General features: G+C 38.4%; 3 protein-coding genes across 10 annotated transcripts in view; 1 reads left to right on the forward strand and 2 right to left on the reverse strand.

Moving 5' to 3' along the window:
- The first annotated feature begins 406 nt into the window (after positions 1 to 406).
- Positions 407 to 24,419, forward strand: SMARCA5 (SNF2 related chromatin remodeling ATPase 5). Of its 3 annotated transcripts, none has more exons than XM_084518636.1 (24): positions 407 to 825; positions 2,799 to 2,873; positions 5,677 to 5,843; positions 6,581 to 6,681; positions 7,346 to 7,446; positions 9,326 to 9,505; positions 10,307 to 10,462; positions 10,560 to 10,691; positions 11,630 to 11,698; positions 12,258 to 12,367; positions 12,945 to 13,171; positions 14,746 to 14,867; positions 14,957 to 15,109; positions 16,300 to 16,436; positions 17,092 to 17,236; positions 17,481 to 17,600; positions 17,829 to 17,939; positions 18,502 to 18,615; positions 18,813 to 18,935; positions 20,200 to 20,332; positions 21,277 to 21,395; positions 22,420 to 22,632; positions 23,107 to 23,217; positions 24,119 to 24,419. In XM_084518636.1, exons 1-24 carry the CDS (start codon positions 646 to 648, stop codon positions 24,182 to 24,184), a joined length of 3,165 nt encoding a protein of 1,054 aa, XP_084374762.1. In that variant the 5' UTR covers positions 407 to 645; the 3' UTR covers positions 24,185 to 24,419. The 3 variants fall into 3 exon arrangements, with proteins under 3 accessions (XP_084374762.1, XP_084374761.1, XP_084374763.1); XM_084518635.1 differs by lacking the exon at positions 407 to 825 and adding an exon at positions 1,292 to 1,674; XM_084518637.1 differs by lacking the exon at positions 407 to 825 and adding an exon at positions 1,616 to 1,699.
- Positions 24,420 to 26,771: 2,352 nt separating this feature from the next.
- FREM3 (FRAS1 related extracellular matrix 3) lies at positions 26,772 to 104,589 on the reverse strand. Of its 4 annotated transcripts, XM_084518639.1 has the most exons (12): positions 104,342 to 104,589; positions 86,716 to 86,892; positions 42,541 to 42,750; positions 39,852 to 40,050; positions 37,781 to 37,927; positions 34,591 to 34,716; positions 33,045 to 33,296; positions 30,307 to 30,432; positions 28,646 to 28,764; positions 27,360 to 27,544; positions 27,131 to 27,276; positions 26,772 to 26,977 (listed from the first exon to the last, which is right to left on the reverse strand). In XM_084518639.1, exons 6-8 carry the CDS (start codon positions 34,613 to 34,615, stop codon positions 30,395 to 30,397), a joined length of 315 nt encoding a protein of 104 aa, XP_084374765.1. In that variant the 5' UTR covers positions 34,616 to 34,716; positions 37,781 to 37,927; positions 39,852 to 40,050; positions 42,541 to 42,750; positions 86,716 to 86,892; positions 104,342 to 104,589; the 3' UTR covers positions 26,772 to 26,977; positions 27,131 to 27,276; positions 27,360 to 27,544; positions 28,646 to 28,764; positions 30,307 to 30,394. The 4 variants fall into 4 exon arrangements, with proteins under 4 accessions (XP_084374765.1, XP_084374764.1, XP_084374767.1 ...); XM_084518638.1 differs by lacking the exons at positions 39,852 to 40,050; positions 86,716 to 86,892; positions 104,342 to 104,589 and adding an exon at positions 72,290 to 72,326; XM_084518641.1 differs by lacking the exons at positions 42,541 to 42,750; positions 86,716 to 86,892; positions 104,342 to 104,589 and having other exon boundaries at positions 39,972 to 40,035.
- Positions 104,590 to 116,526: 11,937 nt separating this feature from the next.
- Positions 116,527 to 144,179, reverse strand: part of LOC311435906 (uncharacterized protein) — a 168,480-nt gene continuing 140,827 nt past the window's right edge. The window contains exons 1-9 of one of the 3 annotated variants that reach the window (XM_084517445.1): positions 132,219 to 132,256; positions 131,168 to 131,344; positions 126,556 to 126,704; positions 125,866 to 125,926; positions 123,415 to 123,567; positions 121,274 to 121,297; positions 119,965 to 120,044; positions 119,258 to 119,337; positions 116,527 to 118,732 (exon numbers count right to left, since the gene is read on the reverse strand). In XM_084517445.1, coding sequence (XP_084373571.1) covers positions 119,266 to 119,337; positions 119,965 to 120,044; positions 121,274 to 121,297; positions 123,415 to 123,567; positions 125,866 to 125,911 — 375 coding nt within the window. In that variant the 5' untranslated portion in view covers positions 125,912 to 125,926; positions 126,556 to 126,704; positions 131,168 to 131,344; positions 132,219 to 132,256 and the 3' untranslated portion in view covers positions 116,527 to 118,732; positions 119,258 to 119,265. Of the gene's footprint in view, positions 118,733 to 119,257; positions 119,338 to 119,964; positions 120,045 to 121,273; positions 121,298 to 123,414; positions 123,568 to 125,865; positions 125,927 to 126,555; positions 126,705 to 131,167; positions 131,345 to 132,218; positions 132,257 to 144,179 lie in introns of those variants that run through there. The other 2 variants (XM_084517444.1, XM_084517443.1) reach the window with 2 other exon arrangements.

The following is a 144,179-nucleotide window of genomic DNA, read 5'->3' on the forward strand; positions in this document are numbered from 1 at the left end:
GCCCTGGCCTGGATCCTCGGATCCCCAGATCCTATTTTGTGGGCTGGCAGGAGATGAGAGAGCAGGGGGCTGGCGGGGTTGGCTCTGCCACCTGTTCTGGTGACTGATCAGCTCCTGGTCCTGCAGCTGGAGCTGCCTTATGGTGTTGCCCTGAGACAAACAGGGCTTTTATTGCCGGCTATCCTACTCGTGCAGACGTGTGTTTTCTTTTGGCAAAGGGCACGGAGCTCCCCCTCACACTCGGTGCGGGGCGGCGTGGCGATGTTATGTTAACTGTGAGCGTTAAAAGCGAAACCAGCGCCTCCCTTCGGCACGGATAACACCCGCTCCCCCCCCCTCAACGCGCACGCGGCGCGGCCGTTAACGGCCCCCACGCTCGAGCGGGCGCGCGAGGCGGCCCCGCCCCGTCCCTCCCCGCCCCTCCGGCGGCCGTTGCGCGCTCCCCACAGCGCCGCCACTCAGCGGCCGGAGCAGCAGGAGGAGGAGGCGGCCGGGCTCTCGCGAGAGCGGGCACCGGCTCGGGCTCGGTTCCTGGTTGGTGGGAGCCCGCCGAGAGAGCCGGGGCGGCAGCGGGGACGGGCCTCCGCCGGCACCGGGCTGCGCGCCGCCCACCCCCGCCGCCAGGCCCCGTCCGTCGCAGGGATCATGTCCGCCGGCCAGCAGGGGACAACAACAGCAACGACAACGCCGCCGCCGCCGCCGCAACCGGACGAGCCGCCCGCGCCGCCGCCGCAGCCGCCCGCCCCGCCGGGCGCCGCCAGCAGCGAGGCCGCGGGGACGGCTCCCCCCGCCGCCGGCCCGGCCGCAGGCGGCGCGGCGATGGAGGTCAGGAGGCTCCCCGCACCCCCCCCGCACCCCGTAAGGCGCCGGGCGGGCGGCAGGTGCCCGCCACGAGGCCGGCGGCGCGGCCCCGGCAGACAATGGAGGGGCCGGGGCGGGCGGGGCGCCGCCGGCACCGGGCGCGGGGCCCTCGGGGGCCGCTCTCTGCCCCCGGAACGCTCCGCGCCCGGCCGCGCCGCAGCGCGCCCCGTGGGGCCGTGTCCCTCCGCCGCGCCGCGTGTGTGAGGGGAGGCGGGGGGGTGGGGGGGGGGGACGGGACTCGGGGTGTTTCCCCCCCTCTTTCTTTTTTTTTTTTTTTTTTTTATTTTTGGCAACAGGTGCTTCTTCCAGAAATTTCATAGGGGTTGAACGCGTGCCTGCAGACGCTAATTGTATCGCAGCTTTGTTCCTTCCTGCGCGGATAGGAAGGGAACGGGCCGGTGCTGCTGGCGGGGCTCTGAGTCACGGCGCGCAGGGCAGGGCAGGGCCGGCCCCGCCAGCTTTGGGGTGAGCGGGCAGCCGAGCACTGTGGGTAATGGGTAATGGGTAATGGGTGCTGCCTCTGCGCCTCGGGAGCCGGCAGCCCTACACGCTGAGAAGTGTCTAAGTGCCGTCCCGGTACTGCCCATCACCTCAGCGCATCGGTTTTCTTGCTCTCCAGCGAAATCGCAAGGCTTCGCTGTGTTTGTCGCACGGGAAGAGGTCAGGCGGCGTGCTGCTGCGCCGCTGTGCTTCACCCAGCCAGGAGGAACGGGAGTATGGGAGTATTGTACACCAGTTCAAACAGACCTGTCCTCGCGCTCCCTGGTAGATGGGTATCAGCCAAACCCAGCAGGAGATAAGCCAGAAGATCTGGTATAAGGCTGGAAGACCTTTAGCTGTAATTTTTCATGCTCTGCTCTTTAATTTTGACTTTTGAATGAGACGTCTGTTAGGCTGCTTCTGTTGCCACAGGCTTTACCTTGCCAGAGTTATGTGAGGAGACGCCCGCCCACAAACATCCCGTGTCTTGCCTTCCTTTGTTTCACGTTGTTTCTTGTTTTCGTGTTCCTTGGGTCTACGTTGGCTAGGAAAGACTTAACTTAGCTCTTACTTCGCTCAGCTAGACAGCTGATTATTAATAATTTTGAGGATATCTCATTTGTTTCCATTTCTTAGCCTTTAAAAGGTGGTTTTGTGATGTACTGTGTTAAACTGATATAGCAGAGAGGGGTTGTCCTGTCGGGTTTGGTTGTAAGAACTGAAGGAGAAATTACACGTGGGGGATGATGGGGAAAGAATTAACCTAATAAGGGGAGATGAGGACAAAACCCGATCTGAAAGAGCAGTTGAAGGCAGTATGGCAAGGACTTGGCAGGAAGGGGATGAGGGAGGACTGCCCCCTCCTGCCTGCCTGCTTTTCTGTTAGAAGCAGTACTGGTGGTGATAACAAATTACGTGACTTATTAAACCAAACAGGGGAGAAATACAGTTTCTCTTAAATTCCTACTCTTCTTTCAGGACAGAAGTGCAGTCCAGGTGTTTTTTATTTAGATTTATTCCCTTGATACAGAACGATAAGGAATTGGGGTAACCTGGAAAAGGAAAAAACTTGAAACCACTCTTGCCCCAGGACTGGTTCTTTCCTGGTGCTCTACAGAGTCAGCTTTAGAGGGTTTGGGCACAGCACCCTTGAAGTGGTGTGCTGAGCTTCTGGACAACAGCTGGCTCTCTCATCCACCTTGATGTGATGCTTTAATGATGGAGCTAAATTAGATTATAGAGAGCTAGCTCTGTCCGTCACCTTGTGGCAGAGATCTTTGATCCATCTCCAGGTAATTTTACAGTAAGTAATAGAGAGCTGACTATATCAAAGCAGCAAAAGATGGATGTGCCATCTGATGTGAATAGAGGGTAATTTGCAGGGAGCTTATGCTCTTCTACATGGCTGTATTCTCCTCTTCAGATAATAAGTTCTTTCTAATTCTTTTTCATCTCAGGAATCTTTTGATGATGCGTCACCAGGAAAACAAAAAGAAATCCAGGAAGCAGATCCTACATATGAAGAGAAAATGGTATGTAACGCTTGGGAACGTGTACAGTTATCCAGTATTTAGGCCCTGCTTACGGTAGACTTAGTGTTCTGCTCTTTTGAAGTCTCATAACTGGCTTTATAAGACCTTGTCTAGTCATTCAAAAATAAAATCTAAGTAATTTGAAACAAATAACAGAAACAACGTATAGACCCTTTTCATTTTTAGCATTTTGTTCTCTGTTCCTTCTCCTTTTCCACTGTGGTATTCTGTGGGAACAGCTGTTAACGTGTTTTGCCATTCCTAGGAAGTCTAGTCTGAGCAGCTTTGAAGTGCCCTAAGTTTAGAAGAATCGTATAATGGAAAGTATTCAAATTTAAGTGGAAAAAAAAAAAAGAGAAATATTGTAATGTTGGTTTTGAAATTGACTGCAGAGTTGTCCTGCAGGCAAGGAGGGTAATGAAGATTTGGGTATTCACTGTCTCAGAAGGAGAAAAGATTCTCTAGGGAAGCATCCATTAGTTTCTAAATGGCTGCTACCTTACTTTCTGAACGTGTAGAATCAGTTGAAGTCTAGGATCTTTTTATATCACTACCGAATACAGGAAAACAATTCCAAAATAATTATTTTTGAACTGCAGGATTAGTAGTCCTTTGTAGGAAAAGTATAAGGCTTAAGGCTTTGAGTAGACACTGTATACTATAATACATTATAACCTACACTGTATGCTATAGAAATATATTCTGGCAGGGGGACTTCATAATAAGCAAGTTCTTTCAAGCAGTACAGTGTATGGGACAAAGTAAATAAAAGCTTTTAAAAGCTTTTTCACAGGAGGCTGAGAAAATGTTTGCTGTTCAGTACAAGTGCTAACTGTAAGCCTTGTTAAACTTTTCAACACTTTCACTTTGTCAAGACTGAAAGGGATCGTGTTAGCTTTTCTGAAGTTTAATTTGTTCGTCATGAAGCTCTAGTTAAGACCGCTCAAGCATAAAGATGGCTAATTCTGTGCTTCACATGTTACATAAGAGAAAACATTTCCTTATTTTTTAGCTTTTATGGTATCCAGACTGTAGGAGATGGAGTCACACACTCCTCACCATTCCATCACATATCCTTGCTCTGTTCTTTCTGCTTTTCCTTTCTTCCTGTTCATAGTTCTAGTGTCTGTGACTGCATGTGGAATTTCTTCATAGCAAAGTGAAACTGATTCTTATAATTTGCTGCTTCCTGTGTTTCTTCTTACCACTGAAAATAACCCAGTCTTCTGCTGATTTATTTGTGCTACTTCCTAGAAGTGAACTTGGATTTGTCTCTTCTAGTCTCTAAATAGGCACAATTACAAGAAAGATTGTATTTTATTGTCAAAATAGTCAGAAGATGCACTGCAAAAGAAAACAGGGAAAGTTTCTCTGTCTGTTGGCATGGGGATAGCTCAAGGTTGCGTAGTACAGCCTGTTCTTGTCTGCGTCCTATCTAAAAGATACAGACAATGTTTGTTAGTCTCTTAAAGGAATATCCTGAAGTGCATTGAAAGTGGGTTGTGGCGTGTGTGTGCAGTGCCAAAACTTATGAAAAGTTCCTTGCTAACGTTTTTGAACAAGGAAACGTGTGCAACGCAGTTTGTATTTCTTATCTTTTGTACAGCCAGTGAAAAGTACTTACAAATAAGGATTAGTGATGTGGATAGTAATGAGGTCTTACCTAGTTTAAATGTCAGAAGCTGTTAGGAAGCAAAACAAAACAATCTTTGAGGGATAGACAGGAAAGCTGCAATTCGGGGTCTGTGGATTGTAGCCGTGTTAATCAAGCTTAAACTATGGCTAGAGTCAGACTCTTGTGGTATGTAAGGGGTTTGCTGCTTTCTTGATCTCCCTTTACCCCTGTCTTTCCGTCTCTCATGCCAAGTAAGATCTGCTTAAAGAGGAGAATACTCAGAGCGCTGGCATTGCTCTTGCAGAAGTCTGGAACATATGTTCCTTTTTACTAAGAAAACTGACTTCCTGTAACTGTGCAAGTTGCTAAATACCAGGTTATGTTGTGGCAGCTGGCAGAATGTCAGGGTGGTTGCTGGTAAACATGGAGCTGTCTTCGGAAGTTCCTTTAAGCTCAGGATACTTGGAGTGGCGCTGGGAAGGTGTGTTGATTCCAGACGGAACCTGTCTCTCAGGAGCTAAACTTTTATTGTTTCCTGTAATCTTTTTTGTGCAGCAGAAATGGCGACTCGTATCAAAGGGTACACTCCAAATGCAGCTTAGGCTGAACGTATCTAACAACTCTTTGCCACTAAAATAGTTTTTCTGGCTTCCAGCTATGGGCTCTTCTGCTGTCTCCCACGCCTTTCATGCCAGCCCTTTTGCTTATCTGACACCTCAGCGAGGTGGTTTATCTCACAAAGCAGAAGAAAAGAGAATAGTTGTTGCCAGGTGGGCAAGACGAACAAGTTCACTGATGAATCCTGTGCATCCTGAGTGGGAGTCAATTTCTGGGAACAGGACCATCATTTTGGATAGGAGAAGGTTGTTAAAGGGACTCTGCTGCCTTGTTTAGTGACACTGGCGCAACCTTTGTGCCCAAGTCAGATGTCAGTCTTAACGCAGATCTGTCTTGCAACTTTGATCTTACTGTTTAGCAATGGTTAGCTTCGATCCAATGAAAGAATATTGAATGTGTCAGCGCTAGTTATATTGTTGATGTTAATCATCTCTTTTTTTGCTATTGTAGTTATGTATGTGAAGAGATGTGAATCTGTATTGTTTAAAAAACATTTGTTAGCTTTGTCTTTTAAATTAATGCATATTGTAACGTCTCACACTTGTTCTGTTTAATTTCCCTTGTCAACAGCAAACAGACAGAGCAAACAGATTTGAGTATCTGTTGAAGCAGACTGAGCTGTTTGCTCACTTCATCCAGCCTGCTGCTCAGAAAACTCCAACTTCACCTTTGAAAATGAAACCAGGACGTCCACGAATAAAGAAGGATGAGAAACAGAATTTACTGTCAGTTGGCGAGTGAGTGATGACATGTAGGCCACCTTGTACTGTAATTAAGGATTTTAGTGTACTTTAGAAGCGTAAGTTAAACTTGCTAGCCTTTCGTCCTGTTTGGGTGTGTGTTTTACACTGTGTAATTGTGTTTTTTTCAACTGCCCACTTTTAAGTGGAGGGTTGTCTAAGAACTCGAGGAGTTAGAAGAATTTTGTGGTGGTGGTAAAGCACTATTGATTAAAGTATTCCAGCATGAAGAAAGGTGGGGGCAGAAAAGTAGAGCATTCATGGCTGTAAGAGTTCATGGAGAACATAATGCATCTTACAGGCACCTTGAAAATCCTAAGTCTAGAAATTTGGATTGCCTTCATTGCAGCTTGTGTGTCTGCACTATTTCTGGAACTTCTGGCAGATGTTGCAGAGTTCTTAAACAGTGTCATTCCTTGTCCTGTAGTTAAAGGCCAGGACTGATGCACCCTGACTGTGTGGTTTATCCCTTTCCAGTCACACTGCTCTAACATTTGAGCCTCCAACATGAGCCAGAATGCCATGGACATCTTATTGTTAAGAAGCTACTCATTCTAAAGAGTCAAAAAGCATTTCAATTCATGAGCTTAATTTTAGAGTTCTTTTAAAGAAAACTGCAAGAAACTTCTTTGTGTATTTGTGATCTGTATGTACTGCAGTGCCATTACATTTTGGAACAGTTTAGTGTCTTTTCAGTTCAGCAAGAAACTTACTTCTTTCTTCCACTTTTTCAGCTACCGACACCGTAGAACAGAACAGGAAGAGGACGAGGAGCTGTTAACAGAAAGCTCCAAGACAACAAATGTCTGCACTCGATTTGAAGAATCTCCATCATGTGTGTTTCCTCTCTTCCTTTTTTCCCCCTTGAAAGTTATTTACCTTCAAAAGTCAAACCTTTGGAGTTTAAAAGAGGAGTTTATTTTCACCCTTCCCAAAGAAAATGAGTCAATTTTTGGGTGGCAAGAGAGAGAGAAAACAATAACCAGCACCAGTCTGATGGAGGAAAATACATTAAGGACTGTTTATATTCTGGCAGGCTAGAAGGAAGGTCCAGTGAATCCTGTCCTGTAGAAATCCAGTTGCCATGCCATAGTTACTGGGAAAGAGCTAGCTTTTAAGTTGGTCATCTTAAAATTTTCAGGTGGAACCAATCTTCTGATTCAATTTAAAGTACATAATGGCTTCCAGTCAGTTTAACAGAGAATTTAATATTCTGTTGATTTACTGTTGTACTGTGTTCTGATTTTGGGAGGGATTATAGGGTTAAAATTTCAATATAACTTGTGTGTTTTCAGAAATCAAAGCTGTTGAAGCAGCTCACAGAAACAAAATGAGTATGTCACTTGCGTCCGGTCTGCTTCATCCTCGGAATTTACTGCGTAGGGTGTACTACTTGATTTTGTTCTGTAGCTTAGATAATCAGTGTCAATTAGCAGGAAATGAATGGCTCTTTGGCAAGTCTTTACAAATCTTTAAGTCTATTCTTTTATGTCTTGTAGATGTTAAATGGGGAAAGCTGCGTGATTATCAGGTCCGAGGACTGAACTGGCTCATTTCTTTGTATGAAAATGGCATCAATGGTATCCTAGCAGATGAAATGGTATGCACGGAGCCTGCGTTTCTACTGGGGGGCTTGATAGCACACGTTACCAATAGAATTTTAAATCAGCAATGTACTTTTTTACATAGCACAAAATGCAATGTATGATTTCCCAAATTTTATTTTTCTAGTGTGTTTTTAGGTCACTAATGTTAAAACAGTTTCACATGTATGTTAATTTAAATAAACCCTACAGGCAGTTTTAGAAACAGGCATGAAAAGGGGATCTGTTAAACTTTAGAACAATATAATTAAGGGGGGAAACGTTTTATAGAACGACGTGTCCTGTATATTTTCTCAAAACCCCAGCTATTTTGCTAGGGTATTCTGAAGCTGCCCTTGTGAAGAGAGCGTCATTCATGAAAAGAGCAACAAATGTGGGAACGCTTCCTGTTATGAGGATATAAAATACAGATAGCACGATACGAGTGTCCTTTGTGGATTGATGTTCTCAGCAGGAAGAACTGCAACACTGGGAAACTTTCCAGGAAAAATGATGCTAAGTTGTAGCTAGAGAGCTGTGTTTTCATTCGCACCATGACCGTGGACTTTTCAGTCAGTGCTAGCCATAGCATCTTTTGTTTCTGCTTTTGTTCTTTTTCCCTGGATGAGAAGGGATGAGGGCAAAAGAAATTGTAGTAGTTGGAGAGGCAGATAGGTTTTTGTCCTCCTCCTTTAATTGCATCTGATTTTTAACAGGAGCAGATAAGGAAAAACAAAAGTTGAATTATATATTGGTATGATGCATTTCTCATATCTTACTGATAGTTGCTTTTATGTATAAAACTTCAAGATAAATTAGAGACAAGTAACTTCATTGTTTAGGAACACATTTGATTTTGAAATAGATCAAGGATTTTCTTCAACGTACAAGTTTATGAATAGAGGATTTTCTTTGGCAAGTAGAGTTCTAAGTGGAGCAGGGTTGTGTTAACAAAGAAGTTTGGGAAACTTTCTAAGTCTGTAGATTCATGGTCTTCCAAAATTTGTTTTGGACTGAGGAGTTTAAATGCTTGCTGTTAAGTATTTTTGGATTTATTCTTAAATATTTATCCTTTTGAATTTATCTATGTCTTTCACACAGCCTGTAAACACTTTTCCACATCTTACGCCAGGTGGAATGTGGTCATTTTGAAGACAAAGACTTGAATTTTGGAAACAAAAATAACTTGCATTGATTTTTTCTTCTTAAATCCTATGCAACTGAGTCACAGTTTTTTGAATTATGTAAATGATACATAGGGTCTGGCGTTTGTGTATTTTCCTGTTTTGTTTTAATTAAAACTATGCGGTGAAGATACAAGATTTTTAATATTTCTGTTGAATAATGAACAGTGCTTTAGAAAGTACTTCTAAAGCCACTCAGTATTTGTTTTATTTTTTGATATATGCAGCTGTTTATATTTACTTATGCTTCACTTTATTCTCATGAGAACTGACGACATGTTGTGGCCTGCAAAAGTCATCTTACAGGGTTCCTAATTTATTCACTTAATTTCACGTTTAAGATAATGAGTACATGTATGTCAGTTTTTAAAGTTCATTGACCTCTAAATAATCTGAGTATACCCTATCCTACAAAAATAAATCTTTTGAAATAATGTTTTCATGCACTTCTAAGAATTTCTTACTCGAGGGATAAGGCGAAGTTCTAACTTCATAATCCCATGTTTGAATATGTTACTCTATTACTTTTTTTTTTTTTTAGTTGTGCAATGCTGTATAAGCTTTTAGTAACTAAGGTGTTGATGCCTTTTAGTGTACCTTAGCAATTTGTTTAGGCTGCTGTGGCTTCTGTAATGTACTCAGAGCTCACTGTTGAGCTTTTTAAAGGTGCTTGCTGAGAGATATTTTTCTGACACGTTAATGCTTTTCACAGGGTCTCGGGAAGACACTGCAAACAATTTCTCTTCTTGGATATATGAAACACTACAGAAATATTCCTGGTCCTCACATGGTGTTAGTTCCAAAATCCACTCTACATAACTGGATGAATGAATTTAAGAGATGGGTACCTACACTTCGAGCAGTGTGTTTGATAGGTGACAAAGACCAGCGAGTAAGTTTTGATGTTATTTTTCCTGCATTCACGCATGTTAAATCCAGCATGTGATCCATGCTGTTTGGCAGCAGTTTTTTTTGATTATTCTTCTAAGGGTACCTAGTTCTACTTTAAAAGTTTGTTGTTAGAAATTACAAACATACTGGTTAAACTTTTAAATAATAAATAATAAACTTTTAAATAATTCTGGAAGTCATTGATCCAGATATGATACCTTGTGATTTTTTAGTGTCTTTTTAGAATTCAAAAGTCCATGCTCTTTTTTTAGTAGAATGTTTCTCATTTACGTGAATTAACCTCTTAATATCTGTATACCTCTAAAATTTGAATTCTTAATAATTGCCGTGTCCTCTCTTAATCCTTGGATGTCAGCTTTCTAGAAATCAAGTTGCCAAATAATGCTGTTTGGGATTATTTTTCAATTTAAAAAAATCCTTGTCTAAACTAGGACTCAAAATAGATTTTCTGCTTGTTTGGTAGTTTTTTTTGTTTGATTTTTTTTTTTTAATTTATTTTTAGTTCTTAAATTTTAATACTACAGTTTAGCTATTGAAAACCTTATTTGAAGTTCCTGAACTGAAATTCCTTCTCTGCTCTGCCCCAAGGGTTTTAGCAGCCTCAGCACTGACAGGTCTTACAGTCCTTAAGTCTTACAGCGACTGTATGTTTTATTGACTCTGTAATTAATCTTATTTTCAAATTCAGCAGCCTTGTTTTAAGATCTTAGCAGCTCTAGTGTGTTCTTTTTGTTTTAGTTTTGACAAAGCCTCAATAAAGACCTGTCACTTTGCTGTCTAGGCTGCCTTTGTCAGAGATGTGTTGTTGCCAGGAGAATGGGATGTCTGCGTAACATCGTATGAAATGCTTATCAAAGAAAAATCAGTATTCAAGAAGTTTAACTGGAGATACCTAGTTATAGATGAAGCCCACAGGATTAAAAATGAAAAATCAAAGGTAATTTTTATTTTCACTGAAATAGATACTGTTCTGAGTTGCTAGGTGGTAGTACTAGTGGTATATTTATATTCATTTATGTCTCAATCTCCTTCAGTTATCAGAAATTGTGAGGGAATTCAAGACTACAAATCGGCTGCTATTAACTGGAACTCCACTTCAGAACAACCTACATGAACTCTGGGCACTTCTTAACTTCCTTTTGCCAGATGTCTTTAACTCATCTGAAGTAAGTGTTAATTTCCATTAACAAGTGAATGTTGGTGGTTTTCCAGACTTGGAAAGGCCTGAAATGTATATATACACATATGTGTGTGTGTGTTTGTATATATATGTAGATAGAGATATATAGTCAGATGTATCAGTTGCTTATAACTATAGACTGGCAGTCAGTGCATGTTTCCAACATTGTATGTTATAAGTACAGTACATGAACTAATTTCCCCAGCTTGTCCATTTTTAAGGGCTATTGTGAGCTTAGCAGATGTGAGAGGTATTTCAAGTTAGAGTGTGGAGGTGATCTCTATTGCATTGCAAAATAGGAGTAAACATTGCAGTTGGTAAAACAACTTTGTTCTTACATTTAACTGAGTTACCTTACTGTTTATCTAAACTTGTTTACTGTGAGTTGGGAGATACTATGTAATTAGCAACAGACTTCATTAAGTGGCACCTCTGCTGAGCATCGTAGTATGGTTTCAGGAAGATACTTTTTATTATTGCTGGTATTTTTTGCCCTTTTCAAGAATGTGTTTAACTGGTTTTGAGCGTAACTGAATTGGGAGCTTAACATCTATAGAAGTGGAAATCTTGTGATGTATTACACCAGAATTTTCCTTCTTTGTTTTCAATTTTCATCAAATGCTGCAGTGGTATACTTCTTCCAGCTGGAATTCATCCACTGGAGTGATAGGAGTGAATCAGATTCCTTTTCAAGAAAAAATTATTATTATTATTTTTTTTTAACTCCCAGTGGTTTGTTGTTGTTGTTTTAGTTTAAAGATACAGTGATACGTATCTTCCCAAGAAAACAGACCAAAAGGGATGATTTGTTCTTTTATTCACTCTGTGTGTTAGAGAATCACTTGAATTGCATTTTTTCACCACTGTAATGATACTGCACCTTGAAAGAAAAGTTCTTACATGCCAATTATTTTGTTGATACAGGATTTTGATTCATGGTTTGATACAAACAACTGTCTAGGGGATCAAAAGTTGGTGGAACGTCTCCATATGGTAAGTCTTTCTGCTTTTTGTGTGCTCTCATAACATCTACATTAGGTTATAAATAATTCTTTTAATATTTCTTGTGACAGGATATTAGGCTAAGATAGCTTATTCCAGAAACCATGGTGGGCTTTCAGAAAAGGTTGGTGAAGTGCAGAATGTGTCTATGTTTTGAAAAGAAAGTTGTTTTGGAGGATAGAGAAGGGTTGACAGTTCTGGCTTTGAAGGTTTTCAGATACTTGCATTTAGAATATTGGCTATGAAGACACTACAAAGATTTCAGTCAAGCAAAGTTTTATTTTTTATTTTTTTCACTTGAAAGATCAAGAGTGTTCTACTGAAAAACTGGAAGACTTTTAGGAATCTTCTGTTAAAAGACTTGTCCTAGAAGATTTAGAGTCTTCCAAAGAAAGCTCAAGTATAATAATCTGATGATATGGATTGCTTTTTCATGTCATCTGGTAATAGGTCTGGTGATTTAGCATTTATAAGTATGCCTGCACTGGTGTTGTTGACCCCTTCAGTATTTGAATTTCCAAAATACAGATAATAATGCAATCTCTTTCAGGTGCTACGACCGTTCCTCCTACGTCGCATTAAAGCTGATGTAGAGAAAAGTTTGCCTCCAAAGAAGGAAGTTAAAATTTATGTGGGTCTCAGCAAAATGCAGCGAGAATGGTAATTGAGATTGTTGTTTATGCTGTGGTTAAGGTTCAGAAGGAATGTGCTGCTTGTGACTCAATGATTGTGCAGAACTTGATTTAATTCCTTCTGCTATACTAAATTTCTCTGTATGTATTTCCTTGTGACACTTTTATGGTGATGAAACTGTGCAGATCAGTGCAAGTTATCTGCTGAAATGGGGGCGGGGGGGGAGCTTTTGACTACACCATATTCTCTTTGTCAAGGAGTGTAGTGATAGGGCAAGGAGTAATGGTTTGAAACTAAAAACTAAACTAGACTAAAAAAAGGGTAGATTCAGATTAAATATGAGAAAGGAATTCTTCACTCAAAGGATGGTGAGGCCCTGGCACAGGCTGCCCAGAGCAGCTGTGGATGCCCCATCCCTGGAGGTGCTCAAGGCCAGGCTGGATGGGGGTTTGGGAAGCCTGGGCTGGGGGGAGGTGTCCCTGCCCATGGCAGGGCGGTGGAACTGGGTGGGCTTTAAGGTCCCTTCCAACCCCCAAACCATGCTGTGCTTAGTGAAGCAAAGGGCAACTGTTTTATAGTTACAAAAGTTTTTTCTTTGATACAGGTATACAAGGATCTTAATGAAGGATATAGATATATTGAATTCTGCTGGAAAGTTGGACAAAATGAGACTGTTGAATATCCTTATGCAACTACGAAAATGTTGCAATCATCCATATCTCTTTGATGGAGCAGAACCTGGTCCACCTTACACAACAGATATGCATTTGGTCACCAACAGTGGCAAAATGGTAGTATTGGACAAATTACTGCCGAAGTTGAAAGAGCAAGGTATGCATCTTTTTGTTGTATTGCTGCTTGCAAGCTGTTTGGTTTAATGACAAAAACTGAAGTCACGTCTTGTGAGCAAAAAATCAGCACACATTATGTAGGACCATAGTTGATACCTACCATGATAGTGGCTTCTCAAGCACTGCATAATAAAAAGTTGATCCGGAAGGACTTGTGAAGTGCCTTTATAAGTAACTTTTTTTTTGTGACTGCAAAGGGGTTTGTTTGCTTGTTTACTTTCCAGTTGAGACCACAGAAGCATCAGTTGGTCTGTGCTTCAGGTTTCTCAGCAACATGAGCTGTTTGAAACCTAATTGTGTAATATTTTAACCACTGCTTTGGTTTGCCGTGAAATACCGTTATAGATTCAAAGTTTTCATGTAGGGTTAAAGTCCAGTCATTTGTGAAGTGGTTTTTGTTCTTTCTGGATATGATTTTAAACAGCACTTGAGTTTTTTTTATGCAAAACTGGGGAAACACTGTTATTTTAAAATGTTTTTCTTTTTTTATATTTTATATTTTCAATAGTAGGGACAAAGCTCTGGCATACATTACTGTCACTTCACTAAAGTGAAGGAAAATTTGTGAATGGGGAGACATTATTGATAAAAAAAAAATAATCAAACCTTAGTCTTAGGTAATATAAAAGTAACCTGTGCCCAGTATCTGGATAGTATTCAAACAGCTGTGGAGATATGCGTTGCTGTAAGACTGAAAAAAAGTTAACTGGCTACTGTGCTTTTTTTAATTTTGGTTTCTTTCTGATGTGAGACTCATTGTTGGGACATTACAAATAGAATTGGTATGGTTTTAAATCAACTGCTGATGTTAACCAAAAGAGAGCATTTAATTATTAGACCTTGAGTCCAAAGAACAAAAGTCATACTGGGAGCGTGTAGGGGGAAGCAGAAACTTTGTAACATTCTGTGTTTTATTTAAATCCCTTAAGTACATTTGAAACATTTGGCTGTGTCTATATATACATTTACATTAATACATATTTACATTTTTGAATGTTGTTCTTAGCAGGTAAGTAAGCTGACTGACAAGTCTTTAAGAAGAATTTAATTTCTAGATATCTCAAATCCAAAATGCTTTAACATTTTGTTCTTTTTACTTCTTGATTTGTTACATTTGAAAGAGAATTTTCTTCTACATCACTTGTCCCAAGAAATTTTCATTCGCACAATAAATACACATAGGCATTTAAAGAATACAGAAATATAAATTTTAAATATTAGAAATTCATTACAGTACTTGATAGCAACATCTGCAGACCTGTATTATATATTAGGCTGTGTAATGCATAGACATCCCAGCTGACATCATCAGACCTTTCTAATTCTTTCACATTCTAATGGCTGTTCAATAAAAATACTAGGTATTGTTTTAAATACATGTATATATATTTAGCCCTGAAAACTTACCTTCATTACATTACTTAAATCAGTCTTTTTATTTATAACTACTCTTACATGTAACTGCCCTCCTTCCCTTTCTGACTGGCAAACTTTTGTGAAGTTTAATGAATCTTAAGTTTTGATGAAAACATAAAACCTTTTTACCCCAAACAGATTCAAGAGTCTTAATCTTCAGCCAGATGACCAGAGTCCTGGACATCTTGGAAGATTATTGTATGTGGCGAAATTATGAATACTGTAGATTGGATGGACAAACACCTCATGATGAGAGACAGGTATTTAAAATTTTAAGTATTTCACTTAAGTAAAAATAGTATTTATGAAACATTTAGTTCAACTGATCATGTTCTTTTTATTTATTTAGGCTTCTATTAATGCATACAATGAACCTGGTAGCTCAAAATTTGTATTCATGTTGAGTACACGGGCAGGAGGTCTTGGAATCAATTTGGCTACTGCTGATGTTGTAATTCTGTATGATTCAGACTGGAATCCACAAGTAGATCTTCAGGCTATGGTAAGAATCCAGATGGAAATGTCCTTGTTTCCTCATGTAACTGCCCTAGAAATGCGTGTGCTGTATGACATAGTATTTTCAAATTTAAATGTCATTTTTCCAGTTTAGCATAATATTAATAGTATTTTTAAGACTGATTTTTCAGTTGCAGTGCAGCTTCTACTTTGTGGAACATGTAGTCACATTTGGACTTTGCAGGAGGGAATGCCGTGATATATGCTACAGTACCCTTAGTAGTGTTTAATGAAAATAGCCTTTTTTAGTTTTAAAAACTAATGGCATGTGTTAACTCCAAAATTATAAAACCTTCCCTCTCTGGAAAGTAGACCTTACTGTATTTACGCTGTCTTCAGTGAGACTTTGGAAAAGAGGCAAATAAAATTTGAATTACAGTTTTTAAAAAGCAAGCTTCTGTTAGCAACTTCCTTTATTTAATTTTTTAAAGTAGATTTATATGCATTTTCAGCCATGGTACCTATCAAGAACACTACTGATTGCAGAAGAAAGTAAAGCTGCTATTTAAAAATCTACCAGTGTTACCATTGGCAAATAAGGCCTTTCAGTGACAAACCTTGTAAATTCAATCTGTATGTTCTCAAGTATTCTAACAAAAATTAGTTCAAAAGAATGACAGAACCAGTGCCTGGAAGCTAAATCAAGAAAATTCCAGTTACCACTAAAAGTGTATGTTCAGAATACTAATTCTCATAGTGGTTAATGATCAGCCAGTCAGGTGAGGTGTGGTACATTGTATTTTTCTTCAAATATTCATAGCATGACTGAACGATTTGGGGATAGGTAGCTTCTGGTCAGTACAGAGAGAATTTCTTAAATATTTTGATTTTACAGAAGGTTACCTAATGCCAGAAGCATCCGGTCTTCTCCCACATGATGTAATGCACACGTGCGTGCACACACAAACACAAAACAAAAAGGAAAAGCTATTTTTAGGTATGAAATTTAGAAACATACTTGTTGTTGATGTTTCCTAACAACAAAAAACTTGAACTGCAAGCGTGGTATCTCAGGTAGTCACATTAAATTGACTTCTGTAAAGATTTAACTAATCTACACCATTCTGTTTTACAAGTTAGTTTGCTGAAACTAATTAAATTGAAGATGATTATGTATTCACACTAGAAAGTAAGTATTGATTTACTTTTTTTTTTTTTTTTTTTTTTTTTCCCTAGGATCGAGCACACAGAATTGGCCAAACAAAGACTGTAAGAGTGTTCAGATTTATCACGGACAATACAGTGGAAGAAAGAATAGTGGAACGTGCAGAAATGAAACTCCGGCTAGATTCCATAGTCATCCAGCAAGGCAAGTAGTTGGAGGCAATTTTTTTTTTTAACAACACTGCAGACAAATCATGTAGTAAGAATTAATGGGAACGTTGCTTTTGCCTCAGCTGTATTCTGAATATAGAGTGCAAAGACCCGAAAATTTTACAGCAAGAATAGGCTTTTCCTCATTAACTTTTTAATTACTTCCCCAGTGATAAATACATGTATGTAGACAAGGGGGTATAGGTAGACAAACTTGTTTTGAAGCACTCAACTTCCACTTGTAAACAGAGAAATTAATGCCTTGGCCTTTTTTTTTTAATAGATGGGGACAAGCAATGAGGATGTTTGGTTGGTTGGTTTGATTGGAGTCAGTAACTATTATGCAAAAAGGATTCAGCAGTGTTTGGTTTTGAAATTACAAAAATATGCACACCATAACATAAAGCTTGTATATAAGGTCTTGCATCCAAAATGTTCAAACACAAATAAAGCACAGTAAAGAGAATGCATGTTGTCCCTGGCTAGATTTTGCTGGATTTTATTTTATTTTACTGTTTTTTTTTTTTTCACGTGAGGGAAGGGCAAAAGTAAGGGAATGTATGGGAATGTAAGGGAAGGGGGAACTCATATGTTGTTCCTTCAGTAATATAAATTTTTTAATTGCTACCTTTCAATGCTTTTATCTTCAGGAAGACTGGTGGATCAAAACTTGAATAAACTTGGGAAGGATGAAATGCTGCAAATGATTAGACATGGAGCAACACATGTGTTTGCCTCAAAGGAAAGTGAGATTACAGATGAAGATATTGATCACATTTTGGAAAGAGGTGCAAAGAAGGTGAGATCAAGTTTAAAAGAAAAAAAAACAACAGACCTCCCCCTAGACTTAAATTGTGTGGTAATATAGTGGATTACTGGATGATAGCTTCATTATTAGCTGGAGAAAATAGAGTGGTTGTTAGTGAGAAGCTTCATATTGGTCAAATGTGTTAATTTTTTTAATGCTGTTATAACTGAGATGTTTTATAATGAAGTACCTTACAAAAAAGGTTACTGCTCATTTCACTCTTTCCTGCCCCCAGACTGCAGAAATGAATGAAAAACTTTCAAAGATGGGTGAAAGCTCCCTCCGAAATTTCACAATGGATACAGAGTCCAGCGTGTATAATTTTGAAGGGGAGGACTACAGAGAAAAACAGAAGGTAATATTTAAGTTTCTTTTGGAGGGAAGCACTGATTTGTATGAGTAAAGCATACTTCTATGATACATTGGTTAAATAAAATACAATGCAGCTATAAAAATAATTTATAAATTTAGTTACTTAATGAAGTATATGTAGACTTTTTTATATAGAACTCATAGCTGGTCTGACTGTTTTGCAAGACTTAGTCTTAATACTTCTTGGGGGTGGTGGGATTTGTTTTTATAGATGGCATTTACAGAGTGGATTGAACCACCTAAACGAGAAAGAAAAGCCAATTATGCTGTGGATGCTTACTTCAGAGAAGCTCTTCGAGTCAGCGAGCCAAAAGCACCCAAGGTGAGTTGACTAATTAAAAAACAAATAAATAAATAAACTGGTCAAATATACTTGAGAAGTGGTCAAAGCTGAAAGCAAGAAATTGCTAATTCATTTGGTTTCATAAATTGAGGAGGCACTTGAAGGATTTAAATTTAGAAAAATCCAAAGTAATTAAGACAAATTTCTGTGAGGAGGAAGTAAGAACAGTATGAAACTTACAGGATTTTAGGATGGCAAGGATATAGGGTATTTCATATTTTATTTTTATTTTCTTTAAGCAGTAGAATTTTCTTACCTATGGAACATACCCTTACTGCTACTCAAATGCATTAACTTTGTTCAAGGGGATGCATGTGCGAATCTTTCCCCACCATTCCCTTTCCAGAAGACCCTGTCTGCTTTTCTCACATACCTTTTACTTCTCTAAGCCTTCATGGTTGTACCTGACTTGCACCCTGTTTTAGGGTATTTTTTGTAAAAATGAAGGTTTTTTTTTTTTCTCACAGACAGGACTCAGTTACTAGCAAACAGATTCTGGATGTGAACAGGAGTCAAATACAAGCATTTTTGTGTATTTCAGGCACCACGGCCTCCAAAGCAGCCAAATGTACAAGACTTTCAGTTCTTTCCTCCACGGCTCTTTGAACTGTTGGAAAAAGAGATTCTCTACTACAGGAAAACAATCGGGTACAAGGTAACAGAATTCATTCACTGCATTAGTGTATTTTATTGCAGCAGTTACTGGTAGGAGAGTATGTACTTGTCCTGCCTTTCACGCTGATTTAAATGAAATCATGGTAATCTGAACAAATGATTAGGTTGTATTAATGGAGAAGCTACTCCAAGCACTGGTGAAAAGTCATCAATTTTACAAAATGTATAATCTTTCAGGTACCTCGTAATCCTGATCTGCCCAATGCAGCCCAAGCACAAAAGGAAGAGCAGCTTAAGATTGACGAGGCTGAACCTCTTAATGATGAAGAACTAGAAGAAAAAGAGAAGCTTCTAACCCAGGTATCGCTGGTTCTTTAGTGAGACTGACATCATCTGAAGTTTGGGTTGTGTTTTACAGTGTTACATGAACATTTCTTAGTGATTTACAAATGCCATATTAAAATTAATATGGCTGCAAATCTTGGTTCATGCTGAAAAAAAAGTTTAGTATTGGGTTTGTTATGGGTTTAGATACCTTTGAAGGACACTTTGAAATTAGTGTATTTAGGTTTTACTGAACCTGATCTACATACAGTCTGTATGTTTTTAAGTAAGAGTTATGTCCAGAGTCTGACTTGGCAAGTTCATGTTGACTGTAGCCTGTGACATCTTTTCTCAGCTGGGGGGACCATGCAGACTGGTTGCAGAGCTGCATGTGCGACTTTCCATGTAATTTAAAGCAGAGCCTTTGCCAAAATGTCACATTCACATGTACTAACTATACGCTGCAGGGCGAAGGGGCAGATTTCTTAAACTAAGACTAGAAGTGATAACGTCCCCCTCTTAGAGAAGATATAAGCTGAATAGGTACATAATTAGGTAGCTTGTACATTTAAATAATTCAATGCAGGTTAATACCTGTTACTCCTTGTCTGTGTATTATATTTTCACATGTGTTTTGTGGGTAATTTTAGGACAAGAGTTCTTGTTTGAGTAGTACTGCATTGGAGCAGTTCAGTATTAAAAGTCAGTACAATCAAATAAGCTCTGGTTAAATCATATAATGTCTGGCTGAATATTATTGTACTTTTTCTTTTAAAAATTAATACAAAAATGCAGTTAGTCTGGCTTGGCAGCTGATAACTTCAGCATTGCTTTTCCTGTCCCTGCTGCATAACATCACGCAAAATACCTACAGACTTTGAGGGAGAGAGACCAGGGAAGATGCAGAAGGCTGGTGGTATCTGCAGGGCACTTGGTGGTCCTATGTAACTAAACAAAACCATTACAGAGACTACTGGCCTCTCTTCAGGGACTTTTTTTCTTAAAAAGTGATCCCATGTTGTCTCAGAGAATAGTGGGTTAGAGGGGTTAATTTATGAACTGAAGTAGTAATTAAAGAAGCAGTGCTAATTATTAGGTAGTTTTTAGATGGAGAGAGACTATAGTGATCGCGCCATAAAAGCAGTTTTTCTGCTACCATCAAACTGCAGGAAAGCACAGGTTTAATATTGTTGGAATTACAGAAGTGTTACTCAGTCATTTTAAATTATCTGTTGAAAGAAATGTGGAGATGGACAAATCCTGAACTTTTGTGCCATGTTTGCTTTTAATTGCTGTAAAGGGATTTACTAACTGGAATAAGAGAGATTTTAACCAGTTCATCAAAGCTAATGAGAAGTGGGGCCGTGATGATATCGAAAATATAGCACGAGAAGTAGAAGGAAAAACCCCAGAGGAAGTCATCGAGTATTCAGGTAACTTACTTTTCAAGTAGTCAACTCTGTAGTATCTAATGCTGCTTTCCTAGTTTGAAATGCCTATGAACAAGCTGACCATTTTACTTGTATGAGCTCCCTGTATGACCCTTTAAGAGTGAGATTGTGCTAATGGATTTGGGGTCTGCTGATAAAGATTTTAGTAGGTTTAGTCCCTGCATAGTTAAAACTGTACTGAAATGTGCACATGCTCTATTGATGACACACTTTCATATATTCTAACTGGTGTTAGATATATTCTGGATAGTGCTGGTTTCAATTCTTGTTAATTTCTGAAACAAAGGAAATGATGAGGAAAAAAATACTTAGATGGAGAATTCTCTTTTCCTTAGATTTAACAACCAGTAACTGTCTTGACTCCCTGCCCCTTTATTATTTCACATTGTTAAAGCTAGGGATACTGTAAACATTCTGTGACTGACTAATGAACATTGTTTTTTGTAACTGAAGACCAGTTGATTACTTTAACCACTGATGTTTCAGAGAAGGGTCTTTTCCTGTAGTGCAGCTGCAAGGTTCTGGGACTTTGTTTTTTATGGTATACAGCTGCTTACTTATAGAGGTAACATTTTACTTAAATACCTAATTGTCTTTTAGACACTTGCTCCTGTCTTTGGCTACTTAGAGTGGCAATCCCACTTCCTTCTGTATTACTGTTTTATCAGTTTCCCTGTTAAGGCTTTCTTTGAGAAGGAAATTAGCTGGCCAAATCATACCTCAATTAAAATGAGGGCTCCTGTACCTACCCTCTTCAAAATAGTATTTGTAATACTCCCAACACAAGTTCAGGAAGTGAAGGTCCCTTATCAGGTAAAGGCATATCTATATTTATACAGCAGTAAGGTCTGGTAAAAGCAAATAACATCTTTTAAGGCAAAAACCTAATTCTGTGATTAGAAACTAACCATTTGTTCTTTTCTTAGCTGTGTTCTGGGAAAGGTGCAACGAACTCCAAGACATTGAGAAGATCATGGCTCAGATAGAAAGAGGAGAAGCCAGAATTCAGAGACGAATTAGCATAAAAAAAGCACTTGATACAAAGGTACCCTTGCTGTGTTTCTTGCTTCCTTTATTTCCCTGTGCCAATGAGGTGAGCTCCCATGCTGTATGCCTAGCCAATGTTACAGTACATTAAGAAGACATGTTAGGCCTAATGTTCCTCTCTTACCTGTTCCTCAGCAGTTGCTGCCTTCTGCTTTTCTAATTCTATTGAACTGCTGTCCTTTGCAGTTTCTACTCTTGAATTTAACTGCATTTGGTAGGTTTAAACTTCCTATTTTGGTTGATAGCTATGGTGATAACTTCAGGTGTGGCCTTCTGTTGTTTGTAACAATCGTCGTTATATGGCACTATGAACTGATTGTACTGTGATCCACTCCCAGTAACTATGTGCTTTTTGAAGAAGCACAATTTCTGATTGGACCCACATTGCTGAAAATGCTACATATATTTTTAGAGGACTTAAAAAGAGAAGACTTACCAGTCAGTGGAGTTTTCTTTGATCCTGCGCGTTTCACCAGCCAGGGCTTGGTAACAAACAGATTTGTAATACGTTAAGACACTTGAAATAAATACCAGACATTTTTACCCACCTTAGGCTTGACTAGCTCCTCTTCTAAAGAAGTCAAGGGAAAAACAGTGTCTCACTCCATTAACCAAAATGCAGCTGAGCCATGTACCTTTTTATTTTCCTTTGCTTTTGACCATTTCTGAGGATTTTCTTGTTAAAAAGAATCATTGCCTGTTGCAGGCTGGCAGATTTTAACTATTTTCAAATGTAGTGTCAGGCCTGCACTGCACAATCAAAAGATTTGTCAAACAGACAAGCAGACAAACGTGACAAAGCTGGCTGCTTAGATGATATTAGTAAATGAAATTAGTGAATTAGTGTCTAGAATCTACAGTTCCTTAAACATGGTGACTTTAAGGACCAGAGATCATAAAAGCTCTAGTTTTCTAATATGGTATTGTTCGTCTGCCTGGCAGGTGATTTTTTTTGCTTTCAGAGAAAACAGTTCTATGTTTCCAAAGGATTTCTTAGTTATGTATGGTCTTGTTTTGTTTAGATTGGCAGATACAAAGCCCCCTTCCACCAGCTAAGAATATCATATGGTACCAATAAGGGGAAGAATTATACTGAAGAAGAGGATCGCTTTCTGATCTGTATGCTTCACAAGCTAGGATTTGATAAGGAGAACGTCTATGATGAATTAAGACAGTGTATCCGAAACTCACCACAATTCAGATTTGACTGGTTTCTCAAGTCCAGAACTGCAATGGTATGTATTAATCTGTTGTGCTCTTTGGCTCACGAACACCTGTGACAGCACACCGCGGTTACATAGCAAGCTTACTAAATCACTTCTGAAATAGTCAGGTATGTGCGTGTGGTCGCTATATTAATTTTTAAAGACTTTCCACAGCAACTGTAATGGATGACAAATGCAATAAACTAAAAAGTCTCCTGAGAGAAGAAATGTAAATTCCAAGCTACTGTGTTTCAAAATCAACATGAATTTGAATTAAATACAAATCTGTTTTAAAAACAAACATCTGTGATCAAATCCATTCCTATGAAGCCAGCCAGTAACTACCATAAAAAATTTGTTTCATTCCTTTTTCACTCTGCCAAGGTTTTGCATGATGAAAAACAAACAAACTTACTACTTACTGGCATTTCTAGTATTCTGACATGATGCTTTTTACATGAACTGGCTGCCTAAAGTAGTGAGTGACTATGTTTTGCAATTTAGGAGCTGCAAAGGAGATGCAATACTTTAATCACCCTGATTGAAAGAGAAAACATGGAACTGGAAGAAAAGGAAAAGGCAGAAAAGAAGAAACGTGGACCAAAACCATCTTCGGTAAGATTTAAAAAAGCATTTTTGTAGAAAAGCTCACTTGAAGACAGCGTGCTTTTCTAATTGTCTAGGCTAAGTGATAGCTATTTCTTTAATTAAAGAAAGCACACAACAAAAAACCTTATAGGGCAGTCCTAAGTGCTGCTTAAAGTTTACTACTGTCATTCAGTTAAGTATCCTAGCGGATGCAAAATAAGTTTGGGTTCTAAACTGTAGCTCACATACATGCTTTGGAGCAGATAGCTTGTTACGTTTCTGATCACTGAGTTCTGGGCTATACGAATTTACCTTGATAAAATGCAATTAAGATTTACTTAGCCTTTTTATTAGTTTTTATCCAAAAAGAAATGATGTCTGCCACTGAGGGGTGGTATGTAGTTGATGTAGACATTGCTGCCTGCCATCGTGTGCCTTATTTTGGGTGGTGGTGGTCATGAAATGGTCTCTAGAGCTAGATTTGGGAAAACAAGCACATATGCATGACAGTACTCTGCTAAGTGAAGTACTGCTAAACGTGCAGACCTTTTCTGTAAAGGAAGTTACAACTTCTACCCATTTTCTTACCTATATTTTGTTTTTGAAGTTGTTACAAAGAACTATTCTCAAAATCCTTAAACGGGCATTCAGAAATACCATTCCTTAAGTAAGCAAGCTTTATTTATAAGCTCCTTATTTGTTTCTATACTTTTTTTTTCCTCTGTGAAATGGTATTATTTCAGGATTAGAAAGTACAAGACCATTACTGTCCTGAGTGGGATGTGCATATTCACATATTCTGCATTTGTGATTTATCCCCTTTTAAGTTGCCAGGGTTGCCCTGTGATTTCTAGCTATTTTGACTTGAAATGCACTACTTAAAATTTTTCTCTGTCACAATAACTTACTTTAAAAACTTACCTTACAGGCACAGAAGCGCAAAATGGATGGTACTCCTGATGGTCGTGGAAGAAAAAAGAAGCTAAAGCTGTGAATGCAGAATTTTTCTAATCACTAAGTTTAAAAAGTAGTTCTTTAATTTACGGGTCTTCATAAGATGTACTGTATAATGCTCAACTATTATGTCATTAAAGGACATCGGGTTCATCTGTTTACTGAACTAGAAACATAGTACTTACTGTAGGTTCACTTTTTTAAATGCAACAGCTGTGCTGAATTTTTTTTACCATTAACACTTGAAGTAATAAATAGGCTTCATTTATTAATAACGTTTCACTTGACTTTTTTTTATTAATGTTTCTACTTCAATACCTATTTATTTAGCCACTCCAAAATTGTGTCTTTGTTTTTGTTAAACCTCTAAGGATGTTGCAAATAGTGCTTTTATGCTAAGAAAAATAGACTTACTTAGGTGAATTTTTTTTTTGTTGTTTTTTTTTGTTGTTTTTTTTGCTAAAAGCCACAACCCATCAAGTCCCCCCTTTCTGGAAATTCTGTGGCTTGGTTTTTAACTTAATTAAACTTAATTTTACTACACAAATGTACATTGTTTTTTGACATTAGTGGTAAGGCCAGGTATTTACCTCAAGAACTAATGATGAACATGTAGATAGGAACAAAATCATAACATTTTTCTACTTACAGTGGCAGCAGAAAGGTAAGTGACACTGAAGTTTGTATTTAATTAGAATGGCCTAAAAATGGTAGCATTATTTTTATTGAAAAATAGCAGCAAGTCATAACATAAAACTTAAGTGTGTGTAACAACCCACACATCTCTAATACAGCTGTGGAAAATGCAGATATGGTCCTGATTCCTGTGAAAACAACTGATGCTGACTGTAAGCATGCAAGATTCTGTGTTGTCATCACACTGCCATCCATGCCGTTCGACTGCTCTAGTCAAACAAATGGTACCATTCAGGAGTGTTTCCTATGCTGCCCTATTGTCTCTGGCACATTATTATCAAGATTAAATCATGCAGTTCCCAATCACCTAGTTCAACATAATTTTGAAATCCACTAGAGAAAAAAAAGGTCAAATTCTCAATTTGAATTGAGTAACCTTAAGCCAATCCACTAAAAAAAAAAAATCTAAATGCTGCAATGTCATGACAGCCCTAAAAAATGTTACTCAAAATCCACTTTAACTTATGCTTAGTGTACTCTAAACAAAAAAGCTTTACTGCTGAAAATGTCTATAAAATCATCCCATTGCAAAGCATCCCTCTTTGCAAAAAAGAATAAACCCACAACAAACAACCCAACAGCAGAAAACAAAACCCCAGACCAATCAAATAAGCCATGATAGTTTGTTTATAACTAGCCTAAATAAAATTCTCGAGAGGAAGGATATATTATATAGCTGAGCAGCAATTCCTTTGTGCTAGTACTTTACAAGCACAAGTTGGCAGAATTAAATGAACTAAACTTCAGAAAGTCCCAAATGGCATGCCTACGAGTTGTATAAAGTCAATTTTCTTTCTTCCTTTCTTCCTTCCTTTCTTTCTTGTAGATGTTAAAGCAAAATATTTGCTCTAGATGATACAAGTGCATTCCCCCAATGCTATCTATCTGGCTATCTATCTATCAAATACTCAAGCAAAGGAAGATAAGCAATTACTGTCCACTATGGGAAAGCTGTCAGTACGGTTTTGAAATGCTCAAATCTGTTTAAGCATGTTTGAAAACAGTTAATGCCAATACCTGAAAAATTAATGTATTATTTATCTAGTGTGGCTTTACAATATAGTTCTAACATTTGTTGCTCCCACATAAACATTCTCCTCATAGGTAATAACGACAGAGCTGCACTTGCAGCCTTACCTGTGTTGAGTCTTCCACTGCTGTCCACAGGTCCAGAGTTCTTATTAAAGTGAGACAAACCCATCCACTGTGAAGAACACTCTGCTACTTAGCATCCATTCTACTGCTACCACCACCACCTTCCTCCCCACAAATAATTAACAATAAAAAAGCAAAACACTTATAGGAAAGCTAGGATAATATACTTGTAACTAAAAGCAGCATCTCGTTAAGCACCAGGATTCCTTGAGGGATATATGGATGCTTATCAGCTCCAATGTCCTGCATCAAGACCGGGGCATCTGGGTTGGCTCTTCTGCTGCGTTTAGAGGTTGTGGTGCTAACTCTTCCACTAGCAGAGGACAACACATGGTGGTAGTCAAGACTTCCTTTGCGGTCGTGCCTGTATGTGTTTTCCTTTAATCAGACTGCGTTAGTAGTGTGAATGTACTATTTTCGGCCTCCTGCCACCTTCAGAAAAACAAACAAACCCCAGAACCTCTTCCCCCACCCCCCATGCACATTGACTGTAAACTAGAAGATGCCAGACATCAGATTAATCCAGCTAGAGGTCCAAGTTCACTGCAAATATGTCTATTAAAGCCAATGACTGAAATACACCTTTGGTGGTAAGATTAATCTATTTTAATGTATCCTTCTGAAGTAGGCCAGGTAAAGCATGTTTTAATAGGCTCTATTTATTCTTAGTGTTAACATGAAGAAACTATTGCAGCTGCCTAACACATACTAGTCTTAATTTCAGTGAGAAAAATCCAACCTCAGGAGACCAAAAAAAAAGACCTAAGAAAATTGAATTCATCTGCAAAAATCATGATGCACAGCTTTATTTCCTATCATATACAAACTAATTATTTCTTTTTTTCCCATTGCAAGAAAACTCAGTTTATTTCTATTTTTTTTTCTAACCCCCAATACCTGCTCACAGTAACACCTGCAGTAACAGCAAGGCAGCAGAAGAGGAGGTCCAGTGTTATGAAGCATTGGTGTCATTTTTTCGGTGCTATTATGGAAGGGAAACAAAGTAAATGTGTTACTGAAGTCTGCCCTGTCTTGCTGACTGACAGCACCCACCCATCATTATCTGTATGCCGTCTTTTCCACCTTAGTATTTTTCGCTTGAAGGAATGTTTCTGTGATATAATTATCAACTTACCTGGAAGAGTGCAGCAGATGACATGCTGAAGCCATCAGAACCAGGCTGTTTTACTAGAGGAAAAAAAACTGTGGTCAGCTGCTTAATGTAGCACGAAACTCCAGGTTTCCAAAGGCTCTTGCTTGTGTCTCAGGTTGAGCTTTACCCTAAAGGAAGCAAATTTCGTATTTACAGGTTCACTTGGAAGTCAAGGATCTAAAAATGCCCACTACCATGTCTATTTACATACCAGGATCTTCACTCTGTACGTGAGTGAGGGTGAGTCAGCCATACACCCGTGTTCTTGGTTGTCTGAGCTGTGCTTGGGCACGCACCCATCAGCACCAGTGCCAAGGAACACCTCGATGGTGCAGCTGAAGGAGTCACCAAGGTTCTGAACAGGATCCACCATCACTCAGCCACAGATTTCACATCCTAGCAAAACAGATTGATGCATTTCACATTTTGCTAGTCAATTTAAAATTATTAAAGCAAGTTATTGCCAAGCCATTGTGTCTGTGGTTCTCAGGACAGAAATTACCTAGGTTTAAGAGTATTTCCCTTTGCACTTCAAGACAATGCACTCCATGATTGCTACTACCAATTTATCATAGGCTTGTCTCTTTTTCTGTTACAATTCATACTGATGGGCTTCTTACAGTGCAGATCTTTTCTGAGTAAGCTTTTCCCTTCTCTTCACTAGAGGGCAACCCATATTCACATATAAGAAGCTACCCACTGATAGCAATATATCAAGCAAAATAAAGTTATTAACAAATATTATTAGTTATTAACCCAGTTATTACTGGGTTCTCATTGGGTTTCAGACCAGTAGCTCAAATAAGGGACCAATTAAAGACAAAGTTATTTCTGATCTAATGCTGCCTTTACCAGGAGTTTCCTTAGAAGCTGTTAACAGCTGCAATTGGTGAGTGCTGGTTGGGAGAGCACTGTACCCTGGGCCAGAACTCAAAAAACAAACAAACAAGCAAACAACAACAAAAAAAATCAAGACAGAGTAAGCAGCTTGGCTGAAACCAGATGCAGGTATTGTGCACCTGGTCTGCACTGGGAATAGCTGCAGGATCGAGTCCTGAGGAGTCCCAGGTGTACAACACACCTGACTAGAACAACTGAAGGAAAGGACTGAAAGTACTCATCCCTCTCAAAACAGGGCAACAAGTTCTAGAGTAGGCAGCTTTAAAGCAAAACCACCACAGTGAAGGGAATGTGTGGTTATATAATAGCTGAGCAACAGTTTTCAGAACTGGTTTCATTTATAGGAACCTGAATTTTGCACCTCCCTTTGGAATGCTTCTCCTCTTAGAGCCCGTAAGGAGAACCAAAGTCTGTTGCCATTATACTAAATTAAATCATATTTTAGCATTTCTGCATTTTACTTTTCTGCAACAGAAATACATAGACACAAAAATGTTGCTAAAGGAGATATAAAACTAGTAAAATATGTATTCATCTCTTGTTAAATGCCTTTCTCTTAGCTTTCATAAAATGCTGAATGTGCAAGTGACTCCTTACCTTCTGTAAAAGCTTCATCAGCTCCATCCCATTGACCCATCAGATATCCAAAGCTCCTTTTTAGACAGCAGAAGCATCTGAGTATTTAGATTGAACTCTGCGGCCACTGGGTCACTGACCTGTGGGGAAAAGGAACCAAATAATAAAATCACCTTAGCTGTAGCATTATGATGATCATTATTCACCATTGCCATAGTAGTAATGTGCTGATCAAGAATTTCAGTATACAGTGATTGTACACAGGGAACTGTGCAGTTAATTCAAATACGCAACTGCTACCACCTCCATGGCTATTTCCTTCATCTCCAAATCCTTTTCTTGTGTAGCATTAATTTCCTGTGTTATAAGGTAGCCATATGAAGACTACTACTTAAATGGTATCTTTAAATTGAAATAACATTTCAGTTCACTCAATTGTTTTGAGCGAACCAGATTGAGACATTCATTTAATTTGCATGCAGTACAGTTGTCTCTACAATTGTCAAGGCATTCAAAACTGGATAATGAAGCAGAAAGATAAAGACCAGCTCTAACGTTCAAAAAGGTTAAATAGTTCTGACACATGGGCTTTGAAATATCCAGTACTTTTGGGGAAAAAAAAAAAAAAAAAAAAAAAAAAAAAGGTCCTTTTCATATACTGGCTTAAGGATGCAATGTTATTCTAAGAGATTTTTAACAAGTCTTGTATATTCATTGAAAGTCTCTACAATAGTTTACAACAGTAAGTTAGGGCTACTTGGTGCACTTTATTTTTTCTTTAATATAAACAGGAAAATTGTCAGAAAACCAGGCTCACACTTAATGAAGTGTTTTACCACTTCTTTGAGAAATAACTCTACTGATTCAATTCTATTACACTGATTCCCAGTTTAAAAAAAAAAAAAAAAAAAAAATCAGTCTCAGAACAGGTTAATTTTGAAACCAATCTTGCTTAGAACTAAACCAACACTACTCCCTGCCCATTCCCCCACCTTGCTGGAAAAAAAAAAAAAAAAGCTAAGTACTTAGGAATAGGTCGGACTATGAGGTAAATAAATGGGAAAAAAAATAATTATATGAAAAAACAAAACCAAAAACATTTAGTTCAATTTTATCTTACCAGAGATGATGAAATCTACAGCAACCTAAAAGCACTGTAAAAATCTCCAACTGAAAACACTTGACTTTCTCCTGACAACTGCTACTGGATGGCCTATACCATATCACCTGTTTCAGTGGTTACAGAACACCTGCCACCCAACCTTCATTTGCTTTTGGCCAGTTTTGCCCATTAGGCCTCAAGAAAAAATTTTTAAGTCCTAACTAAAAGGCTGTACCTGTTGGAACCTGATGTCCATGTCAGACACAACTGCAGCAGGAGCTGCAGGATCACAGCCAGGACAACACTGAGGGTGACAACATTAAGGCAAATTCTTCAAGACTGCCCACGGCTCTAGCACTGGCCTACTCAGTGGAAGGTGCTCACTAGGATTCAGGCCTCCAGACTTGAGATCCAGGGACACCAGGGACTTCTGACTGTTCCTTATGCAATGAAAGCATCTGATTGCATCCCAATGAGTTGATGCTTACTGATCTTATACTGCTGATGACTGTGTGGAAAATATGTTTAAAAAAATGACAATTCCCCTTGCTTCTATAGATTGAAATTAGAGTGGACTCACAGCAAAATCAGAGATAAAACTCCACTGCTGCACAGGCTGATGGAAGGTTGGCTCGCTTCCTAACAGTGTAAATGCAAGGCCAGGGTGGTCAGCAGACACCGATGACAGAACAGAACATTGATATTCCTGAAAGAAAAAAAGAGTAAACTGTAATTTGCCAAATTACTACTAGTAATTGGCATGGTGGCATGATAAAACATCTGACATGGTATAAAATCAGCATGCAAAAGCAAAGAAGTGAGAGTGGAAAAGAAATTAACTTTCTGATGAGAGGCAAGGAATGCTTACTTGTATACAAGCCACCTACCATAATGCAGCTCTGCGCATTGTGAAGAACAACAATTCTTGCACAGGTTTTGTTCTTTCCTTAATCAAATACTATGCGCATAGTTATTTCACATACAACCATATTAAGATTTTTTTGTGTCCACAAAACTCTATAAATACATGAAATCAGGAAAAGATCTAGTGAAGAGGATATTTTTTCATAATCTTGTAACTAGGCTTTTATAAAAATGATTTTTAATTATATATATACAGTTAGAAATGCAACATTAGTTCACTACCTTACACACAACAAAGAAAATCCCATAGGACTAATCTAATTTATTCACCTGAATGGTGAGTGAATCATTTACCATGTCTATTTTGTTAACCACTTCTCTGCTCTTCAGTAACTGTAGTTAAATTCCATTTCCATATACCCACTCGTTAATTAACTTCAAATGATACATGCTGCAGTTACTACAATTCTTTGTTATTTTGGCAGCAAATCTGATCATCTATCACATACATATTTAAAAAGAAAATTTTGCCTTCAGCTTGATTAACCTGAGTATCTCTGAAGACTTATCTGTCTCTTGCCAGTGTATCATCAATTTTCAGGGCTGAACAGAGAAAGTCTCATCAATGCAACTGATTTCCTTGACATCCAGCAGCTATAACTTTTTTCCATCTAATTCTTGAATACTTTCCTTCATTTATGTCACTGTGGTGCTATGCGAATGAGTGTAAAAATTAGTTTCAGAAATATTTGAGCTTTAAACCTTTTCAATCCCCAAGTTTTATGTAACTGGCGCCTCTTGAGACCTAATAATGAGTTATTTCTGTTTTTTACATAATATGACTCAATGAGGAGCTATGGCTTGAGGAGCTATCACTTGAGGCAGTCTGTGGCAGGCATCTGCTTATGACAGCAACAACACAATCTTAGGACCCTTTTCTATATAAAGTCTGTTCATTTTAAATAATCCCTGGGCATATGTTTCCCAAACCATACTCGATCATACATTTTGATCGATGCCTTTCTCCTTATGCACAAATCACATCAGACTCTAGTAGAGGTGGTGGAAATGTGAATCCTTCTGATGTAAAATGGGCATAATTCTTCTATGACTGTAATTTGAGAGGTGAAAAGCAGGTCCACGTACAGACAATACTGAATTTTTTCATGCGTTTCCCAGAAAAAAAAAGTCACTGTATCACATGCTTTATTTTCCAGTATTAGGACATTATGCAGAACCATTTCTTTAAAAATGTAGTAACATAGGGCCCTTCTCAGAGGGATACACGAATACATGGAAACAAAAACAAAAACCAACCCGAAGCAGTAAAACTAGCAAACTACATTCCCCTCCATCCTCACACACACACACAGCACTGTGGATACCACTGATCTCAGCAGCTTTATGAAACTCTCGTGAGACATCTCAACAGAACAGCTAGCAAGACAAAAATATTTCCATTCCCAACTCTGCTCTGGTATCTGACTTTCAGAATGGGAATAGTAACTAAAATAACGTAAAAGTTCAATATCTGTATTTATCTCACCTTAGTGTACATTATTTTTACTGACTGCATGGATTTTCTGAAATATGCATGACTTGTGAACCACTCTGTGTAAATATTGAAATTGCACCATCAGAAAATCCAACAACATACCAGACTGCTTTCTTTGATGACACTAAATGGTTTTCCTTCTTGCTGCAAAGCTTAATGCAAGTAAAAACTTTGTCTCTCCATTTCTTTCTTTTTCTCCTCTCCTTGTTGTTAGAGGCATCACAGTACACTTCATCAAGACTAATTTGACCAAGGACTGTGCAAATACTGTCGTGTCACATCCTGTATCAGAACTGTGCTCAGCTCTTTTCAGTTGGAAAGAGGCACTTTCAGGCTTACTATTGCCTTATTCCTTTGCTGAGTCTAGCAATTAATTCAAGCTTTGTATGTATACTTTGACTATTAGCATACTGCACTTAGAAGAACTTTAATCTTGACATACTGAGAATCAACGTGCATGTCAAACTAGCCTCTAGTAACTCTACTTTTCTGCTTTAACTGATGGTTTCCAAATTATTTCATCTATATTATTGTCACAAAATTAATAGTGTACCTGTGGAAACTACGGCAATCACAGGCTCTGCTGCAGTAATGTAAATCTAGTCCTTGCAGAGCTACTTCAGGGTAACGAAGCTACTTCTATATCTGTAACGAGAAAAAAATCTAATCCTCAACCCCTTCTGAAGCAACAAAACAGTGAAAGCCAAAATGAATGATTTATATTTACACTGTATCTTAAAAATAGTTCATGCCTGTCCTGCCAGTTGTTATAAGGAGTAAGTGAATCTTAGACCCAAAGTTTCAGATGCTTAAAAAACAAAATCACAAAGAGAATATTTATCAGTAAAAGTTCTAAAGAGGAAAGTCCCAGCAAAACAAACACGTTTCTTTGTACTCACCATCATCTATGTCAACCAAGATTATTACTTCAGTGCTCAGGAATTCAGTACCAACTTGGCCTCCTCGTGGCATGCTCAGGGAAATATTGAAGGTCTCTTCTTCCTCATAAAGGGAGTCATCAATAATGATAATATGACAGCTTTTCTCAGTCTCATTCTTATTAAAATAAACAACACTGGAATGACCTTCAGGATGTGAGATGTAGTCAGAAAAAGACAAGACAGTAGATGGTACAGTACCAGCAGCTGAACCTATGAGGAGAGAAATTAAATGTCTTACAGGGAGTCATGACATTAAAGAAGCAGAAGAAAAACAGTCCTTTAAATTAAACAAATTGAAAAGAACGTTTTATGCTGGAACTGAGTAACAAATACACATTAATAAGTTAAACACAAGCAATTCTTCCTATTCATTTATGGTTACATTTTTTCCAGTAGGAAAGTGACTTAGCGGATTCTTACCATCATCTGGCACCCTCATGAAACCTGTCCTGCTCCTGATATCCTATTCACTCCAGTTATCCTGACTCATCTTTTCTGTAGGGCTTTACTTCAATTGTGTTAGTGAAGTGAGTAAAATAACCAAAAAAAAAAAAGCTCCCAAAAATATGCTTTGATCTAAATCATTTAGAGTACAGCCCCACCAGCAGTTCAACAGTCACAATGTAAGGCAATTTTGAGCAGGAAGAAGGAAAGAATGCAGGAACGGCTTTTCCTTTTAATTTCTATGTGCCATCCTTTCATGGACCAGAATGCAGGAAAGTTTCTGGGACTTTAGGATGAGCTTATCCTGTACTAACAAATGTGAATCTGAACTTCACTTTTACCTCATTGTGCAATTCCTACAAGGAATAAATAAATAAATACATCACTCCACCTTACTTATGCTGCATTTGTTTGAAATACATCTTCAAAAAGTATAAGTCTAATACACAGTATAAACCTAAGTCAAAAGGGATATAAGGACAAAAAGTTTTCGCTAACTTGGTAAGAATTTCTGTGCCCCGATGCACAACAAAAAAGGGGAAAATGAGGCTGAGCTCTTTTAAGTCACTGATGAAGTAACAAATGACAGAATCCCTAACTCTCTGAGGATTCCTGCTGTCCACTCAGGCTGACTCTTATAGGTAAAGGTAAAATAGAAACAAAAGACATCAGAAGGATTTTTTTCAACTAGAAGTTTAAGCAAGTCACAGACCTAAGGATGCTTTCCCATTATCCTTGCCCATGAAGCATACCTAATGATCATATCCTCTAAACAGTCTTTTTTTTTCCTCCTCTAAACAATCACTGCAGGGACAGGCACTTTCTCTTCTGCAAGAAAAAGCTGCAGGCAATAAAATGGTCTCTTCCAAAAATACACATACATGCATGTGTGTACACATGCACACAGGCACTTACATTTTGGTCTTCAAAATATTCTTTAGGCAGAGAACTACACAAATTAAAACAACATGCAAGTTGCCTGCAAAATCACTTGTTTCAACTACTGAAATTACTGGAAATACCTGCTAACAGGTGGATGTTTCCCAGCTAGATAACATACCTTGGAGTGCAGAACAAATGACCATCAATTGTTGAATGACATCACCAGATCTTCTAGGAGGAATTAGCAGTCCACCTACATCTTCCTCTACTCTGTATGCCAGTTGAGGAATATATGCTGTAGATACTGGGAAGAAAAACAAGATGAGAAAAGGGGGGATACAGGCTGAACACCTGCATGACATTACATACAGAGTAAGCAGGTAGCCAGAGAAGTGCTTCAATAAAGAATACAAATTCCTTGTGCAGCTAGTTGAAGCTTTAAGACAGGATGGAACAACAGAACAAAGAAAGATGAGGTACTTACGGGGCTTGCAAGTGATCAGTACTGCACCTAATCACAATTTTTCAGGGAACAAGAAGTGATACATACCATCACCAGGATCCACAATTTCAACTATTACCAATTCTGGAATCTCAAAGGCAGCCATAACTGGGTCAGACAAAACAATCTGGGATGTTTCAGATGCTTCATATTCGTTGTCTACAAATACCCTCACTCACCAGGTAGCAGAAGCCTGTCCTGGATTGAACGGGACCTGTTTCTGAGGTTTCCCCTTGAAGTCTTTACCCTAACTGCTGTACCATCTTTGGTTCCAACAGCTGAGTAAAAATTCAGAGGAATTACTCTCCACATATTTTAATAAAATTAAAACAACAACAACAAACAATTTTTAAATGCTCATTTGGAAGTTAGTGACCTTGAAAAAAATAATAAGACAGTTACACAACACTTTTCACTAACACTGTTGCATAGCTCATTAAAAATAAATAAATTAGGGTAGGGTCCTGCTAATGTGTGCATAAGGAATTGTATTTACTTTAATAATTCCATTGACTTCACCTGCTGAGCACTTGAAAACTATACAAATATAAAAAAGGTTAACACATGAGGATATTTATCAAATATAACTTAAGAGAACTATTCAGCAGAGCCAATTTTCCCATTTGTATAAAAACATGTGGATTGAGTTTTCCAGTTATGCCTTCAGAAAAGCTATAATAGCCTTTTAAGAAAATTATTCATGTCACTCTGGATGTTCAAGGCTTCGCTGAAAGTGTAACTTGGTCATGTACATTTAAAAACAAACAAACAAACATCACACCATTATATTTACTACTTTGTGCTGAAAGTTTCTGTTACCTCTCTGTGTCTGTGTCGTACTCATACACACTTAATGTTTGTGAAGTTCTTTCATCACTGCTACCTTTGCACTAAATAAACCCTAAAGACTTGTCTCATCTGTCCAAATCTTGCTTGCATGCTCTCTTAGCAAGATTAGTAAATAACTGGACATTTGACATAGAATTGCAGCTCAGTGAGACAGAATAATGTTCTCAGGGTTTACTGTGTACACTATGCTATGCAAATTTGCTTTTTCTCTCCCACCCCCACTTTTTCTTCCTTATTTAACTCTAAAATGCAGTAACTTGTCAGATGTCTATCATCTCTGCTGGGGTATTATCCCAGCAGAATCTTTTCACTGTCCAGGTTTACAAGACTGCGTGTCCTCACCTTGACAAAAATCAGAGAGGTTTGTGTCACAGAGATTCCAGAGCCAGAGATGAATCCATTTAGTTCAAAGTAAAGCAGCAGATGATGATTTAACTCAAAGTAGGCTTTTCTTGCTATTCAGATCAGAAGGCTTTTGTTGTAGCATGAGTTCATAAAATAATGTTAAAGCATGACGGTTTTGTAGAGCAACAACGTAATACTCAGAAATTGGAACGTGCTTTATTGTGAACTTGCAAGCAGGATGCTACAACTGATGCAAAGTTTCATTCTGCTTTTGTTACTTAATGCAGTAAAAACACTCAATGTTATGATTATTTTAAATTATTATTATTATTATTTTAAGTGAAGCTGTACAATATGTACAAAAAATGTCAGGGAAAGGAATCGGTAGAAGATTTTTATTTTTTTTTATGTGAAGTGTTTTTACAAAATTTTAATCCTGCATAGCTTTATAGCTAGGTTTCTTGTTTGTTTTAATCAAAGGTGCACACATACTGGCAGAATCCAACTGTGGATGTAATGAAGCAGAGATCTGTAACTCACCGTGGGGTTTTGAAATTCATTACCACCTTTGGGTTTCAATCCAGCGTTAGTTCACATATATGAGCATTTTTTTATTGAGGTTCAACAGCAGCAATTATGACACACTTTATTTACCTCCCCAGCTGAGAATAATTAATCCCTCTCAAGTCAACAGCCTACATGACTGGGGGAGAATCTGATGGCTCGTGAAGAGCTTCTGAAGGCAGTGGAGTATGAAATCATTCCTAAAATAGAACTTGCAGTTTCTCTAGTATAAAACTACTTAGGCTTTAAATGTCTGATTTAATCTGCAGATAATATGCTGATATATTTGTGTTGAGCAAAGCAAATATTGTGAAGTGTGGGTTTAAATGATAAAACACTTAAAACCTTAACCCCTTTTTTTTTTGTTAACTTGTTTTTAAATAAGGAGAAAAAAACCTTTCTGCTCAGTGCTTCTCAAATTCCTCGATGCAAAGAAGATTTCTCTGATTTCTATTTTACTCTGCAGAGCTGTCACAAGTGGGTACTCTCCTATCCCATGACAGCACACTCATAACTTGTGTGCTTCACACCTGACATGTCTCTTAGCAGACAACCCTTTGAGAATATCTAGCAGCTTTCAGATTTTCTTGTCACTCAAAGGCCAGCATAACACTGCCCTTGTAAAATGTGGAGTTGTAACTCACTTCATAAGTTGGTTCTGCAAGCAGAGACAGGCTACTTCAAGATATCTAACAAATAACTTATTTATCAACTGAAGTTAATATGAAATGTATCTTCCTGCCAAAATAAAACGTGTCATTTTCCAGGACTGAATGGGCACAGATCAGGAGACAGAGCATCCTGATTTCTATTGTTTCACAACTGACTTCAGGAAAAAAGCACTGGATAAACAGCAGAAAAAGTACTGGATAAACAGCAGAAGCTTATTTACTGATTTGTTCTTATTTCTACTGATATATACTCACTTAGATTTATTGGAAAATGAAACACAGAGACATATCTGAGCAATAAATATCTATACCATTGTTATTCTCATTATTATTTTGCATTTATTATATATAAACAGATGAACAAGCAACTGTGGAACAGCTCCTTAGCAGCTGCCTTTCCTGTTGCAAGAAATTTCAAACATTAAAGATTTACTTACTGATAAAAGAGGTTTCTCCCAGATATCCTCTGCATCTTATGGTCACTTCCAGAAATTTCTAGTTCTCATCCACTATGCAGTACTCCCTCTCCAGCGAAATCCAAGCCCAGTTCAGTCAAAATGGTTGACTCTTTAACACATTCCCCGCTGTGTAGAAGAAAAAGTGTCCTGAATATTACTTACTTACAGTTAGCAAAATGCAACTAGAATTCCCTTAGATCATAGCTTAAATACATTTATATTTACCTCAGGACAAAACCAATCTCCTTTTTCACCTGTGCATATGAGAGCAAGAGGTGCATCACATGAACCACAATGCCTCAGTTCTCCCAGAACTTCCATAGGCAACTGGCACATATCTTCCACGTGATGGGGTCTAGCTCAGGGGTCACAGCCTCTGCCTTAGCACACCAGCTCCCTAACTGAGCTACCTCTTAGCTCTCAAAGATTACTTTTTCAAAGATTACTTCTGTCAGGAGCAGGATTAAGCTGGGAAAATAATTCTTTGGAGCCCTTTGGTGGGTGATGTTGCAGTCTTACATTACTGACTCTCTTTAACAATGCTAGCACGCACCTATAAACATCAAACATGAGCACAAGCCGAATTCAGCATCTTTTTTTGCTGTTGTTAAAATTAATGTTAGTTACATTATTCTTCCAGTCTGTAATTATGCACTTTTGTTACAGAAGGGTCACAATCAAGATCAACCAACCAACTCAAGCACTCAACGTAGCAAGCATCGGAAATGTTGGATTAAAGGATTTCATTCTCTACTAGTGCCCAGCTGGCATGTAATCAAAATCACCTCACAATTCTGATTTGCTTCAACATCGCAAATACTTAGACTAACATCTCTACAGGAGTTGCCTACGCACTTGAAAGGCCTGAGGGCAAAGTCCAGCACAGGATTCTCCTGTTAACTGGAAGCTATTCCACATTATTCGTTACATGTAATTTCAGTAAAAAAATAGAGAGGTTATGGCTGTGTAACACCTGTCAGCCTGGAGTCAGTTTTAAGATGTTTTAAGTAGTTACGATTAGTAAATAATTGTGCCTTTGATGAAAAAGTGCAAGGCATTCAGCAGTGTTGTGAAAACAACATGGACTAAAAATAGATTTCTGAAATCACCTTAGCTGTAAGCTGAACTTTAAACTTATAAATAAGTTATAGTATATAGCTGAAATATATATATATATAAGTATATATATATGTAAAAATCAATTTAGCTGATACTATATTACTACATATAGGCTAGAAAAAGACTTGTGAAAGCATCATTCACATACTTCTTGGTGATTACTTCATTACAGAAAATACCGTACTTATCTTCAGAAAGATCCCCGTGGATGACATTTTTGCTGCCAACAAAAAATGCTTTTTGTCATTATATTTCTACTAGATATCTTTAATGAGCCTTTATCTCTTGACAGCCTCCTTTTTTTTTTTTTTTTTTTTTTTTTTTTAAATGTAGTGCTCCAAATTAACAAAGACTCATCAGCTTAGAAACAAACGACTGGAAACAAAGGGAAACTCTGACTTCAGGCTAGATTAAAAAACAACACACACACACACAAAAAACAACACTTAAATTCAAGAACAAATTAATGATCAACTAGCAAATTTCCTATCAGTCTACAACTGCAGGCAAAAAGCTCAAGCGTGAAGTTACTGACAAACTGCTGCATGGCTCTTTACAGAGCTAAAACCCACACGTAATGGGACCACCCATACACTTGTTTCCAGTCACAAGCACTGACATCTCTGAGGTCAGCATTTGCACTGGAAAGCCCTCCCATGCACATACAAAACATACAGCTTCCTCTTTCACACACATGAAGCACACTTAAATGCGTAGGTAAACACACTGTGGTGTGTGGTTGTTTGGCAAAGACGTTCATCATTCCTCAGATATTCTCTACTTATTTTCTCCTGGAAATGTCTTTCAGGACAGGAAGGTTTTTGAGAGGGCCAATCTGCAATGCAACCATCTCCAGACTATTGAGCCATGACATAACATTGCTGGAAAAAAAAAAATAAAATAAAAAAAAAAAGAATAAAACACCCCTTACACCATTATCGTTAATGTGCAGCATGCACACAACCCTCCTGCATACTGTAGGGAAACAAACCCATATTGCTTATTCTCAGCTATAGCATTAGCAATCTTGGCACAGCGCGTATCACAGGACCTGATGACTGACTGCTGGAGCTGATGATGCAGAGCAGCTGCCATGAATCCTCTGAAAATGTCTTTTGCTTTCATCATCACTAGGAGAGAGATGAGAGCAAGAGCTCAGAAACTGATACTATGCACAATACCAAGGCTCAACACTTGTTTACCATTACAACTTCTTCACCCATTCCTTATATCAGAATTAAGAAAAGGCCGGAGTAGGAAGCAGTTAGATTTAAGGAACGTATTTTCTGTAGTTTTTAATAAAGTGTAATCTAAGGAATCTATGTTGAGGATTTAATACGACTTTACTTTAAAAATAACAGGAGAATTTTATTCTGTAAACTATGTTTCAAATATACACTTAAATCTCTATATTTTCTTATTTAAACACAAACTTGTTAGATTATTTGCACATACATCAAAACGCATAAAACTTTTTGGCCTCCCAGTTTTGCAATTTTTAGGGAGAATATATTTGCAGGGTCAATTGCCAGGAAACTTATACATTTATGTTAAATATTTTATATCTGCATTTTTCAGAGAAATGGAGAACACTGAAAATGACAACAAAACTATCTTGCAAACTGGCCAGTATGAAACATTCAAATTAGACTGTTGCTAGCTCTATATCTGTGACAAACAGAGGTACTGCATCAAGGTATTATAATTAATAAGGCCCATAACTCTTTCACTACACAGCCCACCAACATTTTCCTTTCCAAAGAGGGAAGCCTTCAAGGGATGTCTCATAGAATCAGCTTCATCAATCTAAGAAAGCCAGCACTGTTTTTCTCCTGTCAGAAGAAACTTCATAAAACTCTCCTGCCTTTCATAAAGGAGAACATTCCATGTTCAGTGCTTTCCTAAAAATACTATCCTTGGTTTTATTAACCCTATGCTAGTATTGATGTCATGCCAAGTGTTATTAGATTTGGAGGAAAAGACTAGAAGAATACAGGGAGGTAAAAGCTGGTCATGTGCTTGGCACATGGGGCCTACATGCTATGAAACATCGATTTTGTTGGTGTAGCCCTCACAGAGGGACAAAAAATATATTCAGCAGTTTTAAATTAGTAAAGAATAGTACATTAATAAGCCAAATGGCAGAACACTTTCTTTCTTTTTGCTCTGGTGAAAAGTACATCTGACCACCATCTCAGACCTTGTTTTAGCTTGGGTGGTTGGCAGGGTTTCTATCAATTCCATCAAGTGAAATTATGTCTCTTTACAACAGCTGCTCTGTGGATGCATGCATATTTGCACTTGATTTTGATTTGCAGATAACTAAGATTTACTGAAAGGGATCAGAAAGGGAGAAAACGGTTCAGATGAATAAACCGTAAAGGAAATAAACGGAATGAGAAGTTTGAGAAGCACAGAAGGAAAAAAGAACAAAAACCATCAGCTCAGAAAAAGTATATACATATATACATGTATATATTACATGTATGTATGAAAAGAAAATAGTTCCAAAAGATGGAAAATTTACAAAGGAGATGAGAGGGAGCAGAAAACTTAAATTCATTTGTAACTTTAGCTAAAGCATTAAGGTGCAGCAAAGTCACAAATGAGCAGCTCTCCTCCCATTGTACAAAAATCTTCACAAATTGTTGGTCAAGAGAAAGATGGTGGCTCAGAAAACAGAGTTTGTTGGCAGTTTGTGTCTTTACCTGGAACAAAATGAATCTCGCACTACTGCAGAGCATTCATTTTTTCAGAGATGTAATTTCCAAGAAAATAAAACAAAACAAAACAAAGCACAATGCCGTCCCCTGCTGCAGATATCACCTTTCCCTGCATTTACACAGATGTACAGATTTAAACGTTTTTTTTGTCGGTGGCGGAGGTGGTTGGTTTTTAAGATGTTTTAAAAAATGACTAGATCTTTGTCTTGACTTTTGACACAATAAGTAGATTTTTCCCTCCTAAACATCTCAGTAGTTGAAATAACAGCATAGGCTATCAACCTATCAACCACTTTTTTCAGGAATGAGTCATCTTCCTTGGCCTGTTCCAAGCCCTCTCATTCTTCATTTTAATAGCCATTTTGTATCTCAGCAAAAGAAAAATCTGGAGAAATGCTGGATTACTGGTGGAATTACTTTCTAAATAAATGAGTCAGTCTGGTCTCCTAAACACCTTAAGTCTGATTATAACATAAATTCCATTTTAAGAACATGCCAGCATTTGAAAAAACCTTAGAGTTGACTTGGCAGAACAAACAAGTAAAAAGAGAGTCAGCAAGTTACAAAATTACTTTTTTTGTTTAATATCTAAATGCAGAATACATGTCAAAAGTGGTTGCGGAACAGTACTGCACTTTTTCTTTAAGTGTTTATAAGTAAAAATAGCAGAAAAACGTGGGTTTAGAAAAGAGGACTAACTTCCAAAAGAGTAAAACGTAGCTGACAATAAAATGCACTGATCATTTTCAATGCTCAAATCTCAAATAGTGGCACTGCCTCTTGGTAAATCCTTTCACATGGCTTTTAAATACGTCTTTCACAATTAATGCCTAATTTCACTTATCGTCAGGAAATTTTGAGACCTTAATCAAACTGCATAAGGCTGCTTATACTCACTTTTTTTTTTTTTCTCCCCTTTTTGATGTTGTTAGAGAGGGCATCAAAGGAATAAGCATCTTGCGGTTCACATTTCACTGAAGCCAATTCCATTACTGCAGCTTGTGGTGGAGGGCTGGCATGCACAGGTTGCATTACCTTGTCGTCCATTTCTAAATCCAACCCAATTATGAGGATTTCATCTTTTCATCCTTCTGAATTCCAAGAGACCTGGAAATTCAAAGAAAAAAATTTCATTTGAGAATGATAAGTCAGTGCCTACAGTGAAACATTTATTGAGCTTGTGCAGCAGCAGACCAAAAGTCATACCTTTTCTCTGCCTTTGCTTGCCCACCCTTCCCCACTCATGCTCTGGGCTTAAATTATTACAGAGATACAGCCAAATTTGTTAGAAGTCATTCACACATGCAGTCATAGATGCTCTGCTTCGTATGAATTAAGTCTAGCTCCTACTCCTCAGTTAAGAGCAAACTGATTGTCTTCATCTACTCAGGTAGCTCAAACAATTGACCATGAAATCAGGCCTATAGTCCAACAAAGATATATCCAAAACAGATGGGAAATAGGAGTTTTCTAGTTGTCACTTCACAAAAAGCTTTGTCTAGACCAGGAGACAAAAGGAGGGAGAGAAATGGCAGAACAAAGGAACATCAGAACAGCAGCGATTAAAATACGATTTTAAAAATAATAATAAAAATATTATTAATAATAATAAAAGATAAAATAAAAAATATATATATTGGGACATGTTCCTGAGGAAAGCTAAGAGTGAGCTTGTTAGGACTTGATAAGAAAGACAGCAGAAATACAAGCAGAGATGCTGACTCTTGTTTTAATTTGCTGTGATTCAGGTAACAACATTTTGTACAGTGTCTGGAAAAATGGTCCTTAGTCACTTTACACATTAATTAGAACAAGCACAAAACAGAATTTTTGCCTAACCATTTCTCTGACAGAAGAAAACCTCTTTTTCAAAAATAAGCTCAGAAACTTGTCAGTTCTTTGTTCTAGACGGTGCTCAGATTTTTATTATGCAGAAGACTATTAAGGAAGTGCATTGTCTGCAGAAAGTGCTGAGTGTTGCTTGAAAAATATGTATAACTATGTTAATGCTAAAGTTACTGCTTTTTGGTACTATATATGGCCTGAAAGAAGTCGTGGTAACTGAAATTTATTCTTTGACCACCATCCTTTTTTTGTATTAATTATATCCAAAACTGTATTCTAAGGAATCATCTTAATTTCCACACTTAGTCTAATTACAGAAACTATCTACCACTGCAGCAGCACCAATATCAACCAATTCATTTAATTAGATAGTCTAAATCATGCACTACTGAATTTTGCAAACAGTCCGTATGCTGAAGATGATTTGACCATGTGAATTCTGTTTGATCTTCACAACGACAAATACACTGCAGAATTCTGCAAGCCATCTGCACTGATAAACCAGCAAAACTTACGCGATAAATTCTTCATTAGAAATTTCCTTCCCCAGTCAGTCATCATCTTACATATATTTATGGCCTATCTGCACTTTGATCTTAATCCAGCCTAATTCATCTCATCTAATTTAGGCTTCCTCACAGTATCAGTTGTTTCAAACAGCTATCGATCCATTTGTAAGCTGCCACCTCTGGTTACCTATAGAAATTTTTTTTACCAAAACTCTAAAACATTAAGAGAACAATACACAGAATATGATTTTTAACAAAGATCCTTTTATTACCAGAATATAAATGCCTTCCAGACTCTACTACAAGTCTATGAAAGGGCAGCATGGTAAACGTGCTTTATGGATGCTGTACAGTGGCCAAGGAACGTGAACATACAAGATAAACTATAAATGAAACTAGAAATGCTGATCAGCGATCTCCATTGACTCCTGTCTAAATTCTGGAGAAGCGGCAAGAGGTACCACAGAAACGTAAGATCTGTTTCTTTCATGCTTCAGTCCATGGAGCTCATTCTCCAGATCTCATCTTTTCCCATTTAATCCTGGAGAAATGCCAATTGAGTCTCAAAGAGCCCTGCCACACTGCCATTTCACAGAGCCATAGCAAGAACAGCACATGGGGACAGATGACGACAGTGAGGTTCCCTGAACTCTCCAACCACTTGACGCTGGCTGAAGTTCCACAACAGGGCCATGACCCGCAGCCTCTCTGGGAATGTTACAGAAATCACCATTTGTCTGACAAGTGTCAGCATTACAGGAAGCAATGACTGCCTCTGCCTCCCTTTCTCTTGATTTTCTGCCCCTGTAACTCTGTGACAGCCTTGATTTCTTCACGCATGAAAGCTGCCTGCCCATACATCCCGTCCTTTGACACCCTCACAGGGGAGTGCTGGCTGGGTTGTTTGAAGAAGCATGCTTGTTCTGTTTCAAGACAACGATCGTTTTTTGTTTAACTGTATCTCGCAGACAATCTATAAAGAAACACTACAGCACTGTGAAAGGTGCTCATGTTATCATACTTAGCCTCAACATTCTCTAGGCAAGCCTGTGTAAATGAGAGAAAGAGAAGCAGAAAGAAAAAGAAATGAAAGCTTCTGAATACAACTTTGCTCACTTTTACTGACAGAGCTCACGAAGCAGAAAAGTCGTCGCTAGGTAAGAGCTTCATCATCACTTACATACTGTGTTGCAGTGAAGAAAGCTTGGTAGCAACTCCATGACATGGCAAGTGAGTGATGCCGATGCCATTTACTCACAGAGCAGATGCTTTGGTTGAAATTAGGAAATAAGTGTTGCAAACTTAAGAGCAGCCAAACTCCACAAGTAAACAGACTGCCCCTGAAGAAAAACTGATGATTGAATTATCAAGTGTGGTACACAAAGGAGAAGAAAAATATCTTCTACCCCTGGATGTACTGATTTGGCAAGCATTTCTTTATGTTAATCCTAAATCTGAAAAAAATAAAAATAAAATATATATATATACACACACATGTACATACATATAAATATAAAAAAATCACAATCTAGTTAAGTAGCTCTGCAAACAAATTAACTGGTGCACATTTACTTTTCAAAAATACTCTAATACTCTTCAAACTTCTGTCCTAAAAAATACTCAGCAGAGAAAATCTTTGGATCTTTAGCTCTTCTGATAAGGTAACTGAATCTAAAAAGAATCTCTACTTGACCTATCAGCAACAGCTAAACTTATCAGCAGCACTTGTGGTCTCCTTCCCAACAACTTGGTCGATGCCTATGACTATGTCAGCATATGGCAACAACAATAATAGTAATAAAAAGTTATCTGGTACCTCACATTGACTGAATTTAATAGAAGGTACAGTAATGTGTTCCATTCATGGTAAACTATGATGAAATGACTGTGCAATGTAATCTTATAGAATATAAGAATTCAAAATGCACTACCTGGATTGGATGAGAACTACACAAATCTTTCAAGTGCATCAGAGGCCTGATTTTGAGGTAGACTATTATTGTTTGAGCTGCCTGATTAAGAAGCCAAATTTGTTCACTGTGGAACACTTGGAACAAGGTCAAAGTGATGTAGATAGATTTATACATCAGACTGGATATACACGACAAGTATCGTAAAAAAAAAAAAAAGAAAGAAAAAAAAGTAAAAGAGTATTCTTTATATGTTCTTTAAGTGGTATTCAACATACAGTTATAAATGCAATCCTTGCCTTGGAGACCAACAATTCTTTGAATCACTGGCTACTTTTGGAGAAAGTAGAAGGAAAGATCAAAGGATGAATTCATACTGTGCTCCTGCATACTCACCCTGGAAAAATATAATTTCAGTTTTGCTGTTAAATGGTCGGTGCCAAAATGCACTAAATTTCTTTAATAACAAATTAAGTAGGGAAGAAAGACATATTAGGAAGTTCATCATTCTCTGTGCAAAGATAACATCATGACTGACAACATGCATTTTCAAAGAACAAAGCAGGCAATTGTCTTATGTTAATCATAACTCAGAAATGCAGAGATTTTATTATAAACAAAACACCTCTACATTTTTCAAAATGTGAATTCCATATGTGTTAGCATAAGACAAACCTGTCTGTTGACAATGCAAATGGCAGCTTTAGTTATAAATGAAATTCCTACCCTGAATCAATACTTTTTTGCAACACACTTGAATAAATTTGGCATTTCAGGACCCTGCCTGAAGAAGTTGAGGCCTTAGAAATGCAGTGCAAGAGATTTATGTTCCAATTTGACCTTTAGAGTATTCCAAGAAGAAGCAGCTGAATTAACCACATTTTGAATCAGCAGGGTTCATAAACACGATGGTTGTCTTGGAAACTTATGGCCTTCATAATTCCCCAAATTACATCAACGTGTCAAAACTTGGCAACTCAGTTGATACTACAGGTGGTCATAAGGAAATGGTTCTTATCGTGGCATACTGGGTGGAGACTGAGGCTGAAAAACTGACAGCACCTCTGAGAAATGAGAAAGAACTTTGCTCGCTGAGAATATGTTATTTATTTCTTATCTGCAATCAAAAAGAAACATAAATTCCTACAGTGTTAGAAAAAGCACCTGTCTGACGTCAGAGAAAGGCTGATGCAATTGTTGTGATTGCTGCTGATCTGTGGAGCCATTTCCTGCCTAACAAAGCGAAACACACTCTAGGTGACAAGGGCACAAGCCAGAATAATTCACAGGAACATAGCTGACATTGGAAAAAGTCATCTCATCACCAGTGCCTTCTAGAACCAAACGACGTGTGAGAAGTCAAATGCCATAAGAAGTATTTTCCTAGTCACAGCATTGTAAGGAGAAAATCCTGTGCTCTTCTACCACATCCCATACTGTGGTGGAGCACTGGAAAAGGCAGAGAAGACCCTGCTTTACAAAGAGCACACGAGCACTCTGTGTACATGGGAGATGAATCAAACAAGCTGAGACCACCTTCATCAACACAAGTGCTACAAATGCAGCTGCTGCGCCCCAGCAGAAAACTCAGTGTCTTGACTCTTGATAACAAACCCTTCCTAGGCTCCTTTGAAAGACAGTGCTTTAGTGCAATGTCTGGTCTACACATTCTGTCCATTAAAGCATGCTCAATTTTTTCCAGATGAGTAGCAATACTTAAATGCATTTTCTAGTATTTCAGAATAGCTGACTTCTAAGAACTGATAACAGGCTGAAACAAATGGAAAGTATTAGAATCACATATCAAAGAGCTTATTGTTAAGAAGCTTTTTACTGATACTGACAACAAAGTTCAAGGAAATTTAGGTGGAACCAGATAAGAAGTTTGCAACCGGTTTACTATTTTAAATTTCCATATTGCAAAACTTGAGTTCCAAACACCTGAAACTGAATCCCATGGTATCCCCAAACCATTTTGGCTACTATAGGAGATGCATGTTGAACAGAACAGAAATTTATATTCAGATTGTGAGAGGCATATATAGAACAGGTTTCTATGTTCTTTCCTATTCCCCTAATTTCTGGATAGTGACAGAGGAAGTAAAAACCACATCGTCCTGAATGTACCACACGTGTAAGTGGCATGACCAATACCCAACAGAAAAGCACATAAAAAGACATTTTAAAATTAATTAGGTCTATATAATTTACAAATGACCTCTGGATTAATATTTTGCACTTTGAACCTGTATTTCATTTCCTAATTACCCATCTGTCTATTCAGATGATTCACCGGATATGAATGGAATTACAGTGGAATCTCTGCCCCTCTAAATTACAAGAGGTTAAACCAGAAGCCATTTCATACCATTTTGAATGTGCATTTAATCCTCATGCTAAAATACCCATCACCGGCAAAGCTTAGTGAATGCAAATATTTTCCTTTTAATAATACTATAAAGAAAATTACCTACTTACGCTATCAAAGACTTTAGAAATGCAAATCACAGGCCCATGAACAGAAACACCCATAGCAAACCCATGCAGACATAAATTCCATCTCCTGAAAATAATGACTGCATCGTAACTTCAAGCATGATGGCCAAATGTTAGCATAAACTCCTAAATATTCCTTTGAGATAGGTTATTCTTTTAACTTAAAGAGCTCAGAAACAAACAAAAAAAACAACAACAAAACACAAAACAGGAGGAAAAAAAAGAAAAAAAAAAAAAACTCTCTGCAGCCAATACTATAAAGGTTAAACAAAACCAGAAGAAAACCCCAGCAGTTCTATGGACACTGTGAAAACCGAACTCGTCATTCATCAAAGCAACTTACTATGAACAACTCAATCCCTTGTGCAAGGTCAAAACCACAACCATTTTGTATTACTTGCTACAGCAAGCTTTGTGGCATATACTCGTGTCTTTGCTATTGTCAAAACCAGGCTTAATTTCATTGTATTTAAACAATTATTGAAAACCTTGTAACTGCTCTCATCTGTTAGTTATAACACTGGAGAACACATGCACCAGGACTTCACTGTGGTAGACGTTATAAAAATCGTTATAAAGACGATTTTAAAAAGATGTTATAATAATCGTTATATATAAGACATTGTAAAAAATCACAGACCAAAATGACCTCCCACCTGAGAAACAGAATGGGGACAACATGAGGAAATATGACAGTCTGCATGACAGATAGTAGCAATATGTAGCATAGTCTCACTGTCACCAAAATATTTGTAAACATCACAGCAAAGGACAGCTAAAAAATCCAAAGGTGGATGTTGATGTACTTTGGTGGATCTCTACAGGAAACTTTTCTACTTCAAGGGATAGCAGGGAAAAACCTTGAAGATGCTTGCTGGTAAAGCTCATAAGAAAGAATTGGAGGCTTGTACCATGAGCTCGATGGAGAACACAATGACATCTGCAACAGCTACAGAAAGGAAGACAATATTTTTCAATATACAGGATGATGAGAACCCAATAAAAACATGTAGCTGGATCAATGAACAGGAAAGACAATGCAGCAGGATCATTTTTCTGAAAGATTTAGTTTGGGCTTAGATTTAAGGTAATAATGTCAGAGAGGACAACCTAGAAGTTGACGTTGAACCACTGGTAGGGAGAAAATGCCATCAGGAAAGATATGCAAGCAGTGACAAGGATGAAGACTCCATACTAAGTTACATCTGATGGTTAGATAATACTACCCACATTCACAATACAGTATCAGCTGACTGGGGTAACTGTGTTTTGTTTCAGTTTCCATTCCACTTCTGTTACTGTTCTGAAGCAATGACAAATACCTCAGTGCCTGATCTACAAAAACCTTTCTGATATGTTCTACACATCTCATAACTGAACAAGTGTATCTGTTTACCTGTATACATTCAATCAGAAACCGAAGAATTCTGTAATTTCATGCTACAGTTATGACAACACCAAAATGGAACGTATTATCCACAGTGGGAAAGGAAGTCAAATGCATTAATTCCATAAAAAATGGTTGCCTAAAAATAGGTTAATTTCAACATTAAGTCATAAAAGTCCTTAATTGACCCTTAATGCTACATGTACATTATCAAAGGAAGATGTAAACAAACTGAGACATGAAGAAATTCTAATCAGTGTCCACAGATGAATTGCCCAAGACGGTCATTCCATGGATGACTCCTCTCATATCATTTTCCTTCTCTCTCACTCCTGCTCTCACTTGCACACTCTCTCTCACACTCTGAAATTTTGTCTTATGGCTACAAGGGCAGAGAACAAGCCTTGTAGTAAAATCAGAGAACAAAGGATAATTATGTTCTGGTGCTTTAAGGCTTTCATCATTCTTGGTGAACTCTTATGCTGCAAGCTCTGAACCAACCCACTAATGAAAAAAATACAATAGACCAGTTGAACTTTCTTTAGGAACTGCCAAAATGTCCAAGCCCACCAAAGAATTACGACGGGGATAGGCAGACAGATCTGAGGGCTTCAACACTTGAGCAAATTATGGCAGTAACATACGAGGCTTCGTCTGTAATAACTCTGTTTGCATGCTCTGAGACTGCAAACAATGAAAAAAAATAAATTACTGAAGTCCCATTTCCTTTAGTTTATGTAGGCATTGAGAGAAACATATGCAGAGCACATGAATCCACGATACTCTTGCAGCCACGCTTTAAACAAGTGTATAAAAACATTTTGAGTGTGATTGTATTTGTAGAACCCACATCCTTCTTACATTCTTGGGTGGCCATCAAGAAAACAATCTACTAGAACTTCTGGCTTCACAAGTAATCTCTGCACTGGTTGCACAAGAAGTACAGAAATCGATCAGATATTTTGCTTGACACAAGAACACTATGTAAACTAGCAGCAACGTGTTAACTGGAAAAACAGTAATGATATTTTTATCAAGTATTTTGCTTGCTCTCAAAAGCGTAAGAGAAAGCCTTTGTTGCATTTTGTAGTTGCTTTCCTTGATCTTACCCAGATGCAAGACACAGTAACCTTTATTTTATCTTCTACCATTAGGATACAGAACCAAAACCACGAAGACAAAATGTCTGCGTAACATTCAGCTCTGGTTTTGTTTGTTTTTTACCTGCAGCATGTACTTAATAAAAGAGATGCCCCGAGAGACTGAATTAATCTTCCGATTTCCTACAAAAAGTTAAAGGGAAAACACAGTCTCCAGTTCACTCTGTTCACTCCACAGCAACATTAATAGTTGTTTTAACAACAAGGAGCACTAAAAAAAGTATTCTATCAAAGTGAAGTTTAATTCACCTATTAGAAGAAGATCAAAGCACACAACTCAATGATGTCTTTTACTGCTACTACTATTTAATCATATTCTTACTATAGACAGTTTGGTGCCCCCCCTGTACAGCAAAATACATAGCTGTTTGTGGTGTTTGTTTGTTTGTTTGCTTTAAACATGTATTTAAAACTTACAATGTTCACCTTTAGTTTTTAGTTTAAAATGAGCTAGGCTAAATGAAAAACATACTTGTGGATGGATCAAAGACAGCAATTAAATCTACACATAGCTGACTGGAAAGGCAATTAAGCTACCACAGGTGGTAGAGGTATTTGGTAAGGTCAGATGAGAAACATCTCTTTTTTTCTGGTAGTCTCCTTAGACAAAGTACAAGCGATATCACAATAGCTTTGGAAGGGCAAGATGCAGGTCCCAACGCAACTACCACATGAATATTAAGGCAGCCAAATTTCTGTTTGAAGAACACATTTTATTTCAAGCTTTAGTTCAATAAAAAGATACTGGCAAGGAATTATTTAATATACATGATTTTGAAAAGTTAAAATAGGTTTCTCTGTATTCTGGCATGACCAAATATGAGTACTCAGCCATGAGATCTTCTACATATAAAGAAAGGGGCATTAAACCTTGCCAATTTCCTGTGTTTAGTTTTTTTATACTGTACTTGTAAGACGTTTTCAAATGACTACAGCTTCCTTTGCTATTACCATCTCTCTTCACAACTGCATATGCTGGCATTGATGTTTAAATATGGGATTTAAACAAGATTTTTTTTTCAATATAATCAGAATAGTTCAGTTAGAAGGGACCTAGAAAGATCACCTATTCCAACTGTCTGACCACTCCAGGGCCAAAGAAAAGTTAAAGCGTGTCACTGAAGGCACTGTCCAAACGCCTCTTGAACACTGACAGGCCTCACCCACTCAGGGGCACCAACCACCTCCCTAGGAAGCCCGATCCAGGGTTTGACCACACTCACAGTAAAGAAACGTTTCCTAATGTCCAGTACGTACCTCCCCTGGGGCAGCTCTGCACCATTCCCATGTGTCCTGCCTTCCACCTCCTTAGCTGCCTTCCTCTGGATGCTTTCAAGTACCTTAACAGTCTTTTTATGCCAAGAAGCCCAGAACTACACAGAATACTCACGACAAGGCTGCACCAATACTAAATATAGCAGGGGAATCACTCCTATGACCGGCTGGCCATGCTGTGTTTAATGCACCCCAAAATGCAGTTTGCCCTCTTAGCTGCCAGGGCACATCACTGACTCACACTGAGCCTGCTGTTGACCAGCACCACCAGATCCCTTTCTGCTGAGCTGCTCTCCAGCCACTTGGCTCCCAGTCTGTACCTGTATCTGGCATTGCTCCATCCTAGGTGCAGAACCGGCATTTCACTTTGCTGAATGTCATGTTACTGGTGATTGCCCAGTGCTCCAATCTATCTAGATCCCTCTGCAAGGCCATATGTCCCTTGAGTGAGTCAACAGTGCCTCCCAGTTTAGTACTGTCACCAAACTTGCTAAGGATGTATTCTGCTCCTGCATCCAGATCATTGATAAAAATGTTGAACAGGACTGGCCCTGGAAGAGAGCCCTGGGGAACAGTGCTAGTGCCTGGCTGCCGGCCAGATCAGCCCCATCTCAACAGCCCTTGGAGAACCACCATCAGGCTGGTTCATCACCCAGCGTAGCATGCTCCTGTCATCTCACAGCTGGATAATTTGTCCAGGATAGGGTGAGAGACAGTATCAAAAGCCTTACTATAGTCCAGAAAGACTACATCCACTGCTTTCCTTTCATCCACCAAGCAGGTGGCCTTATTGTTCTACAGTAAAGAGATCAAACTACTACGGCAAGACTTTTCCTCCATGAACCCAGGTAAACTATGCCTGACAATAGCTTTGTTCTTCAAATGCTTTCCAATAGCACACAGGATGATCACCATAACTTCTCCAGGTACTGAGGTAAGACCAACAGGTGTGTATTTTCCTGGTTCTTCTTTTCTGCCCTTCTTGTAGATCGGGATAATGTTGGCTAGCTTCCAGTCAGTGGGGACTTCCCCAGGCTCCCAAGACCTTTGGTAAACTGCAAAGCAGTTTGCAGTGTGTGTCTCTGAGCACGCATAACAGGGTGGTCTCAGATGAAGACTGATGAAGGCAAAAACACAGTTGCTTTGCTTGCCCCAGCAATCATCCCAGGCACCGAGAACAGATCTGTGCAGCAGATCCCAGCTACTTAACAAATTCAAGATTTAGCACCATTCACTATGTTCAGCGCAAACACTCTGGGGGATTTTTTTTTATTTGAATCCCAATATGCAATACTGCAATAACCACTGCACTGATAAGAAAACATTGTTAAAAAGCCTATGCGTAGCCTGCAAAAATCCCTTTCTCTCCATTTAAATTGCTTCAATATGCTCAAATCATGATAACCCCCATTAATAGTAATACAATACAGATCAGCTTTCACCATTAAGGTTTTGAAAGCTTTCAGTGGAATATCAAAGATCACACTCCAAAATGAATCTGACCTCAGACATAACTAGACACGTGTGGATCTGCAGATAAAGCACATAGGACTTTCAAGAAAGAAATGAAATGAAAGAAAAAAAAAATCAAGCGCTTTTCCCTAAAGGTCAATGTTACTGTTTGAATCCAGCAAACCCATCAGACTGAAAAGTACATTCTAAAGAGACACAGTATTGGTCAAAGCTCCCTTCCAGTCGATATCTTCTAAAGTAGGTCTTGCTGTGACATTGATAATGAGTAAGTTCTACATGAGTGAATTTTCAGCATTTAGAGTCTCCTGGTTTTAACTTCATTCACACTGAAGCAATCCTACAATTACTTCTGTAGCATACACATTAAATTTCTTAAAATTCTTTGAATTTCAACAACAGTTCTTCAATCTGATCTAGAACCTAGGCCTCACATGCAGTTACTACAAGAAACAACAGTCACTGGAGTACAATTAACATGGAATGAGACTTGTATTTTTTTATTTTTTTTTGAGGAAGTCCTCAAAATCCAAACAAAACATACAATTTTCTTATTACATCCACTGCAGGTGAGTGAATAACTCTCAATACTGGCATATTTGCTGCTTTTTCTGTGCCTTAGAAGATCCAAGACAAAAAATCTTCTAACATAAAGGCAAAACAGAGGGCAGCACCTTCACAATATTTGTTTACCGTGCAAGCAGCTTACATCCAGAGTACTAGCACTAACATTGTATGCTCACACTTCAGATACTCATCCTATTTGCTGCACACACATAAAAGGTACAGATTACCTAAGGACACTGACTAGAGAAGAATCTCACTGCTAGGACAGGAGTTGCACATAGTAGAAAATAACGAAGCCGTTACAAATACGACCTTCCAGCTCTTAAGTACCAAAAAGTCACAGTCAAGGAGATAACAACTCTGCAAATATCTAGCATGCCTCAGTGAAGACAAGAAAGCAGCAATTTCGAAAACAGCAGTACATAAGCTAATGAGAAACAGAGAGCAATCAGTAAGAAACAGAAAGTACCAAATGCCAAATGTTGGGGTTATGCTTTTGAACAGGTATCTGTTCAGTGGTAACGATATTCTCTAGATATTATGTCTTTGGTAGCCCTTGTTGTTGATGTTGCCAGAACAGAACTGGTTAGCTAGTAGAGCTCAGCTTCTTCAAGCTGTTACCTGTTAAACCCTTAACATTCTACATTCCTGTCTCTTGTTCTGGGCTTGCTGTGGCATTGAGTAATGATACAGAGGAAAATAAATAAATAAATAAATAAATAAATAAATAAAGTTAGCACTTTTAAATCAAAGAATCATTCTTTCCACTCCAGAGATTCAAAACCTAGAGAGCTTTTTGTTTGTTTGTTTGTTTTTTAAATGCAAAGAAATTTTGAAATTACTGATTTTGGAATGACAGAACCGTTCACTAGAGATTTCCATTCTTTCGACAGAAGCAGACCGATAGCCTTGCAGTACATGAGAATAAACTATTTCTAAAGCAACATAAACCACTATTTTCTCAAGCACCACCAGAGAGAATTGAACACGAGCTACTTAAGGTACATACTTCTAGAAATAACCAAAATACTGTATGGAAGTATCAAATCATTTGATACAGTATCCTGATGTACCCATTTGATACAGTATCCTGTATCAAATAGCTCTGATCCACATCAGGTCCTCATTCCCAATGTTACTGCATTTTGACAGTGAACCACTACCCAATGCAGACCTCCAGCCAGACTTTGCACTTGTCTAATGGCTGGTCTGTCTGAACAATTGGTTGCCAAATTGCTTGAAAAACATTGGCCTTATTGTACAATCTTACCCACTCTATTCCTTCTGTCCCCCTCACTTGTCAGGACACAGCTGACCCTAGCTGGCTGTCATCCCTTCAGGATCACAGAAAAAAGAGCTGGCTGCCATCACTGCAGGTATCAGTACCACTCACTTCGCTATTGAGGAACTAAGCTTTTTCTACACCAGTTTTTCACTTCCTTTTCGTAATTACTGTTAATTAAAATATTCTTCTGGGTTTTTCTATCCTTATGGAATCCTTTGAGCTTCCACATGATATATTTGAGAGTTGCAGTTTCTACTTTACCTAACATTAACCTGAACCCGGTTTCCTTAAACTTCACTTGACACAGATGATGCACAGTCAAACTGTACAGCATCTCACAACTCCCCATCTGCAGCCAGTGCCCCTTGAGCACATAGTCTCCAAGTTACCTCCTAGATGCTTAAAAACATCTTATTCCTACACACTTCAAAACAGCTTATTTGAAATCACCTAACTTTTCTAAATATATTCTTATCTATTGACCTGATCAGTTTCCTGATGTACCCATTTTCTTGTTACACATTTAACACTGAACTGCAGAGGAGGCTGATAAGAGTCTTCTGTTACACAGCAGTAAAAATAAAAACCTTGCACCTGCAGAAACGGTATCCAACAACTTTTTTGTCTTAAATAATCTGATTTTGTATCCAAAAAAAAAAAAAAAAAGTGGTAAAACAATACTTGCAATGTCTGCAAACTATTTTCAGATCTGTGGATATAAGGAGATAAATGTAAAAACCACTAAAAGGGGGCATTTTTTTGCAAAAGGAAGATGCACTGATTTGCATGCGGTAACACAATGCTGATTTGTAAAATCATCCATTAGAGGAGGTCTTACATGTAAAAGTAGATAGATAAATCTAGTCATTAACACAAATCTCATGAGATAAAAAAGTTTATGAGAAAAAAAGTTTACAAGCTTAAAGATAAAAAGCTGAGGCTCCTTGTATCAGCCTCAGAGAAGCCTGGGTCAGCCCTGGAACAATTACTTATATGCATAGTCTAAAGTCTTTGAAACACAACAGCTAAGTAAAAAGGTGGAAAAATGACATCCTTCCTGCAAAGTTTTCCTCAGGGCTTTTGCCCAGCCCCACCTCCCTGATGCAATTTATTTGCAGTAGCATCGATCAAATAGGGGTGAGAAGGCCCCTGAATGAAATCCCTGGCCAACTAAAATGAATAAATAGCAAGGCTCACACTAACTGCAGCTTGGTCAGATTTTCACACCTGGAACTGCATCAAACAAAACACGCAGAACAAATTCACACTTTAGAGTCACATTCTACATTTTTCTTTCTCCAGAGCTACTTATGGGTAGCAAGGTGTACATAACACAGATTTTCCTTGATATTTCATGGTTTGCAAATACTCCTTCGAGCATTTCAGTAGGATTCCTTTACCCAAAGGGAATTCTAAGTTTTAAAACCACATTCCACACAACATCTGAAAGAAGCCTGAACTAGTCCCACAAAGCTCGCGTTACCAAAACCTTGTAGCTGTCAGTATCAGCAACCTCTCATTACTCTTTTGTCAACAGTAATTGAAAAAAAAAGTCTGGAGGGCAGCAATGGCAGCAGTGTCAAAAGGTTAAGTGTACTGAAAACTAAAAAATAAACAAGGTGAATGCTATAGGTAAATGAAAGAGTCACTCATACAAAACATCACTGAATATGAAACAGGTGGAGATGCATTGGACTAAACAGTTAACTAAGAAGATCTTTGCAGGAAAATCAATGAAAAACAACACATGCTTCCAAAATCAGATATGGTAAAGTCAAACATAACCACTCTGGGTTTATGGCTTGTCATAGCTCTACTATAAATCTTCGAACAACCTTAACATTATGCTATCTGTATACTCAGCTCAAGAGTAAAACATTAAGAACAGCTGAAACCTACCTACTTCAGATTCAGTTTATACAGACTGTGAAATGAACTGTAGATTCAACGCTGGACACTCACAGTTCAGAGCTGCCAGTGTGCACCATGACTAGCAGGTTAAAATTATGGTATTTCTGTCCAAATCTTCAGTTTAATGGTGGGAACTGGAACAGTTTCCTCAAATGAGAGGGATCGTCTTTTCTGAAAATGTACTCCTGGCATTACTTCTCACACGTATCACCAACAGAGGTTTCCCAACAATTCTCTTAAATAGCAGAACAAATAGTTATCCAGATCAAGAATCTAAAGGAATCTTTCCTACCCTCATGTTGGGCAAAATCTTCAGAAGGTATACTCTGACATTAAAGGTTAACACTTCTGTCTGAAACAACTTGTTTGTGCTTGGGCAAGGGAAGTGACAAGAAAGAAAAATACACATTTTCTCCTCACATTTGTTTTCTACATTTAACAACAACAGTACACACACTGTTTTCATTGCTCATTTTCCGTAGAACTGATGCAATTTTAAATAGTTTTAAGAATATTTTCCTCACATTCCGCACACAGATAGAACATAGAAACATGGAAAACGTCAGACTTTTTTGTGTGTTTTGCTGAACCAGTTGTAAATTGTACTAAAGCAGTATATGCTCTCTTCTCCTGGTATGCCTTTAGATATTTTTTCCTAAGCTGTACAACAACTATTACACTTGTGCCATTTTTAGGCACTCCTCTGGGAGGTAAACACCCCCGGGGAAATATGTCTAATGTACTTCTAAGCACCAAAGCCATCAAAAGCCTAATCCAGATAGAATTTCTTTTAAAAGCATTTCCCTGTGCTAAAACAGTAATGACAGAATTGACTTTTCAACCTTCTTTCCCACACCAATCAAGTTTTAAGTGAACTTCCAGATGTTACTCACTCAGCACACTTTCCTGAAGCCACGCACTCTTCCTGTAGTTGTGCCAGTCACATCAGTATACAAAACCCCTTCAGTCAGTACATACTTTCATTGTAAGCATAGCTGCACACATCTCTTGCCACATCTTTTCTTACTCTCTTTTTTGATATCTGGAGCAGATAGATGATCAAGTGATCTAGCTGAAAGAATCACTCCATTTAGCACAGATACAAAGTGCTGTTAATGAAAACATCTAGCAGCTGACACCCTTGTGTCCCTGAGAGCACAAGGGATAAGAATTACCATCTGTTTGGTCATATAATTCTTTTTTTTTCCCTCATTGTTTCTCATCATTATTACTCCATTTAGTCATGCTATGGCTGGTGAAAGACTCATATATTCGTCAACTGACAAAAATATAATGTAAGAAACCCAAGTGGCAAGTTCCCAGCACCTTCTCTCGTGTGCTAAATTAAATGTAAGCAAAAATAGACAGGGAATGCATCTTCCATCTTCTTAAATGAATAGCCCTATTTGATTTTAACTGCATCAGTTACACACTACTACAAAAAGAGCTAGAAAATAATTGGCCTATGAAATTTAGCTTGTTTTATTCACCCCCCTCCCCCCCCTCCTTGGCTGGCCAATGTCCAACCTTTTCTTTCAGCATAACCCAAGGAAGCACAAAGCCAGAGCCATTTTCAGTCTGCCATAGCTTTGTCTCCCTATTACTCTACCAACTCCTAAACAGAAAGATCTTTCCAGCTGTAAAGTTGCCAAGGATGCAAAGTGCCAGCCACAGAATATGGGTTGGTACATTCTTTGATTATGAAACTGAGGTTTACCAATTTCCTGAAGCCTGGTACAACCACAGCTGAATGAAGTGATTTGCTTACCCAAACCTTAACTAGAAAGGAACTTCACACCATGAATATCGTGCATTTCCCACTGCCCACTATTCCATCCTCATCTGTAAACATCAAAAACTTATCCTTGACAGGATCTCAGTGAACCAGAGCCAAGGTTGATCTAATATTGAAAAGCTTTTTAAAGTCCCTTAAGCTATAAAACCTTTCATATACAAACAAAGTGACAATAACAAACGACTGGTTCCAAATGCTCAATTGCTTCTTGGACAATTGAAAATAAACAAGTCACATTTCCTTGTTTTGCTAACTGATGCCTTCAGTGTACTGTCTGAAAACAATGTATGTTGCCCTACAAACACTATAAAGAAAATAGTGGAAGCCATATTCAAGGCACTTGTATTCAAGTCATAAAACAAATGAGTCCAGCTAATCAAAGTGTCTCAGCTAAACAGAGTGCAAGATTATTATTATCCCATAATCGAATGCTTATTTGTCAGGCACATGCTTACCTGTGGTGGGATTGGTTTATAACAAACAGTGGAGTATTGTTTGTTTACATTATTAGTAGTATAGGACAAAATAGTTTGATTTGATAGCTAGCAAAAATCTCCTGGTTAAGATCTAGGCAAATCTAGTAATTCTGAAGTACCTGTGTCGTGACCAAGAGCATCTTCCTCTCTTCATATCTTACATACCATTAGAAGAGGAAACCTACTGTACATATTCAAGAAAGCCACTGATGGGGGGAAGATGTACAACCATGGTACAGTACAGCATCACACATACCAATGGGAGAGGCCAAGAACAGTATGTATCCTCCCTGAACTATGCTGAGTTTCTGTATGACCCCTAAGCCAAAATTCCTATGATCCTGTTAATGTTTGATGTCTTGAAGATAGTTCATCTTTTGCAATCTTTTATCTTACCTCTGGAGAAAGATAGGCTTGAAGATGAAACAATAATCTCCAGAGTCTGGTTGGTTTTAACTTAAAACCAGTTAAGTCTCTAAACTACAACAATTTATACTGCTGTAAGAACAGAAACAGACTGATTACAGACAGAATATAGTAACTGGTTTTCAAGAGACCAAGATACATATTTTCTGGTTTGCAGTAACTAGAACAGGAAGCCTTAGCAAGCTCAAATAACCTATTGCTTTTCAGTGACTGTCACACATGACCAACATGGATTTCTTTTTACTGATTCTACCAAGTTTGGACAAAATATTTTAATGGTATTTCAAACTTGTTTTGAGGCCTGTTAGGAAATGCTTGCAAATTCAGCTTCCCATCAAACGTTATTCCAAAACCTTCTGTGCTCTCAGGATTACATCAAAGTAGTCAGAAAGTTTACAGAGCTTATTGAGAAGGCAAATCCTTACAGATGTTATTCAAGTGAATTGAGAACTTTCCTTCAGGACATAGCTGATCATTTCATCAATATCAACTATGAGAGAAATACGCCAAATGAATCACCATAGCATTTTACTGCAGAATACAGGACATAGTTTATTCTACTTTTAGTACCCTATGCCACAGAAGTCTTCTACTTTTGCTTTTCTTTCTTTTTCTTCTCTTTAATACAAACACATTCAGGGTATCTCTAAAATGATTTTACACTCCATTCAGCATTAAGCTGTTCTAGACCTCATTCCGATCTACCAAAATACTTGCTCCCCTGGGGTTGCCAGCTGCTCTTGTTGTGGCACTGCAGATCTGTGCGCTTTCTGTCAACTGACAAACGTATGAAAATGATTTTCACAGCACTGTAGCTTGAGAGATGAACTGCAGCCTTCTCGGCGGGGTTTCCAAGTGCTCAGCAGGCAGTAAGTCCGGAGCGAGCGCCAAGCGCATCACCTGCACCACCAACAGCGCCAAAAGCCCGGCTCGGGCAGGGCAGCCGGTGGGCAGGGCCGGCCCTGGGCGTCCAGCAGCCGGGCAGGGGCAGCGGGGTGAGGCGGCAGCGACATCCCCGAGCTCTCCGCCGGTCCCACCGCGGCTCATCAGGGGCCGGGGCGGTGGCACCGCTTGCCCCGGTGTGGCTGGGGTTGCCCCGGCGAGCTGAGGGAAGGGGACAAGGAGCGGTGGGGGCGCACAGGGCTGCTGCAGCCTGCCCCTCGGGGACGGCTGCTCCCCGCCTACCCCAAAACGTAGGATGTGTGCTTTGTGCAGGCAGGAAAAGGGCTTTAAAACAACAACAGAAGTTGTTGGGATCGCTACTGCCCTTTTTAATATTTTGAAAACATACCCTGTTAATTTCATTAAATGGACATGTTGCTTGAAGTTTTATTTAACTCTATGATTTTTCCAGCTCCTTCAGACAAATACCAGCAGCTTTGTCCCATTTTGCATTAGGATTAATGGCTTTCCCACTCCTAACTGCAATAAAATAGGATTGGGTTTTTCATTCTTCATTTTATTTGCTTGCGCTCTGGTATTTTTATTTGTAAAGATGCGCTCCTTATTAATAAAGTGCACAGGGAAACCAAGCATGTTTGTGTTTCAGTGAACAACTCAAACCCCATACTATTGGTTTATTGACGACTAAACACGAGGACTTCTCATATGCAGACAGTACATACACACACAGGCATGCAAAGTTCAGAAATATCTTTATTCCCCCCCACGCATTTAACCAACCTAGGCATTTCTTCTGTGGTAAGGAACTGTGGCAGTACACAAGGTCTGCATGAAGCTCAGTGGTTGTATGCTGATGCCCTCTTTTTTTTTTTTTTTTTTTTTAAATGCAAGAAATTCTCATCAAATGCAATGATAAATCTATTCAATCACAAGTTTTCTAAGGAGAAAGCGAAGGATTGTTTTCCTGTGCATGTGCTCAGCCTACTGCTCCTTTTCACATCTTGGTGTGAAGCAATATTTATCAGGAGTATGAAGGCACGTCATTAGATGAATTCAGAAGGCTGCAGACAGTGCATGAGGAAGTTACACAAAGCTGGTAGTGCTTTAAAGCACTGCCATACTCCATGCAAACAGCATTTAATAGCTCGGTCTTGCTTCTACCCATTGACTTTGTGCACAGTAAAAGAACTTTTATCCTCTTTGTTTCACTGGCTTTTAAATTATTTCATCTTGCTTATGTCACTGAAGCCCATCCTGTAAGTATATAGATGCTGCTATTACATACCAGTAGTCTTGTAAAAACTGTAAATAGATATGAAAGCATTCCCATCAAAAAAGGAGCATTTCCTTCAGCTCTCAGAACCTAATTCAGAGCCCTCTGCAATCACCTTTCAAGTTGCCTTTGATGGGCTTTGGATCAACGTTAGTTATAGAAGATATTTAGAATCAAGTTCAAAGAACTGTTGAAGTAAACTTCAAAGTACTTTCTCTTCACTGGGCCTCAAATAAGCTAAGTAGTTTCCTTCATGAAGGAATATTCCAGAGTTAAAAAAGAAATACAACCACAGTACTCTAATATCAAAACAAGCAATGTCTAACAGTAGAGATCAGTCTATAAAAACACGGATGCTTGATATCAGTGAACGTTTCTAGATATCTTGATTTACCACCATGTTACTCCAGCATTACAGTAGTGTAACTACAAAGAGATGGAAGTTGCCCATTTTTCCTCTATATTCTACATATTTTTTATTAATACTCCAAGGTTCCAAACTGGGCTCAAGAACATTTTTTCCCAACATTTACTGGAGAACATAAGGCAACCACAGGTATCAGGTAGTCCAAACCTTGGTGCAGCACAGTATACACAGCTACATCCTCAGAGGTCACCCAGAGCTAGCGGGTGCCAGACCTGCCTGTTTAGAGGCTGCAAGTAGTGCACCAGCCCCTGGCACTGCACAGCCAGGGATTCTTCGCACCACACAGAGAGGAGAAGCTGTCTTTTTCCATGGAGAAGAGTTTACTTTTCCTCCCTGTACCTACACTGCTGAGACCTGTGGTTATGTCTGGCATTCACCACAGTATGGCATAACCTGCCAGGGGAAAACTGGGATTCTTCTTCCCCCAGCTGTAACATTGGAGCAAACGAAAACTTGCAAAGTCTTCCCAGGGGCAGGCCCCAGGTGAATGTGCAGATGCCCAAGTCTGTTGCAGAATGCCTGGCTAGCCTGCGCTCGGACCTTCCCTTCCAAGGCCAAAGAGTGAAGGCTGTCTGTGCTGCATCAGCTTGGATAATCAACTAATGACTCTGTAGAAAATGTCATTCCTCCAGACTTTTAGCAGATAATATCTGCCTTTATCTTCTAACCTGTTGGGTATCCATCTTTTCCTACAGAGATCTTCATTAACATCATGCTCACTTTTAACCTATTACCAAAAACTCAATACTAGCATGAACTAGGCAAATAACTGGTCAGCAAATCAAACTAAGTCCTTTCAGAGTTTGTGCCTAAAAGCTGTTAGGACATTCACAGATACTTCCGAGCAAAAATGAAGGGGGGAAAAAAAAAAAAAAAAAAAAAGTATTCACAGTTCCAAACAAATTTGCACTTGATATCTGCACTGGCTATGATATGTCAACATACATGGGAATAGCTGAGTATTGTTAGAAACTATAGTATGAAGCTAGAGCTATCTACTTCTGTACTTTTTCATACATTACAAATATCTCTACAACTACATGTGTAGCTAGAATATGAAAAATATTCATGGTAAGTAAAAAAATAATAATAATAATAATAAATCTACGTACAGTAGGGATAGGAAAAAGGTTGGAAAATAAAATCAAGTTAGTTTATATAATGTCAGGCTAGTTTTATTAAGTTTCACTTCAAATAAGCATTCCACGGCTGGAGATGCTTAAAGAGAGTTTTACTGGGTCAGCATCGTGACACCTCACCTTTGAATAATTAGAGGACAACAAAAAGTATCCAAGAGACTATTTAAGTAGAGATAGGAATAACATTAATATCTTCAACGCAAAACCAGCCTTATATTGAAGAACACTAAGATCTTGCACACTTGGTCATTCATCCATCCCCTCACTACATAAATCAACAAGAATATAAAGGTTGAGATAAGGATTATTAGGTATGTTTTATCTTCAAAGAAAGAGGAGGCCATTCGCATTCAGAAGCCCATGAAACATACTCTTTCCTACTTAAGCTGATGCTACTGATCTCACCAGATACAGGGATGTTCAAAGCCTCCTTCTCCAAGTTTAGGAGGCTGTTACGGAATCTGAAATGATTATTCATGCATCCCCTGCACGCTCCCCTCCAAGTGACACTGAAACACTGACTTAGGTATTTCATGTTAAAGCATGGGGCCCCTTGCATTCTGGATGAACAGTTAGGATAAACAAGAGTAAACACACCAATTATAAGTTTTCCATATAAAATAATCCTGGAGTTAAACACATCATTATGAGCACACAAGCTATTTAAATCAATATGTATAGTGAGAGAGCTCCCTCTGAGGTTTATTAAAGTAAATCTATGAATAGTCAGGCTTTACTTAAAATTGAGCATCTTCCACCTTTGCCCAAGTGTATACAATGGCTTCAAGATGCTCATAAAACAATTTTGCATATTAGTGTAAAAACGCAGTTATTAATGAAGATCCTGGTAATTAGTCCAAAACAGTCAAACATTGTGACAGTTTCCTAAGCAAATGGTATATGACCAGCTAAAAATATATACAGATTCCTTCTTATAAGCACTGAAAATATAAATAGTAACTAGTCAATCTATAATACTCTTTCCTTACAGATTTGTTAGCTCTTAGAAATTTTATATTGAAATTACATGTGTTCTGCAAGCAATTAGGTACTACTCAACTTTTAGAAATGGCTAGTCCATTTAAACAGGGGAAAAACTCATGCTGCAGCTGCCCATCCTCAGGACCTCTTTTGACCCTCTCTCTCTCAGAGCTGCAAAACACAAATGAAGTTCGGGAGCTCCCCCACGGAATGCTCCCATGGGCATTTCATACCATAACTCTCTCTCCAATGGAGCCAGGGGCTTCACTGAGTTTGACTGACAAGGTGGAGCAACTGGGCAGTGACACACACAGACATCAAGAAACCCCCCTGTGCATAACGCTCCCAAACTTTGCTGTGCATTTCAGGGGCTTTGCTGGTACAGTGGCATTCTGGGGTACATAGACATGGCTTGCAGCTAATTACAGATTTTGAAAAGACCAACATTTTCTTTGCTTAAACTAAATGTCAGACTGAAAGCATTGTGCCCAGACTAAATATTTTTCTACTCTTCTTGTGGTAGAATACAAACACATCATAGATCTGTATCTGGCTAGAGGCTCCATATGTAATATGTTATATTGGAGAGGCATATTGTGAATGAAATAAGCTTTCTGAATCAACTTTAAATTGTTAGAAGCCAGTGATAATCCATGAAAATAAAATCAGGAGTTCTCTGTTTCTGTTCTGGACTATCATGTGGATTCACATATTGTTGTGTAACACATTTAATGGAGAGAAAATAGTTAAGACTATGACCAAAGACTTGGATAAGACACTGCTATTTCATACATTCATTTCTATTAACACTTGTGACATTCTGACAAGCATACCATGCGCACCTTCTAAAACTTCACTTGTATACAAGAAGAGTGAGATTCCAATGGTTGTGTGCTTTTGCAGAAGTATAGAAACAAACCAGTTTTATACTTATGCTCAGTTATGTTCCAAAAACATTTCAGTCTTCTGTATGCACACTTCATACATCTGATTTCTGGCAGCCAAGTAGCTACCCAGTCACGTTTACCAAGTGCACAGCATGGGTTTCCTTCCATCCTTCATGCTGCTATGTTCCTTGTGTGACATTTCCCAATTTAAAAACAAACAAACAAACAAAAAAATTATACAGATTTCTGCCCGGGTAGGCCAGATTGCTAATTTATCTAATGGTCTGCTGCCCATGATCTCCCTTTCCATCTTAAATAAAATCCTAAGCCACACACTGGGTTCTCTGAAATGAATAGGCTAGTCCTTCTCTCCTCAATACCCCTGAGCACTCTTTATCATACAAAGTAAATGCCAGTGAGGCTGTTCACATAAACACTGCCCAACATCAGAGAGGACTACAGAACTGACAGCTGTCCTCAGATCTGCTCAGACAGGCTAGTGAGCACTTCATGCAGAAAGCCTGGGGAGTTGGGATCCACTGTGAAGCATAAATATTTATTTGAAAGGTGTGGGATCCTTTAGCTGTCTCCCCCTTGAAGTAGAAACCATCCAATTTTAGGCTAGATCTCACCACCTACCAAAGTTAGCAGCAATGAAAAAGGACATGAAAGCAAGTCAATGGAAGATAAACAAAAAACAAAACAAAACAAAAACAAACAAACAAAAAACATTAAGATAAAGCATCTGCCACATATTTTATCACAATACAGGAATACAGCAATATATTATAGCCATTAAGTATTTACGGATGTTAAAGGATCTTTTTTAGCAAATCATTTACAAACAAGTCAAAGTGCTGACACATCTTTACAGATTTCATCACAGTAAATTCCACCATGCAAAATGAAAGTGGCTGATATATAGTTTCCTTCATATCTTTGCTCCAATTTGTTCTAAATCAGGACGGCTTACTTCAGTTTAGGCTTCCACAATGATTTGGTGCATTTTATCAACTGGTTTAGTTTTCATCAAATCTCTAACCTAGTAACTGAACTACAAAAATAGCAGTTTTTCCTTAGATCCATTCTTCAGCAGAGTACGATTTGATAGATTTTCACTTGCCCATAATTATTACAAGCTATTGCCACTCTGTAAATATAAGGAGTAAATCTCCAAACTAAAAGCAGTTGGGCGGCTCTAAGAACTGGCTGCTTTTCATATTTTAAAAGAGAAAATTGTATGATTTTTGTAACATTTGATGACTCATTAATTACAAGAAGATAACGTACAGCAGTTGGATTGGTCAGAAGTTTCAGCAAACTGAAATTAAGATAATTCCCAGTTTCATGTGTAAAAGCCAAAGTTACTCTGTACTGTTTTAATGGTATTAGTCTTTCCTGAAGTGTAACCCAGATATAGGAAATCTAAGCTGAATCTGTCCCTGATGACTCTCAGACCTTGTAGCAACTATTCAATTTGTTCTTTGAGGAAGAAATGTGGTAGAAACCTTCACCAATTACAACCAAGCACTTCAATATTCTACTAGAGATGGACTTGAGGTTGTCCTGTGTTTGTATCAGGGTTTTTTCACATGGGTTTATCTTTAACAACATGCTGAGGATTTTTGGCATATGATGCATTACACTGATGCAGCAATTTTTGTGTTTTGGGAAAAAAAAATAAAGCAAAAATGCATTGCTAGATCCCTGCAGCAGCTGAACTTTTCCAAGATTTCTTTCCCATAAAGTAAGAAATAGTCCCTGCTTGTTCAGCTTCCCTGTACAGCAGCAAAATAAGAGTAGTCTACTATTGATGCTAAACATTTGAAAAAAGTTCCCCTTCTCCACCACATAAAGATATATCTAGTCACACATATTCTTTAAGAGATTTTAATACTAGTTTTCTCCCTCTTACTCCATTGCTTCTATTTACTGCTAAATAGAAAGCCATTTAGATTTCTGGAATAAAAGAATTTAGGTATATGTAATATACTAAGTTACTCAAAACAGCCCACAGGGAAAGAGACTAAAAGCAATGAAACCACTTTTTGGCATTTATATGTCAAGTAGGAAAGATTAGACTAGGGTTCACCCAGAGGTTTTGCTCGTTTTCCTTTTCTCCCCCCTCCTTTTTTTTTTTTTTTTTTTTTTTTTTTTTTGAGAAAAGGCCCTTTCCCAAAGGAAAACATCAGTTTCACAGGGAAAGGGAGGGGGAGCTTTTGAATACCAGCACCTACTTGAGTGGTATGAAGCAGAGACTTATGAAGAGGCGAGCACTCATTAAAGCAGCAGAACCAGCTGACTGCAGGCAGGACTCACAAGACAGGTTCAAACTCAGGCTGCAGGCAACAAGGCTACAGAGGAGTGTGGTGCCATAAAGAAATGCTGCGGCATGCCCCCTGGAAGCCTGGGGAAATTGGCAAAGTGGGTACTTGAACAGTCTCCCACAGCCCAAATTAATAACTAGACTAGATCTGGTGAATCCACCTCCGTGGAGGATCTCACACCATCCTTAACACAGAATGATGAAACACCTTTTCAAGGCTTCTGACATCGCAGCGTGCAGCTTCTTGTCCATTCTAAAAATCAAGAAGCTTGAGAAATTCATTTGCTGCATGTCCCAACTTTGAGAAAACAGTTTCTACCTTAAATCTTTTAGAAAACCAAACCTATAAAGCCTACAGAAAACAAATACAGGATATGTATGTCAACACAGATGTTGATAGTAGTATGGTCATGCACTCTATATGCACACCCAAATTAGCTGTTGCTCAGAAATTCATCCTAATTCAGTTGAGGCACTAGAAATGCTGATGAAGAACTATAGGATGAATGTTGCAAACAGCACTAGGAAGATGCTGCTCTGTGAGAGCACACAGGCAAGAAGCCATCGATGCCATGTCTTCTCTTACCTATGTCTTCCCCCTGCCTCCACAATACAAGAGTCACTTTGCCTTTTAAGGAATACATCCTACTTTCTTCCCCAACTTCTTTTATACTATTATTCTTCTGTGAACAAGAATTGGCACCATTAAAAGATCAGGCAGCTTTGTGAAAAGGAAGAACCCTCACAATAACATTAACAAACAGCAAGCTAGAAACAGTAGTGAGAGAGCGAGCGCGCACATACTTTTCTTGAAGCAAGAAACCTCTTTCAAGAAGTTTTGCTTAGGTGGGGATGCCACAACTTACTGATTGAGTCATCACAAGCGAGACACTATGCACAAAACCTTTCTCAACCACCACAATTTTTCTCCCAGGATCCCCAACTGTGCAGGGAAAGTAAACAGCTATGCCTCCAGCTGAGGCAGAGGAGACTTATCAACCCATTTCTCAGCCCCTATATTGCTACGACTTCACAGCCGGTAATAAAGCAAGAGCTATAGAGATGAATCAGACACCACAGGCATTGTGCGAGCCTTCCGTGACAGTCCTACTTTCCTCCAAGTCCCCTGTCAATAACCAGACACCATCACTAGAGCAGCAACAGCTTGTGCTTACCAGTAGCCCCTCAGCAACAGGTGCTGCTACACAGCATTGTATCAAATCTAACACTTGTTGACTACTTGGTCTCAAAATAAATAAATAAATAAAGGTAATAACCAAGTGATTTTTATTGACTGAATTTTAACTTTTCAGCAATATCACTGAGGCTAGCATTTGGAAGTTGGATTTCCTAATGTAGATATTGTCACATTTGCTCTCTCTAGGAAGCGTCTCAAATATACGCTCAAAGTTCAACTGTGTACAGGAATAGCAATCACATCTCAACAACCTTTTCCTGTTCTTAGTATTTAAAAAAACAACTTGTGTTTGAGTTTGAAGTTTGATAGTTCTGTGGACTGTAAGCCAACAGAGGTGCTTTATTGTAGAATATACATGTGGAAAATTGCATTGAAAACTGCCTCTAGATTTCTGTGTTTTTAGAGCCCTGCATAAGGTTGTTTTAACTCTTTTCAACTCAAACTCTGAAATATTAGAGAAGCCCAAGACAGTGTTAAATTTCATGTTCTATTATTATACCACAACGTAGTATAAGTAGTAAGTATCAGGAAATGCAAAGCTCTAAGTAACAAAGGAGAGTTTGCATGCTAGGAACTTCACAGAGTTCTACAGCTAAGTGCTCCTCTGAGCTTTAGAAAAGGATCTGAAAGCCTGCTAGACTAATATTAAAAACCTCATTAGCAGCACTTTGTGGTAGCTCAGGATGCATATACGGTGTAGCCTGATAACAACCAGGAAGCTCCTAAGAACTCCAGCAGCAACAAGAACACCTTTGTTCCAACTGAACAGTTTTCTTGAAAGTTAGAACACTTCTTCAAGACTAATTGGTAGAATTCAGTGTAGGCGCTATCAAGTTTAAGCTGAAGAGCATTCACTAATACAATACTTTACATTGCCAGTGCAAACAGAGACAAATACCAATCCTTAACAACATCACAAGTTCATAATCATCTCATATAATTTGGCTATTAACATACAAGCACTCATTACTTTGTTCTGTGCTACTAAGCTCTTTTCTCTATTGATTCTACACCTAAGGAAGGAGATTGTTTCAATGCAGCATCAACAGACTGCAACTATCAGACATCTTCAGAATCCACATCTTTGGATTGGGACGACAAGCTTATAGACCATACTTGAAAACAACTGCAAAGTCTGCAGCACAGCACAGGAACTCATAGGCAGTTTGAACAACAATCGTAAGCAATTAGGGGCTTAAGGAGAACCCACTGTACACAGGTACAGGCACAAACACAAGGCATCAGATATATCAGCAAGGTTAACACCGGTAAGAGAACCTCACAAGTACAGAGTATTATCACTGCACTGAAGTGTAAATAAAGTTACTTCCAATTAATCACAGAATCACAGAATCACAGAATTTTCTAGGTTGGAAGAGACCTCAAGGTCATCGAGTCCAACCTCCAACCTAACGCTAACAGCCCTCCACTAAACCATATCCCTAAGCTCTACATCTAAACGTCTTTTGAAGACTTCCAAGGATGGTGACTCCACCACTTCCCTGGGCAGCCTGTTCCAGTGCCTCACAACCCTTCTAACCCCAACGTTAGAAGTTCTTCCTAACATCTAACCTAAAACTCCCCTGGCTCAACTTAAACCCATTCCCCCTCGTCCTGTCACCAGGCACGTGGGAGAACAGGCCAACCCCCACCTTGCTACAGCCTCCCTTGAGGTACCTAAAAAGAGCGATAAGGTCGCCCCTGAGCCTCCTCTTCTCCAGGCTGAACAAGCCCAGCTCCCTCAGCCGCTCCTCGTAGGACTTGTTCTCCAGGCCCCTCACCAGCTTCGTCGCCCTTCTCTGCACCTGCTCAAGCACCTCGATGTCCTTCTTGTAGTGAGGGGCCCAAAACTGAACACAGTACTCGAGGCGCGGCCTCACCAGAGCTGAGTACAGGGGGACGATCACCTCCCTAGCCCTGCTGGTCACGCTGTTCCTAATACAAGCCAGGATGCCGTTGGCCTTCTTGGCCACCTGAGCACACTGCTCAGAAACTATCTTAAACTTAAGAAACTTAAGAAACTATCCTCCTGCTTCTCTCCTCTAGAGAGCCTCACATACTCTCAGTTGGTTGGGTCTGAGTGCCCAAGACACTTGTTTGTATAATCCTACAGACATCAAAGCCAACTAGAAGGAATTCTCCCACCTGCCCAGTAAAAAAGTTTGAAAAAAGGTTGTTGTTCACAGATTGAGACTTCAAAAGCTGATACTGTCCTCCATTATCTCGTTTTTTTTTTTTTTTTTTCAAAAAAGAAACACTCCCCTTCATTTATGTTCACACACTTGATTATAAATAAATACAAATTAGAGAGCCAGTGACACACCTGGAAGGACATGAACATGCTTACAGTTACACTGCTGTATCACCATCACCATAACCTCTCATGTACAGCAGCTGCTGTTGGTAAGCTAAGGCAGTACCAATATTATTTTTATCTAGTTTTATTTCATACCTTCCTGAGCAACTTAGTGACTAGAATGCAGTTCACAAATCAGAGCAGTAGCAAGCTTTTCCCAAGGTCACAAACATCCCATACCATGCCATTATCATGGCACGCTCTAGCTAGGAGCATCGCCTAGCTATGGCAGGAGCTCTAGCTGAAACAAACTTGACTTTTCTATCAGGAACACAGTCTCCTGAAAAAAATCTGTAGTGTTTCTGTTCTTTCACCCTTTCCCTTGATTAAATGGGGTCACATCATCCGAGCCTCCTACTTCTCCCCAGCAGAATCACAAAAATTTCAGCAAACCACTTTGTAAAAGCAAGCAAACCAAAAGGACACATGTGCACACACCCCAGCCAGAAAACAAAACCCAAACAAGCCTATTTTTAATATGAAATAGAAGCTAAACAAGGAACAATATTTTTTTAAAAAGACCGATTGAAGAGCCATTCTAGTTGGATTATCAGCAAGAAAAACATTTCCACATTTAGAAATGCAAACAAACCAAAACCAGACTTATTAATTCATTCAAACCTATAAAGAGAAAAGCTGCCTACCTCTACAGCTAGTAGTAGTGTTCTCTGAGAACTTCTACGCTCCAAGGTCTGCTTCCCCTTTCAGGTGTTATGAGCAGGTGTTGCCGGACTGGCCTGAGTGGCACCAGCCTTCCTTTGCACCTGGGGAAGGTGCTGCCCAGCCCTGCTGAGCAGCTGAGACCCACAGAGTCACCATGTACAGGGAACTCTTGCTCTCAGTTTGCAAGACTGGAGGTTAAACAAAAGAAGAAATGCACTTTGGATCTAAAGCATGTAATTTCTTTGTTTTTTAAAAAGCTTACAGCCTTTGAGAGGAAGAGACTTTACAATGAAATCTTCTGCTATAATTTGTAGCTGCTTTGAAGGCAGGTTTTAGATCACAGAATAATCACGTTATCACAAAGAGCTCGCTACAAAGAGGGTACTGTAAGTCTCTCATTACAAACACTGATGTCCTTCATTAAAAAAAAAAAAAAAAAAAAAAAAAAAAAGCCAGCCACCCCCCAGCACTCTAATGTGACTCCCTCATCAAAACTTCTTTCTCCACCCTAATAATGTGTTTGGAAACACTGAACAAGGACAGCAATTCATCTCAGTCTATGGGATGTGTACAAGCCCTCAGTATAGCTAATATTTGAAGGTTATTGGTTATTCTCCATTTCCAGCACTTTGCTTCACAACAGGTAGATTTGTTTATTAACTTCTGTGCTTTGATGAGCCTAGATACAAGCCATTTTGACTTAGCTCCTCTGGTGGTTAGTTAAGTCTTTTATTTGAACAACCTCTCAGAGGTTATGGGCACAAAAGCTCTAGTCTGAAGAATACCACTATTGCATTATATATGTCCTTACATTTTTCTAACTACTTAGTTAACCCTAAATGCACGATGTAATTTATATTAAACAAAAGTATGACACATCATAGCATCTTCTCATTACATTCTCTTAGATTTCCTATCTTCTAAACTCTCTAAATTTAATGCTTTTCTTATTATCATAAACATTAGCATTCCGTGCTGCTGGTATCTGTGCTTGCTAGTACCAAGGCTACAAAAAGGTGAGATCATCTTCCTGCTTCTGTCAGTTACTGTCTTGGTTATACATCCAAAATTCATGTTAACTCACTTCTAATGTTAACTCCAATATAATCAATATCCCCTAATTAGTGGGAAAACTCATTTAATATCCCTTAATTAACTCTTTTTGTCCCTGTAGCACTATACCTAGCCTTCTTTCAAGGTATTTTAGAATCTAAAGGATGCATAGCAATTATCTGTGAGACTCTAAAACCTTCAAGATTTTAAAAAACAGTGATTTCCATCCTGCCTATATTTCTTACAAATTTCCTCCCCACCTTTGTATAGTAATGAACAAAAATCTGTCACCAGAAAAAATGTTATTCCTATCTGGCTTTAAAAAGATGTATTTTAATATCTTTATTATCCTTAAAGCTATTCCTTCTGTATGCTAAACTTAGGGTTTGCCAAATGAAAGCATGCTATAATTCTTTTTAAGCACGTTCTTATTAGTATGAAGATTAGTACAGAAGTATGAAGATTTAGTAAAGAAGATTGTAGCATGCTCAGTCCTAAGGTCCTGACCACAAAAAGTGCTAGTGAAACCTTGCTCCTGCTGAAGTCAATGGAAGCTTAGCAACCAAGTTCCACAAGAACTTGGGTCACTAGTAACAAACTTCCAAATTTCACCCATTTCTATGGTCACTTATTCTGTCCAAAGTACAGAAAATATCTTTGCAGGTTTCAGATTTCTGCATGCTTATCAAACAGTTAGGTATGCTTAGGCCAACTAACAGACACCTCTGGAGTAGCAGGCCTTGAGGAATGGACAGCATAGCAGAGCTTGACTAGAAGGTATTTTATTATGTTGGGCACATCATGTGTTGCAAGTAAGGTCATCATGGGCCCTTCTTTGGGGCAAGTTCCTGTTCCTCATCATATTTGTCTAGGAATGTAGGTTCATTTTTAATTAAATAAAAAGCCCAAAAAACTAACCACTACAGTATGAAACTTTATTGTCTTTTAAAGGAAGCAGAGTTGGGACAGCAGCCATTTGCTTAATTCCTTTCCATTCATTCATTTCTATTTTACTGAAATCAGCTGAAGGGAAGAGGGGCAGACATTTACAATGAAACCAACAGCATTTCTCCTGTCATTGTTTAAGTCCTCTTCCCTGACAATTAGAAGGATTCCAACTATATTAGTGTAGATGTGCACATCTCATCACTTCTATGTAAATTTTTGCCCACACAGATTCTGCAGTTGAACAACTGAAGCTACAGAAGAGGCACAGGTCTCATGTTGGCTGTGCCTAGAAAGTAGGTATGGCATGTAAGAAAAGGAATTCGGGTCACAGAGTCAAAACACAGAGACAAGCCTAATTCAGGAACAAAAGCTTAGGTACAACATGATTGACTAAGGCATTTTACACAGTTTACTTATTTGTAATGGTTGCATGCATCCCCTAGATTAACATGAACTCCAGACCTCAGCTAGCTTGGTATCCTATTGTCACACTTGCATACCATTCTACTGCAGAGGCAAGCTGATCTTTCCAGGACAATCTCACTTGGCCACACCTTTGAGGGCATCAAAGACAACTTCTGCACTAAGGCTCAGTCCAGGCGCACCTCCTCCATGTTGTACCCAGCACACACTTTTCCTGGATCTGCTCCCAGTCCTCTCAGGTGGTTTCTGTGACTTAAGACCTGAGCCCTAAAACAACACTTACTGGCTGACCTAACTCTCACCCTTCTGGAGCTAGTAATGTCACTCAGTTCTTCAAGAGGGGAAGGTGAGCCAGACCAACACAGGTGCAATTCAGCTCCAACATCCTCCCAGGGCCAGTCCACCCTGTGCTGCTACCAGCAGTCCTGAAATTAGAGACTCAAGCACACATGAGTTTTCTTCTCCTCATTAGTTCCACAGTAAAAAAGGCCAACAAAATTACCCAGAAAAACAAAAAAAAAAGAAAAAAAAAACAACAACAACAGTTGCTGCAGTTGCTCACTAATCCTTTTTTTTTTTTTTTTTGGAAGATATCTTACAGGGGGTTGTTTTCTTTACCTATAAAAAAGAATGTGTTGAAGTTCTTTGATACTGTAAATTCTTTGGGAATAAAGTTGGCCTTTGAATGGAAATCTATACCAACACGTAACAATATCATGCAACAGTGTTCCTCTGGAAACTAAAAATTTAGTATCAAGGGGAAAAATAAACAGACAAGAAAAATAAAGGTAGTGGAATTTGATTTATACATTAGATGTGATCAATGCAACCTTTAAGTTTGGAGGCGCGATAATGTGATATAAAGTATTCTGCTATGAGAACAATAGTGTTTAAAACAAAAGATATTTTTTTTTCCAATCCTCAGAGAAGGGCTGCTCCTCTCTGAATTTAAGTGAAGGAAGTAATTCTTCCATCAATTTTGTGTATTTCTCAATGATAATTCATTGTTATATTAGGTAACACCACACTTCCATAACAAAAGATGGAAAATCCATAGGGAACTATATAGTGTGTGTGCCTGTTTGAGAATGTGAAATCTCTCTCCCTCCCCCATGAAAACAGAAGCTCCTTTCCTCCTTTTCCATTTTCTCATAGAAAACATTCAGAAAGTTGCTGCTGTCTGATCTGTAATTTGTTATATGTGGGCAATGTGCTTTGCTTTAAATCATCCTGATTTGGAAGGATCAGAGTGATTTACACAGGTAGGGAGAACCAGTAGAGATGCAAGTAACATTATCTAGTTACTATAATACTCTATTGGCAATGACACCTAAAACCATTTGACTAATCTTGTTCTACTTGACACGTTTCTTAATGGAAGCAATGAATAATCTCTTGGTTTCAGAGACTTCCTGGATGCCTGACTACTTCAGCTTCTCTGTTGACTTACTTTGTTATATCTGTGATATATGGTTTTAACAAATCCCACTTGTGTCTAATTCCTTATTCTCAGATGGCCAATGGGTCCAATTATGAAACTTGAATAATTCTGCAAAAGAGGAAAAAGCACAAACTCCTCTCCACCCTTCTGAAGTCCTGCCATTCATCTGTCTCTTGGCTTTAAAACAAAACTATAATCCATGGTCACAGCACTCAGAAAAAATATACAATGCTTAATTACAACAAGCGAACAAATATCAGGTTACTTCATACTTAAACATCATTTCAATCTGAAGCTTAATGGCTTTTGGTTGTCTTGAAAATCCATCTTCACAACTAGTAAAACAGGTAAGTAAAGCACAGCCCATCCACCCAACCAATTCAGTAAAACTTTGGAACTTCGCGGATAGCTCATACTCAGTGTTCCTGCATCCAACAGACACAGGGACAGAGACATACAGCAAGTGTACATGTACAAACAGGGCAGAGACGTCAGGGCAGGCCTCTTCCCATGGTCTCTGAAAACGGCAGATGGAGATAAACTGCTTGAGGAGAAAGTCTTGCTACACTCCCAGTAAAGTGCTACAGCTCACAGAGCAGTCTGCCTCGCTGTCCTGGTGAGGCTTCTTTCTCCCAGTACTACCTGGCTGACTTAACTCTGCTTACCCAAAAATTTCTTCTGAGGAGCTGGTGGCATAAGGAACTGTTCATGTAAAACGGAACTGACAAAGCCTTCTGGAAGTAGCCTTCCTCTTGAAACTGATTTTGCCTGCTTTCTCAAACAGATGAAAGTAATTTAGGAAATACTGGTAAGAGTTTTGCCACCAATGACTGCCAAAGATGAGGCAGCAGGGAAAGGATTATACTGTGAGAGGAGTTAATGTTTTTCACCTTAATAATTTGGGGGCCAGTTACCAAAATAGAATGGTTATAGGTAGTAAAGACTGTCTTTGAAATTTCAGTTTACTCCTCTTGGGACAACATCTCCAAATGCAAAATCAATTTGTTAGTATTTTGTTTATTTTAATTCTTGTTATCAATATATCTTTTGTTTGAGTATGGCCCAATGCAGCACATTCCTGAATTCTGTGGATCAGTCCCTTTTCTACAACATAAAACAAACAAACAAGATGGAACGTCAGGTATAAGTTCTCCTACACACAAATTCTTGCAATATCACTATGTGGTCTCCTTATATTATAACTCACTTACAGGACAGCTCTTCAAACTTTACTACTGCCTGGGGCATTCCAGACACAACATTATTCAAAGATGGTTCATAAGTTACTCGTAAGTGTTTAAAATAATGTCACAGGTCTGTTTTCAAATACACAAAAGCCAGGAAACTGGGAGTGAAGATTGAAATGGCAGTCCTGAACTTTCTTCTCCTGTCTTTGGCTAAGCATGACGGCACGTGCAGACATACACCTGAAATACACAGGCACAGTGAGATAAATTAAGGATCAATCCTAACTCTAATTTCAGGTTTCTTTGCAATTTAAGACAGACCTCTGACCTTGTTTTTCCTCATAGTTCTTTGTAGCAATAAAATTGGCAGATGGTGGATAGAAGAAAGAAAGAAATGGCTTTGAAAATTGATGGAAGATCCTACTCCACCTCACTGATGAGATTACCAGGGGTAGATCTCCCTACTCGTTAGGTAACCGGATGGTCCAACAGCACTTCTTTAACACATTGATCATCCATTTAAATGAAAGGTGAACTCCTTTAATGAGATTCACAGAAGAATTTAATTCACAACACAAAGATCCTTCAGACAATCCCTCATTTTTTATACAACGTAATGACAAACCACTGGACACTGTGATACTCGCACAGAAGATTCACGCTCATCTTGTTATCTGGATCTCTCTGCATCTTTGGCAAGCACAGAAGCATATGGACTTGGCAAATTAGAACAACCTTCCTAAGAAAACTGAAAACAGTCTCCTGGGGATGGCGGATGCCCTCCAGGGAGAAAGATGATGTAGCAGGAAAATGAATGGTTGTGTTTCTGTATATTAAATGAGCTCCCCAACCACCAGGCTAACAAGAACTGACAGATGAGCACAATCTTCCCTTCCGCCTTTTTTTTTTTTCCCTCCCAAGTATTTTAAACTTGCTCATTTCATCTGCATGTGGAATAGGAATTTCTTTTGAAATTGCAAATAGTTCCATGGGAATGAAATAGAATTTCCCATATGGTTTTAGGAAAATCAATTTGAAACAATGGTCTGTCCTTTAGTATGGCTAGTGTTTGTTGGTTGAAAAGGAACGATTTTCCTTTCTTTATCTCCTGATTCCCTCTAAATGAAGTTACAAATATATTTGACTATATTTGTGTATGCCACAACATGGTTCCTTTCTATGCTTTAAGACAGCTGTACAGAATTTACCTGCTTTCTTCCTGTAATCACAAATCACTGCCATGAGAGGTGTCCCATCTTCTTTAAGTAAATCAAAAGACTTAATTTTTTGGAAATCGGAAATAAGCTAGGGCTCCTGTTTGACTGAAACAGATGCCTGAAATGGTAAATAGTTTACTTAGCATTTGATTAGTGTTCTTCCACGTTATTTGAACAATCGTAACAAGCCTCATAGAACAGTAACATACAAACTGTTTTTGCCAGGGAGATACTCAGGAAAGCAACCCTGGAGTTCAGATTATAAACCACTACAATTTAGAACAAATAAATGAATACGAAAAGCAGTTTATTGGCCATCAAAGCTAACGAGATAAAAGTCTGTAAGCAAGCCAAATACCCTTAAAGCATTCAGGCATGAAGTGCCAGCAAATTCTTTAACCAAAAGCCTGTATTCTTAAGTAAACCGCAGTATTTGTTATTTTCTACTACTTTCCATGCTATGTGAAACTATTTGCATCTCATCAAGCTTTTCATAGAAGTTATTTACTAGCCAGTGTGGAAAAAACATCTAATTTTAAACATTAACGACATTCAGTGCAAGCCTACCAAGATGCAATTATAGTTAATATTTCTATTACTTCTGTTTGCTACATCAGTCTTTAAGAAAATTTGTGTTTCACTCCTCATCATTTCTCTGCTTTTCATTCGCACTACCTATTTAATTCAACTTCGGAATTATTTGAGGATATTTTTGATATAAAAAGATACTGCATCAACAGAAGAAATTATCTGTGTGTCTCTGGCTGAATCCGTAACGTTTGCTAACAGAGGTGTCTAGATGACAGTTGTTTACAACCTAATAAACTGCATACTCCAGTTTAAAGCCTCTTTTAGAGAAAGAGAGACATTAGTGTTTCTGTGCAAGTTCAAGACATTTTACCAGTATTTCACTGCAGTCTGTGTGACTTAAGGACACTGGCAATATTTGTAAGTAGCTGGGATAAAATCATATAAATTTCCAGGCATACAAACTGATTTTCAGAGATTCCTTGCATGGCCAAAGTTGCCTATTTTTCCTTATTTCCACTTGAATTAATTGGAGATATCATCTCTACCTTTGAACTTTGTCCTGACAGATATCTTTGGCCTTCTGGATGTTTCTTAGTCAGGTTTTATTCATGCATTCTGTCCAGGGCTAGCTCCATGCCCTTTTCCCAAACTGGCAAACTTGGGTACATTTTCCTCTGGTTTAAAATTGGGGGCACAAGGCAGCTGTCCATGCCTCTGCAAGCAGGAGCACAGGATTAGCTTCTGTGGCTGCCACAACCTACATCCCTCTTTGTGGTTCCCCTGATGGGCATTTCCCCCCAGGCTCCATAAGAACAGTTGCCAGTGGAAAATTGTTTGGATTTTGTCCTCTGACTTGTTACAAAACACAACTTTTGGAAACATGACTTGTGAATGATGGCAAGGCTACGAATGATCTCTTGAGGCCAGCAGTTTTAACAGTTCCAGCACTCTGATGTTTATTCTAGGCACATTGTATTTTGGAGTGATGTCTTCCCTGAGACATTTCTTATGCCTCAATATTACCCCTGCGACACGCCCATAGTATTTTAACACCTGAACTAGTGGTTCAAAACAAATTCAGTAATACAAGATGTTTCTCACTTTGAAAAGGAGGGAGAACGGGGTTTCAGATGAGCTGACCTCTCTGATCACGAGGCAGTCTCAGCTAATTAGGGACACAGGACAAATACCATTAGACATACACCACTTCAAACATCTTAACATGCACAACTTCGCAGAGCAATACTTTACTGACAGTCAGAGCAAAAGGTGACCTCTTCAAAGCTGCCTGAGAAACCCGTGAATAAAAATACAGGACTGACAATGGCTTGTTTGCTAACATTAATCAAATTTGAACCAGGCAAACTTTATTTATTTCAAATGTACTTCCTTCAGTCTAAATACTTCAGGCCGTTTTGCTAAAAAGATGAAATTTCCTTTGTTAAAAAAAAAAAAAAAAAAAGCAAGCTTTAATTTTGTCTTCCATTTTTCTCCAAGCAATGGTTAATATCCAGAACAATCATTGTGGCAGCCCTTGTAATGAGAGGGCAGAAGAACAGCAAAGAAGAATTGACAAAGAGAATTCTGGAGAAGGTTAACAGCCCAAAAGATCACATTTTAGGGAGTTAATTAACCGTGCTGTTGTTGCAACAATGGAATAAAAATAATTTAGTTCCTTTGATATTTGACCATTTACAGCATATATATCTTTCAGAGAATGGATTTGTTTGTCATTGTTTCTTATTGCCAAACTGGTGACCATGAAATCTTCCTATGCTGTGTTCTCTCCTTCAGTAAGCAGCTGTACACTTTTCAGTATGTTCCAAGATACTTGCAGGGAGGGAGTGTTGTTTATTATCTGTTCAAAACCATGTACTCCTGCGTGTAGGAGTGTAGGTAGACTTAACAATGCTTAAAAGAGTATTTTTTTTCTTTTGGTTTGATTTTAACACCTTTCTTGGGGCCACTCTGTCACCTGCCTACAGCCAACAGAACTGTGTAATATAATTAACCTTTGCAAACAGAAGCTAGTTAGGTTAAAGATATGCAAAAATATACATAGGCTGAAGGCATCAACCACTGATAGTGCCTCTCCATCTGAACCTTGTCAGGAGCACACTCAAATGTTTTAGTCAACTGAAAGTAAAAACAGCAAGTGAAGGAAGTTCCTCTGGAAATCTGCAGAAGTAAAACCTCACCTAAGTCATTCATGTCGCAACCAGCTCTCACAGTCATCAACTCTGACAGCTGCCAGAGCCTTCATCTTTTCAATTTCTGCCAACTGGGTGTTGCTGTTCTGTCTCTTTCTAAATGCCTTTATAGATTATTTCACCACATGAAGAAGCATCTTGCCATTCAATTGCCTCTCAGAAGAACGTCCTTCATGCTCTGTGGGAGGCAGGACTGACCCAAGCACATGAATGGAGATACTCTCTGTTGGTAAACTAAGGAATAGCTCAGTCTTAAAGTGCAGAAATATCCTATTTTTATTACTTTTTCTTTTCTTTTGTAACTGCTTAGAAAAATCTTGTATTTTGTTTTCGTACTTTGATTTTTATTCAAAAAGTTTTCTCATAGATGTTATACAATATTTGAGAATATGGGTTCCTTGTCACTGAGATTAGAGTTCCTGAAACAGCACTGGAAAACAGGGAATTTGGAATCATTCTCTGGCTGCCACGTGAGAACGAATGCAGAGTGATGAAAAGTAAGAGTCCAGGTGTAATTTACATCGAGCTGTAATAATTATATATAGTGAAATATAGTCTACATACAGTGTATATCTCAGCTGAACATTAAGTTGACTCAAGGTCAAGTTGCCTTAACAAATCAAGAACTGAGCTGGATGATGATTCAGTGCTCTAGTTCCCTGTCAGCAGTCAGCCTGTGATAAGATGGAATTTTAAGTCTACATGGTAGCAGAATTATTGAGGAAAAAGTGTCCCCACAACATTGTTATTTTTGCTAAAAACAGTAAGACAATTTAGAACTTTGCAAGTAACGTTAGTTTGACTTGTTTCTCCAGGCTTCACTGTTTCTGGAGAAAAATGAGACAGGGTTGGCCATGTAATGCTCTCCCCAGTTGTATTGTGATTAGTTTTGTGTATGATTGCCACAGTAAGGGCAAATCTTCTGAATTTCTCTTCTAGGCTTTAAATTCATTTTGACAGAATTAATGAGCCAGACTGCTTAATTACCCTTATTCATGTTTACATTACAAACAAGACTGGACCTTGAGTAGGGCTCCAAAAATGCCACAGATGAAGTAAATAGGAGCAATACACAGAAACAGTAGAAAGATATTCCCTCCTCTCCCTGCAGCGTGTCTACCGGGGAAAAGAAAAAACTAACTGGGTGAAGATGATCACACATTCCAGGAAATTATTATTAGTTTTTGTATAGCATGGCCAAACCTGGTTTTTATGCAAGAAATATTTAGATTTTTTTTTTTTTAATCTAAATGTTATCTAAGTTATCCACGTCTCGATTAAATCTATTACATCTCACTGCTTTTTCCATAGCAATCAATGGTCCAGGTTCAGAGACATTTTTACTGACACTTTTATTGTATTTCTAATGTAACCACTATAACAATTATTTATTTTTTCTAGTAGTACATCTGATATTCCCATTCCTAGTTAACCCAAAACCAAAAAGCATCTTATGGCCACTTCCACTTGATACTCGGTTAATTTTATTAAGATGACTCTGCCAACTGATTGCAAATATACAGCTGAGTGGAACAAATAAAGGAGTTACACTTACCTGAACATCCATCCTTACTTTTTTTGTCCAGTGTGTGAAGGAAAAAAAAAAAAGGCTGTTTTAAATGAAGTATGTACCATGCACATTAGAAGTTTATATCATAAACTGTTTTCTTTAGGGAAGGAGACCACACCAGTCTTCTACAGCTACCAGCGCAGCCGTACAGATGAGTTTATACATACTTACTAATAGTGGTACCAAGGTTTTGCTTTCATTTCCCACTAGGCTACCAAGATGGTACCTGGCTAGCAGTTGTTGAAAAAGATGGACAATGCAGGAAATTTTTTTTTTTTTTGAGTGGTGATTGTATCGTTTCATTTGGTAACTGGGCTGCTTTCTAAGGGTACTTCATGGATTTTGACTAATGCATGGTTCTTTCTGTTAGCATGTTTCTCACTGCTCATCACCACTAGCAACGTAAGCTGATTTTTTCAAGCTGTCTTGTTATTTGATGCTGTTTGAGCACAGGGGACAGCTTAATCTTAGGAGAACCTGATGCAATCTGCTACAACATCAATGACTGAGATAAAAGTCTGGAAAAACTGAATCTTTTTAAATATTTTGTGCAGTTTAAATTATTCTACCAATATCAATCCAGAGCATTAACGCTTGTGATATGTTTGGAAAAAGGGGAAAAGAAGTGAAAAAGAGGAGACACTTCTACCTCTGAAGCAGGTCTGTCCAATTGCTGTCAGAATTGCATCCACTGACAGAATGCAGCCATGTCTCTTTAAAGATCGCCAAGCCTGGCAGTGGCTTGGCAGCTGTTCGTTATTCATGAAAGACAGCTTGAATGCAAGTAACTTAAGCTCTCACTGAAGCTGCATGACTAAGTGTTTAGTTGATTGAGAAAGTTAACTCATTTCAGAGCTGTTGTTCTGGCCACCTGACACAGTTTGAAGTCAAAAGCATTCTTGAATGTTAGCAAGAAGTCTTTCCCTATGATAGAGTAAAACCATAAGAGCTGTATGAAACCCAGAAAGGAGAAGAAAATGATCTGATCCAGCATGTTGTATTCTAAAAGCTTGAAGTTTTTCCTAACTTAAAAGTTTTAAATTTTTAAGCTGGAAAACACAAACCTCAAGAATCAAGCCTACTGAGGCATGTTAATTACTGCACAGCTCAACAGACTTCTGCCTGTGCAAGTTTACCACGTTACGCAAGAAACTGACATTTAGAAACTGCTTACCAAGCAAATTTCCTAACTAATTTATTTGTTCTAATATGCTGGCCACTTTGTGGTTAAGTTTTCATCTGTTTTAAACTCAGAGGCTGTTGACCCAAACGCTTATCTTTCAGAGAGAGCTTCAGAAGGTATATACTCTCCCAAGTGGCTCACCTTCTCTGCTTTGTAGTTGTGTTGTGCTTTTGTGAGTGACAGATTATTCTTAGGGTCTGGTTAGGCTTCCTGAGGTGCAGGCTTATCATACAGCAAAACCTGTATTTCGCATACAACAGCTGTTTTGTTTGTTTTATGTTCTAATCATGACATCTTTGAAGCGCATGAATTAGAAGAATACAGAAGTATAAATCTAATCCCAGAAGAAGTTTTGCATGGTACATTAGTGTCAGTTCTAAGTATCAGTTCAAGTGTCTTAGCCATAAAAACACACAATCCAGTAAGTTCCTGAAATACCATTTACAATCTTTCTGTAGACTTCTGACTTCCAACTAGGAATACTCATGGCCAAGGCGAAAACCACGGTTATTTATTTTCTCTAAGCTTTGAGATTAAAACACAGGTTTTAAAAACCGGCAAAATAAACACCTGAAAACTGGCAAATACTTGATTAACACTATTCACATCTATGCATCTGAATTCCTGTCAGTGGCAATTCAGGCCTTGCCGGTTCTCCACAGATCACACATCTATCATGTCCAAAGCATTTTATGAGAGCCCTATGTTAACACCTCCCTGCACTTTGGAGTTCAAAAATGTGCTGTCCTTATTGTCTGACAGGTTATTAGAAAACTAAGTGCGAAACGTTACTTCCCTCATTAGCTTCTTTTTCAATACGTGCAAGTTTTTCATCTGTTCTCAGGGTGAAATTAAAACTCTGCTAAGGAGTGTGCTCCACACATGAAACATGACTGATAAAGACTAAGACTGAAACAGAAGAAAAACAACCAAAACAGCTAAGGAGGAAATAATATATAAGGAAATAATTATTTTAAAAGCTCTTTATTTTTCCTCTAACCCTAGCCTCACAGCACATAGATTGGTACAGCAATAAAACGTAGTAAGTTTTCTATAGTCACGTATAGTTCAGAATTATGTACACTAATTTTATGACAGTAAGTATACTCTTCCAATTCTCAGTTTGAATATTTCCTCTCTGAGCTGTAGGGCACCATAAAGGCCTATTGCATATTGCAAGGGTCTGCTGTATTTAAGCTTATACCATACATCCAGCTGTAGGAACATGTGTTGGCAAGTGGAAAAGGTGAGGCAAAAGAGAGTGAAGTGAGGAAAATGCTCTAACAGTTCTTTAAAGACATCTAAAGCTTCAGCATACTTTTTTTTTTTTTTTTTTTTTTTTTTTTTAAATAAATGAGGTCTATTACATAGCACTCATGGGGATATATATCTACTAGTTGAGCAGCTGAAACAGCTGTAAGACACTTGGCTTTTTGTGGTCTTTGTCTTTGCAACAATGAAAAGTAGCAATATTCCTTATGTAATCTCTATGATAAATTTGTTTAGTCATTTAATTCAGTAAAATTAGTACTGTTCTCACCAGTACTTTGTCTGTATTCCCTATATTTCCCCGTATTACTTTGGCAGCTTTTCCCATCAAACCCACTTATTAACTGGGTATGGTAATACTGACACCCACCTAGAAAACTGCATCATCCTGTCTTACCCTGAGAGAATTCAATTTGGCACAGAAACAATTGGATACAAAATCATGAAATACTTATTTCAAGCTAGAGTCACTAATGTAGTAGCAAGTTTATCAATTAGTTCTAACTTTAAAATTTTATACTCTAGGCCTGCCTTGCACACACTAAAAATAATCAAGCTCACTGCTTTCAGAAGCAAGTGACTCTCTCTAAATTACAGTATTTTTATTTGGAAGCATCAACTTTGCTATAGACACTAAGTTCCTGAAGTCTTTAAACAAAACTGCATGTTTTCTGGCCTAGCAGAAATTCTCCTGTGCTTTTTAAAAGACGTTTTCCTAGTCTACCTTGTTATCGCCTTCCCATTCCTTCCTATTTCAGTGATGTGTTTTTTTTTTTTTTTTTGAAAATTCCCTTTAAATACAATTATTTATATTAATCATTCCAACAACCTATTAAAGATATTTTTATTATGATGCACTTGAAATACTAAAAAAAAAAAAAAAAGCAGCTCCTTCTCCAGAACATCACCTCATCTAGCACCCACTCCACTACTTTTTTACCACACATGAAAGTAACGTAAAGAGAAAACTTATTAAAAGATAAGCCAATTATCCCATCTCATACAATTATGTTAACCAAATGCATACATTTGTCTGAAAGAGCAGGAGTTAAACCAACAACATTCCGTATCATTATATGAAGATTAAGCTTGGTGTATGTAAAAATTTTAAATAATTATTGTTTAAAAAAAAAACGAAATAAAGAGCATTCCTGTCATATAACATGATGTATACAAAGATGTGTGTGTACTTACCTGGCCAGAACTGGATCCAAAATGCTAATTTGCATCAATTTTTATTAAATCCACAAAAAACGATTGTATTTTCAAAAGCATATTATTACTTGTAAATAGGTAGGTTTAACAGTAAACTTCCACCTGCTTTAAAAGTGATAGCTAGGGAACTGTCTTGCCATCACTATCTCTTTACTTTTACCTTTTTGTCTCCTGTGAACAGGCTGGCAGATTGCTCTGTACTGCGTGATGGATGAAAGCTTAGGATGGAAATCTGAGCCAGTAATCATTCAGGAATGACTGACATTTCTCAGAGTGTCCCTCTAGAAGACTTCATCTCCAGAAAACTTTGTAGGACAATGGCCTCACACAGTAAATCCTAAAAAGAGAAAAAAAGAACACGGTCAGAAATAACTTGCAACATCACTTTCACGCAGGTACATGAGAGTTGGTTGTCATTTAATATATTCAATACACGTGGTTATTCTCAGAGGGTTCCTCTGGGACTCAAACCACTGGTGTTGAGCTTTTCCCTTCTAGCTGCAGCGTGCCCCTATAAGCATACTTAATGCTTGCTTATGAACAGGATGCAGAAAAAAAAATTGAAATCCCTTTGCATTTCCTGTCTTAAGTGGAAGTTTTTGTTAGCAATACATTGCAAAAACACAATGGAAACACAGACCCTCTACCATTTGGAATCCAGACTACCTTTGCTCCTGTGTGAACCAAGCATTAGTGACAGACTGAAACAAGCCTCACGTGCACAGACGCCGTAAGGGCAGAGAGAAGCTCACTAACTGCTGCACAGACTAACCACAGAGCCACGAGTACACAAAGGTACGCTCTGAGGTCACACAACCCTCCAGCAAGAGGAAGCACAGATTTGGAATCCGTTCACAGGATACTGCACAGGGTTAATAAGCGTTGAAGAAACACTTGCAGACCCAGCCACATGCTTTTGTGGACACAGCCCAGTGAATTTGCCTTTTGCTGTTATGCGTTAAATTCCTAGCTCAGTTTTTCAATAGTTAGGAGGTGTCTGCTTTATTAAGCTAACAACAGATTTTTGGAAGAGACAAAGGCAGTGTTTTCATACATATAGTGTCACAGTTTGGCTCAAGCAATAGTGGTAGAAGAGTCAGTATTAACATCCTCAGATTTTCCTTCCTGAGGACTTCTTTTCAGTTTTTTATAGACTGACCAAAATACCTCTTGCATCTCCTTGACAGCTTGTGATGGTGAATGTAACAAGAAATATGAATCAACAGAGGCGTGCTCGGACACCTTCCTCACTAGTAAAACGGAAAGTGTCTTTGAACTGATGACGACAACTGGAATAACAGATCATGACACATCTTCAGGATGGCAGTTCTCTAAGCAAGGCTCTGCATGACACATGGAAAAGTTAATAGGCTCATTTTTTTTCAAAAAGACTCACAGTAAACTTTGAATGAAAACAAGGTTATTCACCTTTTTGAACAAACATTATTTGTTACATCTTTGGATGTATTTTGTGCTTTTTTTTTTTTTTTAATTTGTAATCACACTGGAAATTTCACACACAAATTTCTTCTAACTGTAGCAAATGAGTAAAGGATGAGCAAACTTCATCCTTTATCGTACACATCTGATACATCATTTTCAGATGTAACAAATTAGCTTTAAAACACCTGTTATCTGAAATAAGTGATGACAGGTATTTGTTGATTTCAAGGAATATGGAATAATTTAACTCCTATCTAAATACAGCTCATATAAAAAGCGTACTTTTATCATTGAATAAATTAGGATTTTTTTTTCCTTCCTAGCTTGTACGAATTCTGCAGGCTGAGTGATGATTACAACAAACATTACCAATTCCTGAAGAGAAACACTACTGAATTGTGATAAACATTTCTGTTCTTTGGCAATAGGCTCTCTACTGCCAGCACTTTTCCTTTGCACAGCACTGGTTCTTGGTTCCTTAGTTCTGATGTTATGAGCTTGTGGTGAACTTCTTCAGTTCATTAGTAATTAACGAAAGGCAAAGAGGAAGGATTACCTTGCTACATTGCCACACAGGAGCAACCACCCAGGCAAACACACCTCCCATACAGTAATTATACAGCAGCTTTGCTTCCCAGTTTTATATATTTCCTCACCATTTATCATTCTGATTTAGGCCCTTATGCATGCCAAGTGATTCACTTAAAACCATGGCAAATGCTTCAAGGTTTTACACAATTTTAGAAGAAAAAGATGCTCCAGCTGCACGTGAGCAGAGTTTATGGAGTAGACTGTATGATGACTGACCAGGAGGTTCAGATGCTGACAGGTACTGACTGCACAGACTGCTTGAAAAGGAAGTGCTTTTTCCATCGTATTATTTCTTGCATATCCGTAATCTCTTTTCTGGCTGAATTCACTTCCTCTCCTGTACTGTTGTTACTGCCAGGCTCTTACGGCCTGAAATCTGTCACATTCATCAAGTCACAAACTTCACTTGGACTCCTGCCCTAAGGGACCTGACTCAGGAACCCGCAATAGCTTTGCTGTTACCATCTTGACTTCATTCTTCCTTGTCAATGGGAATGCCTGATAAGAAAAACTCCCTTCAAAATGTCCGTGTAATTGGATAGGAAATGCTTTTCCGCTCTAACAAATGTTAGAGTCTAAAACAGTATTTCCCTTTCTCAGTTGGGGAATTCACTGCTACTTACAGTGGCTAAGGAACACATAAACACAATGAATATTGCTTACCAAGAATGATTACATGAAATGAAAACCAAATTACTGCAATTTAAAGCCTAAATACAATTCAAAGTAGTAAATAATCCCATTAGGATTATTATCCCATCTAAAATGACATTCTCTGAAGCACACTAAGACTATTTAAAAATGTATACACTGCAAACCATCAAATCCCTAGGCAACAAAACATCTCTTTGGAGGTCCTTCCTTTCACTAGTATCTCGTAAGACTAGCCAGTTCAAATGCTGCTTCTCTGTCTTTGTATTTACACAGCCCACCTCAGCTGGGGACATGGCAACCCACTCAGGGAGAACAGGGCAGCCTCTTCCTTCAGATACCAGGAGCTGGTAGAAAACTTGGAGTGAATCTTTTGTCAGCAGCTAATGCACAGCACTGGGTGTTCTGACATGAAGGGATAGACGTGCGTGAGATTAATAACTCATCCACAGCAGGGCTTCCTGCAGAAAACGAGTTTTGCAAGCTATTATGTATCCCCAGCCTGCAGATACTGCTTGTTGAAGTGCTAATTTTTGCAGTTTAAGTCTCAGTAGCACCCTGGATACAATAGTAGACATGCAAAGGAGTATCTAAACTTGCATTTTACTCCGAGGAACACCATAACGAGAACCTAGTCGGTAAGTTATAGATGATCTGACTTTGGGTGGTAGCCAGTCGTAGGCTTGTACTTGTCTGATAGGCTAAAAACAGCAGTGAAAATCTAAACTTTTTTCAAATTATTTGCAACAAAATGGCTTTCCGAAACCTCATGGGAAACTTTAAGAATATGTTCATAGGATTTCAAGAAAGATGAGTGTTCTAATTTGTTTTTGCTTCAGGCTTAGGCTGGGCTTGGTGTGGTCTATTGATAGATGCTTCCAACTGGGGTTTCAAGTTTGCATTTTGCTTGCTTAGGACTTTTTGTAATGGCTGTTGTTTTGATGACTGTGGTACACTGCCCAGCACCACACATTTCTCTGATCTAAAAATACATAAACTTACAGCAGCAACATAGTCATACAGCTCATCCCTCAAAAGGCAGTCTGCAAAGCACACCCCGGTAATCTGCAACTGAAAAAACAGCTCTAGCTCTTTCCTTTTTCTCGCTGATTAGCAAAAGAAGATGAAAATGCAAACATTTAACAAGTTTCAAAGCAAGCAGCTCAAGTATTTAAAGCTAAAACTTGTACTGATTTCTGGGACTAGGAGCACAAAGTGAAAGCAGCAAATGCACCACGCTGTGTGTGCATCCCTCTGTACCACGCTTCCACCATCTCGTTACAGAGATTGAGCATTTCCATGTGAGTCCTACCGACTCTTTGCAACCCTTCAACAAGTAGTTTTGCCACAGAGCTGAAAGTTACCTTGTCTCAGGATGGAAGGACAGGTGAGAAGATGCCTGACTTTACTAGCTCATTTCATGGGTCCTTTACCATGCTTGCCTCCTTATCCACTGGAACATAAACCCCAAATGAAGCTCAGAACTATTTTCTGGATTAGCTAAAGTTGTCTCAACTGTATTTGGCTTGCCCTGTCCTGAATTCCCCCCACCCTACACCATTATTCTTCACTGGACTTTTGCCAGGGAATTTAGCTCATAGGGACTAACAACATCCAGCCGTGCACAAGCCACGGGGCCCGGTACTGCGCAACTCCAGTCCAGTCCCACGGCAAGTGCGGAGTCAGGAAGGACGAAGTCTCAGAGCTGCTACAGCTGCACCGACTGGGATCTCCATTCAGGAGGTTTTCTCGTCTCTCTGCAAGAGAGAGAGAAAGAAAACATTGCCATTGAATTCCCTGTGGGATCTGCTATGAATGGGAATTAACAAGGCTTTCTACACTGCAAGAAATATCTCCCGTTCTTGGAAAGCGTGAAGGTTAGACATAGTGGCTGCCTGTTTTGAGGCTGCTTGCCTGACTGCTATTTAGAAGAATGTGTTTTGTAGCCTGGACAAGATAAATGTTCTATGTATGCAGGATAACCACATTACCTATATAGCAAAATAAGAATGTAGGCCTGAAGGCAGTTTTACTCTTGCAAAAAATATTTTTACTGCTTGCTACAGCTACAGCACAGCCATCAGCAGCGGATTCTTTCTTAGTATATAACACAGCCTCTGTGCTTGAAGATCCTTCTATTAATTTTCTGGTTTTAGAGGACAGTAATGTTTTATTTCATCTCCTACAATACATATTTCTAGTCATCTGAAGAACACAAGTTTAACTTTGTTATTACTCAGACCCTCCTGTGCACTTTAATTCACCCTGCATGCTCCTTCACTGGTAGCAGTTACACAAGTCTGTTGCTTCATTTTACCTCTCAATAGGTGCAAATACAGATTGAATACTGCTACCAATCCCATGCACAAAGTTGTTAAATGAATTACTGTTACAACCGCAGTAAATGTTGCCAGTGTTTTTCAAAGCAAATATTTTTGTCCAAGGTCTATGAAGAGACAGTTACAACCAGGCCAAGTTGATGCTTCAGAATCTGGTCTAGCTTTGGTTCCTTTTCTCTACCTACGATCAGACAGATCCATTTCATATTCCAGTGACTTCACATTGCGATCACAAGATTCTCAGTGCTTGCTCTTCTTGCTCCCTTTAGGTTTAAGCACAGTAAAGATTTTTCTTCATTTCCCTTTAAGAAGGTTCTGATAGCTGCAACAAACACCTGGAAGACATCCAACGTTACAGAAAAGAGGAAAATACCTACCTACCCTTTTGGTAAATCACCTGTAAAGACAAATATGCTTGTCTATTTGAGAGCTTTGCTATGCTAACAGTAAACCTCCAAGTTTTATGCTCAACTCTTGAGCTTTGAAATTCCTCCTACCAAGTGTATTTCATCCCTTCCCACATCCTATAGGTCAGAAGTACTGTTTCTGCGTGCACAGGCAACGGACTTGGATCAAATGCTCAGCTTCTTCACCTCTGCTCTGCAAGCAGTTCTGCCCAAGAAAGCATCTGGCACAACAGACATTTCCAACAGCACTTGCCCTAAAGCATGTTCGGTGGCACTTTAACTGAGAAACCTTTGGGGAGCAAGGAAGAGGCTTGTTAAAAACTTACTGACAATTTAAGGGAACTTGTAAATGATCTTATAGAGAGCAGAACATCAGACTTTTGTAGAGTGACTCAAGAAGGGGCATTGTACTGAGTAGTAGAGAACATTCATGTTTACTGGAATGCAGTTTTCACAGCCGTTTCTACACTTCCTCTGGGATTTCCAGCTTCAATAGCTGTCTACATTTTGGACTTCCAAGCTCTGCAGAGTAAAACTCATTTTGTCAGCACTGAAGGTCTGACAACACTGCTGTTATCTCCTAAGACTGACAGATGTTTGTACTTTACCACGTTTTGAAGCTTATGCTACCAACTGCAATTCTTGATTAATGAAGGTGCCTTGGGAAAAAACCTACAGAATAGGAACATGGCATTGTGTCACACCCTTTTTATTTCCAAAGACTGCATCTGTAAAACTTCACACTCCACAGTGCATGTCAAAGTGACACACGGAAGACTGAGCGAGTATTTGAACTGTCATCTCCTGTATGTGGTGTCACATCAGTCTCATGTCAGATCCCAGAACACTTGCCTCCGTACTGACCCATAAGTCTATAGCTGCAGGGGTAGGAGGAAAAGCAAGTCACATGAAAATCTGCAGGACTGGACATTCCAACAGCACATCACAGTGTGCTCATCACTTAGTCTAAGAGCTCAGCAAGTATAGAAATTGCCAACCACTTTCTTCCTAAGCAGACAAACCATTTCAGGCCAGGTCCAACAAACACCAGTTATTACAGATCAAGAAGTGTTACGGTAGGGAAAAGGGTCAGACACTCTTCTACTTCGATTCTGCTTGGCTTAACTGGGAGAAGAAGATTTGTGTCTGAATGACCCCCGCTGATGGGCTTGGACTCCAGCACAGAGTCCCTCAGGCCTCATGGGGCTTTGTGAATGTACCACCTAGCTGCAGACAGGAATGAGGCATTCTCACCTAGGGGAGCTGTGAAGCCTTTGCCAGGTTCTTGGCCCTAAAGTGGTGGTACTGGGCTCCTTTTCACTTCAAATCATCCATTTCTACAAATGCAATAATTTTACTAGAAGCTCAAGGATGTTCTAAAGAAATCTTTTCTTTTGGCTTTGAGCTCACATTGGTTTGTATCAGAAATGGCTTGAAGGTTCTGCCTGAAACTAAGGGGTTCCCTTCCTCCAAAAGGGAGTTACATAATCCAAGATCTTGTCTGTTCCCATGCTATCTTCCTCACCCTCTTCCTCTTGCTTTTGCAAAACATGTGTTCTCCAGCTTATCTCAAGGAGAAAAATCACATTTTTCTCTTAGTTGTACAAGCCAGCAAGTCAGTGCTCTGCATCTTCCCTGACCACCATGTAAGAAGAAAGATCTCTGGCATCCTGTTAGGAACACCCAGAATTATGATGTTCCCAATGGTTCATGCAGTAATATATATAGCAGGGTTTCGTTTGTTACTTTTCTGGCGTACAGTCATTCTGTGTTGGCTGGCTCTGCAGTACTTAGCAATTGTTCCTTGCTTATGTGGAAATATTTCTTGGATTAGAATTCAGTCTCTGTGCAGCTTATTTGTTAAACTATGCAGTAATAGAAATGTTATTTCGCCCTTAATCATTGTTAACAGAAACACAACCATGACCGAACTATCTTGGATATAGATGCGATATTCAATATCATGTATAACAAAAAGCACTGCATTAAAAATTTCTATTGAGTGTCAATGGTTTTAGTTACAACCTATAAAATTACACATAATGAATCCCATAACATTTCACTTACTAGCATTTCTGACTATAGCAAATACTGAATTGGGAACTGCAGAAGGAGTACCACATCGATTCTCATAATAAAAGGGTTCATTGTAGTCATTCTACATAATCCTACATAACTCGCAGTTTCCAAGTTTGCAATCCTTTGATGCTTATTTGGCTACAAAAAGAAAGCCACGTCTCCAAATAATGAAGGAAAAGAAGGTTGTCCTGGACCATTTACTGTCTGAGAATATTTGCTTCTCTCATTGCTCACAGCTAGGTTTATAAAGGACCAGTTTTTAATTTTTTATTTATTTATTTATTTATTTTGCAAGACAAGCCTAACGTACAGGCTTAGTTCTGATTTGTAGCACAACTAGTCACCATAAAGAAGGTATTATCTTTGTGAAGCAAATGCATGCAGTAATTAAAAAGCAGATCACAAACTATTTAATAAAACAGAGAGAGGAAGTGGACAGCTGTTTCAACATAGAAACAATTTCTGTTACGTGTACACTCTTAATTTCAGCCAGAAAGCTTGAATTCACCTGGAAGCTGAGATCTGTTGACTGAAGCCTTCCATTTTTTCTTGCGCTTTTCCATTTGATCTGGAATTCAGCAGTCACCTCAACTGCCATTAATGACTGCACCTGTTTTCCTCCATGACACCATGCCTACCCGTCAAACTGGAGGACTAAGACCCAATAGAGTAAAATAGATTAAAAGAAATTTGCAGCTTAGTTCTCTGTTACAATTTCTCTCTATGGAAATTAAATTTTGCTCCTACTAAGACCTGAGTAGAGTGTCACAGTGCAGAGAAATCAAGAGAAATCCCACAAAACAATATTTGAGCAGTCTTCACTGTATTTTTGTATTTTCAAAGCAAATTTGCGGCAACACAGCAGAATGCATAGGCAGCTAAGCTCAGCATATCAAACACCACTGAAAGGGCACTTGGATCCCCCCCAAAAGAACAGAAGAGACAGGGGAAAAGTAAGAATGTACAATGAATCCTGCTTATGATAGATTTGCATCCATGCAGCTGACTTGAAAACAAGACTGACACACGGACAAAGATAAGACACCTGATTCAAAGGAATTTGGACCTATTTTGGGCCTTGCTTAAGTGAAAGCTGGTTATATTTCCCAATCAGACCCCAGGATTAGGGGTACGTTATACCTGAATTGATAGCCTTGGGAAACATGTAAGCAGACTGTCAGCAGACTTGGGGTTACACCAAGACTAAGAGAATCTGTCCCTTCTGACCTAAGGAAGGGAACAGAGCTTCTGCTAAGCTAAGGGTAATGCGAACTTGGTTAAGAAAATTCACATGGGAGCCTGTTGAGAACATGAGTTTCTTTTGGTAAAAAGACACCTTTACCTAGAACGTGATTTTTTTGGAATCATGGATGAAAAGTATGCTCTCCAAGGACAAAAGCATTGGACTTAAGGGCTCATGAGAAGCCAGAGATCCAGTCTGAGCCTAGCACCAGGGTCTGTATGAGAGAACAGAAGTGTTTCCAAAGGAGCGTATGTGACCATCTGAAGTGCAGTTTTATATACAGGGAACAGAGAGCACTTTGATCTGGGGTAAGATTCATAGAACAGTTTGGGTTGGAAAGGACCTTAAAGCCCACCACCCTGCCATGGGCAGGGACACCTCCCACCAGCCCAGGTTGCCCAAAGCCCCATCCAGCCTGGCCTTGAGCACCTCCAGGGATGGGGCATCCACAGCTTCTCTGGGCAGCCTGTGCCAGGGCCTCACCACCCTGAGTGAAGAATTTCCTCCTAGCCTCTAACCTGCAAGATTATATAGAAGAGAAGCACCCTTGTGCAGAACAACAACTAACCTAGTAGTGCACTCTATTTTGGATCCGGGCTATGCCTTTTTATATCTCTTAGGTATTGTACTTACACATCCCATTTTCTGGACAAACACAGAAACAGTTAAGAAAAGGTAAGGATGGACACCAGCACCATCAATTCCACTTTGGTTTAAGAGAAGGTCTTCCTGCACATGTTCTGTGGGGACTGGATCCTACCTCAAAGTGTTGAGCATACACTAAACACATCTACCAGACTAGTTACAATCAACTAATTACAATCTTGCTGCTTCCCCTTTGAGCTACCTACACTGGAGATTCAAATTTGTACTCTGCTGACCTCATGGAAATTGTTATTTTAGGTCTAAAGCAACAGAAGACTTCTGTTTTAGAACGCGCTCTTGAGGTACCTTGTAGATGCCTATTTAGATTACAGGAGCAAAAAACGTACCCATACCCAGACATCAATGTAACGGCATGAGGCTTTACCAAGCCCTTAGAAGACAGGCAAGCCTGTATAACTAGAACGTGAAGGATCCGCAGCACACTAGGCTCACAGAAGTGGAGTCTATGTTAGCTAAAGTGGTGCCTAATCTCAAGTGATCTGGGGTCAAGCCTAGATCTAAGAGACTCTTTCTGTGGCTGCAAGCAAGCCTTACCTCACACCAAAATCTTTCTAAAGAAGGTGATGGGCTGCAATGCTGTAAAGAAACACGAGTCTGTACAAAGCAGCAGCACTGTGACTTCAGTACTGCGTAGCCTCAGCTGCTGGGGTGGTGTGCGCTGCCATGCAGAGGTGGTTAAGAACAGCTTGGCATAGCTGTGTGTTGTATCAGTTTCCTGCTGGATACAGATCCTTGAGGTCCTACACTAGAATGCCAACCAAAACCAACAGGAGAATGGAAACATGAAAAATAAGCTCTTGACCTCTGCTTTGCAGTTACCAAGCTATAAAGAAAAGGGAATAGTCCTCTGCTTCTAACGGTGATAATTGCTACCGAAAACCCTGTGCATTAACAGTATATAAAGTGCTACCTGGAAAATCTGCTGTGTGTTTTCATTGCTCACTTGATAGCTCTCAAAATATTCTGACTTGGCACAGGGTACAGAAATCACAATCAGACAAATGGTTTCTAAAAAAAAAAAAAGCAGCTTGATTTATGACAGATTCTGTTTAATTCTGTTTATAGAGAATCCTGCTGCTGGGAGAAACTGCTCTTGGCACTGACATGTTAATATAACACTACCAAGGGTGAAAATGAACCATCAAGATCACAGCTATGAGAACGTGTAAGTAGTATTGGTTGCTAGGTTTTTACGTAGATGTGCATATTATTATACCACAACTACTCACAGTGGTGCAAAATATTTGTAGGAACAGTTAACATTCCAGCTGAGAAATTTATCTCAACCTCTTTACATAAATAATACAAGTGTCTTGCTTCTTGCAACTATTTCTTCCTGTTAATTACTGGGACAAAGCATGTTGAATGTAGCATATTTTAAAACCTGGAGAATAAAACAGACCATAACACTTGTATTGCTTACTAAGAAGAAACAGTTTGCTTTTTAAAGTGTTTTAAGGTATAAGGTGATTATGGATTTCACAGTTTATGTGGGTATTGGACTGCAACTACTCTGGTACACACAAAGGACAGGCACAGTGGAACAAGTTTATCCATCTCTCTAGCCTAGGCTTATTATTTAGTAAGACTATAAAAGAAGAAATGAAGGAAGTGCTTAGCCCTACAGTAGTCAGCACAAATGTTAAGTATTTTTTTTTTCTCTGCATCTTTTTCAGTGGTTTCTAAAATCCCCCAGTACTGTCTACGTTACTTTGTCCTTTGCTGACAGGCTTATGTTACATTATTGCAGCCCCAGTCACTGAAATAGTTGTAAGAAATCAGATCACATCTCAGGATCATACAATACTGCAAGCATTTGCAGGACAACAGGGTGTCTCATGTTAAGTTAAATACAATTATAAGCAAATACTGTCACTATTTTCCTTGGATTTCATGCTTTTATCCTGCTTTCTGTTCTCAGACCATGAGCTCCAGAAGGTAACTTTTTTTTTTTTCCTCTCATTACAAAGCATTAGATGCTTCTATTTTTGCATCCCCAGGTACAAATCTTGACCCTGCAAAAGCGATGCTAGACTTTCATCAGCTGGAAACACATCTTACTGTTTGTTGGTAGAGATACACAGTTGTAAGCACTACAATTTCAAGTGACTTCACATGACTCTATCGATAGAATAAGATATCGAGTATGATCATGATACATGTTAGCAGTTTGGTCTTGGAAGGAAACAGATGAGAAAGGGGAACATTTGGCTGTTTAGGTTCCCTTATATTATGTCTACTATTACCACTAGTAGTTTTTTTTTTTTTTTAAATAGATGCTTTCTCAGCTACTTCTCAGACATTTGATGTTTATCAAAGCAACCTATGTCAGCTGGAACAAAAACCATCTGCTCCTTCTTACTTGCGATCCATGTTATTACAATCCTTCTAGTTCCTTCTAGAGTGCAAAAATGCTCATCCAAATAATCTGCAAATGGAAGCATGCTCATTTATGGCACGTGAGCTATATTACAAATATGTTGAACCAGATGAGAAGAACTATAAGATAGGTGGGACATGCTACATTTCACAAAAATCTTGTGGTACTTGCCATCAAACACAATATCCACACCATTCCTGAAGGAAAGAAAGGTATTTCTTATATTTGAGGTCTAAGCATGTGAGGCACATGCCTGTATGTTTACTGTCACACTAGCGTCACATCCAGCCTTTCCAAAACCCAGTTTGTGGAAATTCTTCTGGGCTAACTAGGACTGATAGTAATTGTAGCAGTCAACACTGCCCCCCAGTGCGGGTTGTTTCAACTCCATTCTGCAATGGCTTCCTTTTTCGGGGTTAATAAATGTATTTGGAATGTACTGTTGAGTATATCATTAGACAAGTAAATTTAACTTTCTTTTAAGAAATTAATTTTAAAAGCCAGCGTTTATCAACCTCTACTCCCCTACACAAAGAACTACTACACAAACATAAAAAAGGAAATGTGTAAATACAGAAATATTGGTTTTAGCACTTACATTTGTCATATATTATATTTCTATATATAAATATATATGTGTATATATATATATAAAGTTCCACAGGTCTAGTGGATCAGACACACAGATGATATGTAATGCAGCGTGGATTCATCTTCTGTAAAAGTTTCTGTATGTTTTATCTATAAGCAAATCTGATGGTACTTACAGAACAGAAGCCTACCAAAGAGCCGGCAGAACATATGTATTTAAGGACATGCCTATCTCTTCAGTGAATGCCATTAACCTGTTTACAAGGAGGACATTCAATTGCATATAAAGACTTAATCGAAAATTCACTGACATCAACAGGAGACTCTTCAGTGGACTTTGGGAGAGATGAAGGACTTGATACTCTCATATACTGAGCACTCCAACTATGATCTTATAGCAAACCATGCTTGACACACAAAGCGTCAAACTGTTCAGAAGCAGTTCTGCTGAAATCAGAAGTCTTCAGAACACAGTTATGAACCTGCAACCAACCATCCCATTCACAGCCTCTAAATCATCCTGCTACACTAGCATCCCTGTGCTGCCAGGCTACAGACCACCACAGGAAAACAAACAAACAAACAAAAAAAACACACAAGCTAGTTAGCATTATCCCAACAGGGCATACAAAAAAAAAAAAAAAAAGCTGAGTTTATCAATAGGCAGAAACATTTAGCGAGAACCCTGGCAGATCTTTAAGTGACAGTAAAGAGAATCAAAGCCAATATCCCAGCAGATTTCTGATAGCCCACATAGCATGAAGAAGAATAAAAAGTGATTGAAGAGATGGAGAGGACACTTCGATTTTCAGATATTCATCACAAGAGGACTCTCTTACAATGAAAAAAAAAAAAGTTACGTATTTTGCATGCAGAAGTTGAAACATTCAGGAGAGAAGAATGGCTACGTGCATTTCCTGACTACTAACACTTTTGTGGAAAAAATGACTACAACAATTTCAAACTTGCAGTTATTTGTCACAATTTAAAAGAATATACTACCAGAATGCACAGCAAAATATCCTGATGTAGCAGTAGTCACTCATACAAGCAGTAGCAGTCTCTCAAATAAGACAGGCGAAGTGCATTGCCAGTATCTATCACCTTTTGCACACATTAGCAACGCTACTTAAAAACTTGTCAGCTAGGCTTAAGAGAGAAAAGGGATAAAAGTTAGTTAACTACCTTGCAAAATGCAGGAGCCTTAGGAATACTTGCTTTTATTATTGAACCTTTTTTCTATTACTCATTTAGAATACACTATTGAATTTTAATCCTGAATTGCATGAAAAAAAATTGCATTCATGCAACACTAAGTTAGCATGCTCAAGTACTTCCATTCAACAAGATCCAGAAAGGTTAATTTAGCCACATAATTTTCATATTTTGTATTAACATATTGAACAATTACTGGAGCATGCATTTAGTAAGGAAAGGAAGGGGTTCCCAAGTAGTTTCTCTGCTCACAATTGAAGGACAGTTTCTACATATTTGGGATTCTTCATCATTTAAGATTGCCCGTATGTGTCTGCAAGATTTTGTTATTTCTACAATTGCAGAGAGTACTGTAGAGAATAATTTCCATAGTCCAAAAATCTATATAGATCTGTGCATGAACACATACCTCAAATATCTTTTCCTCAAATGAAGACACTTCCCACAATCATTAAATGAAATGGTAGTGTGGAGGAAAAGGTTAGCACCAAGAGCACTGTGGTTCAGATACAAGCTATAGGGTATTAATCCAGTATAAAAATTCAATTGGAGCTTGCTAAAAATTCCTCTGATATTAGTAGAGCATCAGTTACAGTACAGATGCTGTAGTACAAGTGTTATAGAAATACAGTGCTTCACTGGTCTAGGTGAAGTAAGTAATATGGTTTTGACCTGCATGTATATAGCTGGAAATTCATAATGAAACTGTGTATGTGGTGAGGGGACAGTGGGACAGAAGGTGCTCCCATTCTCTATGAAAACAGACCATAGAAAAAAAGGCAGAAAAGCACATTAAAGTTAAGAAGTAGGTAGGCCACGATTTCAATTTCAGTTTTCATGAGGAAAAAAAACAAATGGTCACAATAGTTTCACAACATTATAAAACAACTGTTTTGTGAAACCATAGCTATGGGTTGCCACCCAGCTGTGAAGTAGCCATGTCACCAAACATCCTCCTTTCCTGGGCAGTGCAATCCCCTCCATGTCAGTACACACTGTTATCCCGTCCCCTGCTTTGGTTTGCATTGCATCTGATCTTTGAGTAAATAAATGCTGATGGAATTGCTGCTCAGCTTGGCTTCTCCTCACCCCCCTGCTGGCACCAGCAGTTGTTCCCAGTCTTTCTATTGCCAGCAACACGGGAGGTTTCATGCCAGGCAATGGCAACTGCTAGTGTCAAGGGTCAGCTCCACGGCCTCTTGTCTTTGTCAGCAGCTCTCACAGCTGGCTGGCATCAATTTATTCTATTCTTTCAGGAGTTTACAGTCAGCTTGAGACTTCCCTCTTCACCAAGTTTTCTTCCCCCTGCAACCCTAGTAACCTTTACTTGAAATAATTCGTATTGCCAAATTCTGAGGTAGTTTAGCTGCCCCTTCAGGCATCAAATCAGTTTCTGTGTCCTTTCAACAACCTTGCATATGTATATGCAGTTGTCAGCTGCCATCAAGTGGCAGAACACGTTTCAGAGTTTTCTGTTCTGCACTGACACAGCCCCAGTATCGACCCCCGGGGTACAGCACTAATGACTGGCCTCCAGCTGGACTTCACGCTGCTGATCACAACGCTTTGAGCCGGCAGTTCAGACGCTTTTCAAACCACCTCCCAGTCCATATATTTAGCCTGTTCTTCATCAGCTTGTCTACAAGGATGCTATGGGAGACAGTCTCAGCAGCCTTACTGAAGCTGAGGTAAACACCCGCTGCTCTCATCTCCTCCTCCAAGTCAGTGATTGCATTGGAGAAGGCTATCAGGTTGGTGAAAGATGACTTCCCCTTCAGTGCGTGCTGACTGCTCCCAATCACCACCTTGTCCCGCTCATGTTTGGACACTACTTGCAGGATTAGTTGCTCCATCAAGTCCCCAAGGTGAGGGTGACCAATCTGTAGTTTCCCAGATCCTCCTTGCTCTTCTTGATGATAGGAGTGACATTGCTTTCTTCCTCAGGAATCTCCAAGAACCACCAGGACTGCTCAAAGATTATTGAGAACTGATTCCCAGTCTCTCCTCACACTACATCAGCAATATCTCTGTTCTAGATTTATTAGTTGTAGGCTTCTCATTCCTCATTTTAAGGAAATTACAACAGCAGTGTAGAAAGCAATCTACATTTTTAAAATTTCAGGGATTAAACCTTTTCACTGCAGCACCAATTGAATAAACACTAATTTACAGATTATTGGTCCCTAGATGCTAACGACAAGTCACTCAATAACATAAGGCAATCAAACTTATATCACTCCATCTGCTGGAGGCAAAAGCTGCATGTTTACTTGAACACTGGCCATGAAACAGAAACATTTTGCCATTGTTTTGCATGCTCACTAAGAAAAGGACCTGAAGGAAAAAGTGCTGGGTTTGTATTTCATCATTCTCCAGAGGCATTTCTTGACTTGAATTCAGACCAATTCCCCAATCACTATCTTCTAATGCAATCTCATTGCCCCAAGTCATTCCACTGGATAGCTAGAAACCTCCAGAAAAGGAGAAATTCACAAACACTCACGAGTGATGGAAAAGTTACCTCCCATTGGATAATGTTGTAATGGTTTTAGTGAAACTAGTGTCATGGTATTGGATAGCTCTTACACAGAATAGTTCCCTCAGTAAAAAGTAAAATGTGAATTCATAAGTACTTTGACCCTCCATTTTCCCCCCATGAAATTCTAAATCTTCAAGGTGACAAATAATTTTTACCTTCAGATATTCTAAGTAAAGAAAATAATAATAATAATAATAAAAATCTAAGTCCTATTATGGTTTTCCATGGCTCAGGCTACATACAAAAAAGGTGGGAGAATTTCATTCCCTGGAATGAGCCCAGGGGGAGTGAGTTTATAGCAAAAGTAGGAGAAACATTGTACTACAGACCCAGTCAGAGCCCTCAAGTAGACTGTTCTCCCCTTTGAAATATTTTTCTTTCCTCCCACTTTAGTCTATCTTTGCATAATCTCTTTTATTTTTTTCAAGTGAAGCAGCAAGAAATTCTCCCTCTTTTTTTTTTTTTTTTTTTTTTTTTTCTTGAGAAGAACTGTTGGTACTCAGTTTCTGATGGGAAAAAAAAACACAGACTGAGGCACAGTCCTGGCTCACACCTCCTACATTATTCACTCTGATGCAGTAAGAAGCCAATGTGCACTAATTGCTGTGATCTCTCCATTTGGCTTTTAACTTAAATAGCCATCTGCAGAAGAATCTCAGCCGCTTTCAGCAGACAGAAGCACTTGAAAACAGCAGCCCCCTAACATTGTTTAATTTTTACAACTCTGAGGTCACGAAAGAGACCACTAACTGTTTCAATGAAACTCCATAGGATGGGCTTGGCTGGATGATTTGTTTCTGCTTTAGGATTTAATTTGAACAATATGGACTTTTCCCCATTAGCATAAAATAAATCAGCACGTTGCACTAGTTTCCCACGCATCACTTTCAACAGGCTGCCAACATTAGGATCATGTGGACAGATGACAAGCACTCAAACTACTTACATGTATTAGAGTCCACTGGTCACACCAGCTCTTGGTTTTGATCATCTTTCTTTAAGTTGTATATCATTGTTACTTACTTTCCACAGTCACCAGGTTTAACATACATACATGCCCTGTAATTCAGCCACAAAGCATTTTTAGACAGTCATAAATTTAAATCAGGTAGCATGGATTTGAACAATGTAAGACATTTTCCCTTAGCGAGGCAGATATTTCAACACACCACAGCCATACTTCCAGGATTTCAAGGAGATTAAGTATCAGAATTTGTATTTTCCTTCACCAGTTCTTCATATTCATGTCAGCACATAAAATGCTATTTTATTCACAAATGATTTTGTTCCATAAGTCTAAGATAAGTTTGAGATTTATTGAAGTAAAGACCAGTAATTTCAGTTCATCTTCAAAATAATGTGGGATGAAAAAAATAAACCAAGTTAATAATCGTAAAACATTGAGCTCGCTGGAAAAACAAAGATGTTTTTCCAAGAAAATCTTCCAGGGTTCTTCTCCACAACACCCCAACCCACCTTATCGTACCATGTCATATGAGGCATCACAAGCTGACAGGAAAATGCACTACATTTATGCAAAAAACACCAAGTGAGAATGTTCTTGGTGCCCTCACCCCTTACTGGCTGTACCACCCTGTGCCCTTAGCAGTAAGGACACAAACAAGGCTGCACCCAAACTCACCTTGCTTCTCTGTGCTTCCACTGAGGTGGCCTCAGCCCTGCAGCCCGCGTGGCGTGACACAACATGGCTGCTGCCACGCTGGTGGGCCAAGGCTGCCCCCAGACCCACTCACAGCAGCCCCAAGGTGTCCCCTACCCTTCCCTACAGCCACACACCACCTTGAGCTTTCTGTCTTGGCTGTACAGTAACTCAGCCCTCACCGTCAGGAGGATGAGCAGTGTCAAATCTGCCTTGCTCTGTAATGGCGGTCCCTGTAATGGCGGCCCTCCTGTCTCACCCCCCAGGGGCTGCTAAGCTTTCTGCCTGAGCCCCACCCTCCTTCCCTGCCACCTCAGCCAATTCATGGGGTGCCTTTACTCCTTTTCTACCCCAAAACAAGGGAAGCAGTGACTCACCTCATGCCATGGGATGTGGCAGCAAGCTCTTCAAAAGGCCAAGTGGCTGCTCTGTGGCAGGGTGCCAGGTGGTGCGAGCCACACTGATTGCTGAGGGGGCTGGCTCCTCAGGGGAGGCCAGCAGCAGCCTCTTTACCTTTTTTTAAATTGCCACCAGGGATAGCCCACATAAGATAACATGCTTTTTATCTGTGCTAATTAATATGGTGCCATGTAAATTGTTGTACATCTCCACTCCAACAAGTCGTTCAAAAAAGCCTTAAAAATAGTAATACAAAAAGGGTTATTCTGAAGTCTTCTATTGCTCCTATGGCTATTACATTTGTGATCCTGTATCTGATACTGAGAAGCAGGTGGGCAGTGCCACCAGGTGTGCCTCATTAACCAGTACACATTTTCTGGGGACAGAGCCAGAGGTCACAGGTGCTGCAACTGGTGTGTAACTGGTGTGAAGCCCCAGTGACTGGCCTGTGATGGACAGAGGTGACACCCTTGCTGGAGCTGGGTTTTGGGGTGTAGGGCTTGTACAAAAAACTAAAATCTGAAAAAATAAACGCCATTTTTATTTGTTCTGTGAGTTCGCATACTATTTAAAAATGGTTTCTGGATTTTCTTTTTGTGAAGAGGGTATGTCCTCAACTATTGATAACTAAGGCCCAAACTAGGGGGAGATTTACAAAGAGAAAGGAGGGGGAGAAAAAAAAAAAGAAAAAAGATAAAACTAACCAGAAACTGAACTATGGCATGCACAGAGGAAAAGAATGTAATTCCTGGCTGTAGTTACAGCAGACAGTATTAGCAATCTTCTGGGTGTGTCCGTATGGAGATATTTTCTACAAACTGTTTTGCAAACTACAGCAGAGGTCCCAAATATTTACAAAACATTTGGAAAGACAGACTATCACTCAGCTTCCTGCTGCAAATTTATCCTACCCTTATACCCTTATTAAGGGGCTTTACCTATGCCTAGACATATCTATACTTATCTTTTTCAGATCCAGTTATCTCCAGCCCAAATTACCTGCAAGGCTGCTTGTGTACTGTTTGCATATTGTATCTGTAAAATTAGATACCAGTTTTAGTTATGAAAGGAAAATGGGCTTGCTGAAGAAATATGTATCTAAAAACTACAACAAAACAAACTGCAGATGCTTCTCTAAGAAACACAGCAGATTAAATCAGGATTTTTTTTTTCTAAACACTTCATATTTCAATTGGCAGCTATAAGCCAGATTACTAACCCCTGAAAGAACACTCATACAGATGTATCAAAATTTCATGCAGAAACTATTTTGAAAATGAGGGGATTTTTCTTAAGACTTTACATGGATAGACTAAACATTTCTAGATTTTATAAAATATACAAAAATAGATGTTGTCCAACTGCTAAATCACTGAGGTCAAATAGGAAAAAAAATTGCTCCAAAATCACAACTGAATTTTTGTGCATAAAACCACAGTGTGAGCAGCTTTGATTAAACAAAATATTGAACTAAAAATGTAGCTTCAGATTTTGTGTTAACAAGTGATCATTTTTACTGTACCACTGAACAGCATTAATTCAAGCACAGCTGCAACCAGACTCCTTGGATGCAAAGTCCTCCATTTCTGCATTTCCCTAAGATTTCATTGTGCAACAGCTCTAAGCAAGCAATCTTTCAATAAAATCTATTAAAACCATAGCAATAGACATAAAATAAGACACTAAAACTTGTCAACCAAAGAAATTAGCTGCAATTATGTATCACTGTCTTATCTTCACTAAATCTTCTAAAGCAGGCATTCTCTAAAGAATACAGAAGCATGTTTCTGCACGTCTTCACGTATTTTCATTATCCTGAAGTATGATAGAAGAGTTTCCCAGTGATGTTATAATGGTTGGAAACAGCTGAAGAAAGTTAGATATTTTTATCCTGTCAGAAAGAGAAATGATCTGAATTTATAAAAACAAATAAATAAGCAAATAAGAAGTTAAGATGGACCCAAACCAATTCATTTACATTTCACTTCCTGTGCTTTTAAAACCTCTTATTATGTAGTTTATTTATGGCAATTTACACTTTCTTTTTTCTCACCCAAAAGGAAAAAGTTGTTATAAACAAGTAAATGAAGAAATGAAACCTTTTGTAACATTAACAAAATGTGTGTTTCATATAAAAGATGAAATATTTCACTGTCTTCAGAATCGCCTTTTCTCCCTGATGTGGCTGAATCTTTGTGCCAAAATGTATGCTTGATATTGGCATTCTTCATTCTTACTGACTGGGCTATGAAGCAGTATCAGAGAGCAGAAACTACCACCTCAGAGAACATACCAGTAGGTCATTTTTTGAGTGAAAAATTCTAATACATGAAACCAGAATTGTCTAGTCGTTATTAGTATTTTTCACTTGTATCTCTCCAAGCATCCTTTAAAGGGAGTCAAGGTCCTTAGCAGGAAATGTACTAATTTCTTCTAAATAAGGGAAACATTATCTACAAGGAGTGTTTTGGTGGACAAATCTGACAATGGAGAATAATTATGAATAAACTGCTGTACTCATGGTACCTTCCTAAAGCAAGATGGGAACATTTCCAAACATTTCTAATAGCTGATGGGAAGAATAATGAAAATATTCAGAATTTTTTTTTTTTAATTTTACTAAAGCAGAAACTGGCATCTGACCATAGATGAATGAAAAAGCCACCCTCTAGCAAAATGCAAGCATATGAAGCTCAGAAATATATGCAAACAGAGCTTGCACACCAAGATCAGGTATTTTGAAACCCAACTGAAAATTTGGATGTCTAGTTGAATAGCTGCATGTCTCATCACCCCATTTTTTATCATGAAATTTATATTCTTTAGGCATGTAGATGAGTTTGCCAATTTCTACTCTAATCTGCTTTCACTAGTGCAGAAGTAGCGGCCTAGTTTAGATATTACTTCACACTTAATTAAGGTGCCAAGCCAGGAAGTGGGTGAAAGATGAGGGAAAGGGACAGAGCATGTAGTTTAGAACCATCTGGACATATTTGCTAACATTTCTTTGGACAAAAACTGGAACCTCTGAAGATCTTCAAAGGCTCCTCCATTGATTGTGTAGGAATACTAGGTGTCTTCTGCTACTTGGGATCTAGAATATTTAACTTTGTATAGATAGATGCCTAGTGGAGTGAGAACACCTCTTACAAATAATAAAAATATAATATCATTGGTCAACACTACTGTCAATCTTAACATTCTCTTGCTTTACTGCATTACAGCAAAGGCAGCAATTTGCATGAACACCATGCGTATTGGAACTGCTCAAGATACAGCTTCCAAAAATTTGAAACCATTCTACAGTTTAAGTCTTTTCTCTGGAAGGGATTTCAGTTAGGTTAACAAAGAAATAAGTGATGAAGCCAAACATGTCTCCTGCCACATAACAAAATGAAACAAACCTGTCAAGGATTAGCAAGAATTCTCCACTAGAACAGGAAAGAGAGATTATTACTACCCTTTCACATAATGTTATATTGTTCATCATTAACTTATCCAGCTTGCATTGTGCACAAGAAAGATAAAATACCGTGACTCTGAATACATAAATTTTGAAAAAAAACGCTCTTCATTTTTGAAATCTACCTCTGCATCCACACAATCAGACTGCCGGGGTGTTGTGTAGAAATCATCACAGAAAGGGTTCATACCATTAGGAAAAGATTAAGACTCAGATTTAGAAACAATCCATCCTTTGGACAAAACTCCTATTTCCTCATTCACCCACTGTCTACAATTCAGAGACTCAAGATTTTCTATTCCATCGTGCAAGGAAAGAAAAGAGTTTTATTGTGTTGATTTCAGTCTGAACCGAAAGTACCAATGCCTTCAAGGAAAAAAAAAAAAAAAAAAAAAAAAAAAGTAGGTAACCTATATCCAGCTTTTCACAAGCTGGTACCAATCTACTGACTTAAATATAATTGAAGTCTGTGCCCAACAGCTGTGTTTGTAAAGCTGCTGAAGGTACAAATTTATTTTATTTTTTTTTAAAAAGGAGAATGCTTACATCATCAATATTTGGGCCAAAACACCCTGAGTTCAGGATTGCTTCCAAGTCCAATTTTGTTTTTCCCTTTTTATAAAGACAGTGTTGGCTTCCATTAATCAGGTCAGATATGAGCTCTTATTCTGAAACATGCTGGTCCTTTCTAATATTTGGGCACTTCAGATCAATATTCATGCCTTTTGTTTGCACTCATCTTTTGTTTTCAAATAGTAAATGCTGAGTTGCTTGATTTCACTCCCCTTCAAAATCTCAACATCTCCCTTCCATTTCCTTCTGTCTTGCTCGTTCAGGCTTCCACGCATCCAGCTCCAACTGTATCCCCTTCCTTCAATGATCTCTGCTTTTCCAACTTCATTGCTGGTTGCTTATTAGCTTGGCTACTTTCAGTCCCCGAATCTCAATCTGTTCTTCTGTCACTGGTCTTTTTGTACTCTTTGCTATTTCATACTTATACTTCTAGACCTATTTCTTCCATTTATGTAAACTATTTCTAACCCTGATCTTTTCTGTCCTTGCTTCATTCTTGCCCCCAGGCATCTCACATTGTCACTAAAGCCTTTACATCTGAACCAGAATATTTATCCCAAGTCTTGCTTAATCTCTCCAGTTCATTTATTCTTCACATTCTCCCAGCTCTCACTTTAAATTGAAAACACAGCTTCTTGCCATAGCATTTCAGAACTGCACTTTTTGATTTCTTACATCTTAGCAAAGGGGGCATCTGTATCTGTATTATTTATATGCAGAAAGCATTTTGGTTATGCACTTTGTGTGACTACATAAAAATTGCATTGTTCTGTGTATCCACACCACCTCTGAGGGTTCCAGGATTCTGTGTGGTGAAAAAGCACAAGGGAATTTTGGAAGATCGTATTTTCCACTGACAGCTCATTCTGAGCTGAAGTGAGCACACACAGTAGTGACATTTTTAGCTGTGAGTCCAATTGAAATTGTTTTTTGTGGTAAAAGCCAAGCTTACCCTAGTATTCAAAGGCCTGTTGCTATATCCACTTTCTTCAGTTAATACTTGGCCCAACTGCATCTACCTCTAACCTGACATTCAGCATCAGTCTTGTGGGTTTTTTTGAATTTGGCATAATCTACATAGCTGTAAAATACTTAGTGCTAGCCTCCACTAGTCTGGAGTTGTCATTAAAGCATACCTAATACATCTTACAGACAGGAAACTGAAGATTCTGTGAAAAACAGATATGTTCTCATAAAGACAATCCTGCCATCAGACACTGCCTTATGAGCAGCTAGGACTGAACTGTGGCTTCTCAGTCATGCAGTGCACAGTCTTGGACCAGCATGTAATGCATCCCCCAGGGCAGAAAGAGGGATGCTGCCCCATTTCTTAGGTTGGGGTAAAAAAGCAGGAAGAGAAAAATTCTCATGTTTTTCTCCCACTTGGAGCAATGTAAAGGGCAGAAAACAAAGTACCCTAGTAGGAGAAGAACATTATAAAGCATACTGCTTGCTGAATATGAATGAACTCCGTGGTTTAATTTTTTTTCCTAATTGACTGGATTTTGTTCAGAGCAGAGCAATGAGCAGAATTCATTAATTGTAACATTAATGAAGTCTACATAAGCTGGGCTTAGGCATATACCTGTTCTTTGGGTGAGTACTCGAATCTAGTATAACCACTTTGGAGAAGAGCAGAGATGGATTACAACACTGTCATACAATTCAGGACTTTCTTCTAAGATCTTTCTACTAGGCCACATTCATGCTTACATCTCACTTCTTGCATTCTCTGTGAACGCCCTTCACAGCCCATGAAATAACAGGGAGTTCAAACCAGGAATGAAAGGAAGTTTTAAGACTCTGCAGCCAGGAAAATGGAAAGTACAATTTTTTCTTCCTTGCTTGCAGTAGTTGTTTTCTCCTCTAAACCCTAGCTGTTAGCTTTACACAGTCATATCCTGAGCTGCTGATTCACGCTGTTTTATGAGAAATGGACAACTGTGCCTGCCATAAACAGCCTCTTGAACACACTGCATTGCTCTGATTTACGTGTGTGTACATGAAGGGCTTTGCTGCTAACCACCACAAACACTATCAAGACTGGTAGAAGTTAAAGTGACTACCTTGATTTTTGATTCAAAGTATCTTTCCCTTACTCTTTTATGGCTATTTGTTATGTTGGTATGTGCAAGCAGATTATTTATATAGGTGAGAGCTGCATTTCCAAGACAGGATTTTTTTATGTTTCACAACTCTGCTCACAAGAGATAAGCTGACAGTTCAGAATGGCATACAGGTTGCAATTTCACCATGAATTTGCCCTGAATTTTTGCCATGAACACAATCTAGAGCCTTAGCTGGCATTGGTACAACACCGAACTGAAAGCTCTAGCTTGGCTGAGTAGCTGAAGTGGTAACCCATAAAATGATGGCAAACCATCTAACAATGTTCTGGGTAATTTCCTCCTGAAGTTAAAGTTTCAACTGCTTTTCCCAGTAGCATGCAATCCAATCGTGTTGACAATCATATTTATAATCAGCACATGCAAAACTGCTGATTTCCTCCACTGGTTCTCTATCAAATACACATGTATAGAAAAACAAAACAAACAAACAAACAAACATGCTTCTTATTGGTACTAACTAAAACAGCTGTTAGTAAAATTTGTGAATGAGAACTGAGATCCAGATTTCCAAACACACTAAAACACCTATGATCATTTCTAAAATCATTTTAAGTTTCCCGGCAAATAACTAAGTAGCCTGCAACCAAAGAAACATATACTTTTGCTTGGTTAGCCTAATATGAGCAAAATGCAATTTCTTCACATTAGCTTCATTAACACAAACTCAACAGTAGCCTAGCAAGATGAAACCATGTTTGATTTCCAGGGGAAACTATTTGTACATTTCTGAGGATGTGACAAATTTAGATTGAAAAATCTCATTTCAGCAGCATACAAATCAATTGTGACTTAAGGTCTTAAATGCCTAAATGACTTTTCAAAATGCCATATCTCTACCTAGGACCCTTATAAACTGCAACAATGAATACCTTAAAATAACTTTTTTAATCAGGGTTTGAATTGAGCAGTGATTAAGGCATTCTTCCTCCCTAAGTCTCCACCTCTCTGTCTTTCTCTATGTTCCTAATTTGTTCATTGCTTTTCATACACGCTGGGTGTTCCTGCAAAAGCATGTCTGAAAGCAAGCATGAAATCTTTAGTCACTACAAATCCCAGAAACCGATTCATCTTCTTACACAGAAGTACTACAAATATGTTTTGAATAAAAATTTTTAAGGGCTTAATAATACAAAATGATGCAAGGCAGGCACCTTTTAAAAGGTAGACTTTTTCACCCAGCTCTAAATCTTGGCTGATTTTATGAAAAAAAAACACATAACCTGAACAGAGAAAATTTGTAATCTTTGAAAACCTTAAACATGCTGTCCCCTAGCTCCAGTTGTATATATTTCCTTCTTCTATTTCTGTTAAGCTATTAAATTAAGATAGCCATAACCCACTCTTTGTCCACAGGCTTCAAAGCTAACATCTCCTCTCGTGCTTTTAAAGCTTTTTGTAATACCACTATTTTTATAGGCACATTTCCAATGACTACAGTTTTTCTATCAACAAGGTCTGCCATCAGTCTTGAAATTCAATATCCAGATAAAAAAGCGAATCCAGACAACTGAGTAACCAGAGTGTCTCAAGGTGCTAGGATTCAAAATGCAGTGGTGATGAATTCATTCTCCTTCTAATCACTGTAGGATCAGAATTTGGGATGTCTTGTTAATCATCCCCACAAAAATCCCATCGTAAAATGTACTTATTCAATTCCAGGATTATACATCTTGATCAAAACGTATTGTCAAGTTACAATAGGGTGCCTGTAACAGGGCACAGACAGACTGCCTAGGTGTAATGAGGCTGATGGATGAATAACAATGTTGCTATTCATACACCCAGACCCTGCTGTATCTGAGCCATCTGCTGCTGAAATTGCCAATCTGTACTGAAGAATGGTAGATTATTTTTTCTCTTGTATTATTCAGAGAGAAATTTTCATTTGACATAACTTGTAGGCACTGGATCTATGCGTACTTGTGATAAATGAGTGTCTGAGACTATTTTTTATGGGCTTAAGACATTTTGCAAACTCAATAACATGCAGGGGTGAAATCATATTCTTAGAAAACAATGCCTAACAATAAAACTTTAAAAGGAACTCATTTGTTAACACAAAAGAGATCTAAAACTAGAGTTTTAGTTGAAAAGAACTTGTAAGAAGGAAGAAAATATCACTTCAATACCTATTGCACAGAACAAGAGAAAGGAAGGTCAGTAAGTTGCTCACACGAACAGTCTTGATGACTCCAGTGGATTACTGATGTGAGAAAATTTTACATAATTTGGCCCAAGGTTACACTGAACATTAATTCATTTTAGAAGTCATTGGCAATACTTCTGAAATCTCCTGAGTACTTAGTGCTTGACATGCAAGAGGCAGAAAGAAGTATGGTTGACTTCCAGAAAGGATGCAGAGCTGCTTACCACCAGTCGATGGCAGAAACTGGTAATGCAGAACATGGCAAAACCTATGTCAGATATAGAAGCAGTCTTCATGCAAAAATTAGATTTTTGCCATATATGAGGGAAGAAATTATGTCAATATATATATTTTTCTCTTTAAAACAATGACTGTTAACACATTCTCTATACATCTCTGTATTTATCTACCTAGCTTGTACCGTTAAACTTTCAGAATTCCTCTGGAGGTAGCTACAAAATATGAGTCAGCCTGCTGAAAAAAATTAGGTAAAGCGTTCTCCAGAAATTTCTTTTTTTCTTTTTATTTAAAATGGAGGTAAAAAACTGCTGCCAGATATACCTGATACATGGAAAGTAGTTCTACTAAAATTAGAGCAAGCATTCCAATAAGGCTACAGCTATGCAAAATGATCCCTCACCATCTACAGGCTTCAGGAAGAATGAAGGAAGAATTCTCCCTTCCTGGAAATACTTTTGATGGTACAAGCCTGGCAAAAACCCCTCTGCTGCTTCTTGTTAAAAACAACCTTTGTATTGAAAAAAATAAAATAAAAAATTTGTCCAGCATAAAGTGAGAAAGAGGGTGTTTCCAGGTTAACTGAGGCAAGGAGGGGCACAATAGAACTTATCGCTACAAGGGGACCTCACACAAACCCTATCAATGGCATAAGTTACAACACACCTCTCCCTGCCCCTGTACAGAGACTGAAGTCCCCAAATCGGACTGCGCAGATGTTACGCTTTGGCACTTCTCCCTACTCTAACTTGAGCACACACTGGGAATTGAAAGCCACAGTCAATTACTTGCATAATACTAAAACATGATCATAGAGTGATGCCTGAGAACACAACTTAATGCTATGAAAACAACTGGTTTGCAATGCCCCATCAACTGGCCCGTGGCTTTTTATCAGAAGAACAAGTGTTATCAAGAAAAGACAACCCATTTGCCTCCAGCCTGGTTCAAAGCTCACTATTGGGAATGTTTATAAGACAGAAAGATATTTTGTGAGTGTATGTCTGTCTAGCACTTCCTGGCAAGGAATGCTGATTATCAGATGCTGTCCCACTGATTTTTGACAATTCACACTGCAAGGTGCTTTCACAGTCCTGTCTGAGATGGTGTGAGATGGCTTGCTGGTGATCACACCTGCTGTCTACCCCACAAATAAATTCTGTAACTACATACTACTTATCTGTTGACAGTGAGTAGGTAATAGTGATACTCGTTGTGTGAAAAAATTGACATAGTCGTCTTGCAGGTTATTGCTTAAACTAGAATGCTTCAGGAAATATGTACATGTGTCTGACTGAACAATCAGAATACAACTTTCTAAGCAAGATCAATATTCAAATATACTTACATCATTATTTTAAAGTGTGTATAACCTTCAATTTGTCTTGTTTGATAAATCATTTAGTTACATCCCAAAAGAGTTGAAAGGAACTCAGTATCTTCCTTCTTTATTTTAGGTTTTTGTCAGCTCTATTATATCTTCTAAAAGCAAGTGCTGCAGATTCAAAAGAGTGGTTTCAGGATTAAAAATGCCTAACTTCTCGCTGTCAGGCTGAAAATGTTTTTCTCTACATGAGAAAGAGGCTCATGGGACATATGGGTGAATCCTCCTATCTCCGTTTATGTTATGTGTAAGTCTTTTGGATTGAACAAGAAGGCTAACTAGCACATATAGATACAGGGATGATACAGAACTAATACAGGGGTGACAATATGAAATACTGTCAGTGCTCTTTAACAAAGCATACTGAAACTGAAGAAGCATGATTTTTTGCTTCTAACTTGTGTTCCATAGTGTCAACACTAACTTTTAAACATTTTGCAGAAACTGTAAAAATCACAACTATTACCTCAGAAAGTACAGTAAGCTTGCAATTTTCAGCCTCCAGTTATTAAAAGCAGATGTGTTTTCACATTTCTAAGGTGTTAAACCTTAGGTCAATGTACTGAAAGCAACACTGTTACTTTGGGGGACAAAACAATTATGTTCATGGCCTATAAAATCCTGAACAACACGGAAAAGGAGAAAAGAGAGTAACTGTCCACTGGTTTTGTTCATAGTAAAAAGATCAAGAGGACAATTAATAAGCTTACTACACAGTACATGAAAAAAAAAAAAAAAAGAAAAAAAAAAAGAAAAGAAAGAGGGAAAAAGGAGATCTTGAGCTGCAGAACTCAGTAGCTCAAGATCTCCTCCATGTCTCTGGGGTGTTGTACCAGTCAAATCTATACTGTTGAAAAGTCTGTAAAGTTGAAAAAGGCTTAATACAAAGGGAAGAAAGTTACTCTAAACTTGCCCTGCTCTCACCTTTTCATTTAGACACCTATTAATAACATTGCTGACTGCAGAGTACTGGGCTCAGTAGGCCTTTGGTCTTACCTACTATGACCATTCTTACAACTTTATAGTACAGCAATAAACAAATCAGAAGTGCCTAAGGAAACCAATGGCATGGGCTGCATTATTGCTGTGACAGTACCGATGTGTGTGTAGTTTTCCCAAGGTATTGGTACTTTAGGACAGAGGGGATGATAAGCATCCACTTGCAGCCACAATAAGCCTCTTCTGACAGATCTGATTTCATGAATTCTGTCTGAAAAGGACACACACAAGTGGGGAAAGGAATTATTCTTACAGTCTTCAAATCTGTGAAGCAATGCTAAAGAAGTCTGAATTTATCATTCCAGAGGTATTGAGTTGATTTTCCATTATTTTCACTTGCAAGTTACTCACAAATATAGCTAGCTTTCTGCTGTCGTTATTTGTTACAAGTTGGAAATTCCCTAGTCCCTTGCCAAATCTCTCTAGCTTTTTTATTATATCTCATTTTCAAATCAGAGCCATGGCACACTGTTCTTTTAGTTTTTTTGTTATCTCATTGTATAAACCTACATTTTCGATGTCATCTCCCCACTGTTCTGCAGCAAGCTGCTACTGCCATCTACCCCATCCGTATGTAATGCCCATCAGTCTTTGCTGATCAGCACACTATGAAACTGCAGTGTAATGAGCCAAGCAAACTGCTTTGTGAGTGCATGTGTCAGGCCATATGTTGCACAGACTTCATTTACACAACTAATTTCAAGTTCACAGGTAGTTTAACCACAAAGTATTCAGCATCCACTCTTGCAGGACTGGTCACCCAAGCTAGAGAGAATTTTTCTGATTACTTGAACAATCACAAATATTTTAGTGCAATAACAGGAAGTGAACACCAAATTACAAATAGTAAATATAATTTCTAGTACATGGATTCTGTAAAAGTTCAGATAAAATACAGCCATTCTGAAAACATTTCCAAAAGCAGAGTCATTTACAAAGGGGTTTGCAAATATCAAGTTAAAAGTAACATAAACATGGTTTCTATGAATTATTCCTGGAAAATGGACAAATGTTTGTTATACTTATTTCTTCTGCATCCAGCTAAACACTGTTTGTTGCCAAGGGCACCCTTGATCTACTATCTAGTAAAGCATTTAAGCATATAGTGCACTTCTGTTTAATGGAAAAAAAAAACCAACACATAAGATGTACATTAAAACAACAACAACAACAACAACAAAAACATATGAAACAGCTATAGCACAACCTTCCCACCCCAAATAATACTGCTGCTCAGAATTAAACACACAGAAAAGAATAAATACCTTTATCTGTTGAGAAGATGGACTAAGTGGTTACCCTTCAATCATTCCTTTGCACAGAGAATGGACTTTTATTTCACTAAAGTCAAATGAAAATGTGTCTTTGGCTTTCATGAAGTAAGTCCAGACCCTGACAAAGAACAACTGCTTTTGTGCTTTTATTTGCATAAAATGTCAATCAATACCTCAAGCTGAATAGCATTCTTCTCTACTGTTACTAGGAAAATAATTGGCTTGGTAAGATTTACAGAGAAACACAATCTGTGTTTTCCCGCATATTTACAACTCTCAGCACAGCTTCATTACTGTGGGACTTAGACATGGCATGCTCTTAAATGTATTCATCTTCACAGATAAATATGAGGAAGGGACATTCTACCAGTTTTGTCCTGTAGAACTGGAGCGCAGATTCAGAAGTAAAGGTCACTTGCCAAAGCTCACACTGGAATGTTTTGGTAGTGCAATCTGACACTGTCTCAAACTTACCTCTTCAGTTCTGTTTCCCTTGACACATTACAGGAGGGCAGCTCTTTGGGCATGTGTCTGCTCACCCCTTCTGCCCCACATCCCCCAGACCCTGCTCAAGCAGAACCCCACTGAAGTCACTTGCTGCTGAGTGCCTCTGACACCAGTCAGTAAGTGCTACTCAATTAGGGGAAGTAGTGGAATAATGATGGTATCATCCAGTAAAGTTCAGGTTTTCAGCCTTAACTGACTCTTGATTATTATAATTATTAGTATTTTTATCAAGGACTGGAATTAGAGTACGGAAGGTCCATCAATTATACGGAGCAGTTAATCCTTTATAGACACAGTCACTTATGTTAATGGACAAGTTTTTACCAGTGTATCAACAGATCTTTCACACTCTATGGAAACAGTTTTTCCAGAAATTTCTGTATTTCCTCTCTTACAAAATAAATGTACTGAAAACTGCATTGCATGTCTTGTTGAGGCTATGGAATTTCTCTGGGCAGTAGGGGCAGCTTTGTCACAACATGGGGCTTCACACACTTAAATTTATGTAGCTTCTCAGAAGTGTATGCCAGGATATGAATTTACGCTGCACTAGTGATTTCTGCATTAACTTAGCTTGTATCTTTTGCCTAAGGTCAAGGTATGAGACTATTCTGTTATTTTGTTCCATGAAATCATCTACTTACTGAGAGAGTGCAACGTAGTTCAACTTTTAAGTTCATGCTCCAGTCTAGGACATCTTAATAAGCTTACGAAAACAAGACTTAAATTTAAATGACTAGATTTTTACACAGCTACAGTGCAGAAGCCAAACACAGTGCAGTGAGTAAATGAAGGTTTGCAGTGGCCAGCTTTGATTAATCACTGATAATATTTGTCCCTAAATGAGTGAATATGTACATCAAATATATAATTTAGAAATAGCTTCAAAAAATAAGAGTATGTATCTAGACTAGTAAATTAAACAATGTCTAGGAAACTCCCATGCACTGGAATGCTGTTGTTTATTCAGGTAACCTGGTTGTGGCACTTGCCAAATTTTGGAAGTTGGAGGCATCCAGGAGCCATTCCCAATAGGTAATACACACAATACAAGTTTAAACAAGGGCTATTCCAGCTATGTCTCAACAGTGCCAATGTTCCTGTGCAGGTTTAATTCCTTAGTATATACATAGCCTAAGTGTGCCATTTTCTATAACTTGGATCTCTTTAGTTTCAAGAATTTATTTTTTGAATATTCTGCTCTTGTGGAAGAGCCCTTTAAATATCTATCAACTGAGAGGATTTTCATTTCTTCTTTCCTCCTGAAAAGGACATAAGAAAAGAGAAAAATGAAAAATATTATTGGAATACGAGTAGGATGGAAACACACCTCACTGTAGTATATAGCAGATCAAATACATATTAAAGGCCATAAACACCGATGATTAATTTTCCCAAAGTCCCAAGTATCACACACATTTCACAGAACTCAATGTAGTTACGGTATTGATGAGGAAGGAGTTTATAAGGCTTGGGGCTCTGCAGCAGTTTAACGTTTCCCTTTTTATACTACAGGCAATGCATGCCAAGTGAGGTGGTATTTAAAATCCCCCGGTTTTAATGCTTTACCTAAAAGCATTGTCCAAGACTCTTTTAGTGACAGAGATTTCTTGTCATCTGACATTCCAAATTAGTTTTGAGTGATTTGAAATATTCACTGAAAAATGGGAAACTGCTGGCTCAGAGTCCCATAGTTTACACTACTCCGCCATACAGGTGCACTGACCAAGGGATAACACAACAGCTCTCCCACTGTCATTGTAATGCTCTTTCAAATGGCCACTCACATTGGTTCTCATAACTTGGTATTTTTTAAGGTCACCACAGCTTCACTGGAGGGGTCAGAGTTAATTTCAGCTGAACTTTCCTGTGCAAGAAACACAAATTTGTTATTATTGTTGCAGTATGCATCTAAGCTATGCAAACACAAAATCAATAATGTCAATATAATAATAGTATTAGTTTGTCTGGGATTTTTTCCTTACATTAACTTGCTTCATTAATGCAGTAGCGTATGTTTGCATACCTGAACCTTTAGTGTTACTGTATTATTCTTATTATAAGTTTCTTTTTAATTTGTTAGCAATATTAACTTATGGTTGCAATGTAATCACTGCACCCAAAGTAACCCAGACAGATAAAACTCACTTGAATTGCTGAGTATCATCTCTGATGCAGGACCTTTAATGACAAAAACTGTCATTAAAGGGAGAATAAAACTGCAAAACAGGAACCATGCCTACTAAAATGTGAGCAGGTCTGACCAGGAAGGGAGGTCAGCTACTGTAAATTAAACCTTGATTACAAGATGACTAATTTAGGAATACTATGCAGTGGCAAAAAAATCCCAGAGAAGAAGCAACTACAGTACAAACAAGCGCCACACATCTGAGCGAAAAGTGGAAAAACCAGGCATCTGACACTTCATATTCTATAATGTGTGGATAGATATGCACACATAAACAAATATCCAAAGGTAGAAACTTCGACTTACCTTAGACGATTTCCATTTGAACCAAAGAAAAGCAATTACACAAATCAAGATGATCACAAGGGAAATGCTGATTCCTGCCACTAAAAGAGCAAAAAGAAATGTACTCGTGACTCTAAGTCATTGAGAAAAGGAAAAAAACTAAATACTTTCATTTGTGGTGGTTAATTATGCAATACTACATGCTATATAAAAATCTGGATCTTTATTTTTCCTACAAGCAAAAATCTCATTGAAGTCTGGATGAGTACAGAAATGAGCCAAGCATATTACAGCTTATTACAGTTGAAGATTTTTTGGCAATACAAAGAAACTTTCGTCTAGATTAAACCTGAACAAATCAGCTCCACATAACTCACCTCCAGTACATTCTAAAGCATCTGTTCAGTCATGAGAAATAATACTAAGATTAAAAACAGATTTATATGGAGTAATGCTCTTTCAAACCTGAGAGACCTTGTAAGGCCTTAGTGTTTTCATTTTTCTTTGTAAAAATGAAGCAGATTTTGCAATTTTCTCAACAATTTCTGCGACCCTACCTTGAGGAGGTTCAGAACACTTTAAGACCACAACAATTTCAGCTTTGATTTTGCAGGAGTTTAAGCAATGTGCTATTTTTGTCTGACCATGCTTTTCATTGCATTTTTACAGTATTCAGCAGCACAACAGATCAGATACATAACACCAGGGAAAAACTCTGTCTAGTTATTCATATATAAAAAAGCGGACTTAAATTGTAATTAATGTTAATAATGCTGTGCTAATGTTAATTGTGTTAATGTCATTTTCAATTAATATTACTGCACATAATGTATGTGAATATTGACATAATTATGTAAAGATAACATTTATTTCTGTCTCAAAACAGGTCTGTAAATGTAGTATAATAACATTTCCTTGACTTTACCTCTTCTGTTTATTATCACACATCAAAATGTGTTATATTTATCTCCAGTCTTAGTATACCAACAGTTACTACTGTTCACAATATTATTGGTGCTACAGTTTTTACAGAAAGAAAAAGCCTCAAATATAAATTATTGTAATAAAATATCAAATTATTATGGTTTAATCTAGTACAGCGATATTCTTATTACTCACATATATCCACAGAGAAATATCATGATTTGTAATTATAAAGTGTATTCAATACTCTGTCATAACAACTAAGTTTTTCAGCCCAATGTATGCAAGTCCATACATATGTTTTTGTTTTTATAGCCAATAGCAGTAAAAGAAGTTGGAAATTAAAATCTTGGGTAAAGAAAAAAATATTTAAACAGAATTTTGCATCTTGAATTTGTCAACGTACCTACTGTAGATGACAAACGTTTTTCTGTTAAAAAAAAAAAAAAGAAATAAAATTAGAAACATGAGCAAACTGTACGACAATGTGTAATGAAGCTGAAAGCTGGTGTTTTTTTGGCAACTACAAAGCACTAAATTTAGTCACATGCTAGAAGCAAATTAACTCATTTTTTTCTGCCAAAAGAATAAATTGCAGTTATTAACTACTTTGTTCCTACATTACATTCACTTTACTTGTATGCTGATTTCTGTTAACCCTCCTTCAGATGTGTTTTGTCTGTTTGTCAGGTAAGGCTTTGTGTGCAAAGCCTCTCATATATTCAAAATTGTATATTTACATATAATTATAATTAGCATAACTAAGTCCAAATCAGAATGTTGATATTTTTCAGATCCTGACATGCTGAACAAGGAAGAAGTCAGCAAATAAGACTGTTGCAGCCAGAAGTTTCCTTCTTTTTCTTGCCTTTCTCCCGTCTTCACCAGTGAAACACCACACAAAACCTCATAAATGTAGGAATTAAGAAAGTACTAGCATCTGAAGCCCTGGCCTGTACCCAATGAAGTTTTGTGCAGCTTGTAGCTGTGATCATGAGAGTAAAAATGGGGCTTGTGAAAGCAGCCACTTCATAAAGCCTCCAGAAAGATGAGCAGGAGCTGGTTATCAGCTCAGATATGCACACAGGCAGGTGCTGGTGACCCTGCACAGGGGGGTGTCACAGTAAGAAGCAAGACACTTAGTGGGTCTGGGGGGGGAATATTTCTGCTGTGATCTTCCTCATCAGTTTTCTTCCTTTAGCACAGAATTCCAAGCTATCCACTGATCATGAGAAGCACCTGACATTTTATACTGAATGACTTATTTTCTGCTTCTTGACAGACAATTATTCAGGCTGTGTTATTAGAGATGTCTCAAATACTCTTTGTGCTTCAGCTTCCACCTCTGTAAAAACAATGGGAAACCTGTTTAAATCCATCACGGTGTTATACTGCCGCTAAGTTGGTCCATGTTCAAACCTTTTAAAAGACTTTTGAACAGAAAGTACTTTCAAAAGGCATGTCAGTATGAATACAGATTCACCTGTATTTCAATGCAAGGGTACTGGCAGAGGCACCATTAGGGTACTCTCAGCAGCCTGCTCAGCATTTGGTATGGATTCAAGGACAAATAAATACTGACAAAGTGAGTTTTGGTCACATTTTGAAACAAAAGCAAGTCAGTCCCATTTCAGTTTCTCCTACAAGTAAACTACAGGTTTGGCCCTATGTCCATCACATAATGGTGAACAAAACAAGACCGAGGCACCTGCAGCTTGCTGCCTTTCCATAGCAATGCCAAGTTGCACCTCATTTTAAACACAGGATTAGGGTAAAATTGATCGAGTGACTTAACAAGTTCACCTCTGCAGAGTCACAGTAAGTAGCAGTAAGTCCATTCTTAGCTCATCTCAGTCATGAAGTAACTCACATTATTTTAACTACTATGTTTTATTTTACACCTGGAATGGGCTCAGTGTATCTATTATAGCAGGGCCATATATTGTTGCACTCTACAAGTTCCTGAAGGAAGGTTATGATGAGGAGCCTCTTCTCTCAGGTAACTAATGATAGGACTTGAGGAAATGGCCACAAGTTGTGCCTGGGGAAATTTAGATTAGATATCAGGAAAACTTTTCCTCTTGATGAATGCTTAGGCACTGGAACGTTGGAGGTGGTGGAGTCACCGTCCCTCACAGTGTTCAAGAAGCACCTGAACAAGGTGCTACGAGATATAATTTAGTAGTGTAGTGGGTAGTATTGGTGATAGGATGACGGTTGGACTAGATGATCGTGTAAGTCCTTTCCAACCTTGTATTTCTGTGTTTCTATGACTTCAGTATCTTAGGCAGCAGGCTTAATGATAGCTGAGAAAAGAAGCAACTTGCACTACAGTGACAGTGTCAAGATGCAGCAGGGCAAAATCAGACTGCAAACAGGGAGAGGCACAGCAGGATATGCACAGAAAGAGTGGAGAACTCGCAAGAGTCAGCTGGTAGAAAACAACAGTGACAAAAATGAAAAGAGTAAATTCACAAGATTTAGGTATCCACGCTGCGGGAAGGACTGACATAGGATTTGTAGAAAGTAATAAATTAAGAAATGAACCTGGAACAGGACTCGACCCATTTTCTGGTCCGGTTGTTACTGGTTTTGACTCAGCTGCTGCTGTTTCTTGGTGAGAAGCTCCTGTTACATGGGAAGTAGTTGGCTTTAACGTTGATGTATATGCATGAACATGCATATTTTTAACAAAATACCCTAAAAAATAAACAAAATTAAAAATTAGCAAACTAAATTAAAAACAAATTAAAAAATAAAAATAAAAATATTTAAAATATTTAAAAAAATATACATTAAAAATAAACAAAAATTAAAAAATTAAACACCATTTAAAATAGAACTATTGCTGGAGTATTTCTTATTGAGATTGTCTCACAATTTCTGTTATAAATACTTTCTTGCTTTCAAATGCTTGTAACTTGGGCAATCTTGGCTCCTATTTTGCATTTGCAATATTTGCCTCCATCTAACTTTTCTGTTTGGACATTTCATTTGCAATTGTTAAGACATTTCATTTACTCAGGTTAAAAAAATATTTTCATAGACTTCTCAGAATTCTTCTCTGATATTGCAGTACTTCCATGCTTTGGAGCAAGAGCATGAAATCCACCAAGGAATAGTAACAAAGCTGTAGCTTTTACTAGATCTGATCACTCTATGAAAATTAGAAAAAAACATTTTCATTTTCATTTTCATTTTCATTTTCATTTTCATTTGCTTTGATGGGGCTTGAAAGGAAAAGGCAGCTAAATTCACCTGGGATGTTTACTGATATTCACCCTCTTTTTCACTTTTCTTCTTGCCTTTAATGCTTCTCAAACGGGAAGCAATCATGTTAATACAGATGAAACACATTATGTTGTTTTAGCTAACAAATGAAAACATCCTGTCTTTCAAATGCCTCCTCAACTTCAATTGAAAATTAATGAAAAAGAAGATTTGGGGAGGGGTGAAGGTTCCCTGAACTTTTTCTGAATGACAGGAAGAGAGAAAATCCCTACACTTTATCGAGTTACTGGAGAATTAAGCAGGTGCTTTCTTATACTTTCTCTGTTGTGACATTAAAAACAAAATAAAACCTCATCTATGGCAGCAAGTTTAACCAGTGAAATCCCAGAGGTTCCATATAGGACATAAGTGACTGAAACAGCATGGGGGGACAAAAAAAGTGGCACATGATAATCTTAGACATACAAGTTCAAAAGATTAACACCCTCAAACATCTTACATATTTATGGTCTCCCCTGAGGTCTTGCGTTCTATCAAGTTCTTCCTAGAATTACAGCATAACCTCCAGGGAAAAACTCCACAGCTTCTCTGAGAGGGAGCAAACAGATGCAATACATTGCAATGAAAAAGACCAGTACTCAGGGGAGGGGGCTGCCTCTCTCTGGGAATATACTGCTCTCACTAGCAATGGGTTTAAGTTGCTTGCTTTGTCACTGAAGCTTTTACAGGACTCCGCCAAGCAGAGCACCACTCTGCAGCATGTGTCTGAAGATATACATATCTCCATGAACTGCTTTGAAGGCGGATGGCATAAATGCTAAGCCAGGCCTGTGATCTTGAGAGCACATGCGCTCTCATGATAAGAAGGTCCATTAGCCACCTTCCCCCCAACCCTCTTAGCACCTTCTTAAATTCTTGGTCTATTGCTGCCTTTAGTGGGACAGAGGTGTAAAGATGTATGTCTTTGCACCAAGCTAATTATATATTTTTTTTTCTTTTTGCCATAGAAACAATGCTATAGTGAAATTTTATGAAACTGATACAGCTGGTCACAAATTCTAATGGCTAAATATAACATCCTTTTGTTAGACACATGTTGTAAGGGGACTCTGCTATATCATATTTAGTATGATATAATATCTAAGTAAATTTACAAAATCTTTGTGCAACAATGAGGAAGACCTGGTGTTTATGGTTGAATGACTTGAAATAATTCAATTTTTTGCCTTCCCTGCAGCATCAGTGTGACACTGCCACTGTTACTGTAACTAGCAGTGCTAACAAAAACGGCATGATCTGTATGTATTAACGTTTTTCTAGTTCTACTGATGATAGAATATTTATCATTATTGATGTTAACATTTATTTTCAGCATTCTTTAATGAAAATAAAATGCTGCAAAAAGAAGCCTTACCTTTTATTGGCATGTGTCTCTCTCTGTATTTGCAAGAGATTTCCTTAAATACAAGACTGACTTATTCTTCAAGTCTGATTATTAGGGGTGCTACAGAAAATTGTATGGCAAAATATTTTTATGCTTTTTATGTGAGTTTTATCTTACTGATACAGATGTAACTAAGGTAATCTTTCATGTGGTAAAATATAGTAATGCACAGAGAAACACCTTTGATAATTGTATAATGATTTGTAATGATCAAGTCATATTAAGCTTCATCTAAAATAAGCTTAGGAATATCTTCAAAAATTACTGAAAAGTATTAACGAGAAAGTAATAGCTGAAAAATATCTAAAGAAATGTTCACTCACCTGTAAGCAGCAGGATGAATGTAGGTATTGTCTTACACATCTTCATTTCTTTGTTTTGTATCTGCCACAGTGCAAAAAAGACAGAAAACAAACCTGAAAAATCCCCACGTCACTGTCCCAACAGCAAAGAAACCTTGGCTGTTACCCCTAAGGCAACAGACCTCAAAAGACTAACCCTGCTGCATTTATCATTTCCTGAGCCACTTATTGGCTGTATCAGACTGTTTCAAAAAACAGCTGTTAGTAGGACTCCCGTGCCACATAAATTATATAACTACAGGAACTTTGCATACATTAAAAAGCATTTACTTATTACAAAGTGAAATGTGCAGGACAAAAATCACAAAGCCAACAACTAAAGGACAAGCTCTATTCAGATGTAAAAACAAGTTATGAACTACACTTTTAGAAAAATACTCTAGTTGTGATGAGACTATTATCACTTCACACCTGCAGAGAGCCTTTGTGAACATCTTAAAGCACTTTGAAAGCATGGAAATGGTATCCTTTCACAGATGGGAAAGCCTGGCCACATGGAAGTGAAATGCCTGTTGATCACAAAGAACAACCATGTTCTTTTGCGCTAGTCACAGATCATACTATAATCCTAAATATTCAGTGCACCATAAAAATAAGTACTCAGAGCAAAAGCATTGCCAGCTTGTAAAGTTTAAATGATTACTTGCACACCTAATTATTTGGGATCCTTTGAAGAAACAGTATTACACATTCCAGAACTGCTTCCCAAGTGCACCTCAACATTGGTTGTCAGTGTTCCAGGTGGTCTGCCACAGGTATGTACTTCATCCAATAATATGCCACAGATGATGCTGAGTTAACTGTTGATAATTAGAATGAAAAGGAATTCAGCTTGTCATGGAAAAAGAGTCTGCTTGGCAAACTATCATCACATGGTCAAAATTCTTACCTTCTTCCTCTACTGAGACCACTTTTGTCAAAGCATAGCATCATGTAACACGAAATACTTGTGTCTCTATGGGCTCATGCACAGTAGTGTCACACAATGTTAGTAGGCTTTTCCTGGATGTTCATCAACCAGGCAACTTCACACATGAAAAATATACCAAGAGGCACAATTTTCATTTGTTATATAGATACAAGAATCTTGGCTGAGAGCAAGTTTCAGCTGGAACAACATGGTTTGTATCTTCCTCTTCAGCCACAGTCTGATTGCTTTAAATGTTGACACGTTTCCTTTTTCATTGTTTTAAAATAGGGACAAAGTAGGCCTATGAGATGATAGTCATCTGAATGGCAAATGAAAGCACAGAGTAACTCTGCAGTCCCCAAGACTTCGGGAAGTCTAGAGGACTTCTGATAGAAATTGGACAGTCCTGGGGTCAGAAAAGTTTTCCAAGGTTCACGCCCAGCCCTTGTTATCAAGACATGATTGAACAGAAAAATCCAGGTAGTACTACTAGGAGGTATTACAATGGAAAGGCTCTTTAAAGAAAGACTGACGGGCTTCCACTCTGAGGCAACTTGGAAGATGGAACAAAAAGAGAGCCTGAAGCAAAAAGGCCTAAAGCCAAAGGAAACTGACAGATCTGAAGGAGGACGGGCTTGAGACAGGAAAGGGAGGGATTCACAATGCTCCTTCTAAAAGGGGAATGCTTAATCCTGATGTCTATAATTGATTAGAAAATTTGGGGAGAATCAATGTCTCAAGATTCTCAAGTGCTGGAAATGCCATAACCCATGGGTGTGGGATCCATACACTTGGCATGGATCTAAATGCTAAGGAATGGAAATACCGTGTCCTGCCAACTGACAGAGCTTGCCCATAACTCCAGCCTTTTGGATCCCTATGATGTAATTCATGAGGTCAAAAATATTTCTCCAAACACCTTCATGCATTCGAAAAAAATGCATTCACACACACACCCAAGCTTCCAGTACTGTTAGTTCACTTTGACACCATTTTCAGTTGTCGGTTACAGGGAGTATGTCAATAAAGTGTGTGTGCTACAGCAATACATATTAAGACATTTCAGGTGTTATCCTCCTTCTGAAACTCAGAGTATTGGTAATTCTCGCATACTTACTTTGTCTTATTAAGATAAATGTAACTGAGAAAAAACTGAGAACTGAAAATGATTTATGCGTTAGTGGTCAGCTGCAGGTGTGGTAATGGGGATGCAGGGACTCTTGTTAGATGTCACAAATGGAAAGTCCCGCATTTGGGACAAAACAATCTCATATAACACTACAGGCAGTAGTACAGAAATGGAGCTGAGGTCCTGGTGTACAAGCTTACCATGAACTGAACTGGAATTGAACACTGAGGCCTGGAAAGCTACAGCATCTGAAACACTCCTCAAAACGCTCATGGCTGGGGTGTCATATACAACTGGCAAACACAAAATTCTTCTGCGAAGTTTTGAAATGTATAATCTTAGCATGAGTATTGAAAAAGTTACTTATTTTGGAAATGAGTAACAGGATGTAACTGGATGCAGCTGACTGTACATATTTTTGTCCTTTATGTTCTCATCATGAAAGGATCTATACCTACACTTCACTAATTATGATTAACTAAACACACACTGCACATAAATTGCTACTGGATTAATAGCCACCAATGCTGAGGCCCAGGTGGTTAAACTTTTTAATCACAGTGGTACACCAATAGATGTTCAAGCAACTCCTGTCTTTAAAAAGGAGCTATTCGTCTGAGAAACTTACTATTTCTGAAAGAAGCAGATTAACATCATAGGCACCTAAAATTGACCCCATGCTTAAGTGATTTGTTGGATTTAGAGCTTTACAGACATCAGTTTGAAATCACCTGGAGGTTGAGACATGTTAGAAACTCAGGGCAGGACAGGGTATTTTTTCAGCATCACAAACTAGAACTAAAGTACACAATTTGAATGTGTCTCTGCATGAAATTTCTGTCACAACCAGTTGTCCGACACTTGAAAAACCTCTTCATTCAGCCAACTGGCAAACTAAGGCATGCAGTCCAACTGGCTTCTGATTCTAGAGTTGCTTTATTAGCTTGCTCAGCTCTTCAAGGATGGGTGCAAACAAAAAAATTCATTTTCATAAGTGCCAGACCTTTTATTCAGAAAGCTGCTGTACCACCAAATATTAACATCCCCCCCCCAAAAAAAAACACACACACACAAAAAAACAAAAAACAAAAAACACACACACACACAAAAAAAACCAAAAAACGAAAAACAACAACAACAACAAAAAGACAAAAAACAAAACAAAACAAAACAAAACAAAACAAAAAAAACCTTGCAGTCTTTCTGTTAGAGTGCCTGACAGCACTGAAACCAAGGAAACTAACAGGAGTAACATGCATTTGGGTAGACATCTCAGTTCAACAAAACAGCATAATAGTACGTTAACAATATTACATTAACAGCTTTTTTTTTGTAGTGCACACATCCTTATCTTTTCTTCTGAACATTTCTTTATCAGGTCATAGCAGACCTTTGCAGAAAGAAATGCTGGCACCATGTTTTCTGCCTTCCACGTTCATTGCTAACTGGCATAAGAATCACTTTCATTATGCATCCCTTTTCTTTTAGACTGCTCTCAAATTATTATATAACAGATGTTTTCTTCTCAGACTTCATTTGAGAATGTCTCTAATAAAATTATGTTTTCTGTGCCTTTGAATCTTACACAGATTTTTACTGAAGTAAGAAATAAATATTTTCATGCATCTCCTGTGTACACTAAGAAAAGGTTTCATGCAGATTCACTAAATAACAGAAGAACTAAGGCTGTATGTGAAGACAATGGAAAGAGGCAATTCAGAGGGAGAGTCCCAAACTGGTGGTGTGAATTTCTGCAATGCGAAAGCCTCAAAGGGAGCTTTTGGAAGACTGAGCTCCTTTGCCTGAAGTCCTACTGTCTCATACTTGCCTAGAAGTCAGCCATTTTGCCTTATTTTTCTGCCTTCACTGAATGCACCTACAGGTGAGGAAGAAGGTAAAGAAAATGTGTAAGGATGCTCATCTGGAACTAAACATAATAGAAAACTTCCCTTCCGCTACAGAGGAGCTCTGGAAACCATAAAGGTCAGCACCATTTTGACAGTGCTTCCATTCCCCCAGCTTCAAAGTGTAAAACTTTCACATCCACCGTTCCCTGACAAAAAATCTCTCAGTACCGACAAAACCTCTTTCCAGTATACACTTTAAAAAAAGGTACCAAAAAAACAGATCCACTCTTTAGGACAGACACCTCACCTAGGCTACCTGACTTATTGGGGAGTGCTGATCCCTATTACTTCATGGCCTTTCCTGAATATTTCAGAAAAAAGGACTGGGGGCAAAGCAGTGTATAGAGGAAAGCCAGTGTCATCTCTTCTCACAGAGGAAGGTTTTAGAAGAGAAATATACGAAATGCTTTAGAATCCTTGTGCATTCCACCAAATTTGCATGCCATAAACATCATGCCTGCTGCACCACCTACATGTTGCTGAATGCTAAATTAGTTGTACATTGTGTTACAAAAGAGCATTTAGAAAACAAAGTAAAGGTGATTAAACTGAAGATGTATCTCTGAAATAAAACACAGCACAAAACCTATGGCAAACCAACCAGAATTGCTTTGTTTTGTAGAAGTTATTAATACATTAAGAATTTGGTCATCCATGCCAAATTTTATTTTCTTAGTTGAAATCATAGGAACAATAATTAATGTAACAGACCGTTTTAATTTAAAAAGTGGGCAGTATTTATGATGGCCTGTCTGTCTATAAAAATACTTGATGTGATTCTACATGGTGCACCAGATGGTGCACTGCCATGCTGCAGGCATTGTACAGATGCTTGACCAGAAACAATGCTTGCTTAAGAAATGGTTGAGCTTTGCCTCTCTGATTCTGTATACCAAACTCATTGTCTACAGACATGTGGATTCAAGCTCAGCTGCCTGCGTCAGTGTTTATGACTCATTTGACCTGACCCCAGGCCAGTGAGTTCAGATTCAACTGTAATTCTGTTTTCAAGCGCAGAGGTGAGGTACTGAGAGACAGGCTGTTAATGTATCTTCCTTCCTCCATGAGGGGGAACGTGAGTCCCCCCTGAAGGTGGTATCATATACAGACCTTCCCCACAGGAAATCCATACCAGAATGTCAGTGAAATTGTCACTGACAGGTTATTGACTGCTGAAGAACAGATGTGAAAGAATGAATCTGTTCTTCTAATTTTAAGAAGTGCCACAGCAGTAATAGGTGCATTGTATGACAAACCCCAGTAGATTAAAAAAAAAAAATAAAAAGGAGAAATAGGGAAAAAGTTTCAGAAAGCCACCTGTAAACCTCTCTGATGAAACTGGAAAATTAAGAAGCATTCCGTCAGTCCATTTCTTTCTAGTAAGCTGTCGAAACATCTGGAACTCTTACTCCAACCCTCCTCGCCTCCGTATTCTCATTTGCAGTCATTTTCCTGTCTGCTGTCACACAATCACATATTGGCACCTCAAGATGCCTGGAATGACAACAAATATGGGTATAGGCAACAGAGAAATAATTATGAAGTTCAGGTGAGTGCAGACTGCTAGGCAAACGTACAGTTGAGTGAAGGTAATGGAAAGGAGAACTGAAATCAGTGCACTTAACAACTCTTCACATAAGTATATTAATCACCAATTAAAAAAAGAGTTATCTGCAGTATTTGACTTAATTGCAAACATGTGCTGATCCTGCTCTGGAAGAAATGAACTGTGACAAGTAACAATACCATCAAGTATGCAGAACAAAAAGCAAGGAAGTACAGTGTTTTACTATTATAGAAGTTGCCCTTTGTCTTTCCATATCTTGTTACCCTATATAATTCATTTAACATTAAATAAAGTCTTCTAGCTCCGTGGAGCAGAAAGCTTGTCTCAACATTTGTGCATAAAAACTCCAGCTTTTATATGTTGTAAAAAAAAAATAACTGTTTTTGATAATAATTATTCCCGTCAATAAATACTGCAGAATAGTATGAATTTATCCTTATGTAGCAACTTGCAAAATGTCTAAAGAGTTAAGTATTCTTTCAGTGACTTTAATGTCATGTGATCAGACAATGACTTGTTACAACATTTAAGAAACATATGGCCTGCAGTTCTAAAATTTTGGATTTTTTCAGAATAGTTTACCAACAGAAAAGTCCAAGTAGTAAGTTGAAAAACACTCTCTTATTTGCCCTGTACCTCATAGTAATGCTGTGTTATGTCAAGTTAAATAAATGCATGATACTTTCCATCTTCTAAACAGACCTCTTAATTTTAAGAAAAGAATACATTAGGAAGCATTTGTGTGACTTCACATTACTGACACAGCCTTGCACCTTACATAGCAGGTTAAGTTGTACTTACAGAATGTGATTGTTATTGTTTTCTATAGTGTGGAACCTTCCAAATATTGAGAAATTTCTCAAGCACCATATGATTGCAAAGAGCAATTGCAAATAGCAATTTTTGCATCATGTGTCACATACACTTATTTGCATCTCTATGCTCTGTGTGGCTTGATGTGGAATGATGCAAAGTAGCAAATTGGTATGAAGAGAAAATCATGATTCAGAAAAATAATAATCATTAAAACAGAAATTGTTCTACATTTAGTGACATACTTGCAAGGCAGCTTCAATTACTTATTAAAGAAGTGAGATACCTCCTAAACCAACAAGCTTTTACCAAGACATAAGATACTTACTACAGGGCAATAAAAAATCATTGCTGCTGCAGATTAAGCCATAGACATTATCGTTCACTGGTCTCTTTTCCTGTTACACATAAATATGCACATGTACACCCACAGTTACCTTTTTTCCTAAGCGAGGTCAAGGAGGAGGTCTACAGATAAGCCTGCTGAATTTTCCTCCGAATTATTCCCTTGAAGAAGTAGGGCTTAACCCCCTGGGAAACAGGGATCCCCCTTCTGCAGGTAAGTTTTCACAGAGCTAGTTGCTGACTTGTACAGTACTCTGTACAATACTGACATTACACATTGGGCAATGGCCACACTGAGATAACTGAACGGAGCAGACTTCTTGAATCCCTGTGGCTGATGAACACAACATAGTTGACATGTGGAAGAAATTCTGCCTAGTCTGATCTGCAGTAAGGTATAGGTAGTTTGTCTCTCAAAAAATAATGTAGAGCCCAATGGATATAGGAAGTGGAGATAAGTAGTTCATTCCTCTCCCTGCTTACCTTGGCATAACTACTGACACCACAAAAGAAGTCTGAGTATTGTGGACAGCAAACAGATATCATTGCTGTATTCTACCTCGCATTTGGAGGACTTAACATTTCATTTTATTATCTTTGCTTTTTGAATGGAAAATAACATGTTGGCATTTTACATTAACTCAGAGTCCTATCTGTCTGTGTTAGGACAGCAAATGGTGTTTAATTTGAAGAAATGGTCCTTTTTATACCAGATACTGCAGATGACTACAATGCAAGATTTCTGTCTCAAAGCAGTTTTAGTTTTCCTTAGGTCTGTCCTGTTTCTCCTGCCAAAACTATGGATTCCCCATAACGCCTACAGAAACACAGGAGATTGAGCTGTGTATTGAATTAAATTCCCTTGAAGTTATTCCACAAAATGATCCAATTTATTTAGGAAGCATCTTTCACAGGCCTGGTGAAAACCTAACTCCTAATGCAGATGAAAGTTCCCCTCCTGTAGCAAACATTTCATACTGTCCTCATTTTCGTGTTTCCATGTTTGTTTTGCAGTGGCATAGTTCTTCATTCACAAACTGCAGGTAGTAGTTTGAACTCAGCACCATCTAGAAGTTGCTGAAGTGAGAGACTGTCAGGTATTTATTTTTCACATGTGAGCATTTCATTCAGGAACCATAAAATGCTTCATCCTCTCTGCATTTTGTAACGGAGAATAACATTGAGCCCCTTGTGTTTTAGTTCCCTTGATCTATTGACCACACATTTTAAGGAGAGGCTGACAGCTAGCATGTCAGTTATTTTCAGATATCTGTCTCTGTCAAATACAGAAATCCCAAGAAAATAAACGAAGTGCAGGATTATAAATACATGTGAAATCAGAGCTGTCATCACTCTCAAGGATTTTCCATTGTGCCTGCTGCACTATTTTTAAGCTAAGATTTCCCAGATGTTTAGTAGGAATGTTTAGAGAGTAAAGCATTTCATTTTTAGATGGCTGCAATGTTCTTAAACTTAACCTATTCGTAATTGAGTTTATTAATTCCATTGTGCCTGATTTGTTATTCTGTGTAAGTAAAATAGAATAATAACAATGAAATTTAGCAAGCCTACGCAGCTCTCAGATGGCCTGAAAACCATTGTTTTGAATTTTCAGGTACCCTCCGTTATTCAGAAGAATAAAAAGCAGTGGAGACCCCCAGAAAGGATCCTCCTTGGGTCTGTTCACTCAGTCTTCAGAGACCAGCAATGGATCTCTATTGCTCTAAGCCCCAGAGGAGCAGAGCAAGAATTGTCCAACACATTGTGCTCCTTCTGCTAACCAGTACTTTACCAAATGCAGCTCTGGCAATTCTGCCAAAATTACAAATTTGAATTATGATTTAAATTAGAAAAGGAAATTTTACCTAGAATGTTAATCTTATTTTACCTTGTTTATTGATACAATTGAATACCTCATTTTTTTCAGGTTAAGTAGGAGGATAGCTATACATTTTGATGTAAATGCAACATACAATATAAAAGATAAATGTACTTTATTTATTTTTTGACCACGCTTAGAAACATAATTTTTTGATGGTTGAGAATGGTGACTGACCCACTTCCTGCGCCCTAACCTGCTTCATTTTTCCTTGCATTTTTTATCAAATTGCACATGGAAGGAAATCGGATTCCAACTGAAAATGTTTCAGAACTACAAGGTCTTATATCCTCACACTCATGATTTTCATGTGAATTTTACTCTCATTCAGGTTCAGACTGTGAATGAGTCAGTCATTAACACAAACTTAAAGGCAGGAAATTATCTTGTCTGAGTCCTCAGAATAGGCTGCTATTGTTAGAATAGATCCAAGGTCCCCCACAGCCTTCAGGTACTTGAACAATGTCTCCCACTACAGTTTTTCAAGCATCAGCAGTGAACATGTATTACTTGAGTACTACTACTCTGTGTTACTTATTAATTTAAAATGGTGATTTAGCCCTCAAAATAAATTCCCAACCTTCAGATTCAGCTGTATATATACTTAGTTTAAGAAATGAAATATTTTCAATTTAAATAAAATGTCAAATTTGAAGCCACAATGTTATTTTTATTTTTGGAGCCAAATAATAGTTTTACTTTGCACCTATCAGAGGATGGGGCTTAAGGCTTAGTTAGATTCACCACTTCTAAATTTTCCTGATGAACATGTAAGCCTGGGTAGAAGGGCTGTTGATTATGAAGATCTGTAAGCAGCTAATGATTGTGTGTTGCAAGTAAGGACTACGCTTCCTGAACAGGCTCTGAAAGGCAAAGAGGCTGACTAACAAAATGCACTTCCCTTTCTGTGACACATAAATCAATACCCACTACTAGTAAGTCGCACCACTGTACTGCTTCCAAAAGTGTGCTTCTTGTGTTCTGCATCCTGAAATTTTATTAAACTAAAAAAAATTTTGCTGTACTTTGTATGTAGCAAGCTACTGTAACTTATGTCCTGCTAAGTTTTTACATAATCAAGAAAAAATTAAAAAGTTGTAGCTAGGTGGCCTGTGTTCACTGCCCATAGTCATCAAACTGCATCAGAAATGAAGTTGTGTAATTGGCTTTGCCACCCAACAGAAAGATTTTAAGATTGCATTCACGTCTCTATATGTGTAAATGGATTTGGCATGGTTTATATTACTGGGAAGACTAGCTTTTGTACAGATCACCTTTTCTTCCCATACTCTTTTTCTCACACAAACATACACACTGTATTCCTCAAGAGATGCTCAATAACTATAATGCTAAAGTTCTCTGACCCTAGGCCATTAGCCCTCTCAGGACAGATCCAATAAACAACTGAAAGAGCTAAGAGTTTTAAGCATCTGATCTCTGGAGAAATCACCAGAACTCTGCTGATGTCTGTGAGGTGATGAGTGAGATGAAGGCCTGCATGCTGACCTGTGTGCTACCATCTCATAGCAAATGTTGATCATGCTGGCTGGCTGCAACCCTGAGCCTCTTGACGTAGTGCTGCAAGAAGGTGTGTTCATTCATCCAGGATCTTTAATTAAGTATCCATCTCAGGACCCTTCTCTTTTAAAAGGTAATCAGAGAAGAGGGACAACTGCCCACCTCTTCTGTAACAGAGCACTCAGAGATTCAATTCTTTTATCGATATGAGAAGACTGAAGTCCACATTGCCAGCGTCCTTTAGCACAACAACAAGACTACCGTGAGTCTTTCTTTTAAAACTGGATTACAGTGCAACAAAGTGTTTAAGAATGGTGGAACTTTTCTTGATAATGGTTAGTGTACAGTCTTGGAAGAAGAGATCTGAGATTTCCAGCCCTGCTGTAATACATGATTTCTGTACTTTATCTTGTGGTTTGGTTTGGTTTTTAAATACGTAACAACAATGCATTAATGCACACATTCTGTTATTAACTCACTCACATACATACATATATCATTTTCTAGTACTGCTGCTCTCAGGGCATAGTTTAATACTCTTCTGTTAAGATTGTTAAAGATGGACTGTTAAAGATGGAGGTGTGGTTCCTTTTCGCAGAGTGAGGAAGGAACAAATACCTGAAACAGATGATCCAAATATGAATATTCTTTCATAGTGCGTAGCTTTCAGATGTATTCTTCAGCAGAATTTGGCAAACTTTGTATTACATTGTTGTGTTCACTTTTACAAACAATTTTCTATATTCTTACAATTACTGTAAATCTCTTTGCTTCCCCTGCAAAGATATTCCTGTCAATACTCCAAGACAGCAAGATAAATTAAGAAAGTGAATAAATGTAACTTATAGTTTGTAGTAGGAAATTTGTGAAATACTTCTTTGCTGTTAATGAAGCTTAAAATTGATTAAAGTCACGATGTTTCTATATAACTACTTTGCATTTAAAATATTGCAAAATGAAAGCCGTGTCAGAGTGAAACTCTGAAGGAATGGACGTTACAGCATTTCGTGTTCTTGGAAAGAAATTCTTTGCAGGACTTTGAATACCTGTTCTCTTCCTTGGGCACTAGAGGTCACCAGTGGTACAGACACGGGGAAAGGGACTGGTTTTATGATCCTCAGCAATACAGAGGCCTCTATCCCTCTCCTGTGACTTTCATTTAAGTTGTTACTGGAAGTCCTTTGGCATCTCAGTTTTTGTAAGAGTGAGAAGATTAAACTACTTCTTTCAAGCATGATATGTCTCAGATGTATAGCTATGTATCTATCTGAAAGGGATGGTGTCTCTTGAAAATATGATTTATTCGTCCCTCTGATACTTGAAAGTTCCTTGGCTGATACCTGCTGTATTTGAGCTCTGAGTAATGTTGTTGAGACAGAACCACAGAACACCCAGCAGAAACACATGTTGTTTCAAACGAAACAGCATGGCCCATTTCAAGAAAGAAACAGTGCTCCTTTACTGGTTCCATGTGTGGTGTGTGAAGGGTTCACTGAAGCAGAACGTTCAAGAACACCAATTGCATTTTTGAGTAAGAGACCACACCATCTTTTAATACATTCAGACTTTCCATTTCTGAGTGACGCTTATGACAACCCCCCCCAAGTCCTTATGCATGCAAAGAGGCTCAGAAATGCTCAGCAATCCCTAGAGAATACATAACTATCTTTTAACCTCAAGAAGATGGATAATTACATAAATTATTTTTACCAGATCGATATCTAAATTTAACAACTGTCAAATTTATATTCTCTGTAAGCTATTTATATAATGCATGATACTAACAACATCTGAAATACGAAGCATTTTTTTTTTAGCAATGATTCATCTTATAAGAGCATTGAAGTGCTACAGTTTAATAAACATAGCACTGCAATTATGGAGACAGGCTGCAATCAAACTATTACCTAACAGAACATCTTCTTGGAATGCTGAAAGTTCTCCCTATGCTAAATATCACAATATTTTGGTTTGTGAAAGGATTCCATAAGATTTTGGATATTAAGCTATCACAGGTTGAATTTAGTTGAAAAGTCTATTGAAACTCTGTAAGCCCTGCAATCTGCATTAAGCAGCAATACCACACGGTATTTTCATGCTTGCTTTCTTCACCTAGGTTTCATCTAACTTTGAACTCCTTTCACTTTGAGGTGCAGTACATAAAGAGTTCTTAAAGCTACGCAAAGTTAAAAATTAGGCAGGCAGGAGAAACCTTACTCTTGAAAGAAGTAAAAACAACTGGACACTGTATGCTACATATTTTCACTACTTTGTTTAAAATAGCATATTGGTGTACTTAAAACACTTCAGATCTGTGTGTTATTTATGATGCTGTAAACATACAGAAAAGCATGAAAGTCACATTTTCCATTGCATCCAAGGAGACAAATTTAACATTACAGCTATTGGGAATCTGTTTTACGAGTTGTGTGAAAGGTGCACTTAAATGCAGTGTTATAAAATTTGGTCTACAATACCCTACATATTGCATCTCCTAGATAGTTAATGAAAATAAATATCAAACTCAATGACACTTCTAGCTACGCTCTGACTTTTCCACATCCTTCTGAAAAGAATGTGAGATTATATGTGAATCTTATACACATCACATACACTCCTGGATTAGCAAGACAAAATAAGAACGCTATGGCATACAAGTTAAAGCACTACTTATGATCAAAGGTACGCAGGGAAGACAGCTCAGCTCAGCAGGGAAGACTATCAAGGGCTTGTGTGAAGCTTTGTGAGTCTGGCAGCAGATCTGGGACACAGAACTTGGTGGAGGGTCTTTTCCGGTGAGCTCCTGCCGCTTCTGCTCGTGGGCTTTTTCCCCTTTCTCATCCTCCCCCTTCTCCAGCTAGCCAAGAGCAAATGTTACCCGAGCACAGCTGGAGCACAATGTGGCTAGTTATGCCAGCAGTGCCATGCCTGTGCCCACCTCAAGGTATCTCTTATACCAAGGCCAAAACACATGGGAGAGGGGATGAAACACCACCAACAGCTGAGAGCTGTGTCTGAATGGGGATTCACCATGGGGCAAATCTAATTGCTTTCTGCTACTTTTGGGCAACCCACCAGTACAAAGTAGCATCACTACATACCAGATGTGGTCTTCATTGCCCACAGTATTTATTTGGTAAGTCTGAACTGGATTTAATTAAACAAACACATTTTTTTTTTCACTGCATTCATAAAAAGGCTGGTACCAGTGAAGAAAGGGAGATGCATATTGCATTTTGATATCTAGGTCTGCACAACATGTTAGTTTTCTGCTGGATCAGTTTCTTGTTGCCTGCACCCTGTAGGCAGTGAAGTCTGTGTTATGTGGGTGCAAATGTACCCACCTGGTACAACACAGCAAACACAGGAAGGGATGGATGGGACCGATCCTTTTGGAAAAAGTCTGAATCAATGTGACTGAAAAGTCATCACTGAACTGAAGCATGTTGTTTACGAATAAGCCCATGAAAGACAGAAGTTGGCTTCCAATGACATGAGAGTGAGGCCTAAATTTCACCCTTCCTGTAAAACATCCAGCTATGTTGACATTTATATTACTAGGTTCATCCCATGCTTTTGTGGATGTGGGTCTCAGCAGAAGGTAGGGGTATCAGCATACAAGGTAGGGCTACGTGGCTGGGTTTGAAGAACCAAGGATTTTTCCTTAGCTGATCTCAGGGAAGCTTTTGACATTTTTACTGTAATAATTCACAGCAGTTTGCATATTTGTTGAATATATGTATGTCCTGGAAAAGCTCTTCTGTATTTACATAAATCTACTATAAACAAGGCTCATTTACCTTCATCCACCCATCATATAGCTCTGGAACTAGAGGAAGTAAATATTGGACCTGGCAAATATAATATTTTATGCCTCTGGTCCCTTCCCATTTTCTTAACTTTCATCATCTTCCAAAATTATGCTTTTATTTCAATTTTTCTGTTTCGTGGGTTTTTTTGTTTATTGTTTTGGTTTTGCTTTTTTTCTTAAAAATGTCTGCTTGATTAGAAAGCTCTGCTCAGTTGGGAAATAGCATTCTGATTAGGAGAACACATGCTCAAACTGGTGAATCCAATAGAGGCCAAGTGCATCAGTTTCCTGACTCTTTCCTCTAAGTAGCTGGTTTCCACAGTGGATCAACGTGTTTCCCAAGTCTTGGCCTTGCTTTACCTGCTTTGCACTAATCTCACAGAGTAAGTTGGTTTACTTAGGCATTTGTGGCTCCCTCAACTGCTTGCAGGTAGTTCCGCTCAGCTGGGTCTGGGTCTGTGCTCAAGGAGAGAAGAGGCTGCAGCCATCACCACGCTGGCTCAGGGGGATCTGGCTGCTCGTGGTTCTTATTCCTAACAAGAGGAGAATAAGAGCTTGGGCTTGCTGAGTCAGTCCGCATAACTTTTGGCCCATGTAAACTGCTCAGACTTAAGAACAGAGCACACATAGCTCTGCAGCATCAGGGAGGTGACAGAGGTGGCTTAGCACTCCCTGTGTGCTTTGTTCGCAGGCTTCAGCATGCATCTCCAAATAAAGTTGTTGAGGTTTTCTACCAGACTTGTGCCATACCAGGAGTGAAGTAAACCATCACGGTTACCTTTGCTGTCAGAGCCCCTGCAGTCAAAGCAGGAATGCAAGCAGGGCTGATATCCAGCTATCCTGAGACTGTGTAGTTGCTGGACTTCAACAGAAATCAACTTGTAACACAGAGACTATGTTGGTGGGGGAAGGGACAGCACTATATCCATGGCCACCCACTGCCTAGAAAAAGTCTGGCAACAGGGGTGTTATTCTTGTTCCATTGGCAATCGTGGGACTTCTGCTAGACTTGATCCTAAATGAATGCATTTTTCTGACCCAGAGTCCTTTTATGTGGTTCGGTGTGGAAAAGTGCCATGGTATTTGTCACAAAAAGTCCTCGCTGGCTAATCTGTTTTTAGGATTGTTGATGGTTTATAAATTAGAATTATTAGTCAAACATTGCTCTGTGTGTGTAAACTCCCAGTACAGACTGGGGCCATAGGGCCCACATGGAACCACCTTTGTATCTACAGTAAATTGTTCTGACACAAAGGAAAGGTTGGCAGAGAAAAAACAGAAGGGTACATAAGCATTTTATCCCTGACATGTACTCTAACAGATCTTAGTTTTTGTACTGGCCACAGAACATGTATACATAATCTCCAATAAAAGTGAACTTCTTATGTACCGAAACCTTGGCAGGTCCCACTTAAATATGCCATATGCTCTGTGCTTTTTGGCAAATAATTGCCTTGCTATTTCTCTCCATATTAAACAGAACAGGGGCACATCAACATTTATATATTACAGAGGCAAAACTAGATGAGTATACTAGTTATCTTTAATCAGAGGACAAGTCCTTCAGTAGTGTACCAGCTTGTCATCCCTGATACAGGACGCCCACCCTAGGGCTGAGCTGACAGAGGCATTGAGTGGTGAAGAACCCTTTCTGGGTGGAAGTCCATAAATCCCAAGTTAGGAAATTTCTAGTACTCACAACGTAATGAAATATTGAGAAAAGGAAAGTTGGCAGGCACTTACGTATGTCCATGCGTCGCTGTGATAACCTGCCTTTCGGATGTCACAGTCAGATTCTCATACTCCTTTTGTGTTCCAAAATCCTTGCTTATCCAATTATCATTAGTATAATAATTTATAAATACATATACAGTGCTAAATTCTATGAAAGATATAGATCTGAGTCTTGAACCTTAGAACATTCAAAGCCATGAGAATGTCTTAAGTTGTATAGATCCTGTAATTTTTTTGGCATTCCACAAGTGGCTGTTTTGGAGCCCCTTCGCACATTCTCTGAACAGACCATCTTATATTAAAATGTTCTTAGTGAAATGCAGGATTGGTGATAAAGGCAAAACCAATTTGGATTAATTTTGCAAAAAATTGCAAATTATTTTCCTTTGTTCCTCCCTCCTCTAAAATTCAAAGCTTGAAATTCAGAAATGGAAAAATGGGAAATCTCACCAAATGTAGAAGAAAAAGACCATGTTGGCTGTTCCAGAAGCCCTAAAAGTAGGCTGATTTCAATTGGATTCTTCTTCAAATGGGTTATGGATCTCTTGCAAGTACCATGTAAAAATCTGTTCTTTTGGCTATTGGTAACTGTTGATGTTGCTTTGTATTTTATTTTATTTATTTATTTTTTAAAAAAAGCAGCTGGTAAGTTTTTCATGGGTAGATTTTTTGGTCATACCCATACACACACAAACACAAAAAAAGGTATTTACAGCTTGACTTCCTTGACCCATATTTTTTCTGGCAATGGGATCCAAATTCTGTAGATTCAATTCTTTTTCCAGGAATGCTAATTACAAAATTAATACAATGTGCAAAACAAAGGACAAATCTAAGGATCAAATGGGGAAAAAAACAAACAAACTCCTGTTTACACTAAGGCAGAGTTAAAAACCAAAGGGTAACTATGCTTGCTGTTCTCCCCACTCAATTTCATTTAAGAACCTACTAAATATATTTGCTTTGATATGCATTTCAGCCAAAGGATTTCACTCTCTTTTCTTTTACAAGGCAACCTGAAATGTATTTGTTTTGTGTTTGGCAAAATACATTAAAAAGATTAGAAACATTTGTATTATTCACAGTTGCATTACAGTAAGAGCATATGGCAGCAGCCTAGCATTTAAGTAAAAATTCTCCACTGAGCTTTCCATATACGTGTGTGCATGCATGTACATGGATAAAACACATATATATATACATATATATATACATATATATATATATACATACAGTATATGCAAGTACACAAGGTACAATTCTTCTCAAGCATGTGATGACGGAGCTGCTGATAGATGCAAGGCTACAAAGCTCTATGAACAACTGCTGAATCTGTAGTGGCAACTTTTGCTTGTCAAAAGTTGTTGGGCTACTTCTCATGAAGAGGAAAGCACTGACGCAGTGACTTGAAGGGACTGAACCTTACTACAGAGCCAGAAACCTACACCGTTTTTAATCCTTTTCACCTTGCAGGGGAGAAAGAGTCCTCAAAGCTGTGTTCTCAAAAAGGTGCACATAAATCTATGAGTGGAGACCAGACTTCCTTGGATTTCTGGGCAATGGGGGCCTTAATGGCATATTGTGAAAGGAAGGAAGTGCTGTCTTTCCCTACTAGTACTCGTGGTTGTTTTTTAATCTTTATCTAGCACTTTAAATAGCCAAGTTATTTAATCTGAAAGCAAGACAATGAAGACTTTGGGTAATGCCTGTATGAATATCTCCATCTGGATGAAAGAACTAGTTAAAATGTAGGAAATAGAGTGAACAAGTGTGTTTTCCATTGGAGGATGAATATCAAAGGAGTTTTGCAGTTCTCTGTGCCAGGACATGCTTTAACTTATTTATAAATGCTTTAGAAAAGGGGTGAATGGTTTGCTGATGATGCAACGTCAAGGTAGCAGAAATGGGGCCTCATTATAGGAAAGTCCTACCAATGTGAATGAATGGGTGATAAAATGGCAATGAAATTCAATGTTGATAAATGTAAAATGATGCCAAGACAACAGAACCTTAATTTGACGTTTAAATGATATATTTTTAGCTGATCATTAACGCTCAAGAATTAGATTTTTGGTGATTGTCAACTCTCAGGATTTTTGTTTTAGAATAAATACTTATAAGTAAACACCACCTCAATGCTCAAAAATCAGATAGACTTTTAAGAGTTATTATCAAAAGGAATACACAGCAAATAAAACACAGAATATAATCATGCAACTATGTTCATCCATGGGGAACCCATCTGGAATCCTACATGCTGCTCTTGTTCCCAACATCTCTTAGGCTAATAATAGAATCAGAAAAGTTTCACAGGAAGATGGTGAAACACATAGAATGGCCTCCATATGAGAAATGATTAAATAGTCTAGAACTCTTCTAATTAGAAAAAAAAGACAACTCACGGACAGAATATATATTATATAAAATAAATAGCACAGAGAAGGTAAATAGGGAACAGGATTGCTCATTGTCTCTTATAATACAAAATCCAGGATGAAATCCTAAGAAAACAGTAGGTTCAAAATGAATACAAGCACCTGATTCTTTGACAGCAGTATCTTCTGGATGCTGAAAGTTAAATAAATAATAATAAAAAAAAATGCAGGAAAGTAAATTCTAGTAAAAACAGAAGGAAATTCTAGTGATTTTAAATACAGTTACT

The sequence above is a fragment of the Aythya ferina genome (genome assembly GCF_964211825.1).
Source record: "Aythya ferina genome assembly, chromosome: 4".
In the NCBI taxonomy this organism is placed as follows: Eukaryota; Metazoa; Chordata; class Aves; order Anseriformes; family Anatidae; genus Aythya; species Aythya ferina.

Bases quoted from the DNA above. Each gene is read 5' to 3' on its own strand.
- FREM3 (XM_084518639.1), bottom strand. From the start codon at position 34,615: ATGGTCATTTGTTCTGCACTCCAAG. The intron at 33,297-34,590 runs GTATGTTATCTA...CTCTCCTCATAG, and splicing joins CATTTGTTCTGCACTCCAAG to GTTCAGCTGCTGGTACTGTA. The intron at 30,433-33,044 runs GTGAGTACAAAG...TTTTTCTTTCAG, and splicing joins CTTGGTTGACATAGATGATG to GAATATCAATGTTCTGTTCT.
- SMARCA5 (XM_084518635.1), top strand. From the start codon at position 1,369: ATGGGTGCTGCCTCTGCGCCTCGGGAGCCGGCAGCCCTACACGCTGAG. The intron at 9,506-10,306 runs GTAAGTTTTGAT...TTTGCTGTCTAG, and splicing joins TAGGTGACAAAGACCAGCGA to GCTGCCTTTGTCAGAGATGT. The intron at 14,868-14,956 runs GTATTTAAAATT...TTATTTATTTAG, and splicing joins CACCTCATGATGAGAGACAG to GCTTCTATTAATGCATACAA.